The 144,179-nt window shown below is 44.5% G+C and overlaps 1 protein-coding gene across 1 annotated transcript; it reads right to left on the reverse strand.

Moving 5' to 3' along the window:
- Positions 1-109,854: 109,854 nt before the first annotated feature.
- Positions 109,855-114,096, reverse strand: LOC142564717 (uncharacterized). The gene is made up of 3 exons (XM_075675852.1): positions 114,054-114,096; positions 113,602-113,658; positions 109,855-109,958 (listed from the first exon to the last, which is right to left on the reverse strand). Exons 1-3 carry the CDS (start codon positions 114,094-114,096, stop codon positions 109,855-109,857), a joined length of 204 nt encoding a protein of 67 aa, XP_075531967.1.
- Positions 114,097-144,179: the final 30,083 nt, after the last annotated feature.

Here is a 144,179-nt window from a genome sequence, read left to right on the forward strand (position 1 = left end):
CCAGATGCGCCCCGTACCTACATGTTCACAAGAAGCAAGGTCCCCGTACGTTTCTCCCGCACTCACTTCTGCTACCCACATTTTCGTACGTAACTGTGCTGTGCGGAAGCCTTTGCGGCCACACTACTCCGGGCCATATTGTGTTCTAGAGCGTCGTCCGACGACTTTTGTTGTGAACGTCAACGGCCGATCAGACAAGATTGCCCTGGAACGTCTCAAACCTGCCTACATCGAAGCAGCCGCGCCATCAGCTCCACCAATGTGCGACTCCACCCTGCTGCATCCTACGCCTCCGCCTGCGCACGTGACACCCCAGACCAACGCCCAGACACGCCGCGTCACGTGGACTTTCCATCGTTCGTCGAACTTTCCTCCTCTATAAGGGGGGGGGGGGAGCCCTCTGTAGCGGTAGCAGCATCGGCGTCGCACGAGAGATGACGTAGACGCTCGCGTCTACACGAGGCTCGAGCGGCTGGCACGCTCCGGCGCGGGCTAGCGTTCCGAAAGAGATTAATTTTAAAAGAATGCTATGCTAAGAGATCGAGTGTCGGTTCTTCCTCTCCTGATAGAGCCCGAGACCTTGCCGGTCTACGTGGTCGCTCGTCGCCACAGTAGCATTTCAGGTAGGCTTATAGCGCGGTAAAAAGACAAGGACGAACGTGAGACGTGACACACACAGGCACGTTCGTACTTGCCTTTCTAACGCGCTATAAGCCTCACGATGTCTTACCAACAAGCCCAAATCACTGCTTTACAGCATTTCAGGTTTTCTGGTACACTGAGAAATTGAAGTTTTTCTGATGTGAAGGGGTATCTAAGAGTAATTGTGGCTCTACCTTGTTTTACTGACGGACTGTGAGAACGTGTGCGGTCTGCAGGAACCTATATGATTTTAGGCATATCTAATGGCGCCTATTATTCTCGTGAAACGAGCTTCACCGACCGAAAAAGTACACTTTAACTATCATCACTTGGTTCCCGCCGGATCATGTCTTGTCTCTGCTTGCTTCACACCTTTTATTACCATCCACACTCCAGCCATTTCCTGTTAAATACAGCCTTACGTACATCCTTCCGCTTAAGGCAAAGCCGTCCCATAGCAAACATTATCACCCAATCATCTGCCTTGAACACTTCATTCTTCCCTGACCCAATAACATATTAGAACCGTCTCCCAGAAGATACCGTCTCATGCACTGACCGTAAATCATTCCCCGAAAATGTTAAATTACCGCATTGCTTATTTACCGATCCCACCCACTGTTACTCGAACACGATGTTCCCCTTTTTTCACAATTGTTCCTGGCTTGTTTTTTTATTGTTGTTTCTTTACTGCTACGTACATTTGTTCTAACATTGTCGCAAGGATTATAGTCCTCCCTTTTGGATTGCCTCGTGGCCTTTAAGGCGAACATAAATGAAATGAAAATGCCGTTTCATACGTGAAACTTAGCTATTCAGGCATACTTTCCCGTCTGTATTCATGTAGACATGCATGGTTCTAGATTGGCTTTGATTGCGTCCCAATGTGGCAACAATAAACACACACTGTTTTTAAACAATATTTTTCTGTATATATCTTTGTGTAAATTCCGAATAGCTGAGACTGCGACCAGAATGCCCGTTGACCCAGTGAAGCGTAGTGCCACTTGATACGTCACATAGAAGGAAGTTCAGTGTCAATAGAGCGAACTGAAAATACTCTTTCATCACTTCTTTTTAGAAAATGTTGTATATGTTCGCATGGTTGTCTTTCGTTATACTGATAACAAATCTCATATGGCTGTGTCCTCATTTCGTCATACTAAAACAATCTGCTGTGTCAGACACACCTCAAACGCATTAATGGATTTCCCGTTTTTAACTGGCGGTTCCGTCCCTTCAATGTCGAGGCTGTAGATCTCACTCATATGAATTGCTTTGTATCCCGCACTGTCGGCAAGTGGCGGTGTCGGCCTGTGTTTTCTGGAGCCCGGAACAAACTGTAGTATCGTGAAATTTGACTACGTTGTCTGATTCAGCAAGCATTTGTTCTTAACAATTCCGCTGTGTTCACTTCAGAAGTAATTTACTATTGTGGTTAATAACCACATAACTATTGCGCACTTTTATGTACGTATGTTCTTGTTTCACACGTTAGCGATGTTGGCAGTTGTATTTTCGTCTCCATTGACTCACTTGAGAATGTTAGTTGAAGGTGCCTCCAAGTAACATCTTGCTTTTCTGCAGTATTTGACAGCGGATGCCCAGACGCCGACGGCTGCACCAAAAGCTGACGATCACAGGGTTTGAACCTAGGCATATGCCTTAAACCTCTACTGGACCTCTGTCTGTGCCTTTGACAATAGTCTCGGTACACAACGGCGCTATAAATGTATCCTGTTTATATCAAAATAAAGAGTTCATTTCATCTGATTCTAATTGACGTGTGCTCTACACTTTAAGCCAATCTGCATTGCTGCAAGCAACTTTGCTTTAGTGCAACTGCTCCACAAATATTAAGCTCTTATGTTGCACGGAGTGAAACATTAGCTATCAATAACCGCACGTAACCCACATGAATGCCAGACTGCACAAACAACTGTTGCATTTCTAATTCTGCATAACAATTTCCTTCCGGCACGTGTGTTAATCACTGTGATAGTAATGTACTTATTTTGGATTGATCGTTTCAACGGCATATTGTATAACTGTATTGTATGTGCCGCTGTGTCTAGTATAATCTCGCCTTTGTCCTCTCTAGGACAAGCTGCAGCTTATTAAGTGAGCGTAAACCAGACGGTCAGACAAGTGAACCGCTTGCTTTTGCCGTTAACTAATTGCAACCATAACGTCCACCGCAATATTGGAAGTGACCGTTAAGGTGCGATGCGCTTCTGAAATCGTGATTTTCGCTGTATATTGCGAAGATTCCCCGAGCTGTGAAAGTATTTTCTTAGAATTATTTTGCAGGTACCTGGCTATCCGGTGTTGTAACTGATGCGGACAACAATAATAGGTGAACCGATCCCAGTTGAAGAATACGCGAAACCGGTTTGATGTGTTCTGATGTTTTCTAGTGTAAACACCAGCAGGCTCTGCTGTTACATGGGGTGCACGACAAAGTGTACTGGTGTGTTGTGGTGTACAAAGGAGAGTGGCATGGTGTTTTCTGGTGTGCACACCAGAGGAGCTTGGTGTCTTCTGTTGTGCACACGACAGTGACTGCGTGTGTTTTGTTAGGCATATCAGGGTGGTGTAGTGTCATGTGGTGTGCACATCAGGATGGTTTATGCTACGGCATCTACATACCAGCGTTGTCTGGTGTTCACACAACATTATAGTCTAGAGTTACTTGGAGTGCACAGAACTGTAGGCTGGGGCTGTGTCGCGTACATGTTAGTATGCTGTGACGCATATTAGTTTTGGTGCACCTGCCTCGGTTTATACTGTTCTTCTGGTTCGTGTAGGATTAAGGCTTCTGAATGCTAAATTGCCTACTTTCAAATTAGCACAGTCATCACATTAAAATTTACTAACTTTATTTATTTCTGCATACAGTAGGCCTGAACGGCCATTTCAGAGTGCGGAGTACAGAATACAAATTTAACAAAGAATCAAGAAGCGAAAACAAAAATAACAAAAGATGTAATGCAAGATCGGTGGTTAACACATACAAGATCAAAGAATTCAACTTAGTGACAATGAGCGAACATGACCGCGTAAAGCTTTCCACAATTCTACAGTATGGACAAAAACACCATTCATCTTTCTCAGTGTGGTGGTCAGGAGGCACATTGAGTCAGGATTGTGTAAAGTGGATGTAAGTCCACCCGTTCTGATGAAGCTGCTGGCCGAAATAAGTTGTGCCGAGGTAATCGTGGCACAGAAAACTTCAGTGATTCAGTGTGGCAAAAATTGAGGAGCAAAAATAAGATAGCGAGGGAGGTTGCCGAAGCATTCTTTATTCATAACTCCGGTAATATGTGTGTCGCGAGGCCAACAGTTAGTCTGCACAAACTAGAAATTGATTTTTTAACCACTAACCTTTATGTTGTTACACGTGTTTGCGCCAGAGCATATAATTTGCGTGTTTCTTGCAAAAAACCATTGCTGCTAGTGCGCGATAGATCGTGTTTTTATATCTCATCCCTGTTCGGTCGCGCCATTCTTCCTTGAGTGACGACAGGTATTTCTGTATTCGTTTTCCTTTACTGGGCTTTGTGTCGAAGCATCGTAGAGCAGTAAGCTAAATTATTATCAAACGCCGTAGAAGATCTTGCTAAACACGGTGCTCTAATTGCTCGTATAAGTATGTATTCCTGCTGACTTTTGTAGAAGAGAGAATATGTCAAACCTAAAGCGTACTGGAAATATGTCATGCACATAAATGTCGATGGCTTTTACATGTATATATATATATATATATATATATATATATATATATATATATATATATATAAATAAATAACTGGTATCCTTGTTTGGGGTATATGATCCTCCAAGCCTTCGCCGCTTTGGGATTTAAATCAACTTTACGGGCATTGCTCAGCCTACAGCAAATGCAATCAGCCGCACACAGTATGACTGGTAAACAGGTACGTCAACGTTCTCACCACGTGCATCTGACCTCCCGGCATATAGAGAGCTTTAAAACAGACTCGTTGTCGTCTTTGTCAGCCTTGATCTGTTGCACGACTAACTACATCGTGTAAGACTCGCATTTCGTTTCCCGAGGTAGGTATTTCCTATCTCTGGGGGCACTCGACACCTTGTATCCTGTATAGGTTGCATTACTTGTTACTGCTACTTCTTGCTAGTTCTTTCCACTAGTAGTGGGTTATCTTATGCCGTATTTGTTATATGTAGATCTTTCATTGCGTGAGCACCACATGCTCATATAGCATGAACACCAAATTGTGACATTTTTTTTAAATCAGAAGGTACAAACAAAAATATTGCTTTCGTGATTATGACGCATAACAAGAGTTCTTTGATGGGCTTGAGCCGATGTGTACAATACATTCATGTTCGAAAACTCCACATGAGACACACTTGGAAATCCGTCATTGTGCTTTTTGTTCTAGAAGTAGAAACATTGCCAGAATAAGCGATTTCATTGTTCTTATAGCGTTCCAAAAAGGTTCAAACAGCAGCGCACACTTAGCGAGAAGGAACTTAATTATCACCTTCCATTATATGTCCAAGCAGTCCACATCACACTGACAACTAATGCGGTGACATTGTGCGCCAGCACAGTATACAAATGCCGTAACTATTTTTCCCTCCTGTAACCATTGCGCAGTGGAAGGCCACTCTTCCACGCATGAACAGCATCACTTAGGTGTAGTATCCCATTTACACAATGCCACTTATTAGGTATAGTTACAGCGGAGACCTAAAGGAGCGCTGCTATACAGAAACACACGTTTTTTTTTAAATGAAGGCTAATTAAAGAATAAACAGGTCTACAAATGTTTACATTTTTTTAAATGCTGAGGTAACTGATTGTATATAGAAGATGGGCTTTCTGTTTTGGGATTATGGAAGCTGTGTTTCGTAACTCACAAGTGATGCACAACTCTCTCTGTCTACGCAGGCAGCAAAGTCAGACCCATTGATAACATGAGGTTCGGCTCAGCGATCCTGCTCTTTACAGTACTTGCAGGTAAGTGTGTCGTGCCAAATGGGACTGCATTAATAATAATAATATTTGGGGTTATACGTGCCAAAACCACTTTCTGACTATGAGGCACGCCGTAGTGGAGGACTCCGGAAATTTTGACCGCCTGGGGTTCTTTAACGTGCAGCTAAATCTAAGCACACGGGTGTTTTCGCATTTCGCCCCCATCGAAATGCGGCCGCCGTGGCCGGGATTCAATCCCGCGACCTCGTGCTCAGCAGCCCAACACCATAGCCACTGAGCAACCACGGCGGGTGGGACTGCATTGCTTGATACTAATAACAAAATCATTTTCAACATAAAAGTCAAATGAACTCGTGAAGATGGAAAAGTAGACAAACAAAGGTGCTAGAGAGGAGAAAACTCAGGCACGAATGGCAGGTTCAATGATTTTAACGGTGAGATTACGCAATATACCCTCATCAATGCTCTCTCATGTTACCATGTCAGAAGCCATGTGATTCGCTGGTGACTCCTACTTTAGCATTTGATGAAGTTACAAATAGCTTGCACGTTAGCACACGGTTGCAGCTACTCAATATGGCGGTTCACCACTTCGGTGCCCAGGATGACATCAGTACAAGCTATTTAGCTCTGCTTGCAAAATATTCGTTCTTTCGGAGATTTGTCGTTCTCATCTGGTGCTCCCACCTTTGCGCAGCTTTCCTAGCCATGATCACTGCAGCGGACAGAAGTGATGAAATGCGTAGTGGCGATGGTAACTACAAAAAGGGACGCATGTACGTGTCTCTTTTAACATATTTGATAAGAAATAAAGTATTACGATCAAATAGGCCGACTTTATTATCAAAGGATGAATTAGTTATTAGTTCAAGATATGCGCCAGAAAAGTTTCTCTCTGAGCTTCCTTTTGCAACCTTTTGTTCTGTGCTGTTCCCTGATTCTACCGTTGGTTTATATATACACCGCTGCACCATATATATATATATATAGAAATATATATATATATATATATATATATATATATATATATATATATATATATATATATATATATATATATATATATATATATATAGAGAGAGAGAGAGAGAGAGAGAGAGAGAGTGCAGCGGTGGCGCAGAAGTAGAACACCCGCGTGACGTCACACCAGCGAGCGCCCTCTCTCGGTAGCGCCGCAGCGGTGGCGCGCAAGGCTTCGACTCAACCATCGATGCCGCGAGCTGGGGCCCCGTCTCTCCGTCTGGCGTGACGTCACACGGCCACGTAACGCGCAGCTGTCTAAGGAGGCGCCACGACCACCGATGGGCCGAAAGTGCGACCAGTAATGCTTTCGCAATAAAAGCGGGCTCGTCCTGTGCTACCGGGGCTTAGCGGAGAGACGAGAACTTGGAGTCGGATTCCTGATTAATAAGAATATAGCTGGTAACATACAGAAATTCTATAGCATTAACGAGAAGGTGGCAGGTCTTGTTGTGAAACTTAATAAGAGCTTCTATGAAGACGTGGAATCGGCGATGGGTAAAGTCAAAACAATATACAGTATACTGATGGGCGACTTCAATGCCAAGGTAGGCAAGAAGCAGGCTGGACACAAGGCAGTGGTGGAATATGGCATAGGCACTAGGAATAGCAGGGGAGAGTTATTAGTGGAGTTTGCGGAACAGAATAATATGCGGATATGGAATACGTTCTTCCGCAAGCGGGATATCCGAAAGTGGACGTGGAGGAGCCCGAGCGGCGAGGCTAGAAATGAAATAGACTTTATACTCTGCGCTAACCCTGGCTTCATACAAGATGTGGACGTCCTCAGCAAGGTGCGTTGCAGTTACCATAGCATGGTAAGAACACGAATTAGGCTAGACCTGAGGAGGGAACGGAAGAAACTGGTACATAAGAATCCGATCAATGAGTTAGCGGTAAGAGGGAAACTAGAGGAATTCCAGATCAAGCTACAGAACAGGTATTCGGCTTTAACTCAGAAAGAGGACCTTAGTGTTGAAGCAATGAACGACAATCTTGTGGGCATCATTAAGGAGTGTGCAATAGAAGTCGGTGGTAACTCCGTTAGACAGGATAGCAGTAAGCTATCGCAGGAGACAAAAGATCTGATCAAGAAACGCCAATGTATGAAAGCCTCTAACCCTACAGCTAGAATAGACATGGCAGAACTTTCGAAGTTAATCAGCAAACGTAAGACAGCTGACATAAGGAAGTATAATATGGATTGAATTGAACATGCTCTCAGGAACGGAGGAAGCCTAAAAGCAGTGAAGAAGAAACTAGGAATTGGCAAGAATCAGATGTACGCGTTAAGAGATAAAGCCGACAATATCATTACTAATATGAATGAGATAGTTCAAGTGGCTGAGGAGTTCGATACAGATTTATACACTACCGGCGGCTCCCACGACAATAGTTGAAGTGAGAATAGTCTAGAGGAATTCGAAATCCCTAAGGTAACGCCGGAAGAAGTAAGGAAAGCCTTTCGAGCTATGCAAAGGGGGAAGGCAGCTGGGGAGGATCAGGTAACAGCAGATTTGTTGAAGGATGGCGGGCAGATTGTTCTAAAGGAACTGGCCACCCTGTATACGCAACGCCTCATGACTTCGAGCGTACCGGAATCTTGGACAAACGCTAGCATAATCCTAATCTATAAGAAAGGGGACGCCAAAATTATAGACCGATCAGCTTACTGTCCGTTGCCTACAAAGTATTTTCTAAGGTAATTGCAAATAGAATCAGGAACACCTTAGACTTCCGTCAACCAAAGGACCAGGCAGGATTCCGTAAAGGCTACTCAACAATAGAACATACTCACACTATCAATCAGATGATAGAAAAATGTGCGGAATATAACCAACCTTTATATATAGCTTTCATTGATTACGAGGAAGCGCTTCATTCAGTCGAAACCTCAGCAATCATGGAGGCATTGCAGAATCAGGGTGTAGACGAGCCGTATGTAAATATACAGAAAGATATCTATAGCGGCTCCAACGCCACCGTAGTCCTCCATAAAGAAAGCAACAAAATTTCAATAAAAAAAGGCGTCAGTCAGGGAGATACGATCTCTCCAATGCTATTCACAGTGTGTTTACAGGAGGTATTCAGATACCTAGATTGGGAAGAATTGGGGATAAGAGTTAATGGCGAATACCTTAGTAACTTGCGATTCGCTAATAATATTGCCTTGCTTAGATACGAGCTGTCACACAGGGGACCAACTGCAATGCATGCTCACTGACCTGGAGAGGCAAAGCCGAAGGGTGGGTCTAAAAATTAATCTGCAGAAAACTAAAGTCATGTTTACCAGTCTCGGAAGAGAGCAGCAGTTTACGATAGGTAGTGAGGCACTGGAAGTGGTAAGGGAATACATCTACTTACGACAGGTAGTGACTGCGGATACGGATCATGAGACTGAAAGAATCAGAAGAATAAGAATGGGCTGGGGTGCGTTTAGCAAGCATTCTCAGATCATGAACAGCAGGTTGCCATTATCCCTCAAGAGAAAAGTTTATAACAACTGTGTCTTACCACTACTCACGTACGGGGTAGAAACCTGGAGGCTTACGAAAAGGGTTCTACTTAAATTGAGGACGACGCAACGAGTTCTGCAAGGAAGAATGGTAGGTGTAACGTTAAGGGATCTGTTATATATATATATATATATATATATATATATATATATATATATATATATATATATATATATATATATACATATATATATAAATAAATATATGCACTATTACTATAGCCAATTTCTCCCGCATTAGGTGCCCCTTGGTATCAGGGATTAGTGCATGTAACGGGTTCGATAGCTTCGCACCACGAAAAAAGGGAACAGACTCTATTCTTGATGGATCATTACGGGGATGTCATTTTGAGCGAACAAGCACTAGATAAGTTTGCGATGGTAACCCCTGCCGTAGTGACAGGCGTCACCTGAAATATTGTTCCAGTAATCATTTTTAAGCCAGTTTTTATGTTTCCGTCTTGCTTTTATTGGGGTCATGTCAAAAAAAATTCGTGAATACATGCAGGCCCTAGCGGCAGAACCCATAAACTGGGACAGTCACAGCGAAACGAACGAACCCACACATCACATATGGCTTCAGAGTTCCCGCATTCATGTTTTTTAAAGCGGACTTGAAAAACACACGCACAGGAGAAAGCAAACAGACTGCACGAGCACTAGCCAGCGCTCGTGCAGTCCCGCGCTCGTCTAATCTACATGTTTCGCTCAGTGTATTGTTAAAATCTGCGCTGCAAACAACAATGTGGGATCCAGCAACCAACTAAACCCCCTCGCCGCTTTAGCGCCTTTTGGGTTGTTCGCTTGAGGGCTGCATGTTCTACCACCTGTAAAGTCTCGAAAGTTTCGAACTTCCTATCTGTGTAGATTTATGTCCCACACAGCCCGAAAGTGGCTGTGCCTCTGCGTGTTTTTAGGGGCGGACACAGGCAGTGTTGTGGCATTATAGGACAACCATGCGCGCATCGCTAAAGAACCAGTGCTGTGTCGCAGGTGGACGAACTTGTTCCCATCGCCAATAATTACTTCTATGGCAGTGTCGGCTGTTACGGCTTACTGCTGCTCTAGTAAATGACAGGCGAGTTAGAACAATTTCCGGAGGGCTCAAGATATTGCTTACCGCGTTAGGTGTCTAAAAAAATTGCAATTTCGTGATTAAGAAACTCTAAGTAACGAGACCCCGTGAATGCATTTGCTTAACAGCAATACTGTATTTACTCGAGCGTATTAGTTGAAATGTTAGCAAATCATTATCATCACATTCCATCAGCACAAGGCACCGGATGCTCAGAACTCACTGCATGTACCCAAAGCTGCCATGACAAGGGCTTTGGATTAGACGCATGCGTTTGATCTCGACTGCTAATCTGCTTGTGCACCTAATATTCAGGCTAGTCCACGACTGCCTGGCAATAAACGACGCCCATTGGTCCGCTCTGAAATGTGTGGTCTTTACTGTCACAGTGAGACGCTATCTTATTTTAATATAATTATCTCATCTTAATGCACTATCAATTCTAATGCATCTCGCGAACGAGCAATGCAGTGGCGTATGAAATATTCCACCGTTACCAATTCATTTACTTTAGTGAGTGAATAACAGTCTTCTGCAAATCATTTCATAGAAGACACAATGATCTGAGACTGCAGAATTCCATTTTCAAGTTTGGACATCTATTCATTGCGGAGGTTTGTGACTTGCCGATTTTAACCATACCGATTCAACCGGTAACTGTCCGTTAATTGCATACGCAGCTGTGTACTCTAGGGTTACCATTTTTCCTCGTCTTGTATACGTTTCATCCGGTCAAGTCAGCGTACACCTGAGGTTCGCACTGTAGACAGTCCTGTACTGGCTTTTTTTGACAAGCAAGGCATCTTTCCCTTAAAGCTCTTTTCTACGTAGTGATTGTCACGACAGCAAATGGGGACATGTCATAAATTTTATGTTCTTGCTTTATGAAGCGACAAGAAAAAAACATTGAGAAATTCTCGCACGGCTTACAAATATTTTTGTTGCTTCAGTCCAGTCGCATTTCAGTGCCTGTCATTTATTGTTTACTGATGTTTGGGATTTTACGATACAAAAACATATGTTTGGACCCTATGGCTGTCATCCACCGCAGCGCCCACTATGAGATTATTTATTATAACGTTAGCCATACAAAGCTACTATAGCCTTCTACTCGGGTACTATGGAGGCAAATTACAAAGCGTTAAGCCACGTCACCATGAAGTACGAAAAACACTGATGAAAAAAGATGACAGGCCAGATAGGGAAAGAAAAGGCCAAGTGCAAGTTCAAAGAAGGCGATAGGAAAAGGCGACTGCCGATTTCCCCCGTATGTGTCAGTCCGGAAGAGCTATCTAAGCGTAACCATGGCCAAATGGCTTCGTTTTCTCTGCTGAGGAGCCTTCAAGGTTGTAGCACTTTGCGTTGGTTAATCGACAGGATCCCTCTCTCCGGGCATCGGAAAGCAGCGAATTGCTGCACGTGGGAGTGTCCCTCGTGCGTGGGTCTTTGACGCCAACTTGAGTAAGTAGGCATGAGTGGGCAGCTGGCAATGCTCAGCAGACCATAAATACTTACGATCGCTTAGTGCAAACAAGGAGGGACGAAAGAAGGCAAGGAAACCTTTTGTTCATTCCAAGATGGAAGGGAACAAGGTTTCTCTAGTTCCCTCCATCCTTCCTTTCTGCACTAAGCAATAAAGAATATTTGTGGTCTACTAGCAGCATGAACCGACTAGCACCGCCACATGTGCTACTGGGAATGTGTGAATCTAAAATGACGAGAAAAATCCTTTCTGTTTATCTAATGTTGTGCAGAATTGTACCCACGTGACAAGGTTTCCCAAACCCACAGGAACGTCTGCGTAAGCAGGCATTTGACGTTCTCCGACACCACGTACCCAAGCACATCTCTGTTGGGTCCTCCCGCGTGTAGCCTTGCGCGACATAACTTTGTCTGGGCAAAGATTGATTCTAGGGGTTGCCGATGCTGCGTGTTTGGAGCTTTAAGCCAGACCTGCCCCCCCCCCACCTCGGGCGGAGGCAACATACCTCCTTTGCCACTGCTTCACATAGGCGGCGGCTCCAGATTCACCCATCTGGAGGAAACCAGTAGTGGCATTTCCTATTCTGATGATGGTGATGATGGCCTGATACAATGACTCGTACCCACACTGGGGGATTGTTTTAGTTCCCTTCTGGAATGGCGACCAAGAATTCTTATATCTTCGTCTTTCTCTCTCACTGTCAATCTTTCCTGTCTTCTAGTCAGTTCATTTAACTTCTTATTTTCTGACGGCAACCGTTACCTTGTCTAATATATATAGTTTCGGGAAAATATATATTAGGTTGTAACGTTGATGCATAGCCGGCGTTTCTAAGTGTTCATCCAGCACATTAGCGTCCCCTTGTTGGTCTTGAGGATTGGGGGCTATCCTCGCCGTCGAATTTTCCACGGCTTACTTTGCAAATGCTGTCCCTCCACCCCCTCCCACAAAAATCATCCTCTAATACAAGGGTGCGCCAATACAATTTTCCTGTTATTTTTATATTACAGTGGAACGTCACCAGACCCAACCGCAACCTGGACGGCATGAAAGAAATGCTACAGAAGTTTATTCCAATGTGCTGTGAGTTTAAGAGACATACATTAAATCTACACAACCCAACTTTCATCGGCAATACGCTGTTTAACAGAAACACCGAGACGACGCTTTCGCGTCATTCAGTGGTTTAACCATAGTTCTGTAGCTTGCCAACATGTGGCCATTGAAGCTGTGAGGCTGTGTGAGTTCTTGGGGTCCTTGAGGCTGTATCAGTTCGGGCATTTCTTTAATAAATTCATTACTGTTGCGTTACAGTAATATGCCGCCAAATAATCACCTCAGTAAAACAGGATTTGAAAGCTCATATATCCACTTCCACAATCCTACATACTAGTGGGTCATTTCAACGCTCACAACACGTTGTGGGGAGACTCGCGATGCGAGGTGCGTGGTGGCCTCATAGAAAACCTCCTTGTAACTTCTAGAGTGTGTCTCTTCAGTCAGACCTAACCAATGTATTGTAATCTTCACCATAATTGATATTCATCAACAGAACTGTCGATTGGCTACGCTTCCTTTTTCTTTGACTTGGAACGACATGTAATCAAAAATCTATTTGGAATTGAGCTCTTCCCACTAATGTTAATCTGAATAACACAACAAGACTCCCCTCCAATTGCCCCTCGCTGGAAATTGGCATTGCCTGATCGGAAACGTTTTAAGAAATCTACTTACTCAACACGGTATTTTAGAAGTAATTTTAGCATAAATCATGCCGTATCATACTTTATCGCCTTTATCATTGACGCAGCTGAGGTCACTCCTCAAGCAAGTGGCGGCTAATTCAAAAGACGTCTTTCCTGGTGGAATACTAATCGCAGATGGCACGAAGGAGACCAAATAAACCCTGGTGTAAACTACGTGAAGGTCCCACTACTGAAATTCTTTTTCAATTTAAGCATGCTAAACCACAGGGAAGAAGGATGCGACGACAAGCAAGGAAGGCAAACTGGAAGAGGCTTCTTTCACGTATAAATTCCTACACTCAGTCTACTACCATACGGAACGTGACAAGAATGCTAAAGGGACTATAAATACATTCTTTGGCTCTCTCTGCAATTGTTTGTTCGCGCAGTCAAGAAACGTTTGCTAATATGCACCAACTCGTCCAACAACAAGTCCTAATACACATCCGTTGCCTTTAGTAAATGACTAAGTATATAGCGTGGTAGACGCAGGAAAACCTTACAGTGTGCGAGCAACAAATGCAGCTTAGTCTAAACAGAGCGTCAAAATGGGCAGAACAAAAGGCTGTAAGGTTAGCCCCTCAAAAATTACCAGTTTTCTTTTTCAAGGAACTCAAGGCTCGTCCCGGAGTTAGTTACCAAACTACACGGACAACATAATATAACAGAATGCATAACTGGGCTAGTGGGTTTACTTGGATCTTGAAAAAAAAAAGACACGAACAAAGAGAGCGGAGATGACGAGGAGCTTACTCTGATGTGAAAAATTTTTTCTAAGGAAACAAATATGTACACAAAAATTAATTATGGCGGCGGCGCAGCTGATTAGTGCTTTTGAAGATATTCTGTGTCTTCAAAAACAGAATAACAACCGCATTCTCTATAGTGGGCGCCTAGATGTGTCCTTCCTGATGAATTATAAAAAAATGTGTGATGAATAAAAAAATGTTGAGTTGTTATTAACTGCCGCGTCCTGTTCACTCTCTTCGTTCTCTTCTTTGTGCCCTTTCACAAATTCAAGGCACACGGACAGCAGATACCTGTTGTCAAAGAACGCAAATTTCTAGGCATTGTACTTGATTCATGGCTAAGCTTCATTCGTCGTATCAAATACGTTAAATGTAAATGACTAAAAATGATAAAACTTCTGAAGTTTTTGTCGCACACAACGTAGGGTGGCCACCGAAAGTTCCTCGTCAACCTACACAAGAGCCTTACACGTACATCTTGAGAATACGGCGCCACCCTATCAGTATGCTACACCGAGTTCCCTGAGGACGCTGGACCCTGTTCACGATTAGGCATACACCTTGTGACCGATGCCTTCCGAACACACCAAATACCGAGCCTCTCAGTTGAGTCTCATGAGTTGTCTCTATATCTAAGAGGAAATATGCGAGGTTAACATATTAGACCAACAGTGGAGGAGCCCTTCTGACTTCGTGCTAGAAAGCTGATTGAAGAAAAGCGTATGCCACTTATGGAACACCATTTATTGTGCCCTGCAAAGCTTCTATTACCTTGTCAATGGCAGCTGGTAGAAAGTAGAAGGCCTATAAATAGTAGCTATGCAAGAAGACCGTCACAAAACTGGTTCCCATGTAATAGACCGGTAATACCAATTGAATGTGAATTCAGCTGTGTGGCCGTGAACATGAAAATTAGGTCCGCAATGGTCCTGATGTTCTTTAAAAATACGTTTGCTAGATCAAGTTTCGTCATTATCATAACCAGCCTGGCTACGCACACTGAAGTGCAAAGCCTCTGTCATACTTCTCCAACAACCCCGGGCATGTGCTAATGGTGGCCATATTGTCCCTGCAAACTTCTTAATCCCATCCCCCTGCCTAACTTTCTGCCGCAACCTGGTGCGCTTCCATTTTCTTGGAATCTAGTCTGTAACCCTTAATGATCACCGGTTATCTTCCCTCCTCATTACATGCCCTGCCAATGTCCAATTCGTTTCTTGATTTAGACTAAGATGTCATTACCTCGCGTTTGCTCCCTCACCCAATCTGCTCTCTTCTTATCCCTTAACGTTACACCCATCATTATTCTTTTCTTCAAGTTTATAACGGGCCTAACATTCATGTTCTGCCGATTACTTTGGTGGTATGAAATTTTAGCAATCGTGGACAACTCCTCTGTAGTGGACTGCCTGTAATGCGAAATTTAATAATAGGACACTTAGACTGCAAGATTTGCTCATGCTGCGACTACGTTCTTAAAATCAACACCCCTCTATGGCCACACACAACCTATTTGATCAGGTTAGTCACGGGCCTAATGCTTTGAAAACTCCGCAGTTGGTTGTCTTTAATCGTAAATATCATCCCGGAGCCATGATACAGCATGCTTATAAACAACATCTATCAGTGCAGGTGCAAAACAGACCTAAAAGCTTTCAGCCACTTCGAACTGTATTCTTCTCTTACAGTAACGCCTTTATATATAAAAAGGTTGTAATGCGCTTGATCTTCGTGGCCCTTCGCCATCTCTTTCCCTAACTCTTCACCATCCACCGCTTTTATAAAGATGGCGTGATCGTCTGCGGAATGGGAGATGCTGCGATAGACATCATGCCAGAACACCAATGATAACGTTGCTTGAATAAAGGTTCCGCTATTCTTTTTATCTCGTATTAGCTCAAAATCAAAAGCACAGATTAACAAAGCGCCAAAATATTTCTAACGTGGAGTTTTGCTGCTTAGATATAGTCTATTGTTAGCTGCAGTTTTATGATTACATTGAATGGCACCCACGTCTCCCATATCCCAATTGTCGTTGCTAAGCTCGCTTGCATTTTCTACTTCGATAACAGACACATTAATTTGCACAGAATTAACGCCTTAGTCTCTTCATTCATGGCAAGGCATTCAATGTGTGCTTTGTTAAATAGTGACCCACTCTACCTCCTTAGTAATATCATTACTGACCTCGCGAGTAAGCGCAATAGTTTAAGATATGACGAAGGTCCGTGGCGTATTCGTTGTGTGTGTGTTGAAAATAGCTTCGAAAATTTTCGGCTGTGCGCGCAGAAGTAGCATTCATATTGTATTGTCTCTTAGGAAGCACGTGAAAACAACACAGAACACGGTGTGCTTGCACAGTAGCTTTATATTGTCATCAGACTGGTCAAGCGTTCCTTGACTAGTTGCACAAGCACCACGTGCCTTGGTCGCAATATCCGCCGCGAGAGCCCAGTGACTTGCAGTGACTCTTGCAAGCGTCGGCCTTGCAGCCAGACGCGCGAGCTGCAGAAAAGCGAAAGGGCCTCAGTGACAATAGTGACCTTCCTTCGTGAACTGTCTCTCTAAACGGAAAATCGTGTACTTCAACTGCAATCGTACCACGACAGGCACACGTGCTACTCTCATTCACTGCTTTTGATAAGCCCAATGAATGCATGTAAAAGGAAGACGGTATGTTTCATCAACTGTATGTGGCGCTTCGTTGTCTTACGTGCCTCTTTCGCTTGCAACTGCTCTGCAACTGCAAGACTGACAAAGGCAACACACTGAGCATCTTTATATCTCTCCGAGCCCGGAATTTCACGTGCACGGGGCGACGTTTAGCGTAGCTGGTTAACGGATGCGCTATGTACGTTTTGCTATTTCTCGGTCGGGGTTATCCACGTGCTTCAGGTCATATTAAATCGTAAAGCAATGAAGCCTTTGAGGACAATGTACTCAGGCGGCGGAAACCGGATACATAATTCTTTGTGATGGCAACGCATATTTACATTCACCACATGCTTAAACGACGTTTTAGGTTTTGTTAAATATCTCATTTTGAAAAATGACTTGGCCTATGCTACCATAAACTGGATCAGGGATGACTTTATAACAAATTTCAGAGTAGGGTGGCTGAAGCTTTTTCAAAATACTGTCTTATGTTGATAACGAACACAGCCAAAAATCGCACTAAACCACTGATCATATGCACACATCAATCGCTGTCATATTGTTCGTTCAGAAATGTTTGTTTACAACTACAACTCATACACCTCTTTTATTACTGCTATGTTCCCCGCAGATTGTCTTTGAAATGTGCATAACACTTATGGATCATCCGGCTCACCACCATTGTTGGGTCACAAGGCGGCAAAGGGACGCAAGAACAAACAAGTAGATTAAGAAGGAAAGAAAAGAATGTTTATGCAGGAGTTACGTGGAACTTAGGGCCACTCAAGGTGGTCTAAGTAAATCCGACACAGCGTTTGCTAAATGTTGTTGCTGAACGGATCCACTCAGTGTCCTCCCAATCAACATTCTGTTATGCAAACGGAAGACGCCGCTTGGTACATTTATCTACTGGTCTTTGCTCCACTCCTTCCTAACTTCTTCTTGCGTCTCGCGCAAGCATAGCACCAGCACTCTACGCACATAGAAGAATACGAGCTGGCGAAACAGTACCATAGGAACCGGTAAGCTTGCATAATTAGAGCAGTCTGCAGGGATTGCAACGAAAAACTCTGCAAGAGAAAGGTTTTCTAACTTACTTTGGCTTGTTGTGGTAAAACAGTGCAGGGTCAGCAAGGCATGTACGAAGACCAGATGTAAAAAATTGTGCAAATACCACACCGAACGGAAATCGGAGTATAGTACGTAAATGAAAACATTGTTCAGCGTTCCGCAAAGCATTACGGCATTCACAGATGCGGTGCCATATATATATATATATATATATGTGTGTGTGTGTGTGTTTGTGTGTGTGTGTGTGTGTGTGTGTGTGTGTGTGTGTGTGTGTGTGTGTGTGTGTGTGTGTGTGTGTGTGTGTGTGTGTGTGTACACGTCTGTATGTGAGTGTGCGTGAAAACTTTTAATCACCGAACCCTGCAGTGAAACAGGTTGCAGAACAGAATCACGTGTGAGGAACAATAGAAGTTTACTGACGTTTAGGAAGGGCAACGACCTTCACTCCGACCACTGGTATCATGAGGGCAACAGTTCTAAGCACACGCAATTCAATGCAAGTGGTTCTGGAATTCGCAATGGTTGGCAGAAACGTGCCTTTCAGCCCATCAATCAGAGTGGCTTGTTCAGTCACAGAGCCCATTTGTTCAGGGGTGGTATGCAGTAGCGCCTTTCCCATTTTCAGAAAGGTCTTATGCTTCTGGAAATACATATGTGGCAAAAGCTTCGCTACCGATAAAAACTTTAAGTTATGATGAAAGTTGAGGAATGCGTACGATTTATTCTACTTAAGTGTCTTTAAACCGAGCAGAAATAGCTTCATTTGCATGACTTACCATACTTCATTAGCCGTTACGACAACGATACGACAACGATAAGACAGTATTTTGAAAAAGCTTCAGCCACCCTACTCTGAAATTTGTTATAAAGTCATCCCTGATCCAGTTTATGGTAGCATAGGCCAAGTCATTTTTCAAAATGAGATATTTAACAAAACCTAAAACGTCGTTTTTAGCATGTGGTGAATGTAAATATGCGTTGCCATCACAAAGAATTATGTATCCGGTTTCCGCCGCCTGAGTACATTGTCCTCAAAGGCTTCATTGCTTTACGATTTAATATGACCTGAAGCACGTGGATAACCCCGACCGAGAAATAGCAAAACGTACATAGCGCATCCGTTAACCAGCTACGCTAAACGTCGCCCCGTGCACGTAAAATTCCGGGCTCGGAGAGATTTAAAGATGCTCAGTGTGTTGCCTTTGTCAGTCTTGCAGTTGCAGAGCAGTTGCAAGCGAAAGAGGCACGTAAGACAACGAAGCGCCACATACAGTTGATGAAACATATCGTCTTCCTTTTACATGCATTCATTGGGCTTATCAAAAGCAGTGAATGAGAGTAGCACGTGTGCCTGTCGGGGTACGATTGCAGTTGAAGTACACGATTTTCCGTTTAGAGAGACAGTTCACGAAGGAAGGTCACTATTGTCACTGAGGCCCTTTCGCTTTTCTGCAGCTCGCGCGTCTGGCTGCAAGGCCGACGCTTGCAAGAGTCACTGCAAGTCACTGGGCTCTCGCGGCGGATATTGCGACCAAGGCACGTGGTGCTTGTGCAACTAGTCAAGGAACGCTGGACCAGTCTGATGACAATATAAAGCTACTGTGCAAGCACACCGTGTTCTGTGTTGTTTTCACGTGCTTCCTAAGAGACAATACAATATGAATGCTACTTCTGCGCGCACAGCCGAAAATTTTCGAAGCTATTTTCAACACACACACAACGAATACGCCACGGACCTTCGTCATATCTTAAACTATTGCGCTTACTCGCGAGGTCAGTAATGATATTACTAAGGAGGTAGAGTGGGTCACTATTTAACAAAGCACACATTGAATGCCTTGCCATGAATGAAGAGACTAAGGCGTTAATTCTGTGCAAATTAATGTGTCTGTTATCGAAGTAGAAAATGCAAGCGAGCTTAGAAACGACAATTGGGATATGGGAGACGTGGGTGCCATTCAATGTAATTAAAAAACTGCAGCTAACAATAGACTATCTCTAAGCAGCAAAACTCCACGTTAGAAATATTTTGGCGCTTTGTTAATCTGTGCTTTTGATTTTGAGCTAATACGAGATAAAAAGAATAGCGGAACCTTTATTCAAGCAACGTTATCATTGGTGTTCTGGCATGATGTCTATCGCAGCATCTCCCATTCCGCAGACGATCACGCCATCTTTATAAAAGCGGTGGATGGTGAAGAGTTAGGGAAAGAGATGGCGAAGGGCCACGAAGATCAAGCGCATTACAACCTTTTTATATATAAAGGCGTTACTGTAAGAGAAGAATACAGTTCGAAGTGGCTGAAAGCTTTTAGGTCTGTTTTGCACCTGCACTGATAGATGTTGTTTATAAGCATGCTGTATCACGGCTCCGGGATGATATTTACGATTAAAGACAACCAACTGGAGTTTTCAAAGCATTAGGCCCGTGACTAACCTGATCAAATAGGTTGTGTGTGGCCATAGAGGGGTGTTGATTTTAAGAACGTAGTCGCAGCATGAGCAAATCTTGCAGTCTAAGTGTCCTATTATTAAATTTCGCATTACAGGCAGTCCACTACAGAGGAGTTGTCCACGATTGCTAAAATTTCATACCACCAAAGTAATCGGCAGAACATGAATGTTAGGCCCGTTATAAACTTGAAGAAAAGAATAATGATGGGTGTAACGTTAAGGGATAAGAAGAGAGCAGATTGGGTGAGGGAGCAAACGCGAGGTAATGACATCTTAGTTTAAATCAAGAAACGAATTGGACATTGGCAGGGCATGTAATGAGGAGGGAAGATAACCGGTGATCATTAAGGGTTACAGACTAGATTCCAAGAAAATGGAAGCGCACCAGGTTGCGGCAGAAAGTTAGGCAGGGGGATGGGATTAAGAAGTTTGCAGGGACAATATGGCCACCATTAGCACATGCCCGGGGTTGTTGGAGAAGTATGACCGAGGCTTTGCACTTCAGTGTGCGTAGCCAGACTGGATATGATAATGATGAAACTTGATCTAGCAAACGTATTTTTAAAGAACATCAGGACCATTGCGGACCTAATTTTCATGTTCACGGCCACACAGCTGAATTCACATTCAAATGGTATTAGCGGTCTATTACATGGGAACCAGTCTTGTGACGGTCTTCTTGCATAGCTACTATTTACAGGCCTTCTACTTTCTACCAGCTGCCATTGACAAGGTAGTAGAAGCTTTGCAGGGCACAATAAATGGTGTTCCATAAGTGGCATACGCTTTTCTTCAATCAGCTTTCTAGCACGAAGTTAGAAGGGCTCCTCCACTGTTGGTCTAATATGTAAACCTCGCATATTTCCTCTTAGATATAGAGACAACTCATGAGACTCAACTGAGAGGCTCGGTATTTTGTGTGTTCGGAAGGCATCGGTCACAAGGTGTATGCCTAATCGTGAACAGGGTCTAGCGTCCTCAGGGAACTCGGTGTAGCATACTGATATAGGGTGGTGCCGTATTCTCAAGATGTACGTGTAAGGCTCTTGTATAGGTTGACGAGGAACTTTCGGTGGCCACCCTACGTTGTGTGCGACAAAAACTTCAGAAGTTTTATCATTTTTAGTCATTTACATTTAACGTATTTGATACGACGAATGAAGCTTAGCCATGAATCAAGTACAATGCCTAGAAATTTGCGTTCTTTGACAACAGGTATCTGCTGTCCGTGTGCCTTGAATTTGTGAAAGGGCACAAAGAAGAGAACGAAGAGAGTGAACAGGACGCGGCAGTTAATAACAACTCAACATTTTTTTATTCATCATACATTTTTTATAATTCATCAGGAAGGACACATCTAGGCGCCCACTATAGAGAATGCGGTTGTTATTCTGTTTTTGAAGACACAGAATATCTTCAAAAGCACTAATCAGCTGCGCCGCCGCCATAATTAATTTTTGTGTACATATTTGTTTCCTTAGAAAAAATTTTTCACATCAGAGTAAGCGCCTCGTCATCTCCGCTCTCTTTGTTCGTGTCTTTTTTTTTTTTCAAGATCCAAGTAAACCCACTAGCCCAGTTATGCATTCTGTTATATTATGTTGTCCGTGTAGTTTGGTAACTAACTCCGGGACGAGCCTTGAGTTCCTTGAAAAAGAAAACTGGTAATTTTTGAGGGGCTAACCTTACAGCCTTTTGTTCTGCCCATTTTGACGCTCTGTTTAGACTAAGCTGCATTTGTTGCTCGCACACTGTAAGGTTTTCCTGCGTCTACCACGCTATTTACTTAGTCATTTACTAAAGGCAACGGATGTGTATTAGGACTTGTTGTTGGACGAGTTGGTGCATATTAGCAAACGTTTCTTGGCTGCGCGAACAAACAATTGCAGGGAGAGCCAAAGAATGTATTTATAGTCCCTATAGCATTCTTGTCACGTTCCGTATGGTAGTAGACTGAGTGTAGGAATTTATACGTGAAAGAAACCTCTTCCAGTTTGCCTTCCTTGCTTGTCGTCGCATCCTTCTTCCCTGTGGTTTAGCATGCTTAAATTGAAAAAGAATTTCAGTAGTGGGACCTTCACGTAGTTTACAGCAGGGTTTATTTGGTATCCTTCGTGCCATGTGCGATTACTATTCCACCAGGAAAGCCGTCTTTTGAATTAGGCGCCACTTGCTTGAGGAGTGACCTTCTTAGCTGCGTCAATGATAAAGGCGCTAAAGTAGGATACGGCATGATTTATGCTAAAATTACTTCTAAAATACCGTGTTGAGTAAGTAGATTTCTTAAAACGTTTCCGATCAGGCAATGCCAATTTTCAGCGAGGGGCGATTGGAGGGGAGTCTTGTTGTGTTATTCAGATTAACATTAGTGGGAAGAGCTCAATTCCAAATGGATTTTTGATTACTTGTCGTTCTAAGTCAAAGAAAAGGGAAGCGTAGCCAATCGACATTTCTGTTGATGAATATCAATTATGGTGAAGATTACAATACATTGGTTAGGTCTGACTGAAGAGACACACTCTAGAAGTTACAAGGAGGTTTTCTATAAGGCCACCACGCACCTCGCATCGCGAGTCTCCCCACAACGTGTTGTGAGCGTTAAAATGACCCACTAGTATGTAGGATTGTGGAAGTGGATATATGAGGTTTTAAAAATCTATTTTACTGAGGTGACTATTTGGCAGCGTATTTCTGTAACGCAACAATATTGAATTTATTAAAGAAATGCCCGAACTGACACAGCCTCAAGGACCCCAAGAACTCACACAGCCTCACAGCTTCAAGGGCCACATGTTGGCAAGCTACACAAGTATGGTTAAACCACTGAATGACGCGAAAGCGTCGTCTCGGTGTTTCTGTTAAACAGCGTATTGCCGAAGAAAGTTGGGTTGTGTAGATTTAATGTAAGTCTCTTAAACTCACAGCACATTGGTATAAACTTCTGTAGCATTTCTTTCACGCCGTCCAGGTTGCGGTTGAGTCTGGTGACGTTCCACTGTAATATAAAAATAACAGGAAAATAGTATTGGTGCACCCTTGTATTAGAGGATGATTTTTGTGGGAGGGGGTGGAGGGACAGCATTTGCAAAGTAAGCCGTGGAAAATTCGACGGCGAGGATAGCCCCCAATCCTCAAGACCAACAAGGGGACGCTACTGTGCTGGATGAACACTTAGAAACGCCGGCTATGCATCAACGTTACAACCTAATATATATGTTCCTGAAGCTACATATATTAGACAAGGTTAACGCTTGCCGTCCGGAAAATAAGAAGTTAAATGAACTGACTAGAAAACAGGAGAGATTGACAGTGAGTGAGAAAGACGAAGATGTAAGAATTCTTGGTCGCCATTCCACAAGGGAACAAAAACAATCCCCCAGTGTGGGTACGAGTCATTGTATGAGGCCATCATCACCATCATCAGAATAGGACAATGCGACTACTGGTTTCCTCCAGATGGGTGAATCTGGAGCCGCCGCCTATGTGAAGCAGTGGCCAAAGAGGTATGTTGCCTCCGCCCGAAGGGGGGGGGGGAGGGAGGCAGGCAGTTCTGGCTTGAAGGTCCGAACTCGCAGCATCGACTCAACCCCTAGAATCACTTTTTGCCCAGACAAAGTTATGTCACGCAAGGCTACACGCACGAGGGCCCAACAGAGATGTGCTCGGGTACGTGGTGTCGGAGCACGTTAAATGCCTGCTTACGCAGACGTTCCTGTGGGTTTAGGAAACCTTGTCACGTGGATAAAATTCTTCACAACATTAGATAAACAGAAAGGATTTTTCTCGTCATTTTAGATTGACACATTCATAGTAGCACATGTGGCGGTGCTAGTCGGTTCATACTGCTAGTAGACCACAAATATGTTTATTGCTTAGTGCAGAAAGGAAGGATGGAGGGAACTAGGGAAACCTTGTTCCCTTCCATCTTGGAACGAAAAAAAAGGTTTCCTTGCCTTCTTTCGTCCTTCCTTGTTTGCACTAAGCTATCGTAAGTATTTATGGTCTAGTGAGCATTGCCAGCTGCCCACTCATGCCTACTTACTCAATTTGGCGTCAAAGACTCACACACGAGGTACTTTCCCACATGCCGCAATTCGCTGCTTTGCAATGCCCGGAGAGAGGGATCCCGGTTAATTAACCAACGCAAATCGCTACGACCTTGAAGGCTCCTCGGCAGAGAAAACGAAGCACTTTGGCCATGGGTTTGCTTAGATAGCTCTTCCGGACTGACACATACGGGGGAAATAGGCAGTCGCCTTTTCCTATCGCTTTCTTTGAACTTTCACTCGGCTTTTTCTTTCCCTATCTGGCATGTCTTCTTTCTTCATCAGTGTCTTTCTTGCTTCATCGTGACTTGGCTTAACGCTTTGTAATTTGCCTCCATAGTATCCGACCGGAAGGCTATAGTAGCTTTGTATGCCTAGCGTTATATTAAATACTCTCATAGTGGGTCGTGCGGTGGAGGACAGCCATAGGGGCCAAACATATGTTTTAGAATGGTAAAATCTGAAACATCCGTAAACAGTAAATGACAGGCACCGAAATGCGACTGGACTGAAGGAACAAAACTATTTGTAAGCCAGTGGGAGAATTTCGCAATGTTTTTTCTTGTCGCTTCTTAAAGCGAGAACATAAAATGTATGACATGTCCCCATTTGCTGTCGTGACAATCACTGCGTAGAAAAGAGCTTTAAGGGAAAGATGCCTTGTTATCTTCTGGCAAAGAAGCCAGTAAAGTTCTGTCTACAGTGCGAACGTCAGGTGTACGCTGACTTGACCGGATGAAACGTATACAAGACGAGGAAAAATGGTAACCCTAGACAGCTGCGTATGCAATTAACGGACAGTTAGCGGTTGAATCGGTATAGTTAAAATCGGCAAGTCACAAACCTCCGCAATATACAGATGTCCAAACTTGAAAATGGAATTGTGCAGTCTCAGATCATTGTGTCTTCTCTGAAATGATTTGCAGAAAACTCTTATTTACTGACTAAAGTAAATGATTCGGTAACGGTACAATATTTCATACGCCACTGCATTGCTCGTTCGCGAGATGCATATGAATTGATAGTGCATTAAGATGAGATAATTATATTAAAATAAGATAGCGTCTCACTGTGGCAGTAAAGACCACCCATTTCAGAGCGGACGTATGGGCGTCGTTTATTGGCAAGCGGTCGTGGACTACCCTGAATATTAGGTTCACAAGCAGATTAGCAATCGAGATCAAACGCATGGGCCTAATCCAAAGCCCTTGTCATGGCAGCTTTGGGTGCATGCAGTGAGTTCTGAGCATCCGGTGCCTTGTGCTGCTGGAATGTGATGATAATGATTTGCTAACATTTCAACTAATACGCTCGAGTAAATACAGTATTGCTGTTAAGCAAATGCATTCACGGGGTCTCGGTACTTAGAGTTTCTTAATCACGAAATTGCAATTTTTTAGACACCTAACGCGGTAAGCAATATCTTGAGCACTACGGAAATTGTTCTAACTCGCCTGTCATTTACTAGAGCAGCAGTAAGCCGTGACAGCCGACACTGCCATAGAAGTAATTGTTGGCGATGGGAACAAGTTCGTCCACCTCCGGCACAGCACTGGTTTTTTAGCGATGTGCGCATGGTTGTCCTATATTGCCACAACACTGCCTGTACCCGCCCCTAAACACACGCAGAGGCACAGCCACTTTCGGACTGTGTGGGTCATAAATCTACACAGATATTAGGAAGCTCGAAACCTTCGATACTTTACAGGTGGTAGAACATGCAGCCCTCAAGCGAACAACCCAAAAGGCGCTAAAGCGGCGAGGCGGTTTAGTTGGTTGCTGGATCCCACATTGTTGTTTGCAGCGCAGATTTTAACAATACACTGAGCGAAACATGTAGATTAGACGAGCGCGGGACTGCACGAGCGCTGGCTAGTGCTCGTGCAGTCTATTTGCTTTCTCCTGTGCGAGTGTTTTTCAATTCCGCTTAAAAATATGAATGCGGGAACTCTAAAGCCATATGTGATGTGTGGGTTCATTCGTTTCGCCGTGACTGTCCCAGTTTATGGGTTCTGCCGCAAGGGCCTGCATGTATTCACGAATTTTTTTTTGACATGACCCCAATAAAAGCAAGACGGAAACATAAAAACTGGCTTAAACATTATTACTGGAACAACATTTCAGGTGACGCCTGTCACTACGGCAGGGGTTACCATCGCAAACTTATCTAGTGCTTGTTCGCTACAAATGACATCCCCGTTATGATCCATCAACAATACAGTCCGTTCCCTTTTTTCGTGGTGCGAAGCTATCGAACCCATTACATGCACTAATCCCTGATACCAAGGGGCACCAAATGCGGGAGAAATTGGCTATAGTAATGTTGCACACGTGAAAGGACGTTTAAGTACGTAGGAACGTGTCCGTACTTAAGCCGATTGTCTGTATGCAAATTGTGGTAAAGGGAATTCGTGTAAATATTATATTTCATCGAGCTTATCTGCAGGAAAGAGTTGAGAAAAAATAGCTCAACCAGGCGCAGAAAATTCGTTGATTACTAAAAAGTTTCTGAGTTGGAACTTTCAAACATACCGAAATGGCGTAGCGTTTATTGCAGCTGCCGCATATTCTGGCATTTAGTAAAGAAGATAAAGAGAGTCACACGTCTCTTTGCAGATATATTCACAATATAAAAGTTGCCACATTCTATTCTTGACGATTTCAATATTATGATTGTGGGACGATCTGACACCAGAAGCGAAACTTATTTCTTTCGTCACTTCATGTTAGGCGCGAGTGTTCAACATGTTATTAGAGAATCATGCGCTGTGCGAACTGTTAGAATAATATTCAGAAAAAATACAAAATTCTCCGTTATCAAGAGTGTTGTGTCTAGAATGAGAGCGGAAGTAGCATGCGTTGATCTTAGTTCTCATCAATTATTTTTGCCGTGTAATTTAAAAAGCCAACCATACAGTACGAACAAATCGGAGCAGCCTCTGTTTGTGACCGCATCCTGCTGCTATCCTTAAATGTAGCAGCTGAATTTATTAGACCCTTTAAATGATCACCAGAACGCTGAAATACTGTATCTCTCTCTCTCTCTCTCTAAGTCTCTCTCCATATATATATATATATATATATATATATATATATATATATATATATATATATATATACCAACGTCAGAATCAGGGAACAGCACAGAACCAAAAGGTTGCAAAAGGAAGCTCTGACAGAAACTTTTCTGGTGCATATTTTTTATTGCTAACTAATTTATTCATGGATAATAACCTCGGCTTATTTGATCGTAATAATTCCTTTCCTATCAAATATGTTAAAACAGACACGTACATGCATCCCTTTTTGAACCGTGTTTAGCAAAATCTTCTACGACGTTTGATAATAATTTAGCTCACTGCTCTATGATGCTTGGAAACAAAGCCCAGTAAAGGAAAACGAACACAGGAATACCTGTCGTCACTGAAGGAAGAATGGCGGGCATACATGGATGAGATATAAAAACACGATCGATCGCGCACTAGCAGCAATGGTTTTTTGCAAGAAACACGCAAATTATATGCTCTGGCGCAAATACGTGTAAAAACCTAAAGCTTAGTGGTTAAAAAATCAATTTCTAGTTCGTGCGGTCTCACCGTTGGCCTCGCGACCACATGTTACCGGCGTTATGAATAAAGAATGCTTCTACTACCTCCCTCGCTATCTCATTTTTGCTCCTTGACACTACCTTGGTTTTATTTAGCAACGGCTTGCCCTTAAATTGTTCGCAATGTAGGCACATATTAGATGACAGCTGCGCTTACGGAAAAGCTGCGTGTTCTGTTAATCGCCTATTCAAACGCGGCACTGTTTGGCAAATATACCACAAACAGGAGGACCGGGTAATCATATATGCTACACCCTTTCCACACTCTGCCAAGCCTTCACGGTTTTTAAAATCCCGCCCACTCTTGCTTATTACCTTCAACTTATCCTCCTACCACTGCGAAAATACGGCGCAATTTCTTTCTTGCCAAAAACACGACATTTATGCCATAACATTGACTTGCCTTTTTCAAGCGGTGGGACAAGCGCACATATGGAATACTGGCCACTGGCTACTCAATAGCGTTGAATTTTGTTCCCACGATACCTTTTGCTTCTAAGTTTAACTTCTTCAGCAATCTTTCACTGTTCAAGGCTAACTTACTTACTGGATAACTTGACTGTATAAGCCTGATGAGTTGGTTAGAAAAAGCTTCAATGATTCGATGCAGGCAAGACTTGGGAACGCAGATTCTATGCAAGATGTGACCATACCTTGTTCACCTGCTGCGAGTGATCAGAACATAAATCCAAAATGGGCTTCCCATACTTCGGTGAACACACCCGATGAGCATGGTGACAGCCAATTAGGATATTACAAAACAAAAAACCGAATGGTCTGCTTCCTCAATACTTTAAAGGCGAAGCTCAGACCGTTACGCCCCTCTTGAAATGTCTTGTGCCCATTCACTATAGTATACATGGAACCGCTCGCTCCAAGAAAAACCAAAATAATCGTCAAGATAACGGATCGTTTTAGCAGAATACGTTCCAAAATACCAGCAAGCTCCCGATCAATTTTACTCACGTAAAGTTCACCAAGTATTGGCACCAACGTGGGAACCTATACAAATTCTCAATCTCTGCGTATAAACATCATCAAACCAAACGACCAGCGTCGAGAATAAGTACACGGACAGCAGTTCCAGAAAGGCACCGACGGAAACACCCCATTGTCTTGGAAATACAGTTCATTATTTTTTTATGTACGTAGTCTTGCAGAAAACTCATGAATGTGTCATGCTCCAAAGAGTAGAATAAGTTCTCCATGTCAATGCTAAACACACACATGGGCAAGAAGCAGTTGTCGTCAGGAACTCGATGACGTAACCAGAGTTCTTCACATGGAAGGGATCCTCGATGCACAGTGAAGAGAGGTTATTTGCAGTTATCCAGACATCAAATACTGCCAGGTTCAATGTTCAGATACTATTACCAGAAAGAGGTTGCCTCCTTGGAGTGCTTCAAGAGTAAAGAAGCGTCTGCGCAAATGTCCCTTCCCATTTTTCAGAGTCGCACATAGCTTCTCTAACTTTAGCTCCCCTAATAAGCTAATAGCAATCTTCTTCAGGTCCGCGGGTCTAACCGTTGCTTTCCTTAGGTAATTCATACTCATGGAAGAACGGAGCACACGAACAGCGCCGAGATAGGAAAACACGGTCGAGCGCACACTAGGAACAATGGTTTATTGTGCAAGACGCCTAAATTATGTACTGTGGCGCAAACACGTGTCACAGCTTAAAAATGAATGCTTAAACAATCAATATCTACTTCGTGGAGAGTCACCAATGGCCTCCCAACACGTATTTCACCGGATTTATCAATACGGAATACATCAGCAATCTCCCTCGCTCTCCTATCATTGTTTCTTCAGAGTATCTTGGTTTTATTTAGAAGCAATCGGCACCTAAATTGTTTGCAATGTAGGCACATATTAGACGATGCCTTCTCTTTCGAAGAAGATCTGTGTCCATTATTCGGTTATCCCTGTCCTTTTGCATCATTACACCTTGAATATGGATCACCGACACGCCCAACAGTCGGTAATCCCTGTCCTACTTGTTCTTCAAGAATGTTCCCTTTACTGCTAAAATGCAAGCGCCTATTACGATCCCACTGATTCTGCCATGCATTCAACGCCATGATAAATAAAGAAAATTTGATAGTCACTTACGTATCCTTAGGTTATTTGAATGAGAAAGCATTAGGACTTGTCTTAGTTATCACCTTAATTCAGAACTCCACCATAATCTACATCAGACTAATTTGTACAAACCTTACTCTACCTTAATCCACTTTAATCCATCTTAGTTGAGCTTAATTCTCCTGAATACCTTTATTCCGTTAATATAATTCTAGGATTCGGCCACGGCATCCGACCGACGCCTTGGCTGTGCACCATGGCATTGCGCCGTGCAAGCTCCCGCAGGTGCAGCGCCGGGAACTGGACGTGGTCACTTGGTCACGCGGGTTTTCCTGCCATCTCATGTTAAGGTCGGACGTTCGCCGGATTTTCCTCTTCATGGGCCATATCAGGGTTACACTTTAATAAAGCCGCCGTCATTCCAATTGCTCCAGGAAACCAAAATTCGCATCTGCGACGCAGGAAAGTTTGGGCGGTGCACCCTATCTTGTGATGGATTGTGTAAAAGCTACTTGATGGGTCTTTTTTCACGGTGTTCGAAGACTTGGAGCGAAGGCAATCTGAGTTCGGCGTGACTTAGGGAACCCCGATCGCCTTTCGCGTTTCATAGCACGCTTCTGCGCCCAGGCTGACCGCTACCACCTAGGGAGGGAAAATATGGTTGTCATGGAGACGTCGTCTTATTACAATATCGTCAGAATTGAAGAATCGACATCTCATTGTCGTCATGCCATCGCCGTTATACGTATTTGTCGTTTGATCGCTGTAGTATCCTGTGTCGACTTCCAGTTTCGGTTTCGAATCGGTTACGTCATGGCGCCACTCAGTGCCAAACGCTGTAAGTACACCTGCTGCGCTTCCCCTCGCTGGAAAAAAGTCATCCTTTGTGTGGTCCCGGACTCGAGCAGTCCGGCTTTTCACTGAGGCGCTTCGCGGCCCGGCTGTTGGGCCTCATGTCGTAGGTCCCGCGTCCGGCCGCCCCGTCGAAGCTACTACAAACAGGCGACGAGGCAAACCGTTTACTCTGCTGCCTACTTGTCTTTGCTGTTCAACTTCTGCTGCTATCCTGCTTCCGAAAAGCAAGACGCCGCAGCTACGTCTCCTTCTCCGTCAACTGCAACTCCCCCTCGTTTGTTCTCGGTGCCCAGCATGGCGTTCGTACCACCCATGCCGCCTTTCCTGGCGCTACCCGATACTCCTGCGGTACCGTGGCTCACGTGGAAACGTCACTTTTGCACGTTTCTGGAGACAACTGGAGGCGAGGCACTACAAGACGACATGAAGAAAGCACAGTAACTTATGCCTCGAGGGGCGTCGTCTCTACGTCGATCTCGCGTTGCAGACGGACCTGATCGGTCCGTCTGCATCTACTACGGATCTACTACGGATACTACTACTACGGATCTACTACGGATCTACTACGTTCGAAGACATTCTTCGCATCTTCGACCAGCATTACGAAGAAAGCACCTGCCCCCTGGTGCACCGTATTATCTTCAGGGACAGAAAGCAGCTACCCGGGGAAACATTTCAGGACTTCGTCACCGCGTTACAAAGGCTAGCGCCTGCTTGTACGTTCGGCGCTTGGCACGACGAGTCCCTTCGTGACCAAATCCTGCAAGGCAAGGATACAAGAGAGGTTACTTTACGAAGGATCATCCCTTACACTCAAGAAAATCCAAGAAATCGAACGAAGCTTATGTAAGTTCACAAGCAACTTCAAGTCTTCAACAGCTAGTCTTTCTAGCGTGTCTCGACGCAACACCAAGATGGCGACGACAGCCACCACCTTCCTCGCCCGGGCGCGCAAATGGCGGTACCCGCCACCCTTCTCCGTCGAACCGGCGGCTTCAAGATGGCGCCCAACGGAATGGCGGAAAACCACGACCTGAGGAGGCCGGCCAACATGGCGTCCGGCCAGAACTCCGTGAAGCCAGTCGAGACGTAGCAGTCCATTGCTACCGATGGGGCTCGCCTCACCACATCGCATACGAACCAGGCTGTCCGGCCAAACGCGTTACCTGCCGTGCTCGCGGAAAAGTGGGACATTACGCTTCAGTTTGACGTTCGAGGAACCGAACGCATCGACAGTCCCCAGCTCGAACGCAGCTTGTTTCCGCTAGCCCTTATACAGAATCAGCCCCCAATTGTAAGCACAGACACCCGTCTGTGCTTACAATTAAAGAACAAAATTTTCGTCCGGCAACAATTTACGCCGAAGTGCTCGTTGTGAATACAGCACTCGAGTTACTCGTGGATGCAAGAGCTACGGAGTCGCTGATGAACATTTGTATGAAGAACATTTCAAGGTTTTTATATTATCTCCTTCGAGTCTCCGGCTCAAGAATGATTCACAGCAAGAAATTCTGCGTTCAGGACATTGCTCCCTGCTCGTCAAGTACCGCAACGAGGCTGCAGTAGTCACATTTCATGTCACGAACCAAGGCACTTCTCTTTTGGGCTTAGACGTCAATCAAGCTTTGGGCATTGACATTCAAGGGTCTTCGCTCACATACCACTTGTCAGGATTTCCAGCTGACCCAAGCGTTCAGCTTCCGTTTCTGCCGCACAACGCTCCTTTGGAGTTCACCCATTTGTTCTTAGGACAATTGGGACATGTAAAGGGCTTCGTCCACGACGTTCGTCTCCGAGCTTCAGTGCAACCAGTCTCAGCGAAGCTGCGTCCTCTACCTCTGGTTCTCCGTGAGCAAGTCTCCGCCGAACTGCAACGGATAAAATTAGCTGATATCATCGAACGAGTCACTGCGTGTGAGTGGATTTCTCCGCTCGTCGTCATTCGAAGAAGGACAATTTCATTTGACTTTGCGTCTATTTTAGAGAGCCCAAAAAGGCTATCGTCATACACCTTTCCACCACCGAGGGATGACGAACTGTTGCATCGACTCGCTGGTGCTATTTTCTTCAGCAAGTCGGACTTGCAGTCTGCTTATCATCACGTTTTATTGTCCGAGAAAAGCCGTGAGCTTACTATTTTCATCACTCTTTCGCTTCAAGCGTTTGTGTTTCGGATTGTCATCTACGCCTTCCGCTGTCCAAGTACCTTGTGCTGTGCATTCCTTGTGTTGTGCAAGTACTTTGTGTTGCGCATTCCAGTGACTACCCATTTCTTGATGATGGTTTCCCACCTTTTCTTCCAGTTACTACTGGTAGAGAGAATACCTTACATTTTTTGTAACGTAAACGTGCACTACGCACAATGTTCCGTCCATGACAGCCACAGAGCTGTCTCGAGTAGGGCTTAGGGCGAATGAGCCCCCCATCAGTGCTGTCCTAGGAGACACACTGATGTTCGCATTGTCTATTTGTACTCGGTGAACTCTTTATCATGTGTGGTCTGTATGTGCAATTGTGCACATCTACCTTGTCTTCCCAAGACTAGTACTTTGCAGAACCGTAGTGCAATCTGTTCATTTTCAGTATCCATGTTGGTGTGTCTCTTAAAATGAAGCCAAAGGTGTCCTCTTAGAAAAAGAAGTCTGTGATAAGTACATGTACCTGACTGTTCTATTGTATAAAGATGCCATCATCAAACACGCGTGTTACAGTGCTGGCATGTGCTCTTTAGTCTACTCAGTTCAAGTCAATGACAGGGCATGTAGTGAGCAGCATTACCACTGCGATTATTTTTCCATTTGGCCAACGCCACCTAAATGATAAATGTCCATTACTCACACCAGTAGAAAATCCTATTCATTGTCTAATGATAAATGATAGCATGTCGAAAATTTACATTGGAAAATCCTCTTTATGTAACGCTTACACTTCTGTGTTCTTCTGTAACTGCGTGGTCTGCGTGTAACTACCCGGTCGTGTGGCTGCTATTCTAGTGCACTGGTCCATTGCCACTAGAAAAGAATGTGTTTTCCTTACTCCTGTAGCCTTTTTCTTAAACTCTTCAAAATCCACCCGGATGACTTCAAACGGTATGTCAGAATGACGAGGTAGAACCATCTCGTCTGTTTTCTGAAGGTACTTTACTTATGGACTTGACGCTGATGGCAAGACTGCACGTACCGCTGGACGTCCTCTTTCAAGTGTTTCCATCGGAAACGTTGAAAAATCTTGCGATAAGTTCGCCAGAACCCGTCGTGCCCGCCAGAGTCCGGGGAGTCACGATAATGTTGCCAGATTCTAGGCACCATTGTTTTTCGGACTATGAACTTTCCACCGTGGAGTTGCAATTCTTCAGTTCCCTCCCACAGCAGAGTTGCGCTGACAGTCTCCTGATCTGGGGTTACCTCAAGCCTGGAGAGTGCGTCTGCATCCTTCAGGTGTTCTCCAGGTCTGCGATGGACCACGAACACAAACTGCTGTTGTTGACTCACCCACCACGCAATTTTTACCCTAGGCTCTCCGAGGTTAAGGATATATGTTAACGCTTGGTGATAGGTAAAGGGCGTGAAGCTCCTGCCATACATGTAAGGTCTAAAATAAAGTACGGCCATTAGGACTGCCAAAGCTTCTTTCTCCGTAGTCGTGTAATTTAGTTGCGCTTTGATAATGTATACCAATAATATCCCACAACTTTTTGTTGCTGGCTCCGTCGAGATTCTGAATCCCTCTGGTAAAGCAATGCACCTATGCCGTAATGAGAAGTGACGTTCAGCTCGAAGGGCAACTTGAAGTCTGGAAAAGTCAGAATTGGGTCAGACGAAATGATGCTCACAAGGCTTTGATAAGCGAACTCACACTCTGCTGTCTACTGAAATGGCACATTCTTCTGGGTCATTTCTGTGAGGCGCTTTGTTTTTGTGGCATGATCTCTAAGGAAAGCCCGAAAATGTCCTATAAAACTAAAGAGCAAGAAGCTAAGGAACTCTCTTCTCATGTATACGGCAAGAAACAGCGTGCGTCTGGGCTGCAGAATATTCAGACACAATGCTTCTTTCCTATTGTCACTGAATACTGAGAAAGTATCTTGTGAAATATTTTACGTTGTAGCCTTAAAAACGTAAACTTGCTCCTAATGCATTTAGTCACGCTATAAGCATGCGCAGGGGAAAGTTCCTCTCCCTTCAATTATCAAGTAGGTTTCTTGAAGGGAAAGGCTTCATGATACTAATACTAATAATAATAATAATAATAATAATAATAATAATAATGTTTATTGCCACAAGATATACAAAAGAACACAAACAGGCCGATCTAAGCCTCAGTTGGCTTGTAGGACCGTGTCTATGAATATGATAGACAAGGCAAAATAATAATAATAATTATAATAATAATAATAATAATAATAATAATAATTTTGTTTAATTAATAGCTTCAGAATGGCAAGCTTCCGGATGACTGGAAAACAATATTCAAACCTTTACGCAAATCGGGAAGCAAGAAATGTATAAAAAAGCTATTGGCCAATTTCTCTGACTTCGACAACATGCAACATTTGCGAACACGCAATATATAAGCATGTAATCCGTTTCCTTGGTGAGCATTGCGTATTGACAAACGCTCAGCACGGGGTTCGGCAGGACTTTTCCTCAAACTCTCAGTTAGTAGAAACATTTCATAATTTTGCCAACACTATAAATAATAGAAAACAAACCGACGCTATATTCATGGATTTCAGCAACATATTCGACAAAGTAGCCCCCAGCAAACTATTTTACAAATTAAGTTTTATGCCTAGACACGGTAAGCTATCAAAATGGATACAAGCGTAACCAACCAACCGTTTCCAATCCGTTAGGATAAACCAGATTTCCTCCACAACATTAACTGTTGCTGCTGGCGGTCCCTGTATCGGACACGTGTACTGATTATATCTGCGCGGATGCGCATCGGTGATGCGCAGTGTGTACAGCGTGCTGCATTCATGTCCATTATAAGCCACGCTCTCAATAAACCTTCGTGCTTTCCTGCACTGACCATGCTGCTGTGAGCGTCGTCTCCCTTGGCACGTTACATGGTGTCAGAAGTTGCTCCGCTGCCTGTCGACGCCTGAGGGAAATCGTAACCGCGAAGAACGCGTTATGGACCTGCTAAAGGCACCATAGCCATTGCGGCTGACAGGTAACGTCACGGAAAACTGGAAGCGTTTCAAGCAGAAATTTTATTTATTTCTGCAGGCAACGGCGGCAAAGGACAAAGGACAACGGCGGCAAAGGCAGCCCTCCTGCAGAGCATGGCGGGTGACGACGCGCTGAACGTCAACAACTTCCAGTTCGCACTGGATGAAGACAAGACCGACTACAGTACAGTGGCGAGAAAGTTTGATGCCTATTGTGCCGAAGTGAGCAATGAAGTGCACGAGAGATATGCATTCCGTTCAAGAAAGCAAGCGGAGGGTGAACCACATGAAAAATTTGTTCGTGACCTGAAAAAGCAAGCAGCGCAGTGTAATTTTGGTGTTTTGCAAGAATCCATGATAAGGGACCAGGTCGTATTTGGCAGGCACGATCCTAGACTACGGGAGAAAATGCTTCGTGACAGCCAACCGACTTTGCGAAAAGCAGCGCAAATGTGTAAAAGCGGAGACGGCAGCACAGCGAAACGAAGTATGGCGTAGCGGGGAAGACAGAGTCGATGCCGTATCGAGGCGCACGGCGCCACCCTCAAAAGAGCGGAAGCAAGGAAAAGAACAATTTCACTGTAGTAAGTGCAACCGCTGGCATAAACCGAAGCAATGCCCAGCGTTTGGAAAGAGGTGTCGTTTGTGCCACAAGTTGAACCACATTGCAAGTAGTTGCGCGTCAGAGGTAGTCAGCGAAGTCAAAAAACAGCAAGACGAGGACTTCGACCCTCTCGAGATCACGACATCTAGTCACGAAAGGGATTGGACGGTTAAAGCCCAAGTTCGCAATCGCGAGGTAAACATTAAAGTGGACACGGGGTCGGAGGCAAGCCTGTTTCCCATGTCAATTGCCACCAACTGAGGGGGGCTGGAGAGTTGAAGCTAATGAATTCGGTGCTGAGGGCGTATAACGGCGGTACCATAGCGTGCTAGGGAACGTCTACGCAGGAAGTAAGGCTTCGTAATACTTCTACTACGGTCACATTTTTTGTTGTGAAAAATGGCCATCAGGCCATACTCGGGCTAGAAGCTAGTGAGGCTTTGGGGCTGGTCCAGCGTAAAGTAGGTGCCGTAGACAAGATTTCCAACGACGGACTTCTCAAGAAATTCAGGCATGTCTTCGAGGGCCTAGGATGTTTGCAGCAGGCATACAGCGTGGTCCTGCAAGTGGTGCCAGTCGTGCAACAAGCTCGACGAGTTCCTTTGGCACTGGAAGAGCCTCTAAAGAAGGAACTTGAAAGAATGGTGCGTGCTGGCACAATTGTTAAAGTGAACGAGCCTACCGACTGGGCCAGTCCTTTAGTTCTGGCAAAAAGGAAAGATGGCACGTTACGGGTGTGCATGGACCCCAAAGCTGTTAACAAGTACATAAAGCGGCAGCATTTTCCGCTTCCTAGGCGCGAGGATTTGGAAGGTCGTTTAACTAATGCCGCGTACTTCAGCTGCCTTGACGCGAACTGCGGCTGTCATCAGATACCGCTAGACGAGCGCACATCTAAGATCTGCACTTTCTCTTCACCGCTTGGGAGATACCATTTTCTGTGTCTGCCTTTGGGCATTTCGTCCGCACCGGAGGTATTTCAACAAACCATGAGTCAAGTATTCGAGGACCTACCTGGTGTGCTTGTATACATTGAAATTTTAGTTTGGGGTTCCAGTAAAAAAGAACACGATGAACGGTTGACGGAAGTGCTTCAGGCTGCCGAGAAAGCAGGATTGACTTTCAACGCGCAGAAATGCAAGTTCGGTGTGAAATCAAATTCCTTGGTGACGTCATAAAACCGACCGGGCATATCGCCTGACCCATAGCTTATCGAAAGCTTGGCGAACATGCCGACACCAACGTCCAAGACTGACGTCCAGCGTATGCTGGGAGTGCTGAACTATTTCAGCAAATTCGTGCCACGGTTGTCAAGCTTATCAAGTCCCGCGCAGAGTTCCAATGGACAGCAAACCATGCAAAAGAATGGCAAATCTTAACGCAAGTTTTGACTACCGCTCCCCTGCTTGCAGTCTTTGATGCGCAAAGAGAAACTAAGATAACGTGCGACGCATCAAAGGAAGGTGTCGGTGCAGCATTATTGCAAGGCTACAATGGTGAATGGAGACCAGTAGCGTACGCATCTCGTGTATTAACCCGAGCCGAGCAAAGCTGTGCACAAATTGAAAAGGAGGCACTCGGAATTTGTTTTGGCTGTGAAAGGTTTCACAAGTTTGTGTACGGAAGAAAAGTTCTTATCGAAACAGACCATAAGCCGCTTATAGCGATCGCGCAAAAGGAAATCACCAACATGCCACCGCGAGTGCAAAGATTATTCTTGCGGCTACTAAAATACAACTTTGTCTTGCAGTACATTGCCGGGAAACAGCTGGTTCTCGCTGACATGTTCCCCGCAGGGGAGTCTGCGTCAGCAGGCGTTTGGTGTGCTGCGACACCACGTACCCGAGCAAACGAGGGTTGGACCCTCCCGGGGAAAGGGGGATCCTGGGGGTTGAGCCGATGCCGGGTGTTCGGACCTTTAAGGCCCCCCGGCGGAGGCAACACACCTCTTTGGCCTCTGCTTCACGTAGACGGCACCCCCGGACTGACCCACCCGGGGGAAATCGGCAGTCGCCTTTTCCTGTCTCTCTCTTAATACAACCTTCGTCTTTCCCTTACTTTCCACCTTTCCTGTCTCCTTCTCTCTTCTATTTACTTCCTTCTTCTTGGCGGCAAGGGTTAACCCTGTGAGGCTATCCAACCTTGGGTACACCATATTTGGTTATAGTGGCGGCGTACGGCTGGCGTCGTGCAGACTTGCATGCAAGCTCTGCCGCGTCCCCTCGTTGGGCTCCGTGGAAGGTGGCCGGCGCTGTTGCCGAATTTTTATGCGAAGCATATTAACGTAGGTTTCGGGCCTTCGCGCGAATCCCAGCGGTGGCCACCATTGACCCTGAAGTGGGGTCACGTGACATGACGTCACGTGATGACGTCACACAGGCTCACACTGGGTTGAAGTGTGAGCCTGCTGCAAACAACCTAGGCCCTCGAAGACATGCCTGAATTTCTTGAGATGTCCGTCGTTGGAAATCTTGTCTACGGCACCTACTTTACGCTGGACCAGCCCCAAAGCCTCACTAGCTTCTAGCCCGAGTATGGCCTGATGGCCATTTTTCACAACAAAAAATGTGACCGTAGTAGAAGTATTACGAAGCCTTACTTACTGCGTAGACGTTCCATAGCACGCTATGGTACCGCCGTTATACGCCCTCAGCACCGAATTCATTAGCTTCAACTCTCCAGCTCCCCTCAGTTGGTGGCAATTGACATGGGAAACAGGCTTGCCTCCGACCCCGTGTCCACTTTAATGTTTACCTCGCGATTGCGAACTTGGGCTTTAACCGTCCAATCCCTTTCGTGACTAGATGTCGTGATCTCGAGAGGGTCGAAGTCCTCGTCTTGCTGTTTTTTGACTTCGCTGACTACCTCTGACGCGCAACTACTTGCAATGTGGTTCAGCTTGTGGCACAAACGACACCTCTTTCCAAACGCTGGGCATTGCTTCGGTTTATGCCAGCGGTTGCACTTACTACAGTGAAATTGTTCTTTTCCTTGCTTCCGCTCTTTTGAGGGTGGCGCCGTGCGCCTCGATACGGCATCGACTCTGTCTTCCCCGCTACGCCATACTTCGTTTCGCTGTGCTGCCGTCTCCGCTTTTACACATTTGCGCTGCTTTTCGCAAAGTCGGTTGGCTGTCACGAAGCATTTTCTCCCGTAGTCTAGGATCGTGCCTGCCAAATACGACCTGGTCCCTTATCATGGATTCTTGCAAAACACCAAAATTACACTGCGCTGCTTGCTTTTTCAGGTCACGAACAAATTTTTCATGTGGTTCACCCTCCGCTTGCTTTCTTGAACGGAATGCATATCTCTCGTGCACTTCATTGCTCACTTCGGCACAATAGGCATCAAACTTTCTCGCCACTGTACTGTAGTCGGTCTTGTCTTCATCCAGTGCGAACTGGAAGTTGTTGACGTTCAGCGCGTCGTCACCCGCCATGCTCTGCAGGAGGGCTGCCTTTGCCGCCGTTGTCCTTTGTCCTTTGCCGCCGTTGCCTGCAGAAATAAATAAAATTTCTGCTTGAAACGCTTCCAGTTTTCCGTGACGTTACCTGTCAGCCGCAATGGCTATGGTGCCTTTAGCAGGTCCATAACGCGTTCTTCGCGGTTACGATTTCCCTCAGGCGTCGACAGGCAGCGGAGCAACTTCTGACACCATGTAACGTGCCAAGGGAGACGACGCTTACAGCAGCATGGTCAGTGCAGGAAAGCACGAAGGTTTATTGAGAGCGTGGCTTATAATGGACATGAATGCAGCACGCTGTACACACTGCGCATCACCGATGCGCATCCGCGCAGATATAATCAGTACACGTGTCCGATACAGGGACCGCCAGCAGCAACAGTTAATGTTGTGGAGGAAATCTGGTTTATCCTAACGGATTGGAAACGGTTGGTTGGTTACGCTTGTATCCATTTTGATAGCTTACCGTGTCTAGGCATAAAACTTAATTTGTAAAATAGTTTGCTGGGGGCTACTTTGTCGAATATGTTGCTGAAATCCATGAATATAGCGTCGGTTTGTTTTCTATTATTTATAGTGTTGGCAAAATCATGAAATGTTTCTACTAACTGAGAGTTTGAGGAAAAGTCCTGCCGAACCCCGTGCTGAGCGTTTGTCAATACGCAATGCTCACCAAGGAAACGGATTACATGCTTATATATTGCGTGTTCGCAAATGTTGCATGTTGTCGAAGTCAGAGAAATTGGCCAATAGCTTTTTTATACATTTCTTGCTTCCCGATTTGCGTAAAGGTTTGAATATTGTTTTCCAGTCATCCGGAAGCTTGCCATTCTGAAGCTATTAATTAAACAAAATTATTATTATTATTATTATTATAATTATTATTATTATTTTGCCTTGTCTATCATATTCATAGACACGGTCCTACAAGCCAACTGAGGCTTAGATCGGCCTGTTTGTGTTCTTTTGTATATCTTGTGGCAATAAACATTATTATTATTATTATTATTAGTATTAGTATCATGAAGCCTTTCCCTTCAAGGAACCTACTTGATAATTGAAGGGAGAGGAACTTTCCCCTGCGCATGCTTATAGCGTGACTAAATGCATTAGGAGCAAGTTTACGTTTTTAAGGCTACAACGTAAAATATTTCACAAGATACTTTCTCAGTATTCAGTGACAATAGGAAAGAAGCATTGTTTCTGATGTTCTGCAGCCCTGACGCACGCTGTTTCTTGCCGTATACATGAGAAGAGAGTTCCTTAGCTTCTTGCTCTTTAGTTTTATAGGACATTTTCGGGCTTTCCTTAGAGATCATGCCACGAAAACAAAGCGCCTCACAGAAATGACCCAGAAGAATGTGCCATTTCAGTAGACAGCAGAGTGTGAGTTCGCTTATCAAAGCCTTGTGAGCATCATTTCGTCTGACCCAATTCTGACTTTTCAAGACTTCAAGTTGCCCTTCGAGCTGAACGTCACTTCTCATTACGGCATAGGTGCATTGCTTTACCAGAGGGATTCAGAATCTCGACGGAGCCAGCAACAAAAAGTTGTGGGATATTATTGGTATACATTATCAAAGCGCAACTAAATTACACGACTACGGAGAAAGAAGCTTTGGCAGTCCTAATGGCCGTACTTTATTTTAGACCTTACATGTATGGCAGGAGCTTCACGCCCTTTACCTATCACCAAGCGTTAACATATATCCTTAACCTCGGAGAGCCTAGGGTAAAAATTGCGTAGTGGGTGAGTCAACAACAGCAGTTTGTGTTCGTGGTCCATCGCAGACCTGGAGAACACCTGAAGGATGCAGACGCACTCTCCAGGCTTGAGGTAACCCCAGATCAGGAGACTGTCAGCGCAACTCTGCTGTGGGAGGGAACTGAAGAATTGCAACTCCACGGTGGAAAGTTCATAGTCCGAAAAACAATGGTGCCTAGAATCTGGCAACATTATCGTGACTCCCCGCACTCTGGCGGGCACGACGGGTTCTGGCGAACTTATCGCAAGATTTTTCAACGTTTCCGATGGAAACACTTGAAAGAGGACGTCCAGCGGTACGTGCAGTCTTGCCATCAGCGTCAAGTCCATAAGTAAAGTACCTTCAGAAAACAGACGAGATGGTTCTCCCTCGTCATTCTGACATACCGTTTGAAGTCATCCGGGTGGATTTTGAAGAGTTTAAGAAAAAGGCTACAGGAGTAAGGAAAACACATTCTTTTCTAGTGGCAATGGACCAGTGCACTAGAATAGCAGCCACACGACCGGGTAGTTACACGCAGACCACGCAGTTACAGAAGAACACAGAAGTGTAAGCGTTACATAATGAGGATTTTCCAATGTAAATTTTCGACATGCTATCATTTATCATTAGACAATGAATAGGATTTTCTACTGGTGTGAGTAGTGGACATTTATCATTTAGGTGGCGTTGGCCAAATGGAAAAATAATCGCAGTGGTAATGCTGCTCACTACATGCCCTGTCATTGACTTGAACTGAGTAGACTAAAGAGCACATGTCAGCACTGTAACACGCGTGTTTGATGATGGCATCTTTATACAATAGAACAGTCAGGTACATGTACTTATCACAGACTTCTTTTTCTAAGAGGACACCTTTGGCTTCATTTTAAGAGACACACCAACATGGATACTGAAAATGAACAGATTGCACTACGGTTCTGCAAAATACTAGTCTTGGGAAGACAAGGTAGATGTGCACAATTGCACATACAGACCACACATGATAAAGAGTTCACCGAGTACAAATAGACAATGCGAACATCAGTGTGTCTCCTAGGACAGCACTGATGGGGGGCTCATTCGCCCTAAGCCCTACTCGAGACAGCTCTGTGGCTGTCATGGACGGAACATTGTGCGTAGTGCACGTTTACGTTACAAAAAATGTAAGGTATTCTCTCTACCAGTAGTAACTGGAAGAAAAGGTGGAAAACCATCATCAAGAAATGGGTAGTCACTTGAATGCGCAACACAAAGTACTTGCACAACACAAGGAATCCACAGCACAAGGTACTTGGACAGCGGAAGGCGTAGATGACAATCCGAAACACAAACGCTTGAAGCGAAAGAGTGATGAAAATAGTAAGCTCACGGCTTTTCTCGGACAATAAAACGTGATGATAAGCAGACTGCAAGTCCGACTTGCTGAAGAAAATAGCACCAGCGAGTCGATGCAACAGTTCGTCATCCCTCGGTGGTGGAAAGGTGTATGACGATAGCCTTTTTGGGCTCTCTAAAATAGACGCAAAGTCAAATGAAATTGTCCTTCTTCGAATGACGACGAGCGGAGAAATCCACTCGCACGCAGTGACTCGTTCGATGATATCAGCTAATTTTATCCGTTGCAGTTTGGCGGAGACTTGCTCACGGAGAACCAGAGGTAGAGGACGCAGCTTCGCTGAGACTGGTTGCACTGAAGCTCGGAGACGAACGTAGTGGACGAAGCCCTTTACATGTCCCAATTGTCCTAAGAACAAATGGGTGAACTCCAATGGAGCGTTGTGCGGCAGAAACGGAAGCTGAACGCTTGGGTCAGCTGGAAATCCTGACAAGTGGTATGTGAGCGAAGACCCTTGAATGTCAATGCCCAAAGCTTGATTGACGTCTAAGCCCAAAAGAGAAGTGCCTTGGTTCGTGACGTGAAATGTGACTACTGCAGCCTCGTTGCGGTACTTGACGAGCAGGGAGCAATGTCCTGAACGCAGAATTTCTTGCTGTGAATCATTCTTGAGCCGGAGACTCGAAGGAGATAATATAAAAACCTTGAAATGTTCTTCATACAAATGTTCATCAGCGACTCCGTAGCTCTTGCATCCACGAGTAACTCGAGTGCTGTATTCACAACGAGCACTTCGGCGTAAATTGTTGCCGGACGAAAATTTTGTTCTTTAATTGTAAGCACAGACGGGTGTCTGTGCTTACAATTGGGGGCTGATTCTGTATAAGGGCTAGCGGAAACAAGCTGCGTTCGAGCAGGGGACTGTCGATGCGTTCGGTTCCTCGAACGGCAAACTGAAGCGTAATGTCCCACTTTGCCGCGAGCACGGCAGGTAACGCGTTTGGCCGGACAGCCTGGTTCGTATGCGATGTGGTGAGGCGAGCCCCATCGGTAGCAATGGACTGCTACGTCTCGACTGGCTTCACGGAGTTCTGGCCGGACGCCATGTTGGCCGGCCTCCTCAGGTCGTGGTTTTCCGCCATTCCGTTGGGCGCCATCTTGAAGCCACCGGTTCGACGGAGAAGGGTGGCGGGTACCGCCATCTTGCGCGCCCGGGCGAGGAAGGTGGTGGCTGTCGACGCCATCTTGGTGTTGCGTCGAGACACGCTAGAAAGACTAGCTGTTGAAGACTTGAAGTTGCTTGTGAACTTACATAAGCTTCGTTCGATTTCTTGGATTTTCTTGAGTGTAAGGGACGATCCTTCGTAAAGTAACCTCTCTTGTATCCTTGCCTTGCAGGATTTGGTCGCGAAGGGACTCGTCGTGCCAAGCGCCGAACGTACAAGCAGGCGCTAGCCTTTGTAACGCGGTGACGAAGTCCTGAAATGTTTCCCCGGGTAGCTGCTTTCTGTCCCTGAAGATAATACGGTGCACCAGGGGACAGGTGCTTTCTTCGTAATGCTGGTCGAAGATGCGAAGAATGTCTTCGAACGTAGTAGATGTCAGGTCCGTCTGCAACGCGGGATCGACGTAGAGACGACGCCCCTCGAGGCATAAGTTACTGTGCTTTCTTCATGTCGTCTTGTAGTGCCTCGCCTCCAGTTGTCTCCAGAAACGTGCAAAAGTGACGTTTCCACGTGAGCCACGGTACCGCAGGAGTATCCGGTAGCCCCAGGAAAGGCGGCATGGGTGGTATGAACGCCATGCTGGGCACCGAGAAAAAACGAGGGGGAGTTGCAGTTGACGGAGAAGGAGACGTAGCTGCGGCGTCTTGCTTTTCGGAAGCAGGATAGCAGCAGAAGTTGAACAGCAAGGACAAGTAGGCAGCAGAGTAAACGGTTTGCCTCGTCGCCTGTTTGTAGTAGCTTCGACGGGGCGGCCGGACGCGGGACCTACGACATGAGGCCCAACAGCCGGGCCGCGAAGCGCCTCAGTGAAAAGCCGGACTGCTCGAGTCCGGGACCACACAAAGGATGACTTTTTTGCAGCGAGGGGAAGCGCAGCAGGTGTACTTACAGCGTTTGGCGCTGAGTGGCGCCATGACGTAACCGATTCGAAACCGAAACTGGAAGTCGACACAGGATACTACAGCGATCAAACGACAAATACGTATAACGGCGATGGCATGACGACAATGAGATGTCGATTCTTCAATTCTGACGATATTGTAATAAGACGACGTCTCCATGACAACCATATTTTCCCTCCCTAGGTGGTAGCGGTCAGCCTGGGCGCAGAAGCGTGCAATGAAACGCGTCCTACATATGGTTTCGAACCAGACAGGTGCACAACCTGTGTACCGTGACGACGGTCCGAGGGAGTGTAAATATGCGAAATATGGTAATTAGCATGTGAATTTTGTTCCTAAGTCCGGTAGGGCCAAAGAACACGACTGAAACTTGTCACGTAATCCAGGAACTCGTACAGGTGTCCAGAATAATACTTCGTCCATAATAATAATTCGTAATAATACGTCCAGAACTGAACTCAGTATGCGCGCGATACAAAAGCTTCATGTTGCAAAAATATAAGGCCTAGCACACGTAATTTGTGCCATGACAAAGCTCGACGGCTCTATCACGCGCTCTGGCGTCGTAGTTTGTATTGAGTGCGATATTACCTTTTCGAAAGGCGTTAAAATTGCTAGAGAGGCATTGAAAGTCAGCGCTATGTACTACCCGTAGACAAGTGAGCTCAGTGACCGGCTGAACAACGCATTGATCGATGTACAGGCGATGCACATCTCCACCAATCTTCTTTAGCTTGACTTCATCATTACTTAGGTTACCATCCCTTATAACACATCCCTTCACGGCACCCGTGTTTTATTTCTACATTAGCTATTGTTGGGTCAACAGCCAAACTTGCCAGTAGGCACACAGACGTTCTGTTGCGCACCTTTTTCAGCAACGCTGTATATGGCTAGCTTATTCCTCCGGCCGTCATTCGCCTGTACGCCAAAAGCGCCTCCGGCGCAACCCCATGTGCATGTGCGAAAAAAAAGAGGAAGGAAGGTGCGCGACTGGCGGCCCCAGTAGTCACGTCGTTGTTCTCTTTCGCAGCCGAGCGCGCGCGCATGTTTCTGTCTGGCTCCGAAATGAGTTGGCCACGCGTCATACATGTTCCTGAGGAGCAGGCAGCTTTCAATCAGCAACACAGCAAGCAGAACCACGAACACACCGTGCCGATGCTGCAGCCCGGGCACAAGATCAAGCTCGTGCATCCGAGTGCGAGCTGCAACTGCTAGTGAGGATCTGGATTTCTACCAAGCCGTCGTTTAACGAAATGTCGTGTTTAATCCGTGCTTTACAAACCCTTAGCTCTCTAGAGTCTGTCAGGTTATCAGCCTGCCTGAGAAATTGGCGTCGTGCTACATGGGTCATTAGAAGATGTTGCATTAAAGAATCCACGTAAATAATATATTCTGTAAATATCCTCTGTCCTCTAGGCATCGCCCGCGTGCCCCAATTTCGGCATCACGTCACCTGTAGCTCCTATTTCGCTTCATTCGGGCACACACGGTGCTCTGCCCGCAGGGAATATCAAATGTCACAAGCCAATTTCCCTGTTTATTGTAACGAAATGATCGTCAGGGAATCCCGTGTGACCATGATTAAGGGCATACGAACAAAATCGAACAATAGTTGCGCGGGATTTTTTGGGCCAACTTGCGTATCTTAATTTTCAACTCACTTGAACGTTAATATTTTTTTTCGCTCCTCACATACTTAACCACCTTTCGAACTTTTCGCATCGTCATGTTAAAAAATGTTAAACCTAGCACGCGTAATCGGTGTCGTGAACACGACTCTCGGCGCACGTAGCAGAAAACACACAATTAAATGCCCTTCATGGTTTATGACGCAGAGTACAAAATAGAGTGAATGGTAAAGGCGATCGGGGTTCCCTATGTCACGCCGAACTCAGATTGCCTTCGCTCAAAGTCTTCGAACACCGTGAAACAAGACCCATCAAGTAGCTTTTACACAATCCATCACAAGATAGGGTGCACCGCCCAAACTTTCCTGCCTCGCAGATGCGAATTTTGGTTTCCTGGTGCAATTGGAATGACGGCGGCTTTATTAAAGCGTAACCCTGATATGGCCCATGAAGAGGAAAATCCGGCGAACGTCCGACCTTAACATGAGATGGCAGGAAAACCCGCGTGACCAAGTGACCACGTCCAGTTCCCGGCGCTGCACCTGCGGGAGCTTGCACGGCGTAATGCCATGGTGCACAGCCAAGGCGTCGGTCGGATGCCGTGGCCGAATCCCAGAATTATATTAATGGAATAAAGGTACTCAGGAGAATCAAGCTCAACTAAGATGGATTAAAGCGGATTAAGGTAGAGTAAGGTTTGTACAAATTAGTCTGATGTAGATTATGGTGGAGTTCTGAATTAAGGTGATAACTAAGACAAGTCCTAATGCTTTCTCATTCAAATAACCTAAGGATACGTAAGTGACTATCAAATTTTGTTTATTTATCATGGCGTTGAATGCATGGCAGAATCAGTGGGATCGTAATAGGCGCTTGCATTTTAGCAGTAAAGGGAACATTCTTGAAGAACAAGTAGGACAGGGATTACCGACTGTTGGGCGTGTCGGTGATCCATATTCAAGGTGTAATGATGCAAAAGGACAGGGATAACCGAATAATGGACACAGATCTTCTTCGAAAGAAAAGGCATCGTCTAATATGTGCCTACATTGCAAACAATTTAGGTGCCGATTGCTTCTAAATAAAACCAAGATACTCTGAAGAAACAATGATAGGAGAGCGAGGGAGATTGCTGATGCATTCCGTATTGATAAATCCGGTGAAATACGTGTTGGGAGGCCATTGGTGACTCTCCACGAAGTAGATATTGATTGTTTAAGCATTCATTTTTAAGCTGTGACACGTGTTTGCGCCACAGTACATAATTTAGGCGTCTTCCGCAATAAACCATTGTTCCTAGTGTGCGCTCGACCGTGTTTTCCTATCTCGGCGCTGTTCGTGTGCTCCATTCTTCCATGAGTATGAATTACCTAAGGAAAGCAACGGTTAGACCCGCTGACCTGAAGAAGATTGCTATTAGCTTATTAGGGGAGCTAAAGTTAGAGAAGCTATGTGCGACTCTGAAAAATGGGAAGGGACATTTGCGCAGACGCTTCTTTACTCTTGAAGCACTCCAAGGAGGCAACCTCTTTCTGGTAATAGTATCTGAACATTGAACCTGGCAGTATTTGATGTCTGGATAACTGCAAATAACCTCTCTTCACTGTGCATCGAGGATCCCTTCCGTGTGAAGAACTCTGGTTACGTCATCGAGTTCCTGACGACAACTGCTTCTCGCCCATGTGTGTGTTTAGCGTTGACATGGAGAACTTATTCTACTCTTTGGAGCATGACACATTCATGAGTTTTCTGCAAGACTACGTACATAAAAAAAATAATGGACTGTATTTCCAAGACAATGGGGTGTTTCCGTCGGTGCCTTTCTGGAACTGCTGCCCGTGTACTTATTCTCGACGCTGGTCGTTTGGTTTGATGATGTTTATACGCAGAGATTGAGAATTTGTATAGGTTCCCACGTTGGTGCCAATACTTGGTGAACTTTACGTGAGTAAAATTGATCGGGAGCTTGCTGGTATTTTGGAACGTATTCTGCTAAAACGATCCGTTATCTTGACGATTATTTTGGTTTTTCTTGGAGTGAGCGGTTCCATGTATACTATAGTGAATGGGCACAAGACATTTCAAGAGGGGCGTAACGGTCTGAGCTTCGCCTTTAAAGTATTGAGGAAGCAGACCATTCGGTTTTTTGTTTTGTAATATCCTAATTGGCTGTCACCATGCTCGTCGGGTGTGTTCACCGAAGTATGGGAAGCCCATTTTGGATTTATGTTCTGATCACTCGCAGCAGGTGAACAAGGTATGGTCACATCTTGCATAGAATCTGCGTTCCCAAGTCTTGCCTGCATCGATTCATTGAAGCTTTTTCAAACCAACTCATCAGGCTTATACAGTCAAGTTATCCAGTAAGTAAGTTAGCCTTGAACAGTGAAAGATTGCTGAAGAAGTTAAACTTAGAAGCAAAAGGTATCGTGGGAACAAAATTCAACGCTATTGAGTAGCCAGTGGCCAGTATTCCATATCTGCGCATGTCCCACCGCTTGAAAAAGGCAAGTCAATGTTATGGCATAAATGTCGTGTTTTTGGCAAGAAAGAAATTGCGCCGTATTTTCGCAGTGGTAGGTGGATAAGTTGAAGGTAATAAGCAAGAGTGGGCGGGATTTTAAAAACCGTGAAGGCTTGGCAGAGTGTGGAAAGGGTGTAGCGTATATGATTACCCGGTCCTCATGTTTGTGGTATATTTGCCAAACAGTGCGGCGTTTGAATAAGCGATTAACGGAACACGCAGCTTTTCCGTAAGCGCAGCTGTCATCTAATATGTGCCTACATTGCGAACAATTTAAGGGCAAGCCGTTGCTAAATAAAACCAAGGTAGTGTCAAGGAGCAAAAATGAGATAGCGAGGGAGGTAGTAGAAGCATTCTTTATTCATAACGCCGGTAACATGTGGTCGCGAGGCCAACGGTGAGTCCGCACGAACTAGAAATTGATTTTTTAACCACTAAGCTTTAGGTTTTTACACGTATTTGCGCCAGAGCATATAATTTGCGTGTTTCTTGCAAAAAACCATTGCTGCTAGTGCGCGATCGATGGTGTTTTTATGTCTCATCCATGTATGCCCGCCATTCTTCCTTCAGTGACGACAGGTATTCCTGTGTTCGTTTTCCTTTACTGGGCTTTCTTTCCAAGCATCATAGAGCAGTGAGCTAAATTATTATCAAACGTCGTAGAAGATTTTGCTAAACACGGTTCAAAAAGGGATGCATGTACGTGTCTGTTTTAACATATTTGATAGGAAAGGAATGATTACGATCAAATAAGCCGAGGTGATGAATTAGTTAGCAATAAAAAATATGCACCAGAAAAGTTTCTGTCAGAGCTTCCTTTTGCAACCTTTTGGTTCTGTGCTGTTCCCTGATTCTGACGTTGTGATATATATATATATGTGGAGAGAGACTTTGAGAGAGAGAGAGAGAGAGATACAGTATTTGAGCGTTCTGGTGATCATTTAAAGGGTCTAATAAATTCAGCTGCTACATTTAAGGATAGCAGCAGGATGCGGTCACAAACAGAGGCTGCTCCGATTTGTTCGTACTGTATGGTTGGCTTTTTAAATTACACGTCAAAAATAATTTATGAGAACTAAGATCAACGCATGCTACTTCCGCTCTCATTCTAGACACAACACTCTTGATAACGGTTAATTTTGTATTTTTTCTGAATATTATTCTAACAGTTCGCACAGCGCATGATTCTCTAATAACATGTTGAACACTCGCGCCTAACATGAAGTGACGAAAGAAATAAGTTTCGCTTCTGGTGTCAGATCGTCCCACAATCATAATATTGAAATCGTCAAGAATAGAATGTGGCAACTTTTATATTGTGAATATAACTGCAAAGAGACGTGTGACTCTCTTTTTCTTCTTTACTAAATGCCAGAATATGCGCCAGCTGCAATAAACGCTACGCCATTTCGGTATGTTTGAAAGTTCCAATTCAGAAACTTTTTAGTAATAAACGAATTTTCTGGGCCTGGTTGAGCTATTTTTTCTCAACTCTTTCCTGCAGATAAGCTCGATGAAATATAATATTTACACGAATTCCCTTTACCACAATTTGCATACAGACAATCGGCTTAAGTACGAACACGTTCCTACGTACTTAAACGTCCTTTCACGTGTGCAACATTACTATAGCCAATTTCTCCCGCATTTGGTGCCCCTTGGTATCAGGGATTAGTGCATGTAATGGGTTCGATAGCGTCGCACCACGAAAAAAGGGAACGGACTGTATTGTTCATGGATCATAACGGGGATGTCATTTTGAGCGAACAAGCACTAGATAAGTTTGCGATGGTAACCCCTGCCGTAGTGACAGGCGTCACCTGAAATATTGTTCCAGTAATAATTTTAAAGCCAGTTTTTATGTTTCCGTCTTGCTTTTATTGGGGTCATGTAAAAAAAAATTCGTGAATACATGCAGGCCCTTGCGGCAGAACCCATAAACTGGGACAGTCACGGCGAAACGAACGAACCCACACATCACATATGGCTTTAGAGTTCCCGCATTCATGTTTTTAAAGCGGGCTTGAAAAACACTCGCACAGGAGAAAGCAAATAGACTGCACGAGCACTAGCCAGCGCTCTTACAGTCCCGCGCTCGTCTAATCTACATGTTTCGCTCAGTGTATTGTTAAAATCTGCGCTGCAAACAACAATGTGGGATCCAGCAACCAACTAAACCGCCTCGCCGCTTTAGCGCCTTTTGGGTTGTTCGCTTGAGGGCTGCATGTTCTACCACCTGTAAAGTCTCGAAAGTTTCGAACTTCCTATCTGTGTAGATTTATGACCCACACAGCCCGAAAGTGGCTGTGCCTCTGCGTGTGTTTAGGGGCGGGTACAGGCAGTGTTGTGGCATTATAGGACAACCATGCGCACATCGCTAAAAAACCAGTGCTGTGCCGGAGGTGGACGAACTTGTTCTCATCGCCAACAATTACTTCTATGGCAGTGTCGGCTGTCACGGCTTACTGCTGCTCTAGTAAATGACAGGCGAGTTAGAACAATTTCCGGAGTGCTCAAGATATTGCTTACCGCGTTAGGTGTCTAAAAAAATTGCAATTTCGTGATTAAGAAACTCTAAGTACCGAGACCCCGTGAATGCATTTGCTTAACAGCAATACTGTATTTACTCGAGCGTATTAGTTGAAATGTTAGCAAATCATTATCATCACATTCCAGCAGCACAAGGCACCGGATGCTCAGAACTCACTGCATGCACCCAAAGCTGCCATGACAAGGGCTTTGGATTAGGCCCATGCGTTTGATCTCGACTGCTAATCTGCTTGTGAACCTAATATTCAGGGTAGTCCACGACCGCTTGCCAATAAACGACGCCCATACGTCCGCTCTGAAATGTGTGGTCTTTACTGCCACAGTGAGACGCTATCTTATTTTAATATAATTATCTCATCTTAATGCACTATCAATTCATATGCATCTCGCGAACGAGCAATGCAGTGGCGTATGAAATATTGTACCGTTACCGAATCATTTACTTTAGTCAGTAAATAAGAGTTTTCTGCAAATCATTTCAGAGAAGACACAATGATCTGAGACTGCACAATTCCATTTTCAAGTTTGGACATCTGTATATTGCGGAGGTTTGTGACTTTGCCGATTTTAACCATACCGATTCAACCGCTAACTGTCCGTTAATTGCATACGCAGCTGTCTAGGGTTACCATTTTTCCTCGTCTTGTATACGTTTCATCCGGTCAAGTCAGCGTACACCTGACGTTCGCACTGGAGACAGAACTTTACTGGCTTCTTTGCCAGAAGATAACAAGGCATCTTTCCCTTAAAGCTCTTTTCTACGCAGTGATTGTCACGACAGCAAATGGGGACATGTCATACATTTTATGTTCTCGCTTTAAGAAGCGACAAGAAAAAACATTGCGAAATTCTCGCACTGGCTTACAAATAGTTTTGTTCCTTCAGTCCAGTCGCATTTCGGTGCCTGTCATTTACTGTTTACGGATGTTTCGGATTTTACCATACTAAAACATATGTTTGGCCCCTATGGCTGTCCTCCACCGCACCACCCACTATGAGAGTATTTAATATAACGCTAGCCATACAAAGCTACTATAGCCTTCCGCTCGGATACTATGGAGGCAAATTACAAAGCCATAAGCCACGTCACGATGAAGCAAGAAAGACACTGATGAAAAAAGAAGACATGCCAGGTAGGGTAAGAAAAAGCCGAGTGAAAGTTCAAAGAAAGCGATAGGAAAAGGCGACTGCCTATTTCCCCCGTATGTGTCAGTCCGGAAGAGCTATCTAAGCAAACCCATGGCCAAAGTGCTTCGTTTTCTCTTCCGAGGAGCCTTCAAGGTCGTAGCGCTTTGCGTTGGTTAATCCACCGGGATCCCTCTCTCCGGGCATTGGAAAGCAGCGAATTGCGGCATGCGGGAGAGTACCTCGTGTGTGAGTCTTTGACGCCAACTTGAGTAAGTAGGCATGAGTGGGCAGCTGGCAATGCTCAGTAGACCATAAATACTTACGATAGCTTAGTGCAAACAAGGAAGGACGAAAGAAGGCAAGGAAACCTTTTTTTTCGTTCCAAGATGGAAGGGAACAAGGGTTCCCTAGTTCCCTCCATCCTTTCTTTCTGCACTAAGCAATAAACATATTTGTGGTCTACTAGCAGTATGAACCGACTAGCACCGCCACATGTGCTACTGGGAATGTGTCAATCTAAAATGACGAGAAAAATCCTTTCTGTTTATCTAATGTTGTGAAGAATTTTATCCACGTGACAAGGTTTCCTAAACCCACAGGAACGTCTGCGTAAGCAGGCATTTAACGTGCTGCGACACCACCTACCCGAGCACATCTCTGTTGGGCCCTCGTGCGTGTAGCCTTGCGTGACATAACTTTGTCTGGGCAAAAAGTGATTCTAGGGGTTGAGTCGATGCTGCGAGTTCGGACCTTCAAGCCAGAACTGCCTCCCTACCTCCCCCCCCCTTCGGGCGGAGGCAACATACCTCTTTGGCCACTGCTTCACATAGGCGGCGGCTCCAGATTCACCCATCTGGAGGAAACCAGTAGTCGCATTGTCCTATTCTGATGATGGTGATGATGGCCTCATACAATGACTCGTACCCACACTGGGGGATTGTTTTTGTTCCCTTGTGGAATGGCGACCAAGAATTCTTATATCTTCGTCTTTCTCACTCACTGTCAATCTGTCCTGTCTTCTAGTCAGTTCATTTAACTTCTTATTTTCCGGACGGCAAGCGTTAACCTTGTCTAATATATGTAGCTTCAGGAACATATATATTAGGTTGTAACGTTGATGCATAGCCGGCGTTTCTAAGTGTTTATCCAGCACAGTAGCGTCCCCTTGTTAGTCTTGAGGATTGGGGGCTACCCCCGCCATCGAGTTTTCCGCGGCTTACGTTGCAAATCCTGTCCCTCCGCCCCCTCCCACAAAAATCATCCTCTAATACAAGGGTGCACCAAAATGATTTTGCTGTTATTTTTATATTACAGTGGAACGTCACCAGACTCAACCGCAACCTGGACGGCGTGAAAGAAATGCGACAGAAGTTTATTCCAATGTGCTGTGAGTTTAAGAGACATACATTAAATCTACACAACCCAACTTTCTTCGGCAATACGCTGTTTAACAGAAACACCGAGATGACGCTTTCGCGTCATTCAGTGGTTTAACCATAGTTCTGTAGCTTGCCAACATGTGGCCCTTGAAGCTGTGAGGCTGTGTGAGTTCTTGGGGTCCTTGAGGCTGTGTCAGTTCGGGCATTTCTTTAATAAATTCATTATTGTTGCGTTACAGAAATACGCCCCCAAATAATCACCTCAGTAAAATAGATTTTTAAAACCTCATATATCCACTTCCACAATCCTACATACTAGTGGGTCATTTTAACGCTCACAACACGTTGTGGGGAGACTCGCGATGCGAGGTGCGTGGTGGCCTTATAGAAAACCTCCTTGTAACTTCTAGAGTGTGTCTCTTCAGTCAGACCTAACCAATGTATTGTAATCTTCACCATAATTGATATTCATCAACAGAAATGTCGATTGGCTACGCTTCCCTTTTCTTTGACTTAGAACGACAAGTAATCAAAAATCCATTTGGAATTGAGCTCTTCCCACTAATGTTAATCTGAATAACACAACAAGACTCCCCTCCAATCGCCCCTCGCTGAAAATTGGCATTGCCTGATCGGAAACGTTTTAAGAAATCTACTTACTCAACACGGTATTTTAGAAGTAATTTTAGCATAAATCATGCCGTATCATACTTTACCGCCTTTATCATTGACGCAGCTAAGAAGGTCACTCCTCAAGCAAGTGGCGGCTAATTCAAAAGACGGCTTTCCTGGTGGAATAGTAATCGCACATGGCACGAAGGAGACCAAATAAACCCTGGTGTAAACTACGTGAAGGTCCCACTACTGAAATTCTTTTTCAATTTAAGCATGCTAAACCACAGGGAAGAAGGATGCGACGACAAGCAAGGAAGGCAAACTGGAAGAGGTTTCTTTCACGTATAAATTCCTACACTCAGTCTACTAACATATGGAACGTGACAAGAATGCTAAAGGGACTATAAATACATTCTTTGGCTCTCTCTGCAATTGTTTGTTCGCGCAGTCAAGAAACATTTGCTAATATGCACCAACTCGTCCAACAACAAGTCCTAATACACATCTGTTGCCTTTAGCAAATGACTAAGTAAATAGCGTGGTAGACGCACGAAAACCTTACAGTGTGCGAGCAACAAATGCAGCTTAGTCTAAACAGAGCGTCAAAATGGGCAGAACAAAAGGCTGTAAGGTTATCCCCCCAAAAATTACCAGTTTTCTTTTTCAAGGAACTCAAGGCTCGTCCCGGAGTTAGTTACCAAACTACACGGACAACATAATATAACCGAATGCATAACTGGGCTAGTGGGTTCACTTGGATCTTGAAAAAAAAAGATACGAACGAAGAGAGCGGACAGGACAAGGCGCTTACTCAGATATGAAAAATTTTTTTTCTAAGGAAACAAATATGTACACAAAAATTAATTATGGCGGCGGCGCAGCTGATTAGTGCTTTTGAAGATATTCTGTGTCTTCAAAAACAGAATAACAACCGCATTCTCTATAGTGGGCGCCTAGATGTGTCCTTTCTGATGAATTATAAAAAAATGTATGATGAATAAAAAAATGTTGAGTTGTTATTCACTGCCGCGTCCTGTTCACTCTCTTCGTTCTCTTCTTTGTGCCCTTTCACAAATTCAAGGCACACGGACAGCAGATACCTGTTGTCAAAGAACGCAAATTTCTAGGCATTGTACTTGATTCATGGCTAAGCTTCATTGTTCGTTTCAAATACGTTAAATGTAAATGACTAAAAATGATAAAACTTCTGAAGTTTTTGTCGCACACAACGTAGGGTGGCCACCGAAAGTTCCTCGTCAACCTGTACGAGAGCCTTACACGTACATCTTGAGAATACGGCGCCACCCTATATCAGTATGCTACACCGAGTTCCCTGAGGACGCTGGACCCTGTTCACGATTAGGCATACACCTTGTGACCGATGCCTTCCGAACACACCAAATACCGAGCCTCTCAGTTGAGTCTCATGAGTTGTCTCTATATCTAAGAGGAAATATGCGAGGTTTACATATTAGACGAACAGTGGGGGAGCCCTTCTGACTTCGTGCTAGAAAGCTCATTGAAGAAAAGCGTATGCCACTTATGGAACACCATTTATTGTGCCCTGCAAAGCTTCTACTACCTTGTCAATGGCAGCTGGTAGAAAGTAGAAGGCCTGTAAATAGTAGCTATGCAAGAAGACCGTCACAAAACTGGTTCCCATGTAATAGACCGCTAATACCAATTGAATGTGAATTCAGCTGTGTGGCCGTGAACATGAAAATTAGGTCCGCAATGGTCCTGATGTTCTTTAAAAATACGTTTGCTAGATCAAGTTTCATCATTATCATAACCAGTCTGGCTACGCACACTGAAGTGCAAAGCCTCTGTCATACTTCTCCAACAACCCCGGGCATGTGCTAATGGTGGCCATATTGTCCCTGCAAACTTCTTAATCCCATCCCCCTGCCTAACTTTCTGCCGCAACCTGGTGCACTTCCATTTTCTTGGAATCTAGTCTGTAACCCTTAATGATCACCGGTTATCTTCCCTCCTCATTACATGCCCTGCCAATGTCCAATTCGTTTCTTGATTTAGACTAAGATGTCATTACCTCGCGTTTGCTCCCTCACCCAATCTGCTCTCTTCTTATCCCTTAACGTTACACCCATCATTATTATTTTCTTCAAGTTTATAACGGGCCTAACATTCATGTTCTGCCGATTACTTTGGTGGTATGAAATTTTAGCAATCGTGGACAACTCCTCTGGAGTGGACTGCCTGTAATGCGAAATTTAATAATAGGACACTCAGACTGCAAGATTTGCTCATGCTGCGACTACGTTCTTAAAATCAACACCCCTCTATGGCCACACACAACCTATTTGATCAGGTTAGTCACGGGCCTAATGCTTTGAAAACTCCGCAGTTGGTTGTCTTTAATCGTAAATATCATCCCGGAGCCGTGATACAGCATGCTTATAAACAACATCTATCAGTGCAGGTGCAAAACAGACCTAAAAGCTTTCAGCCACTTCGAACTGTATTCTTCTCTTACAGTAACGCCTTTATATATAAAAAGGTTGTAATGCGCTTGATCTTCGTGGCCCTTCGCCATCTCTTTCCCCAACTCTTCACCATCCACCGCTTTTATAAAGATGGCGTGATCGTCTGCGGAATGGGAGATGCTGCGATAGACATCATGCCAGAACACCAATGATAACGTTGCTTGAATAAAGGTTCCGCTATTCTTTTTATCTCGTATTAGCTCAAAATCAAAAGCACAGATTAACAAAGCGCCAAAATATTTCTAACGTGGAGTTTTGCTGCTTAGAGATAGTCTATTGTTAGCTGCAGTTTTTTAATTGCATTGAATGGCACCCACGTCTCCCATATCCCAGTTGTCGTTGCTAAGCTCGCTTGCATTTTCTACTTCGATAACAGACACATTAATTTGCACAGAATTAACGCCTTAGTCTCTTCATTCATGGCAAGGCATTCAATGTGTGCTTTGCTAAATAGTGACCCACTCTACCTCCTTAGTAATATCATTACTGACCTCGCGAGTAAGCGCAATAGTTTAAGATATGACGAAGGTCGGTGGCGTATTCGTTGTGTGTGTGTTGAAAATAGCTTCGAAAATTTTCGGCTGTGCGCGCAGAAGTAGCATTCATATTGCATTGTCTTAGGAAGCACGTGAAAACAACACAGAACACGGTGTGCTTGCACAGTAGCTTTATATTGCCATCAGACTGGTCCAGCGTTCCTTGACTAGTTGCACACGCACCACGTGCCTTGGTCGCAATATCCGCCGCGAGAGCCCAGTGACTTGCAGTTACTCTTGCAAGCGTCGGCCTTGCAGCCAGACGCGCGAGCTGCAGAAAAGCTAAAGGGCCTCAGTGACAATAGTGACCTTCCTTCGTGAACTGTCTCTCTAAACGGTAAAATCTTGTACTTCAACTGCAATCGTACCACGACAGGCACACGTGCTACTCTCATTCACTGCTTTTGATAAGCCCAATGAATGCATGTAAAAGGAAGACGATATGTTTCATCAACTGTATGTGGCGCTTCGTGGTCTTACGTGCCTCTTTCGCTTGCAACTGCTCTGCAACTGCAAGACTGACAAAGGCAACACACTGAGCATCTTTAAATCTCTCCGAGCCCGGAATTTCACGTGCACGGGGCGAGGTTTAGCGTAGCTGGTTAACGGATGCGCTATGTACGTTTTGCTATTTCTCGGTCGGGGTTATCCACGTGCTTCAGGTCATATTAAATCGTAAAACAATGAAGCCTTTGAGGACAATGTACTCAGGCGGCGGAAACCGGATACATTATTCTTTGTGATGGCAACGCATATTTACATTCACCACATGCTTAAACGACGTTTTAGGTTTTGTTAAATATCTCATTTTGAAAAATGACTTGGCCTATGCTACCATAAACTGGATCAGGGATGACTTTATAACAAATTTCAGAGTAGGGTGGCTGAAGCTTTTTCAAAATACTGTCTTATGTTGATAACGAACACAGCCGAAAATCGCACTAAACCACTGATCATATGCACACATCAATCGCTGTCATATTGTTCGTTCAGAAATGTTTGTTTACAACTACAACTCATACACCTCTTTTATTACTGCTATGTTCCCCGCAGATTGTCTTTGAAATGTGCATAACACTTATGGATCATCCGGCTCACCACAATTGTTGGGTCACAAGGCGGCAAAGGGACGCATGAACAAACAAGTAGATTAAGAAGGAAAGAAAAGAATGTTTATACAGGAGTTACATGGAACTTAGGGCCACTCAAGATGGTCTAAGTAAATCCGACACAGCGTTTGCTAAATGTTGTTGCTGAACGGATCCACTCCGTGTCCTCCCAATCAACATTCTGTTATGGAAACGGAAGACGCCGCTTGGTACATTCATCTACTGGTCTTTGCTCCACTCCTTCCTAACTTCTTCTTGCGTCTCGCGCAAGCATAGCACCAGGCCTCTACGCACATAGAAGAATACGAGCTGGCGAAACAGTACCATAGGAACCGGTAAGCTTGCATAATTAGAGCAGTCTGCAGGGATTGCAACGAAAAACTCTGCAAGAGAAAGGTTTTCTAACTTACTTTGGCTTGTTGTGGTAAAACAGTGCAGGGTCAGCAAGGCATGTACGAAGACCAGATGTAAAAAATTGTGCAAATACCACACCGTACGGAAATCGGCGGTATAGTACGTAAATGAAAACATTGTTCAGCGTTCCGCAAAGCATTACGGCATTCACAGATGCGGTGCCATATATATGTATATATATATGTGTGTGTGTGTGTGTGTGTGTGTGTGTGTGTTTGTGTGTACATGTCTGTATGTGAGTGTGCGTGAAAACTTTTAATCACCGAACCCTGCAGTGAAACAGGTTGCAGAACAGAATCACGTGTGAGGAACAATAGAAGTTTACTGACGTTTAGGAAGGGCAACGACCTTCACTCCGACCACTGGTATCATGAGGGCAACAGTTCTAAGCACACGCAATTCAATGCAAGTGGTTCTGGAATTCGCAATGGTTGGCAGAAACGTGCCTTTCAGCCCATCAATCAGACTGGGTTGTTCAGTCACAGAGCCCATTTGTTCAGGGGTGGTATGCAGTAGCGCCTTTCCCATTTTCAGAAAGGTCTTATGCTTCTGGAAATACAGATGTGGCAAAAGCTTCGCTACCGATAAAAACTTTAAGTTATGATTAAAGTTGAGGAATGCGTACGATTTATTCTACTTAAGTGTCTTTAAACCGAGCAGAAATAGCTTCATTTGCATGACTTACCATACTTCATTAGCCGGTACGACAACGTTGCTCCTCTCAACTACTTCTGCTCGCGTGTAGTTGCTGAGCGCCGATTCCTGGCACCTGAAGGCGGCGGACCTTCTCCTGGCGCAATGTGGTCGCGGCTACGACGCAACGACAATGTAGCGTTCCTTTGCGTGACGTTGCATTTAGAGAAGTGCTGTCGTGTTACTCGCCCCGCGAGATTCGACACCTTTCTTACATCTCTGAAGTTTACAACAACGTTCCGCCACATCAAGGGCACCGACAACGTTCCAGCTGACGTTCTCAGTCGTGTCAATGTCGTTTCCACGTTGACATCGGAACCTTTAATCATCGAGGCCGACTTACTCGCCAGTCAACAGCGTGACGACACTGAACTTCGTACACTCCGGAATTCGTCAACGTCCCTGAAATTGGAAGACGTCGTTGTGACCCCAGATGGTAGGTCCGTCGTCTGCGACGCTTCTACGGACAAACCTAGACCATACATTCCGGCATCCCTCGGATGACATCTTTTCGAAACCGTGCACAACCTGTCGCACCCTGGCATACGCGCGAAACAGAAACTTCTTTTCAGTCGTTTCGTTTGGCCTCGGCTAAACGCGCAAGTTTGCGATTGGGTTCGCTGCTGTTTGTCGCGTCAACGTTCGAAGACCCAGCGTCACCCCATTCCGCCTGCCAAGCGTTTTTTTCCACCAGATGCTCTTCTTGACACCGTACAGTTGGACCTTGTCGGCCCTCTCCCACCTTCGAAAGGTCACTGCTACATACTGACATTCATCCACCGTTGTACACGGTGGCCAGAAGTTACACCTATATCTGCCATTTCAGCGCCCACTGTTGCAGCAGCTTTCGTGTCTACGTGGATTGCAAGGTTCGGCAGCCCATCCACAACAATCAGGGATCGCGGTCGGCAGTTTGACTCAGCACTCTTCAACGAGCTACTCAAACTACTGGGAACGACACGTTTTTGCACAACTGCTTACCACCCGCAATCCAATGGACTAGTTGAACGTTTTCACCGGCATCTCAAGGCCTCCCTTATGGCGCATAAATTGCCGGAGAAGTGGGTCCTGCATTTGCCCCTCGTCTTACTTGGCATCAGAGCCGCACTCAAGAGCAACTTAGGTTGCTCCTGTGCCGAGCTAGTTTACGGCACTCACCTACGCCTTCCCAAAACGCCTATGCCACCACCTGCCGAATCCGTTGCCGAACTGCAAGCCTTCTTCAGCCAGATGCGCCCCGTACCTACATGTTCACAAGAAGCAAGATCCCCGTACGTTTCTCCCGCACTCACTTCTGCTACCCACGTTTTCGTACGTAACTGTGCTGTGCGGAAGCCTTTGCGGCCACACTACTCCGGGCCATATTGTGTTCTAGAGCGTCGTCCGACGACTTTTGTTGTGAACGTCAACGGCCGATCAGACAAGATTGCCCTGGAACGTCTCAAACCTGCCTACATCGAAGCAGCCGCGCCATCAGCTCCACGAATGTGCGACGCCACCCTGCTGCATCCTACGCCGCCGCCTGCGCACGTGACACCCCAGACCAACGCCCAGACACGCCGCGTCACATGGACTTTCCATCGTTCGTCGAACTTTCCTCCTCTCTAGGGGGGGCGGAGCCCTCTGTAGCGGTAGCAACATCGGCGTCGCACGAGAGATGACGTAGACGCTCGCGTCTACACGAGGCTCGAGCGGCTGGCACGCTCCGGCGCGGGCTAGCGTTCCGAAAGAGATTAATTTTAAAAGAATGCTACGCTAAGAGATCGAGTGTCGGTTCTTCCTCTCCTGATACAGCCCGAGACCTTACCGGTCTACGTGGTCGCTCGTCGCCACAGTAGCATTTCAGGTAGGCTTATAGCGCGGTAAAAAGACAAGGACGAACGTGAGACGTGACACACACAGGCACGTTCGTCCTTGTCTTTTTAACGCGCTATAAGCCTCACGATGTCTTACCAACAAGCCCAAATCACTGCTTTACAGCATTTCAGGTTTTCTGGTACACTGAGAAATTGAAGTTTTTCTGATGTGAAGGGGTATCTAAGAGTAATTGTGGCTCTACCTTGTTTTACTGACGGACTGTGAGAACGTGTGCGGTCTGCAGGAACCTATATGATTTTAGGCATATCTAATGGCGCCTATTATTCTCGTGAAACGAGCTTCACCGAACGAAAAAGTACACTTTAACTATCATCACTTGGTTCCCGCCGGATCATGTCTTGTCTCTGCTTGCTTCACACCTTTTATTACCATCCACACTCCAGCCATTTCCTGTTAAATACAGCCTTACGTACATCCTTCCGCTTAAGGCAAAGCCGTCCCACAGCAAACATTATCACCCAATCATCCGCCTTGAACACTTCATTCTTCCCTGACCCAAGGACATATTAGAACCGTCTCCCAGAAGATACCGTCTCATGCACTGACCGTAAATCATTCCCCGAAATGTTAAATTACCGCATTGCTTATTTACCGATCCCACCAACTGTTACTCGAACACGACGCTCCCCTTTTTTCACAATTGTTCCTGGCTTGTTTTTTTATTGTTGTTTCTTTACTGCTACGTACATTTGTTCTAACATTGTCGCAAGGATTATAGTCCTCCCTTTTGGATTGCCTCGTGGCCTTTAAGGCGAGCATAAATTAAATGAAGTGAAAATGCCGTTTCATACGTGAAACTTAGCTATTCAGGCATACTTTCCCGTCTGTATTCATGTAGACATGCATGGTTCTAGATTGCCTTTGATTGCGTCCCAATGTGGCAACAATAAACACACACTGTTTTTAAACAATATTTTCCTGTATATATCTTTCAGTAAATTCCAAATAGCTGAGACTGCGACCAGAATGCCCGTTGACACAGTGAAGCTTAGTGCCACTTGATACGTCACATAGAAGGAAGTTGAGTGTCAATAGAGCGAACTGAAAATACTCTTTCATCACTTCTTTTTAGAAAATGTTGTATATGTTCGCATGGTTGTCTTTCGTTATACTGATAACAAATCTCATATGGCTGTGTCCTCATTTCGTCATACTAAATCAATCTGCTGTGTCAGACACACCTCAAACGCATTAATGGATTTCCCGTTTTTAACTGGCGGTTCCATCCCTTCAATGTCGAGGCTGTAGATCTCACTCATATGAATTGTTTTGTATCCCGCACTGTCGGCAAGTGGCGGTGTCGGCGCGTGTTTTCTGGAGCCCGGAACAAACTGTAGTATCGCGAAATTTGACTACGTTGTCTGATTCAGCAAGCATTTGTTCTTAACAATTCCGCTGTGTTCACTTCAAAAGTCATTTACTATTGTGTTTAATAACCACATAACTATTGCGCACTTTTATGTACGTATACGTTCTTGTTTCACACGTTAGGGATGCTGGAAGTTGTATTTTCGTCTCCATTGACTCACTTGAGAATGTTAGTTGAAGATGCCTCCAAGTAACATCTTGCTTTTCTGCAGTATTTGACAGCGGATGCCCAGACGCCGACGGCTGCACCAAAAGCTGACGATCACAGGGTTTGAACCTAGGCATATGCCTTAAACCTCTACTGGACCTCTGTCTGTGCCTTTGACAATAGTCTCGGTACACAACGGCTCTATAAATGTATCCTGTTTATATCAAAATAAAGAGTTCATTTCATCTGATTCTAATTGACGTGTGCTCTACACTTTAAGCCAATCTGCATTGCTGCAAGCAACTTTGCGATAGTGCAACTGCTCCACAATTATTAAGCTCTTATGTTGCACGGAGTGATACATTAGCTATCAATAACCGCACGTAACCCACATGAAGGCCAGATTGCACAAACAACTGTTGCATTTCTAATTCTGCATAAGAATTTTCACCCGACACGTGTTTTAATCACTGTGATAGTAATGTACTTATTTTGGATTGATCGTTTCAACGGCATATTGTATAACTGTATTGTATGTGCCGCTGTGTCTAGTATAATCACGCCTTTGTCCTCTCTAGGACAAGCTGCAGCTTATTAAGTGAGCGTAAACCAGACGGTCAGAGAAGTGAACCGCTTGCTTTTGCCGTAAACTAATTGCAACCGTAACGTGCACCGCAATATTGGAAGTGACCGTTAAGGTGCGATGCGCTTCTAAAATCGTGATTTTCGCTGTATATTGCGAAGATTCCCCGAGCTGTGAAAGTATTTTATTCGAATTATTTTGCAGGTACCTGGCTATCCGGTGTTGTAACTGATGCGGACAACAATAATAGGTGAACCGATCCTAGTTGAAGAATACGCAAGACCGGTTTGATGTGTTCTGATGTTTTCTAGTCTAAACACCAGCAGGCTCTGCTGTTACATGGGGTGCACGACAAAGTGGACTGGTGTGTTGTGATGTACAAAAGAGAGTGGTTTGGTGTTTTCTGGTGTGCACACCCGAGGAGCTTGGTGTCTTCTGTTGTGCGCACGACAGTGACTGCGTGTGTTTTGTTAGGCATATCAGGGTGGTGTAGTGTCATGTGGTGTGCACATCAGGATGGTTTATGCTACGGCATCTACATACCAGCGTTGTCTGGTGTTCACACAACATTATAGTCTAGAGTTACTTGGAGTGCACAGAACTGTAGGCTGGGGCTGTCTCGCGTACATGTTAGTATGTTGTGATGCATATTAGTTTTGGTGCACCTGCCTCGGTTCCTACTGTTTTTTCTGGTTTATGTAGGATTAAGGCTTCTGAATGCTAAATTGCCTACTTTCAAATTAGCACAGTCATCACATTAAAATTTATTACCTTTATTTCTGCATACAGTAGGCCCCAACGGCCATTTCAGAGTGCGGAGTACAGAATACAAATTTAACAAAGAATCAAGAAGCGAAAACAAAAATAAGAAAATATGTATTGCAAGACCGGTGGCTAACATATACAAGATCGAAGAATTCAACTTAGTGACAATGAACGAACATGGCCGTGTAAAGCATTCCACAGTTCTACAGTATAGACAAAAACACTATTCAACTTTCTCGGTGTGGTGGTCTGGAGACACATTCAGTCAGGATTGTGTAAACTGGATGTAAGTCCACCCGTTCTGATGAAGCTGCTGACTGAAATAAGTTGTGCCGAGGTAATCGCCGCACAGAAATCTTCAGTAACTCAGTGTGGCGTTAATAATACAACGTAAAAGCTGAAGATTTTAAACATATAAATCCTTACAATGGAAACAATTGCATGATATCTCTGCATATAATTTATGACAGTAAACAAAAGCTGAATTATGTGATTGTATACATGAACACAAGAGTTTCACTCACCACAAACTTACGCATTTGCGTCCGAATTGCAAGATGCATGACATACCTACTTTACAAAATGATTATGCATTGTGAGTGTGTGTGTGTATGCATACACACATCCACGCATACATATATACACATATATATATATATATATATATATATATATATACATGAACGAGAAGAAAGGGGGTTAACCGAGGGGCCCGATTTTTGTTAGTCACATCATGAGAAGCCAACAAACACCGACACCAAGGACAACTTAGGGGAAATAATTTGTGCTTAATAAATGAAATAAAGAAACGATCAATTATTGGAAATTAAAGTTGATGAAAAAGCAACTTGCCGCAGGTGGGAACCGAACCCACAACCTTCGCATTTCGCGAAGGTTGTGGGTTCGGTATATATATATATATATATATATATATATATATATATTTATATATATATATATATATATATATATATATATATATATATATAATGTCTACCTATTTACAATTACGTTTCATTGCTTCGATACCCTACAATTCAACCTTTCTGACAAACATGGAAACATCTATGGGCAATGTTTTGCCTGGCACAAGGAGGAGTTCAACGGGAAATAAATAAACAATGATAGACAAACAGCGCTATGTATAATATGCTTGATTTATCCCAGTGTACAGCTTTCAACTGGTTGGGTAATACGAAGCTTTCAAAAATGAGTAACTTCACAATACATTAGTTTAATTACTATCGAATGCATACCAAGCTTACACTTCGTGGGAATGCACGAAACAAAGTGGTAGTAGAAATGGAAATTCCTGTTTCTAGCTTTCATAAAATCACTTTTCAGCTAAGTGATGAGTGCTGGTACTTATAAGTGACATTCACGCTTCCTAATACTCACTCTTACGTTATATTACGTTAAAAATTACCTGAGGACCAGATAACAATACTGAAAAGTTTGGCAAGGAAAGGACTGATATGTACTAAATACAAATGCTGTGCTTACATATGGCTTGGCAAAAGTGTAGCTCAATAAACCACACGTGTTCGCTGAGTAAATCTGTCAATTTAGCAGTAGTATGATTTAGGAGCTTATTTTTCGGTGAGCATGTTGATGCTCATGCCACGTTATGTGCCATTGCCCACGCAAATGCGTATAAACATCCCACATACGCAATAATATAATGGCAACATAAATTGCCAAACTACGAAGAGTGTGTGAAATCATATTCTTTCATCACAGGGCTGAGTAATTTTTGCTTCATGCCATAAAATCTACATGCGATGGAAGAATAAGATTTTGTGTATTCATAAAATACACGAATGGAGTAACCATGGCCGGTACAATTCATGTCAAAACATTGCAAAGCATACTGTTGAATAGTATCTCAAAGTGCCTTTAGATCAAACAGCCAGCACTGCACCCATGAAAATATTCTACTTGAAAAAAAAACAATATGAAGAAATGACATACACTACTTAAGATTTGCAGACAATTACATTTCTTTTTAACATACTGCAAGGGCCTCACCGCTGAGAACATGCTGAGATACTGATACATCATAGGAAGATTCCCGCACTGGAACAAGCTTACATTATTTGCTTTATAGCTCGATTGCATAGCTGCATTGGTAAGATCTTGTAAAATTACCATTGACAGCATTGGCCAAAGAATTAAGATCCAGACTAATTCAACCCCATTACAGACATTTTCTACTATCAAGCAACAACATCATTACAAGGACACTCACTGGAAAAGGCGAACCAGACACAAAATTACACATTCACATTGCAACGTCATGGAAACGCATGATGGTTTCTATCGCAGATGCAGGATAATGAAAAAACAAAGAACCCTGCTCGTAACTAGCTGCGTCTACGTGCTGGATTGCACCGCAGCACTTGTCTTGAAACACATTGTATACCGCACCACATTTGTGGCACACAACGCACTTCAGATACATGTGTTTCTTTAGTAATCTTCATTAGCCGCAAGACAAAGAAACAAGGCACGGACAACAGGAGCACTACCCGCGCATATTCTGCACCACTGTCGTCCACAGTAGATGTGGATGACACTGGTGTAACCTGCCTCGCACGAGTGATGAACCCTCGTAGATTTGATGATTTCGGACTCAAACAGAAGAAAAGCACACAGAGCCATGGCACACTGCAAACGTGTACCTCGGAGATGAGGCTAACAATTTCAGTGGCGAATTTTGAAGACAGGTGCAGAAAGTCATTTGAAACGAAGAGATGGCAAAGGAGCCACAGGCAATAGTGCAAAATGGGACGGAGGGGTTTCAAGACAAGCATTCTACCCTTTCTACCGTAGTCAAATCGTTGAAATCAAGGCCCAGCGCTGGATGCCATAGAGTAGCATATCCAGGTCTCGAAGGCCAGGCTTCGGCAGGCTGCATTCGACAGAAATTACTGAAAATCAGAGGTACCTCGTAGAATTTTTTTCTGCGCTCAGTTACAACGGCTAATATTGTATGTTCAATTGTTAGTTTTGTATCGCAACTGCTTATGTAGTTGTGCGCCACACGGCACAAAACGAGACTGTGCTGGTTAATATTTCATGCATCACGGAGGCCGCAACATAAATACAAGTCTACGCTCGTCCCATGCGACCTGTTGGTGGCCCGACCCACCACCCCCTTTCGAAGGATACGCTTATAGCATTCGTTCACCTATCCTGTTCTCTACTTTAACATGCTGGTTGGTCGTGCGTTGCGCGAGCGGTGGCGAAGTGTTTGTCTAATCGTGTAGTTTTGTCGTTTGTACAATCAAATGTGACTCAGTTCGCCCACACAAAAGGGCTAGAAGACAAATTCTGTCTCTGAAAACTCGCCGCATGCGTGACGAGCCACGCAAATGGGCATCAACGATTTTCATGCCGGGGACCTTTGTTTCCGGTTGTCGTAGAAAGTTGGGTGGACGTCGCACACAAATGCGTATCATCAGCGTGCCTCAGCTTGTCCACTACGAAACGACGTGTATGCTTGGAGTAACACCGCTACAATGGCAACTTGAGGGTGCTTTCCGAGCGCGTCGGAACATTGAAAAGTTAAGTCATCGTGCTTGCTAACCACATGCATGTTGAGCGTGCTTTACGTGTGTTGATACACTTATGAAAATGTCATATCTGTGCTGAAATAAAAAAATGGTATATATGTGCATATTAAAAATTGGGCAGATGTGGCCATATATATGTCATATATGGCCTACTATGACCGCTTATATGCTATATATGGCCGTATGTGTCAAATTTGTTATATGTCTATACAAGGCCCTCTTATACGGATGGTCATAGATTGAATCTTATTGAATTAACATCTAGGGTTACAAATGCTAAAACCCCAACTTGGTGAGGAGGCACACCATTGTGATGCATTCCGAATAATTTTAACTTTCTGGATTGTTTTAATGTGCAGGGAGTGCACGGTGCACAGGCAATTTCGCATTTCAACATCAAAATGCAACGGCAGCGGCCGCGATACATTCAAGCCCCCTCAGATTAGTAGCGCAACACCTCTGCCACTACGGCAGGTCCGGATTTTATATGTACATATACCCAGTCAAAAAGTTCCATCAGCCTATCGGTTGACATGTTTCTTCGCTAACTGTAATTTGCGACCTTGATTGTCTTGTAGTTTCTCGGCCTACAAGTTTAATGGTCTACTAGCCTATCGGCCTGCATGACTACATGTCTATCAACTTGTGTGTCTACAAGCCTGTCATACTATGTCTGTCGGTATGCCATTTTATTAGCGAGTCCACTGTTGAAATTTGCATTGTATTTTTATTCAACTGGATGAATCTTCGTTTTGACTGTGATTGCATAAAGTTCATGCAGTCTTAATCAGAATATACTCAGCGTCTTTGAACACCTTTGTATGCCAATCAGTACTTATTATATGGCTTAATTCATGAGTATGCTCACCATTCCATCTAAAGCATCAGGCATCGCATGGGCATGATGGCGTAATTAGATTTGTAACGTATAAAAGCAATATGAGCAAAGGTTAAATTTTATTGCAAAAGGTTCCTACTACAGCACATTACCAAACGGCTACAATGGGTACCTGTGCACTGCTTTCAGCTTCTGCACTAATTTCAGCCTCTTTTCCGTTACCACCTTTGACACGGTCTTGTCCGCGTAGTGAAGACAGCTGTACAAAAGAATGAATCATTATTGTCATAACGCAGAAAACTAAGTACATTGTTTGTTGGGTTGTATAATACACTGACAAACGTTAAGGAATGGAGCATTATTGTTGTTAATAAAAGATAAAGAAGTGGTGAAAGCAGTACAAGTAGTAGCCATGACTGCTTTCAAGTAAGCTTTGCATATTTTGAAGCAATTGTAGGCAAGGCGCGCAAAGCTATTTCCATTACACAGATGGCTTTTGAATAATAGCTATAATTCCAATATGGCTAGGCCTCACTGAGTGCCTGCTGGGTTAATTATTAATAGTGCATACATTAAGTATGTGAACAATGAAAATTCGCATATACCCCCTTCACACAATGACCACACTGCATATGAGCAATGCAAGCAGTGGCTCTATTTCGACTTCCACTAATGATGATGATGGCCTGCTGCGGATGCCAGCTCTTCTCTGGCACTACCAGCACCAGAGCTATCTAGTGCAATATGCACAAAGCTAGTACTTTTCTACGTTCTTTTTGACAGTCTGGGCCGGCCATGTCGCAATTTCATGGCGTGGGAAGCATGCTACAGCACCGGACTCAAGCTCAAAGCTGTTCAGCATGCTTTGTAGAATGACAATCGTCCGTTGCGAAGGCTCTTCACCGTCAAAGAAGTAAACATTACAGACGGTAGAATGAAAAGCTTAATGTTACCTCCAAAACAAGCATCACTTTCCGCAGACCAAACACTGGTTTTTACCTACAAGTTGACATAGCATTCCTTTACGGTTACAAACTGCAACGCAAGCAGCAACTGGATGATGCGTTTCATTTGGTGGCGTGTGTTTTCCTCTCGAATGAGAACGACATGTCAGCAGCTGCCTTCTATACAAAGAAATATTCACGTCACGGACTTTCACTATTGGTCATCATGTCGACGCCAGGACGCAAGCTTAACAGGCTACCAGGGGAACTGTTGCGCACAATGGTCGCAGAGGTGCGAAGCACAATTTCAGATGAAACAGTCATCAAAAGGTTCAGGAGGACTGGCATCTGAAGCTCAAGGGACACTAATGAGGACCACCTACTATGGGATGACGCTGCTCAAGCCGAAGCAACTGGAGAGCCTGCCAGAATTGCAGATTTCTCAAGCACAAATTATTTGGAATATGTTTTCAAGATTCGATGATGACACTTGGTATGTTCTTGTAAATTACTCATGTTTGATTCTTCCGTAGCTAGTTTTTGGACAATATCTTAGTATACCTAAGGTTAAGCTGAAATAGGTGGCAGTGTAAATTCACTTAAAAGTTTACTCTTAATACAAATGTACCCTCCGAATTTGTGACATTTGCTTAGGTGTATATTATATGAGTAAACATATTAGCAAAAATACTTCATGTGTTCCATCCTTATACAAAAAATACGCTGCAATGTATCAGGAAAGCTGGCATACTGTAGTGATTGCTTTCCCTTGATTTTATATTCCATTCTTATCATTAACTACACATCGCCAGCCAATCATGATAACCTAGGCAGAACGCTATCCTTACAACGTCTTACAACGTACCAGAAAGAAAGGAACCGCAATCGTATCATTACACGATGCCTGGCCTAAGTTGGCGTTCAGCTGTGTCTGGCAGTTCCTGAGGCTAACACATAGCCGAACTTTCATGCGAACTTTTACTTCTGGCCTACTGATTGACATAGGATAAAGAAAAAAATGACCTGCCTGTCTCTATTGAGACAAAAGTTTACCAACGAGAATTTCTGGCCCTGCTACTTTGGGGAGTGCACCAGCTCACAGTTTGTTTTGTCAAAATGGCTGCCGCTACTTCACACGCACGTGTAATGTGTCCCCCCTTGGATTGCCCTTGATTTAGAGTTTCCGCTTCAGATGCAGAAAGTTGTGAGTTCAATTCGCACGCCGCCAGGCATCCCACTGTTTCAAATGGACGCCAGCATTCCACGACATGGCATTCGGTTTTCTTCAGGAAAAGGAGCCTGCACTCTAAATTCTAGTCGAAATCCTCGTGAACGCAAAGAGAGTACACTTTTTGGGAGGCGAATTCCCATTTCGCGCCCCAAATGTACCTACTGAACTGGGGGTACCTTCGGGTTGAGGAAAACACCCCTTTGTAAGCGTTGTGGTGCCATAATGGCCGAGCACTAGGCTGGCAGCACGCTTGTACCTATTTGACCGCTAGGTATCTGGCAGATGCACTTGCCTCAAACAGCTGCGGCTGGTGCTCTTCCACAACGCCGTCTGTGGTTCGACAAGTGCCAAGAGAGACAACTCATGAAATCTTTATTGGGCTGCCTTTTGAGGTTTTAACTGCAACAAAAAGCTGAGCCCCATGCTAGGGGACATCTCTTTCCACTAGAAAGAAACGATGGGTTTCTGGTGGCGCTATTATTTGAGCTCATTACCTCCCACATACCAGGCGGATGTTCCACTGCTATACCACGCTGTGGTCCAGTTAAAATGTTCGGCGATGAGGATCTGGCTCCACTTTAGCATGTAAGAGCACCGAAAGCGGGGCAAGCAGGGAAATGTTAAAATGTTGAAAGCAGCAAAGAAAACCACACACAACAAAGGGCTTCCATTCTCTTGTTTATTTCTCTGTCCTCAGTCTGCATTTGCTTTTCAATGCTTTAAACCTTCTAATCGCTTCAGCTTTATCCATGACAGCATTGTTTTAATTATAGATGTATTATAGCAGCTTGTATTGCATGTATATCAGAGCGTTACTAACATATCAGTGCCGATGTTTCTATAAGTGATTGCTATGTTATAGTACTTCACAACACAGAAATTTCTTGTCACCAAAGGGAACAAGATGAGCATCCAGAGCGACAACAGCGTCCGATATTATATTGCATTATTTGCTTATCCTATTTATTATATGTAGAATATTTATTTATTTATTTATTTATTTATTTATTTATTTATTTATTTATTTATAAATACTTCGATCTTTTCCAACATCTTGACAGTATGGGAACATACAAGTCCATTCATACGAACATACAGTTCAAGCAATCATGCCAACGCTTGATTTCAACATGGCAAAAGAACAGAATGTACGAAAAACTAGGAGCAAATAAACTACGTGCGATTGAGTCATGAATTCAGGTGGGCCTGAAAATTGGATAAAGAATTTAGTGTAAAGACTTCATCAAGAGCGTAGGTTAGGGCGTGTTGGTTCATAACTGAGGTTTTTCAGCGCACAAAAAGGGACGAAGGACAGTGGCAAGACGCGGACCGCTTCGTGGAATAAAACAATTGTGTGAAGTTAGCGCTGTGTCCACGTCTTGCCACTGTCCTTCGTCCCTTTTCGTGCGCTAAAAAACTTCATCAAGAAGTTTATTACATTTAAGTATTTTTCTTCGAAAATAGGTTACTGCTGGTGTTTGTGAAGAGTAGCATAACCAGTTAAAGGTGTTAAGATGTGCGAAGTATCAATATGGCAGTGACAATTCCTTAGCTGAAAAAACAAGTTTAATTAATTAGTAAACACGATTTTGTTCTGTAATTGAAGAGAAACCGCTACGTTTAAGAAATGTTATGTGCGTTCGACGGTAAGAATTGTAGGTAAATCAGACAGCTTTCTTTCGAATTTTTTCTAATTTTTCAACATTTGTTTTTGTGTAGGGGTTCCAAATGATCATTGCATATTCTAAAGTAGGACGAACTATTGTACCATATGCCAGGACGCGGACAGCTAGCGTGGCGAATTTTAGCGACCTTTTGAGGGTGAACAGTGTGCAAGGACAATTAGCCATTACACTGTCCGTATATTTTTAGCAGGAAGAATTGTGAGACACGCGTACACCGAGATATTTATAGTGAGATACCTGAGAGATCTAAGTGTTCTGGACAAAATAGTGGTAGATAAAGGGCTTTTTGCTTAGTGTTATCTCATAAAGGTGGTTATTCTCATAGTTAATAGCCATTTTCCATTGATGGCACCATGCAACTGTTTTGCCAAAGTTACTGTTTAGCCTGATTTGATCTTTAGGTGAGTCAATTTCGTCATATAGTATTCAGTCATCCGCGAAAAATTTAATTTTGAGAGATAGAGTATTGCCAATGTCATTTTTATGAAGCAAGAGATGATCCAGCACGGATGCCTGGGGACTGTAACGTGCCAAGGGAGACGACGCTTACAGCAGCATGGTCAGTGTAGGAAAGAACGAAGGTTTATTGAGAGCGTGGCTTATAAAGGGGGACATGAATGCAGCGCGCTGTACACACTGCGCATCACCGATGCGCATCCGCGCTGATATAATCAGTACACGTGTCCGATACATCCTCCCTCGGGCAACAAACAAAAGACACTTAGATACATATACACATTTTCCAAAATTTATGACACTTGCTGAAAATTTTCATCATAATGAAGCTTCTGGGGAGGCCGGACTACACGAGTCGACCTTCTAGTAGCATGCGTCGGTTGGATGCCAGGCGAAGGATCGCCGTCACTTGCTGGTAGCATTGATACTATGGCTGTTTCTAGAGATGACGCCTCGCAGGCTTGCGCTGTCGGTTCAGCTGGTGCTGCAGGCGCCGGCGCACGGGAACTTTCACATGGTGGAATCTCCATGCAGTTGCCATCACTTTCACCGCTATACTGTTCACCCGTCCTAAGTAGATGTCGGCGGTTGCGCCGCAGAACACGGTGATCTTGCGTTCGTACGAAATAGGAACGTGGAGCAGTTTCACCAACGACTTTCGCTTTTGGGGACCACGCAGTCGCATCCTGAAGCCTCACCTTCGTGCCTCTGCGCAATATTGGCAAAAGCTTCGCGGCCTTGGCTTGGTGGTGCTTCCTCAGAGGGGTCCGGGACACCCTACCGAAGTCAGGAAGGTTAGAAAGAAGTCGCCTTCTTTGCAGAAGCTCACCCGGAGAATGCCCATTTTCCAATGGTGTTGAGCGATAGGCTAGTGAACCCAGCCAGAAGTCCTCCCTCACCTCTCGAGTCTTTTTCAGGATGCGCTTTACGATTTGCACACCTTTCTCAGCCAAGCCGTTCGACTGCGGATAACGGGGCTGGAGGTTACGTGGTTGAAGTCGTATGTTTTGGAAAATCTGGCAAATTCATGGCTTGAAAACTGGGGTCCGTTATTCGTGCAAACTTCTACAGGTACGCCGTACCTGGCGAACATGGCGCTAAGGGTTGCGATCGTAGTTGCTGCAGTTGTGTCGTCAAGTTTCTCAGCCTCAGGCAAATTTGAAAAGGCGTCGTAAGCAACCACGTACGAATTTCCAGCATAAGAACAGATATCGACGCCGACACTATAGCAAGCACATTTTCGAACTGTCCGCATTTGAAGTGGTTCATGTGGTTGCCTGTACGCATACTTTCGGCAGGTTGCGCAGCTTTCTACTAGCGCAGCTACATTGCCGTTCAGACCAGGCCAAAATACAAGAGTTCGGGCCCTCTCTTTGCACTTTTGCAACCCGAGGTAGCCAGCATGTATTCTGTTCAGGATGCTTTGTCGCATACTCTTCGGTATTACAACTTTCGAGCCCTTCAGCACTATTCCATTAACGACTGACATCTCTTTCCAAAAGGCTTCAGTTCCCCGTTCACCGGCTGCCCGCTTGTTAAGCTCTTCCTCACGGCATGTAGGTATACGTCACGAGACGTTTCTTGCTGCAGTAACCGCTGCGCTTCGGAAGTGACCATGTAGCCCAAGGACTGCACCGCATGGATCTCCACGTTGTCTGCGGTACCAGAAGTAGTGCCAACTTGATCTTTGCCCTAGTCAGCCGTTGAGCGTGACAACATGTCAGCGATGATGATGATATGTAGTGTTTATTGGCGCAAGGGCCAAGTGTGGCCAAAGAGTGCCAAGGCAGTGGCGATAAGTTCTCAATGTAGTTATGAGTTCTATGGGGTTAATGTACAGTGGCTGTTTAGGGGCCTTAAAAATAGTCGCTCTAAAGTGCGTAAAATATATCTGTAATAAGATTATGTCGATGACAAATGACGTGTTCAATGTGCAATAACATTCATCGTGAAAGAGCGATGCAATACAGAAAATATATTGGATGGTGAAATTACCTGTAGCACCACTGCCTCGCCAGAGCCCTTGAAACACAAGGGCCTAGAGGCATGTGCTATATGAAACAGCTGTCGCAGCGGCATCCTCTAAAGAGAGGAGACGCTACGAGTGTGTGGGGCTAATAACATGTATTACGACATCTTTCAGGAAGCCCAGGACTGCGTTGGTGTCAAACAGTGGTTCTGGGCCGCGTAACATTAATTGATGAAGGGGGATGTGCTGCCGGTATGCTAAGGGAAAATGTTTCTTTCTTTCAGATTCGGCTTTCCGACGCTCCAGAAGGACGTGGAGGACGGTCAGCCACTCGCCGCATCTACCACAGGTTGGAGGCTCGTTTCCCGTGAGTAAAAAGTTGTGTGCCAAATGTGTGTCCTATTCTTAGACGACAGAATAGGACATCTGTCCGGCGTGATTTTGTTACGGAAGGCCAGAATCCTAACAGTGGCTTTATCACGTGGAGCTTATTATTTGTTTCCGCGTCCCATAGGCGTTGCCAGTAGTTCCGTAGTCTCCTCCGTAAGAAGGGCTTCAGATCTGTGACAGGGACTGCGGCGGTGGAATTGACAGAATGCGATGCAACTGACGTGGCCATCTGGTCCGCCAGAACATTGCCTTCGATGCCGCTATGACTTAGCACCCAGCATATGATGACATGCAGGTTTCCTATATACGCTTTACACAGTACGGAGTAGAGTTCATTATTTACCGGATTTTTGTGGCTACAGAAAGACATCAAGGCCTTCACAACACTAAGAGAGTCCGTATATATAACTGATTTCTGGAGTTTTGATTTATTTATATGCTTTACGACCGACAGCAGTGCGTAAGCCTCAGCCGTAAAGATACTAGTTTCCGGATGCAGTACATCAGTTTCCGAGAAGGATGGACCGACGGCTGCATAGGACACCCCGTCGTGTGACTTCGATGCGTCTGTGTAGAACTCCGTGCAGGAGTATTTGTGCTGGAGTTCCCGGAAATGCATTTGTATTTCAATCTCTGGAGCGTGTTTTGTAACTTGCATGAAGGATATATCGCATTGTATCAGCTGCCACTCCCAAGGAGGTAGCAGCTTGGCTGGATGCATTGGGCGAAGCTCAAGGATTTGGACACGCATTTCATCACTAAGCTCCCTCACACGCAGCGAGAAAGGCTGTCTTAGGGAGGGACGATTATGAAAGAGTGTAGCATATGTCGTATCGTTAATGATATTAAAACACGGATGTTGAGGATTAGAGTGGACTTTCAAAAAATATGTTTGGCTGATGTATGTTCTCTGTAGATGAAGTGACCACTCATTTGATTCTGCATATAAGCTTTCAACAGGACTTGTTCTGAAAGCTCCAGTTGCCAGTCGGATTCCTAGATGGTGGACCGGTCTAACATCTTTAGCGCGCTCAGGGCTGCAGAATGATAGATCACGGCACCGTAGTCCAACCGTGATCGGATGAGGCTGTTGTAAAGATTCATTAAACATTTCCTGTCGCTGCCCCATGTTGTGTGGGATAACACTTTAAGTAAGTTCATTGTTTTTAAGCATTTGACCTTGAGGTACTTTATGTGTGGAATAAAAGTTAATTTCGAATCAAGTATGATGCCTAAGAACTTGTGTTCTTTTTTCACAGGAATTTGCTGACCATACATTTCGATACTGGGTTCTGCAATGAGGCCTCTCTTTCTTGTGAAAAGCACACATGAACTTTTGTTGGGGTTAACTTTAAATCCGTTTTCCTCTGCCCATTTGGACACTTTGTTCAAGCCCTGTTGAACTTGCCTCTCACATACTGTAAGGTTGCAGGATTTGAAACCTATCTGTATGTCATCTACGTAAACAGAATAAAAAATGGCTGGCGGTAATGAAGCACGAAGGGTGTTCATTTTCAAGATGAAGAGCGTGCAGCTAAGTACACCTCCTTGAGGTACACCAGTTTCCTGTATAAAAAGTCGCGACAGTACATTGCCGACTTTCACGCGGAATGTACGGTTGGACAAATAACTTTCTATTAGGACGAGCATATTGCCACGGATGCCAATTCCCGACAAGTCTCTCAAAATTCCATAGCGCCACGTACTGTCGTACGCCTTCTCCATATCGAGGAATACGGATAGGAAATATTGTTTATGTAGAAAGGCGTCGCGAATGTTTCCCTCAATGCGCACAAGGTGATCGGTTGTGGACCGCCCTTTTCTGAAGCCACACTGAAAAGGATCAAGGATAGTGTTGAGTTCAAGCAAATGTACAAGTCTGCGGTTAACCATTTTTTCAAAAAGCTTACAAAGACAGTTTGTAAGAGCTATCGGACGGTAACTTGCCGCCAAGGAAGGGTCTTTACCCTGCTTAAGAACAGGGACCACAATCGCTTCTTTCCATGTGGATGGGAGGTATCCCGTCGCCCAAATAGCGCTGAAAAGCGTGAGTAGTGTAAGTTTGGTGTCAGTGTGTAAGTTTCTGATCATTTCGTACATGACTCTATCAGGTCCCGGTGCAGAGCTTTTGCCTGTGGTCAAGGCAGCTCTCAACTCAGCAATACTGAACGGCTGGTTATTAGGTTCATTCTGTCTGGATTTTCGTATTATTGGCTTACATTCTTCTATTTGTTTGTATTTCAAAAAGGATTGCGAATAATGGTTTGAACTCGACACGCTCTCAAAGTGTTCTCCAAGTGAGTCTACCTGATCTTTCAGTGTTTCACCTTCTGTGTTCACCAAAGGAAGTGAATATGTTTGTCGCCCTTTTATCCTATTAACCCTCTTCCAGACTTTGGCCTCATCTGTATAGGAGTTGATACCAGATAAAAACTTCTGCCAACTCTCTCTTCTGTCCTGTCGGCGGGTTCGCCTGCCTTGGGATTTTACTTGTTTAAAATTGATAAGGTTCTCAGCAGTGGGGGAGGCGCGTAGCAACCCCCACGCTTTGTTTTGTTTCTCACGAGCGATCCTACAACCGTCGTTCCACCACGGGACACGCCGTTTGCATGCCAATCTATTTACTTGTGATATACATTTAGTTGCGGCGTCTACTATGAAGGCTGTAAAATATTCCACAGCAGCATCAATTCCTAACGCGCACATGTCATCCCATGATATGCTAGTTAAGGTTCGGAATTTCTCCCAATCTGCTGTGTGAGTCTTCCATTTAGGAGCCTGTGGTGGATATTCGTCTTTTTTAAGTGTTCTTAATAGTATGGGGAAATGGTCGCTTCCGTAAGAATTGTTCGTAACTTCCCATTCGAGTTCAGGCAGTGTGGACGGGGAAACTATGCTCAGATAAATTGAAGAAAAGGTATTGTTTGCAAGACAGTAATATACCCTTACAAAAATGACTTTAGACTGTCTATAGAAAGTCCATAGACTTTTCATAGACGACCTTTCCTTTCTATAGATTTGGACTTTTGTTGATATAAAGTCTATAGACTGTCTATAGACGAAAGTCGATAAAGTTTCTATTTCTTTTTGTCTATTCGCAGTCTATAGACGGTCTATAGAAAAAAGTCGATAAGGTGTTTGTTTCCTTTTTGTCTGCTTCCCCTCTGTAGAATGCCTACAGACGAAAGTCGACACAGTCTCTATCTATTTTTGTCCATACTTTGTCTTTAGACTTTCTATAGACGAAAGTCGATAGGGTTTCTATTTCTTTTTGTCTATTCGCAGTCTATAGACGGTCTATAGAAAAAAGTCGATAAGGTGTTTGTTTCCTTTTTGTCTGCTTCCCCTCTATAGAATGCCTACAGACGAAAGTCGACACAGTCTCTATCTATTTTTGTCCATACTTTGTCTTTAGACTTTCTATAGACTTAAGTCGATAGGGTTTCTATTTCTTTTTGTCTATTCGCAGTCTATAGACGGTCTATAGAAAAAAGTCGATAAGGTGTTTGTTTCCTTTTTATCTGCTTCCCCTCTATAGAATACCTACAGACGAAAGTGGATACAGTCTCTATCTATGTTTGTCCATACTTTGTCTATAGACTTTCTATAGACGAAAGTCGATAGGGTTTCTATTTCTTTTTGTCTACTCGCAGTCTATAGACGGTCTATAGAAAAAAGTCGATAAGGTGTTTGTTTCTTTTTTGTCTGCTTCCCCTCTATAGAATACCTACAGACGAAAGTAGACACAGTCTCTATCTATCTTTGTCCATACTTTGTCTATAGACTTTCTATAGACGAAAGTCGATAGGGTTTCTATTTATTTTTGTCTATTCGCAGTCTATAGACGGTCTATAGAAAAAAGTCGATAAGGTGCTTGTTTCCTTTTTATCTGCTTCCCCTCTATAGAATACCTACAGACGAAAGTGGATACAGTCTCTATCTATTTTTGTCCATACTTTGTCTATAGACTTTCTATAGACGAAAGTCGATAGGGTTTCTATTTCTTTTTGTCTACTCTCAGTCTATAGACCGTCTATAGAAAAAAGTCGATAAGGTGTTTGTGTCTTTTTTGCCTACTTCCCCTTTATGGACTACCTATAGACGAAAGTGGATACAGTCTCTATCTATTTTTGTCCATACTTTGTCTATAGACTTTCTATAGACGAAAGTCGATAAGGTTTCTATTTCTTTTTGTCTACTCGCTGTCTATAGACGGTCTATAGAAAAAGTCGATAAGGTGTTTGTTTCTTTTTGTCTATTTCCCCTCTATGGACTACTTTTAGACGAACGTCGATACAGAGTCTATTTATTTTTGTCCATATACTTTGTATATAGACTTTCTGTAGACGAAAGTCGATAAGATTTCTATTTCTTTTTGTCTACTCGCAGTCTATAGACGGTCTATATAAAAAATTCGATAGGGAGTTTGTTTCTTCTTTGTCTACTTCCCCTCTATATGGGCTACCTGTAGACGAAAGCCGATACAGTTTCTATTTATTTTTGTCCATACTTTGTCTGTTGACTCTCTATATTATGGACAATAGTCGACAAGGTTTCTATTTTTTTCTCTACTCCTGGTGTATTGAATGTCTATAGAAGAAAGTCGATAATATGTAATTCCGAGTTCCCATACCCCCCGCCCTCTGCGAACGCGATGATATGGCACTGGTTCATGCACGACGGCACCGCAACCCCGGCGCGGCGGGCAAACCGTGCAGACTGCTAGTCTGCGTTCGGTGCAGCTGCACCGAACGAGGATCGCGGCGGAGCAGGCACCGTCCGAGTCACCAAGGTCTTCCAGGCACCCGAAGGCCCTAAACCTGGCTGCTTCCCGGACGTACACTTCGCGAAGACCAGGTGGTGAAGGTCGGATGGCGAAGATGTGGCAAAGGGGGTGAATAAGTGGCGAAAGCCCGCAGACCAGGTGGTGAATTCACCACCTCTGAGTTGTCGTGGTCTTGCTTGTCTATAGATTAACAATAGACAAACATCGTTAATCTGGGCCCAACCCGTGTACGCTGTAACCAAGCGCAGGTACCGGTGGATAATACATAGCTGCATTTGATATAAGCCACTAAAGTTGTATACTGCTGAGATTGCTATAGAGCCTGTTTGTAGACTTTAGTATACACATAGTGTATACCTCCGCATTTGTTGACCACATATGATCTACGTAGTCACTCTCGGCAATCCCAAGACAGTCTTCACAGTTGTCGCATCACTTTTGCGGCAGTAGAATAACGGAAGCAAAACGCCGATCCAATTGTTAAAATATATGTTATGAACGCCAGCTTCAGATACAAGTGGATTCGAAACAGGCATCAAGCTAACAGCAAAGACACTCGTAATGTTTGTAGCTGACAACGCGGACTTTGTGAATGTGCCATGAACCGATGTCGCGCATGTGGTGTTCGCGTTGTGTGTCGTCCGATTCTCGGATACGTTTCACATTGTCTTCATATCTCGGCTGCGTCACTAACATCGGGCGACTTTTGTTGCCTAATATCCTGCACTATAAACTCATCAACGTTTCTCATTCACTTAAAGTAGGTGCCAAATTCTCTGAGCCCACCCAGTATTTCGCCGGCGGTATGCCTGCGCAGCCACGCATATGAGTACCTCAATGCTGTACTGATTCTTTGACCTATCATCGGAACAGAAAATTAGCACTAACATACGTGCGGGCATCACATTTAGCGGTACGCTGGAAGATATGCTACAAATACGCTGTATTACTCATCGACGCTGACAATCATGCGTCTAAAACGTCTGAAGGGCACCGTAACGGCTTTTACAAACAGCGCATTCTTGTTAGCGTTCCAGTCTCATACGATAGCCCACAGCGTTAGTCTTACAACCTGCCAGCGCATATCCTTCGTCCACGAAAAAAATGCATAACGGAAAAGAAAAGCCACCCGTTCCGGCGCGCATGGCGCGCAGAGAGAGAGAGAAAGAGACAAAGAAAAAAATGAAGGAGGAAAAGGCGCTCACACTCCTCCGAGCGCGCGCCCTCCGCGCGGAGCTCCTGCGCATGCTCGGAGTTCTTGCGCATGCGCGGCGGTGCGCCGTCTCAACGAGCGCGCCAGGCACGTAAACGGTTGTGCCGGTGTGCGGTGTCTCCCTGAACGTTGGTGTCTGTGTATGCGTGTCTTCTTTGTGGCATCACAAGTCAACTACATTGAATGGTAAGCTTTATCAAAGACGTTTTGCGTCAATACCTCATGATTATGTGAGCGCATTTCGTAGCGCGAACCGGCTGCACGTAGCGCAGGCGACTCGGGTATAGTGTCGGTTTGTCGTTGACATGGTTTGATAACGCGCTCCTGTTCTCGCTTCTACTATACGGAATGTTTTACGGCGAGCGATCGCTCGTGCTTGTTGATTTTATCATTATAGCTTAGGTGCGTAAAAAAGGAAGTACACCATGTTTTAACTTGATACTGAGCTACCACTAAGCGGATTGTGTGTGTTGGGCAGCCAGTGTGGTAGATCTCATTTAGTGGCGCTTGATCCGGCCGCGATGAATGCTGCACCGTATGTGTAGCGAAATTCTCGTGACACGCTTTACGCATATATCTCGAAATTGTGTTAGCATCAAGAATTTTCAAACAGACAGGCATAGTTGAATAACTGCTAGCGTACTAGGATGAAAGGCCGTGTTTGCGGGGCATGCATCAGCAGTGTGTGCGCTGCCGTTTTCGCATAGTTTAAAAGTAGCAGTATTTTTAAGGTTCCTGGCAACCAATCTAAATAATTTTGGGAAGTTACAGCAAGCAAAACACGAGACTTGAAGAAATATCTAGTAGAAATCTCTAGATTCACCCAATCTATTTATATGCAACCACAAACGCTTTTGGAGCATGAAACCTGCGATAAGCTTAGTCACTTGCAGCTCCGCAACTTAGCCGAAAAAATTAGAGAACAATAAATTAGTCGCTCCGGGAACACCTTTACACGTTTCAAACTGAAGGCATTGCGTTTGACGGTAGTTGGAAGATTTGTTTTTTGTCTCTTTTTTAAACAATTTAGCAGCAGAAGTTATCTTTCGAGCTATATGAAAAGCGTTAAGCGGCTTCCGATGCTTCGGCGTTCTGTAGTTTACGTGCTCTTAATAATAAGGCAGCTGCTGGCGCAGGTTCGCATTGTGCTAATCGTGCATGGTATGAAGCCATTGTCGTGCGTAATAAGTGTTCCGGTTTTCATTACTGTTGCATGTAGCGCCGTCGTCTTGGACAGACTGCATACAATATGCGCTGTACAAAAGAAAAAAAGAGCCAGATTATCAATTTGGTGGTCTTTTCTAAGTAGATAACGCACAGATTATTCAAATAATTCAGTGGGCATTGCATTTGTTCTACCCTTATCAATACACCTAAGAGATCGTAACATGTTTTAGTTGGTAAGTAACCTGATCAGTACGCCCCCATTCATGTGCATTCTACTGAAAGTGTGGCAAATGTATTCATCTCGAAGTATGAGAAAAGAGACATTGCAGACTGTTCTAAGCGGAAGTAAATTGCAAATCTTAACGTGATTGTTCAAAACTGCAGTCAGTATGCTGAGCATGTTCGTTCGGCACGGGCATATTGTATTAACACCTGAAAAATGTGCACAGTCCAGCCGGGTATCTTTGTTTCAACAAGTATTATTATAGGAATCGTTTGGGATTCTCGCATTTCTTTTATTTTTATAAGTACACTGTGTGTCACATGAACCTGTCCTAGAACGAAACGCACCGTTGCTGGCACCGGCGACCATTACGGTTGTCTAACTGCTTATCATACTGTAGTATAACGAAACATCATAATGGTACTGATTAATATTCCCATGTAGTCTTTAGTCAGAGGTAAACAAAGTTAACTAGAGGCATAAGTGATGAGAGCAAATTATATTGAAAACTACTACTGAAGCGTAAAAATAACTAATTGTATAACTCATTGTATAGTTTTTCCTCACATTGTTGCATTTGCTTTACGTGTGTCTCTGTGTCTTCCGTGCTGTACTCGTGTGGCCATCAATTACGAACTTGCCGAAGCCCTTGTCAGCTTTATTAATCAAGGGATTCAAGTCAGTTGAATCTAACACTGCATGTCAAGTGACTGACGTGTTATTCGTTTTATCTAAATATTATGGACTGGCAGTACTTGGCAAGCATTAAACCACAATATTTTTTTATTGCACTTAAGCTGCAGGCGTCATAGATTGCCAGAAAATTTTCATGAGAACAGCCACGGAAGGCTTGGAAAAAGATCGGGAAATTTTAAAATGGCCACATAGGTATGCTGTCTTGTTATATGTCATACAAAGTTTCCAGAGAATCTCTGAATTAAATATATTTTTAAAACGTTTCACCTGATAAAAATTGAAGGAAATTGGTTCCATTTATTGAAAAATAAAAGAAAGTCAAGCTTACTGACAAGGCATTTCTTACTCAATATGTGTTTTTTTTGCGTTAACTAAACGTCCTGAACCTCGATAGCCTAGAAAAAATTTTCATCTTTCAAAGCACCTTAAATAATTTACTGTAATAGAATTCATTCGAACTATACTATCAGTTCTGTTTCCTAGGAGGTGCATATCTGTCGTGCCATGACACAAAGTGCTCGTGTGGTATTTCGGGTGCTCATGTGGTATACCTAACTTGGAAACCTGTTAGCACGCCCAAGAGGCCTCATTACCTGTAACAAATTAAGTGACCATATCGATACAATCAGCCCGTCTGCCTTCCGTTGAAGTTATGGCCAATCACCCATTCATTTAAAAGTATGAGAAAGACATTTAAATGTGTATTAAGCAAAATAAATTACAATCTTAGGCATGATACTGTGAATATTCCAGTCACGTCTTCTGAAAATATCCCTCTGCACGGGCATACTTAACTACCAGCCAAAAAAAATGTACAGACAGCCCAACTGGGTAACGTTTCAGCAATAAATATAGAGACCATTTGGGATAAGTACAATAATGCATCATATATGAACGTGTCATAAAAGGGAACATACTGTTGCTGGCACGAGCAGCAGTTGTGACTGTTTAATTGTTCACCATACCATGCAATAAAACATTCTATAAAGGTGCTGATTTGTATTGACAAGCAGCCATTAGTCATAGTTAAACCGCATTAAGTATTGACTTCGATGGTTTGAGCAAATATATTAAGCTGCTTAATGAACACACAAAGAATATACACTTGTTATTTTTGCCTCATATTGCTGCATCTACTTATTTGCAGCATACACCTGCAGCACCTCTGGGACTAATGACACAAAGGTCAAGGCCAGCCTGGCGACCATGCTTGCCAAGGAGTAGTGTAAATATTTAATCTGTTTCCATAATAGCATACGACATGAATTTAAGGAATTCATCTATTATATCGAGCAATAAAAACGGTGAATGCATTGCTGGCGCATTTGTTTTATTTTTCGCACTGCATGATTCAGCACTATATAAATTCTTTCTGTTTGTGCAACATATATGAAAGTACAGCTGGTTCAGAAGCATTATTAATCTACTAACGGTAATGCATAAGTGCAGATGAAAAGGAACAGGTGCACATGCATAAATACATTCAAAACTTTTTGCTACCGCATGTAAACAAAAATGTAAACTAACTTGTAGATAGCCGCTATGGAGTTATGGCCTTATACACTCTTTGTAGACTTGTCTATAAGATGTCTGTGTATATAGAGTGCCTATAGATTTAAAAAAAAATTCATATTTGTTAACAAATGTCTGCAGAATGTCATAGAAAAAAAGTGTATCGGACTATAAAGTTCTGTTTTTGTAGACTGAAGTCTATAGAATGTCTATAGACTATCTATATACATTTGTATATAGACATTCCATAGACTTCAGTCTACAAAAGTAGAACTGTATATATAGTTCTACTTTTGTAGACTGAAGTGTATAAAATGTCTACGGACAAATCTCATCTGTAGACATTCTATAGACTTCAGTCTACAAAAGTAGAACTGTAAGCCTATACACTTGTCCATAGACAGTCTATAGACAGTCTATAGACTCAGACTTCTTATAGACTAGTCTATAAAAAGTGTATGGCCATAAGTCTCTAGACTGTCTATAGGCACTGTATAGACAGTCTATAGACTCAGACTTTTTATAGACTAGTCTATAAAAAGTGTATGGCCATAAGTCTATAGACCGTCTATAGACAGTCTATAGACTCAGACTTCTTATAGACTATTCTATAAAAAGTGTATGGCCATAAGTCTATAGACAGTCTATAGACAATCTATAGACTCAGACTTTTTATAGACTAGTCTATAAAAAGTATGGCCATAAGTCTATAGACTGTCTATAGACTGTGTATAGACAGTCTATAGACTCAGACTTTTTATAGACTAGTCTATAAAAAGTGTATGGCCATAAGTCTATAGACTGTCTATAGACTAGTCTAAAGAAATGTCTATAGACAGTCTATAGACTCAGACTTTTTATAGACTAGTCTATAAAAAGTGTATGGCCATAAATCTATAGACTGTCTATAGACTAGTCTAAAGAAATGTCTATAGACAGTCTATAGACTTCATAGACAAATGTCTATAGACTGTCTATGGACTTTCTATAAAAATTTTTGTAAGGGTATGTGGGTTTCTTCTTATTCAGAAGGCACGCACCAGAAGAAAAAAGGAACTGTTCAACAAGAAGACCTCGCGCATCTATACGAGAGTCGCCCCAGAGGGAGCTGTGCGCATTGAAATCGGCAAGAACAACATAAGGTTCTGCCAATTGATCTATAAAGGATTGAAATTCATGTTTTGTTAATTTGTAGTTTGGGGGTACGTAAAGGGAGCAAGTGGTGACGAGTTTATTTAGAAGAACAGCTGGAACCGCCACTGCTTCGAGGGGCGTTTGTAGCTGTAAACGCTGACAGGAGATACTTTTATGAATTAAAATGGCAACATCGCCTGATGATACGACAGCATCATCGCGATCTTTGCGGAACTTGACATACGGTCGGAGAAAGTTTGTGTGCTGTGGTGTTAAGTGTGTTTCCTGTAGACACAGCACTTTTGGATTGTGTTTTTGGATAAGCTCTTGTACCGCATCAAGGTTCCTAAGAAGACCTCTGACATTCCATTGAAATATTTGTGTAGCCATATTGGAAGGAAATAAGTGCTGTGTGTATGGAAAGGGAGGTGTTGCCTTAGGTTACAGAGCTCTTTTGAGGCCCTGTAACGGGAGTTCTGCCCTTTCTGGAGCGTTCGAGGGAGTCTCGACGCTCCTTAGGCGTATGGTGCGCCTTGAGGACAGGTGTAGTGTCCATTGCCTCTTGTGAGGCGCCGGACCCGTGCTCTTGCGAGCGAGAAGTTACAAGGGAGAGTCCTGCCTTGGAGGGCAAGACCCCTGCACCCACCAGCCCGGAGGTCGATGGGGCACCCTGCGGGATTTGGCTGTGCCGGCTGTTGCCAGCGCTGGAAGGGGCCGGGGAGGTTGGGGCAGCCTCGGCTGCGCCCCCCTTCGGGGTCGATGGCCCCGTTTGCTGAGTAGGCGGAGCAGCGCTAGCTGCAACCACCGTGGGGGCAGATGGCGTAACTGCCGACTCACTGACTGTGGGTCGGACAGCCGCCGGAGACCGTTGAGGTGCTGCCCCCTGACGCGCCACTTCGGCAAAGGTGTTCTTTGGCAGGAAGGACACCCACCTGCGTGCCTCTTTGAACGATATGTTTTCCTTAACTTTGATTGTGACTATGTCTTTCTCTTTTTTCCAGCACGGGCACGACCGCGAGTATGCGGCGTGCTCGCCTTCACAGTTTACACAATAGAGAGTGTTCTTGCAAGCCTCAGAATTATGCTCGTGGGCACTGCACTTCACACAGGTTTGACGGCCTCGGCAGCTCGGCGAACTGTGGCCGAAGCGTTGGCATTTGAAACATCTAAAGGGGTTTGGGACATATGGCTAACACGGAGCTTGATGTACCCGGCCTCTACAGACTCGGGCAGAATACTTGAGCCGTAAGTCAATATAAGGTGTTTGGTCTTGATTTCTTTGCTGTCACGCCTGATCTTAATACTTTTAACATTGATAACATTCTGGTCACTGAAGCCCTCCAAGAGTTCATCCTCAGTGAGCTCCAGCAAGTCATCGTCCGAGACAACACCGCGGCTTGTGTTCATGGTACGTTGCGGGGTTACTGTTACTTGGGTCTCTCCAAATGACACAAGTTTCGGCAGCTTCTCATGCTGCTTCTCGTCTTGGAGCTCCAAAAATAGATCACCACTTGACATTCTCGACACCTTATATCCTGTACCAAAAACTTCGGTCAAAGACTTGGATACAAGGAACGGTGAAATGGATCGCACTAGTTTGTCTGGCTTTTCTGAGTGAATCACGTGGAATCGAGGAAAGTTGTGGACTTGTCGTCCGAAAAATTGAAAGAGATCTTCGGTGCGCCCTCGTTTCTGAGGGCGATCAGGAAGTTTGGGGAAAGAAGTTTCCATGAAATATATAAAAATTGAAGGCTTATCAAGGTTAAGCCCAGTGGATGCGAAGCATCCACTGGGCTTAACCATAGCGTATCCTTAGCGTTTGGAGGCATATTGACCGCATACACGCCCGGCGCAAAGACGCTGGCGCGGTTGCGGGCACAGAGACTGACGCGACGGCGGGCGCGCGCCGCTTCATCCCTGGCGTGACGTCACATATCACGTGATGCAGCGATGGTGGCGCCGCCGCGTCGCGCGCGAACCGAAGCGTGGAGGCCTCCGCCGGGCGACGTCCGACGGCGCGAAATGAGGCCCCATCTGCAGCCGGTGTGACGTCATCAAGTGACGTCACATCATGTGATCTCACTTCAGGGTCAGTGGTGGACACCGCCGGGAGGCGACCGACGGCGCAATATGAGGCCCCATCTGCAGCCTGTGTGACGTCATCACGTGACGTCATGTCACGTGACCCCACTTCAGGGTCAATGGTGGCCACCGCCGGGCGTCGCGCGAAGGCCCGAAACCTACGTTAATATGCTTCGCATAAAAATTCGGCAACAGCGCCGACCGCCTACCACGGAGCCCAACGAGGGGACGCGGCAGAGCTTGCATGCAAGTCTGCACGACGCCAGCCGTACGCCGCCACTATAACCAAATATGGTGTACCCAAGGTTGGATAGCCACACAGGGTTAACCCTTGCCGCCAAGAAGAAGGAAGTAAATAGAAGAGAGAAGGAGACAGGAAAGGTGGAAAGTAAGGGAAAGACGAAGGTTGTAGGAAGAGAGAGACAGGAAAAGGCGACTGCCGATTTCCCCCGGGTGGGTCAGTCCGGGGGTGCCGTCTACGTGAAGCAGAGGCCAAAGAGGTGTGTTGCCTCCGCCGGGGGGCCTTAAAGGTCCGAACACCCGGCATCGGCTCAACCCCCAGGATCCCCCTTTCCCCGGGAGGGTCCAACCCTCGTGTGCTCGGGTACGTGGTGTCGCAGCACACCAAACGCCTGCTGACGCAGACGCGCCTGCGGGGAACATGTCAGCGAGAACCAGCTGTTTCCCGGGAATGTACTGCAAGACAAAGTTGTATTTTAGTAGCCGCAAGAAGAATCTTTGCACTCGCGGTGGCATGTCGGTGATTTCCTTTTGCGCGATCGCTATAAGCGGCTTATGGTCTGTTTGGATAAGAACTTTTCTTCCGTACACAAACTTGTGAAACCTTTCACAGCCAAAACAAATTCCGAGTGCCTCCTTTTCAATTTGTGCACAGCTTTGCTCGGCTCGGGTTAATACACGAGATGCATACGCTACTGGTCGCCATTCACCATTGTAGCCTTGCAATAATGCTGCACCGACACCTTCCTTTGATGCGTCGCACGTTATCTTAGTTTCTCGTTGCGGATCAAAGACTGCAAGCTGGGGAGCGGTAGTCAAAACTTGCGTTAAGATTTGCCATTCTTTTGCATGGTTTGCTGTCCATTGGAACTCTGCGCGGGACTTGATAAGCTTGACAACCGTGGCACGAATTTGCTGAAATAGTTCAGCACTCCCAGCATACGCTGGACGTCAGTCTTGGACGTTGGTGTCGGCATGTTCGCCAAGCTTTCGATAAGCTTTGGGTCAGGCGATATGCCCGGTCGGTTTTATGACGTCACCAAGGAATTTGATTTCACACCGAACTTGCATTTCTGCGCGTTGAAAGTCAATCCTGCTTTCTCGGCAGCCTGAAGCACTTCCGTCAACCGTTCATCGTATTCTTTCTTACTGGAACCCCAAACTAAAATTTCAATGTATACCAGCACACCAGGTAGGCCCTCGAATACTTGACTCATGGTTTGTTGAAATACCTCCGGTGCGGACGAAATGCCCAAAGGCAGACAAAGAAAACGGTATCTCCCAAGCGGTGAAGAGAAAGTGCAGATCTTAGATGTGCGCTCGTCTAGCGGTATCTGATGACAGCCGCAGTTCGCGTCAAGGCAGCTGAAGTACGCGGCATTAGTTAAACGAGCTTCCAAATCCTCGCGCCTAGGAAGCGGAAAATGCTGCCGCTTTATGTACTTGTTAACAGCTTTGGGGTCCATGCACACCCGTAACGTGCCATCTTTCCTTTTTGCCAGAAATAAAGGAGTGGCCCAGTCGGTAGGCTCGTTCACTTTAACAATTGTGCCAGCACGCACCATTCTTTCAAGTTCCTTCTTTAGAGGCTCTTCCAGTGCCAAAGGAACTCGTCGAGCTTGTTGCACGACTGGCACCACTTGCAGGACCACGCTGTATGCCTGCTGCAAACAACCGAGGCCCTCGAAGACATGCCTGAATTTCTTGAGAAGTCCGTCGTTGGAAATCTTGTCTACGGCGCCTACTTTACGCTGGACCAGCCCCAAAGCCTCACTAGCTTCTAGCCCGAGTATGTTCTGATGGCCATTTTTCACAACAAAAAATGTGACCGTAGTAGAAGTATTACGAAGCCTTGCTTCCTGCGTAGACGTTCCATAGCACGCTATGGTACCGCCGTTATACGCCCTCAGCACCGAATTCATTAGCTTCAACTCTCCAGCTCCCCTCAGATGGTGGCAATTGACATGGGAAACAGGCTTGCCTGCGACCCCGTGTCCACTTTAAAGCTTATCTCGCGATTGCGAACTTGGGCTTTAACCGTCCAATCCCTTTCGTGACTAGATGTCGACTAGATGTCGTGATCTCTAGAGTGTCGAAGTCCTCGTCTTGCTGTTTTTCGACTTCGCTGACTACCTCTGACGCGCAACTACTTGCAATGTGGTTCAGCTTGTGGCACAAACGACACCTCTTTCCAAACGCTGGGCATTGCTTCGGTTTATGCCAGCGGTTGCACTTACTACAGTGAAATTGTTCTTTTCCTTGCTTCAGCTCTTTTGAGGGTGGCGCCGTGCGCCTCGATACGGCATCGACTCTGTCTTCCCCGCTACGCCATACTTCGTTTCGCTGTGCTGCCGTCTCCGCTGCTTTACACATTTGCGCTGCTTTTCGCAAAGTCGGTTGGCTGTCACGAAGCATTTTCTCCCGTAGTCTAGGATCGTGCGTGCCAAATACGACCTGGTCCCTTATCATGGATTCTTGCAAAACACCAAAATTACACTGCGCTGCTTGCTTTTTCAGGTCACGAACAAATTTTTCATGTGGTTCACCCTCCGCTTGCTTTCTTGAACGGAATGCATATCTCTCGTGCACTTCATTGCTCACTTCGGCACAATAGGCATCAAACTTTCTCACCACTGTACTGTAGTCGGTCTTGTCTTCATCCAGTGCGAACTGGAAGTTGTTGACGTTCAGCGCGTCGTCACCCGCCATGCTCAGCAGGAGGGCTGCCTTCGATGCGTCAGTTTTCGGCCGGTCCTTTGCCGCCGTTGCCTGCAGAAATAAATAAAATTTCTGCTTGAAACGCTTCCAGTGTTCCGTGACGTTACCTGTCAGCCGCAATGGCTATGGTGCCTTTAGCAGGTCCATAACGCGTTCTTCGCGGTTACGATTTCCCTCAGGCGTCGACAGGCAGCGGAGCAACTTCTGACACCATGTAACGTGCCAAGGGAGACGACGCTTACAGCAGCATGGTCAGTGCAGGAAAGCACGAAGGTTTATTGAGAGCGTGGCTCATAAAGGACATGAATGCAGCACGCTGTGCACACTGCGCATCACCGATGCGCATCCGCGCAGATATAATCAGTACGCGTGTCCGATACAGGGACCGCCAGCAGCAAACAGTTAATGTCGTGGAGGAAATCTGGTTTATCCTAACGGATTGGAAACGGTTGGTTGGTTACGCTTGTATCCATTTTGATAGCTTACCGTGTCTAGGCATAAAACTTAATTTGTAAAATAGTTTGCTGGGGGCTACTTTGTCGAATATGTTGCTGAAATCCATGAATATAGCGTCGGTTTGTTTTCTATTATTTATAGTGTTGGCAAAATCATGAAATGTTTCTACTAACTGAGAGTTTGAGGAAAAGTCCTGCCGAACCCCGTGTTGAGCGTTTGTCAATACGCAATGCTCACCAAGGAAACGGATTACATGCGTATATATTGCGTGTTCGCAAATGTTGCATGTTGTCGAAGTCAGAGAAATTGGCCAATAGCTTTTTTATGCATTTCTTGCTTCCCGATTTGCGTAAAGGTTTGAATATTGTTTTCCAGTCATCCGGAAGCTTGCCATTCTGAAGCTATTAATTAAACAAAAATATTATTATTATTATTATTATTATTAAAATTATTATTATTATTTTGCCTTGTCTATCATATTCATAGACACGGTCCTACAAGCCAACTGAGGCTTAGATCGGCCTGTTTGTGTTCTTTTGTATATCTTGTGGCAATAAACATTATTATTATTATTATTATTATTATTATTATTATTATTATTATTATTATTATTATTATTATTATTATCATGAAGCCTTTCCCTTCAAGGAACCTACTTGATAATTGAAGGGAGAGGAACTTTCCCCTGCGCATGCTTATAGCGTGACTAAATGCATTAGGAGCAAGTTTACGTTTTTAAGGCTACAACGTAAAATATTTCACAAGATACTTTCTCAGTATTCAGTGACAATAGGAAAGAAGCATTGTTTCTGATATTCTGCAGCCATGACGCACGCTGTTTCTTGCCGTATACATGAGAAGAGAGTTGCTTAGCTTCTTGCTCTTTAGTTTTATAGGACATTTTCGGGCTTTCATTAGAGATCATGCCACGAAAACAAAGCGCCTCACAGAAATGACCCAGAAGAATGTGCCATTTCAGGAGACAGCCGAGTGTGAGTTCGCTTATCAAAGCCTTGTGAGCATCATTTCGTCTGACCCAATTCTGACTTTTCCAGACTTCAAGTTGCCCTTCGAGCTGAACATCACTTCTCATTACGGCATAGGTGCATTGCTTTACCAGAGGGATTCAGAATCTCGACGGAGCCAGCAACAAAAAGTTGTGGGATATTATTGGTATACATTATCAAAGCGCAACAAAATTACACGACTACGGAGAAAGAAGCTTTGGCAGTCCTAATGGCCGTACTTTATTTTAGACCTTACATGTATGGCAGGAGCTTCACGCCCTTTACCTATCACCAAGCGTTAACATATATGCTTAACCTCGGAGAGCCTAGGGTAAAAATTGCGTGGTGGGTGAGTCAACAACAGCAGTTTGTGTTCGTGGTCCATCGCAGACCTGGAGAACACCTGAAGGATGCAGACGCACTCTCCAGGCTTGAGGTAACCCCAGATCAGGAGACTGTCAGCGCAACTCTGCTGTGGGAGGGAACTGAAGAATTGCAACTCCACGGTGGAAAGTTCATAGTCCGAAAAACAATGGTGCCTAGAATCTGGCAACATTATCGTGACTCCCCGGACTCTTGCGGGCACGATGGGTTCTGGCGAACTTATCGCAAGATTTTTCAACGTTTCCGATGGAAACACTTGAAAGAGGAGGTCCAGCGGTACGTGCAGTCTTGCCATCAGCGTCAAGTCCATAAGTAAAGTACCTTCAGAAAACAGACGAGATGGTTCTACCTCGTCATTCTGACATACCGTTTGAAGTCATCCGGGTGGATTTTGAAGAGTTTAAAAAAAAGGCTACAGGAGTAAGGAAAACACATTCTTTTATAGTGGCAATGGACCAGTGCACTAGAATAGCAGCCACACGACCGGGTAGTTACACGCAGACCACGCAGTTACAGAAGAACACGGAAGTGTAAGCGTTACATAATGAGGATTTTCCAATGTAAATTTTCGACATGCTATCATTTATCATTAGACAATGAATAGGATTTTCTACTGGTGTGAGTAATGGACATTTATCATTTAGGTGGCGTTGGCCAAATGGAAAAATAATCACAGTGGTAATGCTGCTCACTACATGCCCTGTCATTGACTTGAACTGAGTAGACTAAAGAGCACATGTCAGCACTGTAACACGCGTGTTTGATGATGGCATCTTTATACAATAGAACAGTCAGGTACATGTACTTATCACAGACTTCTTTTTCTAAGAGGACACCTTTGGCTTCATTTTAAGAGACACACCAACATGGATACTGAAAATGAACAGATTGCACTACGGTTCTGCAAAGTACTAGTCTTGGGAAGACAAGGTAGATGTGCACAATTGCACATACAGACCACACATGATAAAGAGTTCACCGAGTACAAATCGACAATGCGAACATCAGTGTGTCTCCTAGGACAGCACTGATGGGGGGCTCATTCGCCCTAAGCCCTACTCGAGACAGCTCTGTGGCTGTCATGGACGGAACATTGTGCGTAGTGCACGTTTACATTACAAAAAATGTAAGGTATTCTCTCTACCAGTAGTAACTGGAAGAAAAGGTGGGAAACCATCATCAAGAAATGGGTAGTCACTGGAATGCGCAACACAAAGTACTTGAACAACACAAGGAATCCACAGCACAAGGTACTTGGGCAGCGGAAGGCGTAGATGACAATCCGAAACACAAACGCTTGAAGCGAAAGAGTGATGAAAATAGTAAGCTCACGGCTTTTCTCGGACAATAAAACGTGATGATAAGCAGACTGCAAGTCCGACTTGCTGAAGAAAATAGCACCAGCCAGTCGATGCAACAGTTCGTCATCCCTCGGTGGTGGAAAGGTGTATGACGATAGCCTTTTTGGGCTCTCTAAAATAGACGCAAAGTCAAATGAAATTGTCCTTCTTCGAATGACGACGAGCGGAGAAATCCACTCGCACACAGTGACTCGTTCGATGATATCAGCTAATTTTATCCGTTGCAGTTCGGCGGAGACTTGCTCACGGAGAACCAGAGGTAGAGGACGCAGCTTCGCTGAGACTGGTTGCACTGAAGCTCGGAGACGAACGTCGTGGACGAAGCCCTTTACATGTCCCAATTGTCCTAAGAACAAATGGGTGAACTCCAATGGAGCGTTGTGCGGCAGAAACGGAAGCTGAACGCTTGGGTCAGCTGGAAATCCTGACAAGTGGTATGTGAGCGAAGACCCTTGAATGTCAATGCCCAAAGCTTGATTGACGTCTAAGCCCAAAAGAGAAGTGCCTTGGTTCGTGACGTGAAATGTGACTACTGCAGCCTCGTTGCGGTACTTGACGAGCAGGGAGCAATGTCCTGAACGCAGAATTTCTTGCTGTGAATCATTCTTGAGCCGGAGACTCGAAGGAGATAATATAAAAACCTTGAAATGTTCTTCATACAAATGTTCATCAGAGATTCCGTAGCTCTTGCATCCACGAGTAACTCGAGTGCTGTATTCACAACGAGCACTTCGGCGTAAATTGTTGCTGGACGAAAATTTTGTTCTTTAATTGTAAGCACAGACGGGTGTCTGTGCTTACAACTGGGGGCTGATTCTGTATAAGGGCTAGCGGAAACAAGCTGCGTTCGAGCAGGGGACTGTCGATGCGTTCGGTTCCTCGGACGGCAAACTGAAGCGTAATGTCCCACTTTGCCGCGAGCACGGCAGGTAACGCGTTTGGCCGGACAGCCTGGTTCGTATGCGATGTGGTGAGGCGAGCCCCATCGGTAGCAATGGACTGCTACGTCTCGAGTGGCTTCACGGAGTTCTGGCCGGACGCCATGTTGGCCGGCCTCCTCAGGTCGTGGTTTTCCGCCATTCCGTTGGGCGCCATCTTGAAGCCGCCGGTTCGACGGAGAAGGGTGGCGGGTACCGCCATCTTGCGCGCCCGAGCGAGGAAGGTGGTGGCTGTCGACGCCATCTTGGTGTTGCGTCGAGACACGCTAGAAAGACTAGCTGTTGAAGACTTGAAGTTGCTTGTGAACTTACATAAGCTTCGTTCGATTTCTTGGATTTTCTTGAGTGTAAGGGACGATCCTTCGTAAAGTAACCTCTCTTGTATCCTTGCCTTGCAGGATTTGGTCGCGAAGGGACTCGTCGTGCCAAGCGCCGAACGTACAAGCAGGCGCTAGCCTTTCTAACGCGGTGACGAAGTCCTGAAATGTTTCCCCGGGTAGCTGCTTTCTGTCCCTGAAGATAATACGGTGCACCAGGGGACAGGTGCTTTCTTCGTAATGCTGGTCGAAGATGCGAAGAATGTCTTCGAACGTTGTAGATGTCAGGTCCGTCTGCAACGCGAGATCGACGTAGAGACGACGCCCCTCGAGGCATAAGTTACTGTGCTTTCTTCAGGTCGTCTTGTAGTGCCTCGCCTGCAGTTGTCTCCAGAAACGTGCAAAAGTGACGTTTCCACGTGAGCCACGGTACCGCAGGAGTATCGGGTAGCGCCAGGAAAGGCGGCATGGGTGGTACGAACGCCATGCTGGGCACCGAGAACAAACGCGGGGGAGTTGCAGTTGACGGAGAAGGAGACGTAGCTGCGGCGTCTTGCTTCTCGGAAGCAGGATAGCAGCAGAAGTTGAACAGCAAGGACAAGTAGGCAGCAGAGTAAACGGTTTGCCTCGTCGCCTGTTTGTAGTAGCTTCGACGGGGCGGCCGGACGCGGGACCTACGACATGAGGCCCAACAGCCGGGCCGCGAAGCGCCTCAGTGAAAAGCCGGACTGCTCGAGTCCGGGACCACACAAAGGATGACTTTTTTCCAGCGAGGGGAAGCGCAGCAGGTGTACTTACAGCGTTTGGCGCTGAGTGGCGCCATGACGTAACCGATTCGAAACCGAAACTGGAAGTCGACACAGGATACTACAGCGATCAAACGACAAATACGTATAACGGCGATGGCATGACGACAATGAGATGTCGATTCTTCAATTCTGACGATATTATAATAAGACGACGTCTCCATGACAACCATATTTTCCCTCCCTAGGTGGTAGCGGTCAGCCTGGGCGCAGAAGCGTGCTATGAAACGCGTCCTACATATGGTTTCGAACCAGACAGGTGCACAACCTGTGTACCGTGACGACGGTCCGAGGGAGTGTAAATAGGCGAAATATGGTAATTAGCATGTGAATTTTGTTCCTAAGTCCGGTAGGGCCAAAGAACACGACTGAAACTTGTCACGTAATCCAGGAACACGTACAGGTGTCCAGAATAATACTTCGTCCATAATAATAATTCGTAATAATACGTCCAGAACTGAACTCAGTATGCGCGCGATACAAAAGCTTCATGTTGCAAAAATATATGGCCTAGCACACGTAATTTGTGCCATGACAAAGCTCGACGGCTCTATCACGCGCTCTGGCGTCGTAGTTTGTATTGAGTGCGATATTACCTTTTCGAAAGGCGTTAAAATTGATAGAGAGGCATTGAAAGTCAGCGCTATGTACTACCCGTAGACAAGTGAGCTCAGTGACCGGCTGAACAACGCATTGATCGATGTACAGGCGATGCACATCTCCACCAATCTTCTTTAGCTTGACTTCATCATTACTTAGGTTACCATCCATTATAACACATCCCTTCACGGCACCCGTGTTTTATTTGTACATTAGCTATTGTTGGGTCAACAGCCAAACTTGCCAGTAGGCACACAGACGTTCTGTTGCGCACCTTTTTCAGCAACGCTGTATATGGCTAGCTTATTCCTCCGGCCGTCATTCGCCTGTACGCCAAAAGCGCCTCCGGCGCAACCCCATGTGCATGTGCGAAAAAAAAGAGGAAGGAAGGTGCGCGCCTGGCGGCCCCAGTAGTCACGTCGTTGTTCTCTTTCGCAGCCGAGCGCGCGCGCATGTTTCTGTCTGGCTCCGAAATGAGTTGGCCACGCGTCATACATGTTCCTGAGGAGCAGGCAGCTTTCAATCAGCAACACAGCAAGCAGAACCACGAACACACCGTGCCGATGCTGCAGCCCGGGCACAAGATCAAGCTCGTGCATCCGAGTGCGAGCTGCAACTGCTAGTGAGGATCTGGATTTCTACCAAGCCGTCGTTTAACGAAATGTCGTGTTTAAGCCGTGCTTTACAAACCCTTAGCTCTCTAGAGTCTGTCAGGTTATCAGCCTGCCTGAGAAATTGCCGTCGTGCTACATGGGTCATTAGGAGATGTTGCATTAAAGAATCCACTAAAATAATATATTCTGTAAATATCCTCTGTCCTCTAGGCATCGCCCTTGTGCCCCAATTTCGGCATCACGTCATCTGTAGCTCCTATTTCGCTTCATTCGGGCACACACGGTGATCTGCCCGCAGGGAATATCAAATGTCACAAGCCAATTTCCCTGTTTATTGTAACGAAATGATCGTCAGGGAATCCCGTGTGACCATGATTAAGGGCATGCGAACAAAATCGAACAATAGTTGCGCGGGATTTTTTGGGCCAACTTGCGTATCTTAATTTTCAACTTACTTGAACGTTAATATTTTTTTTCGCTCCTCACATACTTAACCACCTTTCGAACTTTTCGCATCGTCATGTTAAAAAAGGTTAAACCTAGCACGCGTAATCGGTGTCGTGAACACGACTCTCGGCGCACGTAGCAGAAAACACAAAATTAAATGCCCTTCATTGTTTATGACGCAGAGTACAAAATAGAGTGAATGGTAAAGGCGATCGGGGTTCCCTATGTCACGCCGAACTCAGATTGCCTTCGCTCAAAGTCTTCGAACACCGTGAAACAAGACCCATCAAGTAGCTTTTACACAATCCATCACAAGATAGGGTGCACCACCCAAACTTTCCTGCCTCGCAGATGCGAATTCTGGTTTCCTGGTGCAATTGGAATGACGGCGGCTTTATTAAAGCGTAACCCTGATATGGCCCATGAAGAGGAAAATCCGGCGAACGTCCGACCTTAACATGAGATGGCAGGAAAACCCGCGTGACCAAGTGACCACGTCCAGTTCCCGGCGCTACACCTGCGGGAGCTTGCACGGCGTAATGCCATGGTGCACAGCCAAGGCGTCGGTCGGATGCCGTGGCCGAATCCCAGAATTATATTAACGGAATAAAGGTACTCAGGAGAATTAAGCTCAACTAAGATGGATTAAAGTGGATTAAGGTAGAGTAAGGTTTGTACAAATTAGTCTGATGTAGATTATGGGGGAGTTCTGAATTAGGGTGATAACAAAGACAAGTCCTAATGCTTTCTCATTCAAATAACCTAAGGATACGTAAGTGACTATCAAATTTTGTTTATTTATCATGGCGTTGAATGCATGGCAGAATCAGTGGGATCGTAATAGGCGCTTGCATTTTAGCAGTAAAGGGAACATTCTTGAAGAACAAGTAGGACAGGGATTACCGACTGTTGGGCGTGTCGGTGATCCATATTCAAGGTGTAATGATGCAAAAGGACAGGGATAACCGAATAATGGACACAGATCTTCTTCGAAAGAGAAGGCATCGTCTAATATGTGCCTACATTGCAAACAATTTAGGTGCCGATTGCTTCTAAATAAAACCAAGATACTCTGAAGAAACAATGATAGGAGAGCGAGGGAGATTGCTGATGCATTCCGTATTGATAAATCCGGTGAAATACGTGTTGTGAGGCCATTGGTGATTCTCCACGAAGTAGATATTGATTGTTTAAGCATTCATTTTTAAGCTGTGACACGTGTTTGCGCCACAGTACATAATTTAGGCGTCTTCCGCAATAAACCATTGTTCCTAGTGTGCGCTCGACCGTGTTTTCCTATCTCGGCGCTGTTCGTGTGCTCCATTCTTCCATGAGTATGAATTACCTAAGGAAAGCAACGGTTAGACCCGCTGACCTGAAGAAGATTGCTATTAGCTTATTAGGGGAGCTAAAGTTAGAGAAGCTATGTGCGACTCTGAAAAATGGGAAGGGACATTTGCGCAGACGCTTCTTTACTCTTGAAGCACTCCAAGGAGGCAACCTCTTTCTGGTTATAGTGTCTGAACATTGAACCTGGCAGTATTTGATGTCTGGATAACTGCAAATAACCTCTCTTCACTGTGCATCGAGGATCCCTTCCGTGTGAAGAGCTCTGGTTACGTCATCGAGTTCCTGACGACAACTGCTTCTTGCCCATGTGTGTGTTTAGCGTTGCCTTGGAGAACTTATTCTACTCTTTGGAGCATGACACATTCATGAGTTTTCTGCAAGACTACGTACATAAAAAAAATAATGAACTGTATTTCCAAGACAATGGGGTGTTTCCGTCGGTGCCTTTCTGGAACTGCTGTCCGTGTACTTATTCTCGACGCTGGTCGTTTGGTTTGATGATGTTTATACGCAGAGATTGAGAATTTGTATAGGTTCCCACGTTGGTGCCAATACTTGGTGAACTTTACGTGAGTAAAATTGATCGGGAGCTTGCTGGTATTTTGGAACGTATTCTGCTAAAACGATCCGTTATCTTGACGATTATTTTGGTTTTTCTTGGAGTGAGCGGTTCCATGTATACTAGAGTGAATGGGCACAAGACATTTCAAGAGGGGCGTAACGGTCTGAGCTTCGCCTTTAAAGTATTGAGGAAGCAGACCATTCGGTTTTTTGTTTTGTATTATCCTAATTGGCTGTCACCATGCTCGTCAGGTGTGTTCACCGAAGTATGGGAAGCCCATTTTGGATTTATGTTCTGATCACTCGCAGCAGGTGAACAAGGTATGGTCACATCTTGCATAGAATCTGCGTTCCCAAGTCTTGCCTGCATCGAATCATTGAAGCTTTATCTAACCAACTCATCAGGCTTATACAGTCAAGTTATCCAGTAAGTAAGTTAGCCTTGAACAGTGAAAGATTGCTGAAGAAGTTAAACTTAGAAGCAAAAGGTATCGTGGGAACAAAATTCAACGCTATTGAGTAGCCAGTGGCCAGTATTCCATATCTGCGCATGTCCCACCGCTTGAAAAAGGCAAGTCAATGTTATGGCATAAATGTCGTGTTTTTGGCAAGAAAGAAATTGCGCCGTATTTTCGCAGTGGTAGGTGGATAAGTTGAAGGTAATAAGCAAGAGTGGGCGGGATTTTAAAAACCGTGAAGGCTTGGCAGAGTGTGGAAAGGGTGTAGCGTATATGATTACCCGGTCCTCCTGTTTGTGGTATATTTGCCAAACAGTGCGGCGTTTGAATAAGCGATTAACGGAACACGCAGCTTTTCCGTAAGCGCAGCTGTCATCTAATATGTGCCTACATTGCGAACAATTTAAGGGCAAGCCGTTGCTAAATAAAACCAAGGTAGTGTCAAGGAGCAAAAATGAGATAGCGAGGGAGGTAGTAGAGGCATTCTTTATTCATAACGCCGGTAACATGTGGTCGCGAGGCCAACGGTGAGTCCGCACGAACTAGAAATTGATTTTTTAACCACTAAGCTTGAGGTTTTTACACGTATTTGCGCCAGAGCATATAATTTGCGTGTTTCTTGCAAAAAACCATTGCTGCTAGTGCGCGATCGATCGTGTTTTTATATCTCATCCATGTATGCCCGCCATTCTTCCTTCAGTGACGACAGGTATTCCTGTGTTCGTTTTCCTTTACTGGGCTTTGTTTCCAAGCATCATAGAGCAGTGAGCTAAATTATTATCAAACGTCGTAGAAGATTTTGCTAAACACGGTTCAAAAAAGGATGCATGTACGTGTCTGTTTTAACATATTTGATAGGAAAGGAATTATTACGATCAAATAAGCCGAGGTTATTATCCAAGAATGAATTAGTTATCAATAAAAAATATGCACCAGAAAATTTTCTGTCAGAGCTTCCTTTTGCAACCTTTTGGTTCTGTGCTGTTCCCTGATTCTGACGTTGTTATATATATATATATATATATATATATATATATATATATATATATATGGAGAGAGACTTAGAGAGAGAGAGAGAGAGATACAGTATTTGAGCGTTCTGGTGATCATTTAAAGGGTCTAATAAATTCAGCTGCTACATTTAAGGATAGCAGCAGGATGCGGTCACAAACAGAGGCTGCTCCGATTTGTTCGTACTGTATGGTTGGCTTCTTAAATTACACGGCAAGAATAATTTATGTGAACTAAGATCAACGCATGCTACTTCCGCTCTCATTCTAGACACAACACTCTTGATAACGGAGAATTTTGTATTTTTTCTGAATATTATTCTAACAGTTCGCACAGCGCATGATTCTCTAATAACATGTTGAACACTCGCGCCTAACATGAAGTGACGAAAGAAATAAGTTTCGCTTCTGGTGTCAGATCGTCCCACAATCATAATATTGAAATCGTCAAGAGTAGAATGTGGCAACTTTTATATTGTGAATATATCTGCAAAGAGACGTGTGACTCTCTTTATCTTCTTTACTAAATGCCAGAATATGCGGCAGCTGCAATAAACGCTACGCCATTTCGGTATGTTTGAAAGTTCCAATTCAGAAACTTTTTAGTAATAAACGAATTTTCTGGGCCTGGTTGAGCTATCTTTTCTCAACTCTTTCCTGCAGATAAGCTCGATGAAATATAATATTTACACGAATTCCCTTTACCACAATTTGCATACAGACAATCGGCTTAAGTACGGACACGTTCCTACGAACTTAAACGTCCTTTCACGTGTGCAACATTACTATAGCCAATTTCTCCCGCATTTGGTGCCCCTTGGTATCAGGGATTAGTGCATGTAATGGGTTCGATAGCTTCGCACCACGAAAAAAGGGAACGGACTGTATTGTTGATGCATCATAACGGGGATGTCATTTTGAGCGAACAAGCACTAGATAAGTTTGCGATGGTAACCCCTGCCGTAGTGACAGGCGTCACCTGAAATATTGTTCCAGTAATAATTTTTAAGCCAGTTTTTATGTTTCCGTCTTGCTTTTATTGGGGTCATGTCAAAAAAAATTCGTGAATACATGCAGGCCCTTGCGGCAGAACCCATAAACTGGGACAGTCACGGCGAAACGAACGAACCCACACATCACATATTTTATTTTTAAAGCGGACTTGAAAAACACTCGCACAGGAGAAAGCAAATAGACTGCACGAGCACTAGCCAGCGCTCGTGCAGTCCTGCGCTTGTCTAATCTACATGTTTCGCTCAGTGTATTGTTAAAATCTGCGCGGCAAACAACAATGTGAGATCCAGCAACCAACTAAACCCCCTCGCCACTTTAGCGCCTTTTGGGTTGTTCGCTTGAGGGCTGCATGTTCTACCACCTGTAAAGTATCGAAGGTTTCGAGCTTCCTAATATCTGTGTAGATTTATGACCCACACAGTCCGAAAGTGGCTGTGCCTCTGCGTGTGTTTAGGGGCGGGTACAGGCAGTGTTGTTGCATTATAGGACAACCATGCGCACATCGCTAAAAAACCAGTGCTGTGCCGGAGGTGGACGAACTTGTTCCCATCGCCAACAATTACTTCTATGGCAGTGTCGGCTGTCACGGCTTACTGCTGCTCTAGTAAATGACAGGCGAGTTAGAACAATTTCCGGAGTGCTCAAGATATTGCTTACCGCGCTAGGTGTCTAAAAAAATTGCAATTTCGTGATTAAGAAACTATAAGTACCGAGACCCCGTGAATGCATTTGCTTAACAGCAATACTGTATTTACTCGAGCGTATTAGTTGAAATGTTAGCAAATCATTATCATCACATTCCAGCAGCACAAGGCACCGGATGCTCAGAACTCACTGCATGCACCCAAAGCTGCCATGACAAGGGCTTTGGATTAGGCCCATGCGTTTGATCTCGACTGCTAATCTGCTTGTGAACCTAATATTCAGGGTAGTCCACGACCGCTTGCCAATAAACGACGCCCATACGTCCGCTCTGAAATGGGTGGTCTTTACTGCCACAGTGAGACGCTATCTTATTTTAATATAATTATCTCATCTTAATGCACTATCAATTCATATGCATCTCGCGAACGAGCAATGCAGTGGCGTATGAAATATTGTACCGTTACCGAATCATTTACTTTAGTCAGTAAATAAGAGTTTTCTGCAAATCATTTCAGAGAAGACACAATGATCTGAGACTGCACAATTCCATTTTCAAGTTTGGACATCTGTATATTGCGGAGATTTGTGACTTGCCGATTTTAACCATACCGATTCAACCGCTAACTGTCCGTTAATTGCATACGCAGCTGTCTAGGGTTACCATTTTTCCTCGTCTTGTATACGTTTCATCCGGTCAAGTCAGCGTACACCTGACGTTCGCACTGTAGACAGAACTTTACTGGCTTCTTTGCCAGAAGATAACAAGGCATCTTTCCCTTAAAGCTCTTTTCTACGCAGTGATTGTCACGACAGCAAATGGGGACATGTCATACATTTTATGTTCTCGCTTTAAGAAGCGACAAGAAAAAACATTGCGAAATTCTCGCACTGGCTTACAAATAGTTTTGTTCCTTCAGTCCAGTCGCATTTCGGCGCCTGTCATTTACTGTTTACGGATGTTTCGGATTTTACCATACTAAAACATATGTTTGGCCCCTATGGCTGTCCTCCACCGCACCACCCACTATGAGAGTATTTAATATAACGCTAGCCATACAAAGCTACTATAGCCTTCCGCTCGGATACTATGGAGGCAAATTACAAAGCGTTAAGCCACGTCACGATGAAGCAAGAAAGACACTGATCAAAAAAGAAGACATGCCAGATAGGGAAAGAAAAAGCCGAGTGAAAGTTCAAAGAAAGCGATAGGAAAAGGCGACTGCCTATTTCCCCCGTATGTGTCAGTCCGGAAGAGCTGTCTGAGCAAACCCATGGCCAAAGTGCTTCGTTTTCTCTGTCGAGGAGCCTTCAAGGTCGTAGCGCTTTGCGTTGGTTAATCCACCGGGATCCCTCTCTCCGGGCATTGCAAAGCAGCGAATTGCGGCATGTGGGAGAGTACCTCGTGTGTGAGTCTTTGACGCCAACTTGAGTAAGTAGGCATGAGTGGGCAGCTGGCAATGCTCAGTAGACCATAAATACTTACGATAGCTTAGTGCAAACAAGGAAGGACGAAAGAAGGCAAGGAAACCTTTTTTTTCGTTCCAAGATGGAAGGGAACAAGGGTTCCCTAATTCCCTCCATCCTTTCTTTCTGCACTAAGCAATAAAAATATTTGTGGTCTACTAGCAGTATGAACCGACTAGCACCGCCACATGTGCTACTGGGAATGTGTCAATCTAAAATGACGAGAAAAATCCTTTCTGTTTATCTAACGTTGTGAAGAATTTTATCCACGTGACAAGGTTTCCTAAACCCACAGGAACGTCTGCGTAAGCAGGCATTTAACGTGCTCCGACACCACGTACCCGAGCACATCTCTGTTGGGCCCTCGTGCGTGTAGCCTTGCGTGACATAACTTTGTCTGGGCAAAAAGTGATTCTAGGGGTTGAGTCGATGCTGCGAGTTCGGACCTTCAAGCCAGAACTGCCTCCCTCCCTCCCCCCCCCCGTCGGGCGGAGGCAACATACCTCTTTCGCCACAGCTTCACATAGGCGGCGGCTCCAGATTCACCCATCTGGAGGAAACCAGTAGTCGCATTGTCCTATTCTGATGATGGTGATGATGGCCTCATACAATGACTCGTACCCACACTGGGGGATTGTTTTTGTTCCCTTGTGGAATGGCGACCAAGAATTCTTATATCTTCGTCTTTCTCACTCACTGTCAATCTGTCCTGTCTTCTAGTCAGTTCATTTAACTTCTTATTTTCCGGACGGCAACCGTTACCTTGTCAATTATATGTAGTTTCGGGAAAATATATATTAGGTTGTAACGTTGATGCATAGCCGGCGTTTCTAAGTGTTCATCCAGCGCAGTAGCGTCCCATTGTTGGTCTTGAGGATTGGGGGCTATCCTCGCCGTCGAATTTTCCGCGGCTTACTTTGCAAATGCTGTCCCTCCACCCCCTCCCACAAAAATCATCCTCTAATACAAGGGTGCACCAATACAATTTTCCTGTTATTTTTATATTACAGTGGAACGTCACCAGACCCAACCGCAACCTGGACGGCATGAAAGAAATGCTACAGAAGTTTATTCCAATGTGCTGCGAGTTTAAGAGACATATATTAAATCTACACAACCCAACTTTCTTCGGCAATACGCTGTTTAACAGAAACACCGAGACGACGCTTTCGCGTCATTCAGTGGTGTAACCATAGTTCTGTAGCTTGCCAACATGTGGCCCTTGAAGCTGTGAGGCTGTGTGAGTTCTTGGGGTCCTTGAGGCTGTATCAGTTCGGGCATTTCTTTAATAAATTCATTACTGTTGCGTTACAGAAATATGCCGCCAAATAATCACCTCAGTAAAACAGGATTTGAAAGCTCATATATCCACTTCCACAATCCTACATACTAGTGGGTCATTTCAACGCTCACAACACGTTGTGGGGAGACTCGCGATGCGAGGTGCGTGGTGGCCTCATAGAAAACCTCCTTGTAACTTCTAGAGTGTGTCTCTTCAGTCAGACCTAACCAATGTATTGTAATCTTCACCATAATTGATATTCATCAACAGAACTGTCGATTGGCTACGCTTCCTTTTTCTTTGACTTGGAACGACATGTAATCAAAAATCCATTTGGAATTGAGCTCTTCCCACTAATGTTAATATGAATAACACAACAAGACTCCCCTCCAATTGCCCCTCGCTGGAAATTGGCATTGCCTGATCGGAAACGTTTTAAGAAATCTACTTACTCAACACGGTATTTTAGAAGTAATTTTAGCATAAATCATGCCGTATCATACTTTATCGCCTTTATCATTGACGCAGCTGAGGTCACTCCTCAAGCAGGTGGCGGCTAATTCAAAACACGGCTTTCCTGGTGGAATACTAATCGCAGATGGCACGAAGGAGACCAAATAAACCCTGGTGTAAACTACGTGAAGGTCCCACTACTGAAATTCTTTTTCAATTTAAGCATGCTAAACCACAGGGAAGAAGGATGCGACGACAAGCAAGGAAGGCAAACTGGAAGAGGTTTCTTTCACGTATAAATTCCTACACTCAGTCTCCTACCATACGGAACGAGACAAGAATGCTAAAGGGACTATAAATACATTCTTTGGCTCTCTCTGCAATTGTTTGTTATAAAAAAATGTATGATGAATAAAAAAATGTTGAGTTGTTATTAACTGCCGCGTCCTGTTCACTCTCTTCGTTCTCTTCTTTGTGCCCTTTCACAAATTCAAGGCACACGGACAGCAGATACCTGTTGTCAAAGAACGCAAATTTCTAGGCATTGTACTTGATTCACGGCTAAGCTTCATTCGTAGTATCAAATACGTTAAATGTAAATGACTAAAAATGATAAAACTTCTTAAGTTTTTGTCGCACACAACGTAGGGTGGCCACCGAAAGTTCCTCTTCAACCTATACAAGAGCCTTACACGTACATCTTGAGAATACGGCGCCACCCTATATCAGTATGCTACACCGAGTTCCCTCAGGACGCTGGACCTTGTTCACGATTAGGCATACACCTTGTGACCGATGCCTTCCGAACATACCGAATACCGAGCCTCTCAGTTGAGTCTCATGAGTTGTCTCTATATCTAAGAGGAAATGTGCGAGGTTTACATATTAGACCAACAGTGGGGGAGCCCTTCTGACTTCGTGCTAGAAAGCTGATTGAAGAAATGCGTATGCCACTTATCGAACACCATTTATTGTGCCCTGCAAAGCTTCTACTACCTTGTCAAAACTGGTTCCCATGTAATAGACCGCTAATACCAATTGAATGTGAATTCAGCTGTGTGGCCGTGAACATGAAAATTAGGTCCGCAATGGTCCTGATGTTCTTTAAAAATACGTTTGCTACATCAAGTTTCATCATTATCATAACCAGTCTGGCTACGCACACTGAAGTGCAAAGCCTCTGTCATACTTCTCCAACAACCCCGGGCATATGCTAATGGTGGCCACATTGTCCCTGCAAACTTCTTAATCCCATCCCTCCGCCTAACTTTTTGCCGCCTCCTGCTACGCTTCCATTTTCTTGGAATCTACTCTGTAACCCTTAATGATCACCGGTTATCTTCCCTCCTCATTACATGCCCTGCCAATGTCCAATTCGTTTCTTGATTTAGACTAAGATGTCATTACCTCGCGTTTGCTCCCTCACCCAATCTGCTCTCTTCTTATCCCTTAACGTTACACCCATCATTATTCTTTTCTTCAAGTTTATAACGGGCCTAACATTCATGTTCTGCCGATTACTTTGGTGTTATGAAATTTTAGCAATCGTGGACAACTCCTCTGTAGTCGACTGCCTGTAATGCTAAATTTAATAATAGGACACTTAGACTGCAAGATTTGCTCGTGCTGCGACTACGTTCTTAAAATCAACACCCCTCTGTGGCCACACACAACCTATTTGATCAGGTTAGTCACGGGCCTAATGCTTTGAAAACTCCGCAGTTGGCTGTCTTTAATCGTAAATATCATCCTGGAGCCGTGATACAGCATGCTTATAAACAACATCTATCAGTGCAGGTGCAAAACAGACCTAAAAGCTTTCAGCCACTTCGAACTGTATTCTTACAGTAACGCCTTTATATATAAAAAAGATGTAATGCGCTTGATCTTCATGGCCCTTCGCCATCTCTTTCCCTAACTCTTCGCCATCCACCGCTTTTATAAAAATGGCGTGATCGTCTGCGGAACGGGGGATGTTGCGGTATACATCATGCCAGAACACCAATGATAACGTTGCTTGAATGAAGGTGCCGCTATTCTTTTTATCTCGTATTAGCTCAAAATCAAAAGCACAGATTTACAAAGCGTCAAAAATATGTCTAACGTGGAGTTTTGCTGCTTAGAGATAGTCTATTGTTAGCTGCAGTTTTTTAATTACATTGAATGGCACCCACGTCTCCCATATCCCAGTTGTCGTTGCTAAGCTCGCTTGCATTTTCTACTTCGATAACAGACACATTAATTTGCACAGAATTAATGCCTTAGTCTCTTCATTCATGGCAAGGCATTCAATGTGTGCTTTGTTAAATAGTGACCCACTCTACCTCCTTAGTAATATCATTACTGACCTCGCGAGTAAGCGCAATCGTTTAAGATATGACGAAGGTCCGTGGCGTATTCGTTGTGTGTGTGTGTTGAAAATAGCTTCGAAAATTTTCGGCTGTGCGCGCAGAAGTAGCATTCATGTTGTATTGTCTTAGGAAGCACGTGAAAACAACACAGAACACGGTGTGCTTGCACAGTAGCTTTATATTGTCATCAGACTGGTCCAGTGTTCCTTGACTAGTTGCACACGCACCACGTGCCTTGGTCGCAATATCCGCCGCTAGAGCCCAGTGACTTGCAGTAACTCTTGCAAGCGTCGGCCTTGCAGCCAGACGCGCGAGCTGCAGAAAAGCGAAAGGGCCTCAGTGACAATAGTGACCTTCCTTCGTGAACTGTCTCTCTAAACGGTAAAATCGTGTACTTCAACTGCAATCGTACCACGACAGGCACACGTGCTACTCTCATTCACTGCTTTTGATAAGCCCAATGAATGCATGTAAAAGGAAGACGATATGTTTCATCAACTGTATGTGGCGCTTCGTTGTCTTACGTGCCTCTTTCGCTTTGAAGGAGTGGTTGGTGCGGCTAATTCTGACTTTTAAAGCTTCTATCTATGCAGTAGACGGAAATGTAATTAATAAGAAACTTTACCTCGTTTGTTACAAGAAGGCTTATCTATCTATCTATCTATCTATCTATCTATCTATCTATCTATCTATCTATCTATATATCTATCTATCTATCTATCTCTCGCTCTCTCTATATGTATATATATATATATATATATATATATATAAATATATATATATATATATATATATATATATATATAAGAAAAATGTTTGCGCTTCACCAAACTCTCCTGCATAGACAAATCAGAGCTGCCTGTGACAACAGCTTTCTTTGCGGGTGATTGAAATTGTCAGGTTGTGGTTTAACGTTCTCGAGCACGTTTGGCACGCATCCAGCATCACTCTGGCAGCTGTCCCTCGCAGAATGTAAGTTTTACCGGTAGTTTTGTCCTTCCGTAGGTCGCTGCCGCTAATTTTCACCCGCCACCACAAGCTGAGCTAGGCGAAGAGGACCAATCGCAGACCCAGGCAATGCCCCTCTTCATCCGACAATTTACTTTCACTGCTACATACCGGAGCCACCGAAACATACTCCACTGGTGCGCCTTCCTTGCTTCTTGTGAAACAATTGATAAGAAAAAACCTGTCAAGGTAGGAAACTATGTTTGCTTGAAGAGCATGTCATGTGGTCCGATGTATCTACATATAATAAAAATTAAATTCTAGGGTTTCACATGCCAGAGCAACGCTATTATAGTTAGAGCGCCGTAGTGGAGGACTCTGGAATTCTCACCACTTGTGGTTCTGGAACGTGCCCACAATGCACGGGGCACGGGCGTTTTTGCACTTCGCCTTCATCGAAATGCGAGCGCAGTGGCACAATTTCCATGCCGCGGTCTCGTACTTAGCAGGGAAACACCACATCCGCTAAATCAAAGCGACATGTCGCCTATATACAGGGTATTTCACGTAACTTGAGCCAAGTATTTATAGAAGTGGTTAACTGCAACTGAATGAAACCAAGGACATTTGTTTGCGGTCATGTGGTGCATCTCAGGGTATTTTTGCATAGCGCCTACTTAAATAATTAACTAGAACAAATTAATAAATTTTTAATCATATTAGGGCCAAGTGGGTTTTCTTACGTTCTAAAGGGCATTAGAAAACTACCGATACCATTTTTTGGGCAACGTACGTACAGTCGACCAAGAAAGTTTACGAACCACGGTATCTCAGAAAATTCAAAATATACGAGCAGCCTTTAAAAGCAGCCAGTAAAATTGTGCATCACAATGTTGTTCGCATATGCCACAAAAGGCTAAAAGTGGGAATAACAGGCTGTGTTTTGAGACTGAGGAGACATTCAGCTTTGGGTCAGATCTCTTGGTCCGTGAACTTTTTTGTTCGACTGTACATGCTGCACGAACATATTTTCCGGCGTTTAGAGAGCCCAAAATATGAAATAAGTCTTACGTGACGGCGCACACGCGCTACCGTATTGCAACCCTCCCGACCACGCTTCGTGAGAAACAACCGCGCTCGCGGACCGTGGCGAAGTCAGCGGTTGCGGCTCTAGGCGTGGTCTTACGAGTGCGTCATCATCTTTGACGGTGGCCCGCGGAAAGGAAGCACCGTCGTCCTTCAGAAGCGATAAGCTAGACGCACTGTTGAGCCCGCTGCAATACCATAGCACACGAGCGCAGTCACATGGTTTTGTTAATAACATCGCGGGTTTTCTTTAAACGCCGGAGAAAATCACCGCGAAGCATGTACAGTCGCGATCAATTTGAAGGTGATCGCTCGAACGGCGACCAAAACTAGGAGCAGCGCCACGTTACGTCATCAACGTCGGTCGAGAGGGAAACATCAGATAGCTCCCCTCTCACTCTTTCGGTGTTCCCGGAAAAGGTGTCACTCCCGTCAGCGTTCAAGCCATAGCCTGCGAATTCATTTCGACTGCGTTATGAGCTTTTGCACAGAGGCGTCATTGTTAGGCCAAGATATGCATGAGGAAGCGACGCACACAGATCTTTGTCATGAAAGGGAAACAAACACAAAAATGTGGCGAGTTGGTCTTGGGGGTGATGGTTGCAGCCTGGAAGAGCGTAATAGGGGAAGAAGGCAGTGCAATTTTTATCTTCGCAGTTCCGAAATCGGCCGCTATGCTGCTTGGAAGGCCCGCCAGTCGATGCTCGCGCGATAACCTTCCAGTGATCGCGACTGTACGTTGCCACAAAAAATTGGATCGGCCATCTTGAAATGCCCTCAAAAACGTAACGTAACGCACTTGGTCCAAAAGCAAATATAAAAAATTTTCCAGTATTGACCTTACTAAGTAACTAATTAAGCGGAATACATAAGTTATTCTATAGAGCGCCAAATGACGGCAGACCATATGCCTTTGGTCTCATACAGCCGCGGATAAACAGTTCTTTAAAACCCGGGGTTCATGTAGCACGAAACACCCGGTATATATACCGGGTGTTTCAGCGAGCGCTTTCAAAATTTTTTCAACTTTGTCGAAGGAGAGGACGTTATTGTACAAAAATATAAATGCATAACCGACTAAATAAAAATCAACATTTGGGTTTTTAAAAACAATATGGGCCATATTGCCATATGTCCAATATGACCACATTGCAATTTAAATATTCTAGCGCCGTGTCGTTAGTTCTCATGCAGGGTCCACATGGAATGAATTCTCAGTATGACACCAGTTTCTAGATCTTAATTACCGAACTTTGCCGAGAAATACATTGCCGTTCTAGTTACTTTCTTATCGAAGCATCATTTTATGCGTTTAAGCAAAAAAAAGTAGTTGGAACGCCAATGCATTCCTTTTTCACTGTTTGGGAAATTATTATTCTGAAACCGGTGTTATCCTGAGAATTCGTTCCAAGTGGATCCGCTTTTCGAACTCCATGGCTAGAAGTTATAAAGTGCAATATGGAGCACAAGGTAATTAGTTAAAGCATAGTGAACTTATTAAAAACATAATTAGCGAATGTATTAGCTGATGGTGCACTTAAATTTTTGTGCAAATAATGTCCGCGTCTTCGAGCACACCAGCTTATGAACTTAAGTGGTTCTCTCTGCGACAGGCAACCTTTAACACTGTTGAAAGTTCAAATTGAAACAAACACACACACACACACACATATATATATATATATATATATATATATATATATATATATATATATATATATATATATATATATATATATACAGAGACAGAGAGAGAGAGAGAGGGAGATATGCAAAATCAAACTCTGGCAGAAATATTTCAGTTGTTTAATCTTGGCCACCGACGAACTCAACGCTTCCTGATACAGTCGTATCTGAGCTTCCTAAGAATATATTGGTAATAAATACCTTACAACACAAACATATACCTAAATATCATACGTACCTTCTTCACTGCGTTCCTCGGATCTTTCTCCTGTTGCAGTGATCATGACCACGAACGCTGCATGCAGAAGGGCAAAAAAGATATCAACAGAAAATCCTAGAGAACATCGACGTCCTTTTTTTATGGATCTGTTGACTCCACCGTTCAGTAAGGCGGAGTCAACGGTGGAGTCAACGGTGGAGTCAACGGTGGAGTTCAGTACGGTGGAGTCAATTGAATGCGAATCAATCGATTCGCATTCAATAAGACAGACGACAGAGTATCAATTCGCTTCAATTCTCCTGAAACCTCAGCAGTATGCTTGCACGTAAAATATGTGCCAGAAATTGTTTCTCGGCCGCATCACCGTTTGTCCACTGCTCTGTGTTTAGGAGTGCAATTCGCCTCCAGTGCGCCATGGGATATCTTTTTTGTTATATTGAATGCGTTGCTAATTGGCATAGTCTGTTTACCTGCTATTACTGCAACCAGGAAGATGGCAGAGGTGAACCTCATCTTAGCGAGAAGTCTGGCTGTGTCCTGCGAGCAAGAACAAAATTGACATTTTCCGTGGCTTAGAACACACAGCGTATGGCAGCACAGAATTTCAAGTGCACTAAACAATCTGCATGTTTATGCATTTCAAAATATATATATATAAATTACACGTGAGCAAGTTCTTTTTCTGGTTGAACTATAAGAATTCTTACACTTCGAGAACAAAAAACAACTTAAAGACTTATAAAACAGTCTTGTCTAATGCTCATGCATGCAGCAGGACTTTCTTTAACTTTTACCTAAAGCTCACGAATGGACTTACTTTGACAATCATAATCGCGAAAGCTCTGCTTTAATTTGAAAATTGAAACTTTGTACATGAAATTTCCCGAATATATGTGTTTATGCTATAATAACATTCCGCACTGATGCAACTGATGATTCCGCACTGATGTCGCAGAGGGCACATAAAAAAGGAGAAGAGCACTACTTGTTCAAAGACAAGGCCATAGTGCACCTAGTGACAGGGCCAATGCAGACGAGAATATATTTACTACCCGTAGTGATATAAAAAAATCTCACCTAAAAAGATAAGATTCAGTGATCAGACGAAGTCTTGAACTGCTCTGCAACTGCAAGACTGACAGAGGCAACACACTGAGCCTCTTTAAATATCTCCGAGCCCGGAATTTCACGTGCACGGGGCGACGTTTAGCGTAGCTGGTTAACGGATGCGCTATGTACGTTTTGCTATTTCTCGGTCGGGGTTATCCACGTGCTTCAGGTCATATTAAATTGTAAAGCAATGAAGCCTTTGAGGACAATGTACTCAGGCGGCGGAAACCGGATACATTATTCTTTGTGATGGCAACGCATATTTACATTCACCACATGCTTAAACGACGTTTTAGGTTTTGTTAAATATCTCATTTTGAAAAATGACTTGGCCTACGCTACCATAAACTGGATCAGGGATGACTTTATAACAAATTTCAGAGTAGGGTGGCTGAAGCTTTTTCAAAATACTGTCTTATGTTGATAACGAACACAGCCAAAAATCGCACTAAACCACTGGTCATATGCACACATCAATCGCTGTCATATTGTTCGTTCAGAAATGTTTGTTTACAACTACAACTCATACACCTCTTTTATTACTGCTATGTTCCCCGCAGATTGTCTTTGAAATGTGCATAACACTTATGGATCATCCGGCTCACCACCATTGTTGGGTCACAAGGCGGCAAAGGGACGCAAGAACAAACAAGTAGATTAAGAAGGAAAGAAAAGAATGTTTATGCAGGAGTTACGTGGAACTTAGGGCCACTCAAGATGGTCTAAGTAAATCCGACACAGCGTTTGCTAAATGTTGTTGCTGAACGGATCCACTCAGTGTCCTCCCAATCAACATTCTGTTATGCAAACGGAAGACGCCGCTTGGTACATTTATCTACTGGTCTTTGCTCCACTCCTTCCTAACTTCTTCTTGCGTCTCGCGCAAGCATAGCACCAGCACTCTACGCACATAGAAGAATACGAGCTGGCGAAACAGTACCATAGGAACCGGTAAGCTTGCATAATTAGAGCAGTCTGCAGGGATTGCAACGAAAAACTCTGCAAGAGAAAGGTTTTCTAACTTACTTTGGCTTGTTGTGGTAAAACAGTGCAGGGTCAGCAAGGCATGTACGAAGACCAGATGTAAAAAATTGCGCAAATACCACACCGTACGGAAATCGGCGGTATAGTACGTAAATGAAAACATTGTTCAGCGTTCCGCAAAGCATTACGGCATTCACAGATGCGGTGCCATATATATATATATATATATATATATATATATATATATATATATATGTGTGTGTGTGTGTGTGTGTGTGTGTGTGTGTGTGTGTGTGTGTGTGTGTGTGTGTGTGTGTGTGTGTGTGTGTGTGTACATGTCTGTATGTGAGCGTGCGTGAAAACTTTTAATCACCGAACCCTGCAGTGAAACAGGTTGCAGAACAGAATCACGTGCGAGGAACAATAGAAGTTTACTGACGTTTAGGAAGGGCAACGACCTTCACTCCGACCACTGGTATCATGAGGGCAACAGTTCTAAGCACACGCAATTCAATGCAAGTGGTTCTGGAATTCGCAATGGTTGGCAGAAACGTGCCTTTCAGCCCATCAATCAGAGTCGGTTGTTCAGTCACAGAGCCCATTTGTTCAGGGGTGGTATGCAGTAGCGCCTTTCCCATTTTCAGAAAGGTCTTATGCTTCTGGAAATACATATGTGGCAAAAGCTTCGCTACCGATAAAAACTTTAAGTTAAGATTAAAGTTGAGGAATGCGTACGATTTATTCTACTTAAGTGTCTTTAAACGGAGCAGAAATAGCTTCATTTGCATGGCTTACCATACTTCATTAGCCGATACGACAACGTTGCTCCTCTCAACAACTTCTGCTCGCGTGTAGTTGCTGAGCGCCGATTCCTGGCACCTGAAGGCGGCGGGCCTTCTCCTGGCGCAATGTGGTCGCGGCTACGACGCAACGACAATGTAGCGTTCCTTTGCGTGACGTTGCATTTAGAGAAGTGCTGTCGTGTTACTCGCCCCGCGAGATTCGACACCTTTCCTACATCTCTGAAGTTTACAACAACGTTCCGCCACATCAAGGGCACCGACAACGTTCCAGCTGACGTTCTCAGTCGTCTCAATGTCGTTTCCACGTTGACATCGGAACCTTTAATCATCGAGGCCGACTTACTCGCCAGTCAACAGCGTGACGACACTGAACTTCGTACACTCCGCAATTCGTCAACGTCCCTGAAATTAGAAGACGTCGTTGTGACCCCAGATGGTAGGTCCGTCGTCTGCGACGCTTCTACGGACAAACCTAGACCATACATTCCGGCATCCCTCGGAAGACATCTATTCGAAACCGTGCACAACCTGTCGCACCCTGGCATACGCGCGAAACAGAAACTTCTTTCCAGTCGTTTCGTTTGGCCTCGGCTAAACGCGCAAGTTTGCGATTGGGTTCGCTGCTGTTTGTCGCGTCAACGTTCGAAGACCCAGCGTCACCCCATTCCGCCTGCCAAGTGTTTTTTTCCACCAGATGCTCTTCTTGACACCGTACAGTTGGACCTTGTTGGCCCTCTCCCACCTTCGAAAGGTCACTGCTACATACTGACATTCATCCACCGTTATACACGGTGGCCAGAAGTTACACCTATATCTGACATTTCAGCGCCCACTGTTGCAGCAGCTTTCGTGTCTACGTGGATTGCAAGGTTCGGCTGCCCATCCACAACAATCAGGGATCGCGGTCGACAGTTTCACTCAGCACTCTTCAACGAGCTACTCAAACTACTGGGAACGACACGTTTTTGCACAACTGCTTACCACCCGCAATCCAATGGACTAGTTGAACGTTTTCACCGGCATCTCAAGGCCTCCCTTATGGCGCATAAATTGCCGGAGAAGTGGGTCCTGCATTTGCCCCTCGTCTTACTTGGCATCAGAGCCGCACTCAAGAGCAACTTAGGTTGCTCCTGTGCCGAGCTAGTTTACGGCACTCACCTACGCCTTCCGTGCGGTTTCTTTGTCATCACCCCCGAAACGCCTATGCCACCACCTGCCGAATCCGTTGCCGAACTGCAAGCCTTCTTCAGCCAGATGCGCCCCGTACCTACATGTTCACAAGAAGCAAGGTCCCCGTACGTTTCTCCCGCACTCACTTCTGCTACCCACGTTTTCGTACGTAACTGTGCTGTGCGGAAGCCTTTGCGGCCACACTACTCCGGGCCATATTGTGTTCTAGAGCGTCGTCCGACGACTTTTGTTGTGAACGTCAACGGCCGATCAGACAAGATTGCCCTGGAACGTCTCAAGCCTGCCTACATCGAAGCAGCCGCGCCATCAGCTCCACCAATGTGCGACGCCACCCTGCTGCATCCTACGCCGCCGCCTGCGCACGTGACACCCCAGACCAACGCCCAGACACGCCGCGTCACATGGACTTTCCATCGTTCATCGAACTTTCCTCCTCTCTAGGGGGGGCGGAGCCCTCTGTAGCGGTAGCAGCATCGGCGTCGCACGATAGATGACGTAGACACTCACGTCTACACGAGGCTCGAGCGGCTGGCACGCTCCGGCGCAGGCTAGCGTTCCGAAAGAGATTAATTTTAAAAGAATGCTACGCTAAGAGATCGAGTGTCGGTTCTTCCTCTCCTGATACAGCCCGAGACCTTACCGGTCTACGTGGTCGCTCGTCGCCACAGTAGCATTTCAGGTAGGCTTATAGCGCGGTAAAAAGACAAGGACGAACGTGAGACGTGACACACACAGGCACGTTCGTCCTTGTCTTTTTAACGTGCTATAAGCCTCACGATGTCTTACCAACAAGCCCAAATCACTGCTTTACAGCATTTCAGGTTTTCTGGTACACTGAGAAATTGAAGTTTTTCTGATGTGAAGGGGTATCTAAGAGTAATTGTGGCTCTACCTCGTTTTACTGACGCACTGTGAGAACGTTTGCGGTCTGCAGGAACCTATATGATTTTAGGCATATCTAATGGCGCCTATTATTCTCGTGAAACGAGCTTCACCGAACGAAAAAGTACACTTTAACTATCATCACTTGGTTCCCGCCGGATCATGTCTTGTCTCTGCTTGCTTCACACCTTTTATTACCATCCACACTCCAGCCATTTCCTGTTAAATACAGCCCTACGTACATCCTTCCGCTTAAGGCAAAGCCGTCCCATAGCAAACATTATCACCGAATCATCTGCCTTGAACACTTCATTCTTCCCTGACCCAATAACATATTAGAACCGTCTCCCAGAAGATACCGTCTCATGCACTGACCGTAAATCATTCCCCGAAATGTTAAATTACCGCATTGCTTATTTACCGATCCCACCCACTGTTACTCGAACACGATGTTCCCCTTTTTTCACAATTGTTTCTGGCTTGTTATTTTTATTGTTGTTTCTTTACTGCTACGTACATTTGTTCTAACATTGTCGCAAGGATTATAGTCCTCCCTTTTGGATTGCCTCGTGGCCTTTAAGGCGAACATAAATTAAATGAAATGAAAATGCCGTTTCATACGTGAAACTTAGCTATTCAGGCATACTTTCCCGTCTGTATTCATGTAGACATGCATGGTTCTAGATTGCCTTTGATTGCGTCCCAATGTGGCAACAATAAACACACACTGTTTTTAAACAATATTTTCCTGTATATATCTTTCAGTAAATTCCGAATAGCTGAGACTGCGACCAGAATGCCGTTGACACAGTGAAGCGTAGTGCCACTTGATACGTCACATAGAAGGAAGTTCAGTGTCAATAGAGCGAACTGAAAATACTCTTTCATCACTTCTTTTTAGAAAATGTTGTATATGTTCGCATGGTTCTCTTTCGTTATACTGATAACAAACCTCATATGGCTGTGTCCTCATTTCGTCATACTAAATCAATCTGCTGTGTCAGACACACCTCAAACGCATTAATGGATTTCCCGTTTTTAACTGGCGGTTCCGTCCCTTCAATGTCCAGGCTTTAGATCTCACTCATATGAATTGCTTTGTATCCCGCACTGTCGGCAAGTGGCGGTGTCGGCGCGTGTTTTCTGGAGCCCGGAACAAACTGTAGTATCGCGGAATTTGACTACGTTGTCTGATTCAGCAAGCATTTGTTCTTAACAATTCCGCTGTGTTCACTTCAAAAGTCGTTTACTATTGTGGTTAATAACCACATAACTATTGCGCACTTTTATGTACGTATGTTCTTGCTTCACACGTTAGGGATGTTGGAAGTTGTATTTTCGTCTCCACTGACTCACTTGAGAATGTTAGTTGAAGGTGCCTCCAAGTAACATCTTGCTTTTCTGCAGTATTTGACAGCGGATGCCCAGACGCCGACGGCTGCACCAAAAGCTGACGATCACAGGGTTTGAACCTAGGCATATGCCTTAAACCTCTACTGGACCTCTGTCTGTGCCTTTGACAATAGTCTCGGTACACAACGGCTCTATAAATGTATCCTGTTTATATCAAAATAAAGAGTTCATTTCATCTGATTCTAATTGACGTGTGCTCTACACTTTAAGGCAATCTGCATTGCTGCACGCAACTTTGCGATAGTGCAACTGCTCCACAATTATTAAGCTCTTATGTTGCACGGAGTGAAACATTAGCTATCAATAACCGCACGTAACCCACATGAATGCCAGACTGCACAAACAACTGTTGCATTTCTAATTCTGCATAACAATTTTCATCCGGCACGTGTGTTATTCACTGTGATAGTAATGTACTAATTTTGGATTGATCGTTTCAACGGCATATTGTATAACTGTGTTGTATGTGCCGCTGTGTCTAGGATAATCACGCCTTTGTCCTCTCTAGGACAAGCTGCAGCTTATTAAGTGAGCGTAAACCAGACGGTCAGACAAGTGAACCGCTTCCTTTTGCCGTAAACTAATTGCAACCATAACGTGCACCGCAATATTGGAAGTGACCGTTAAGGTGCGATGCGCTTCTAAAATCGTGATTTTCGCTGTATATTGCGCAGATTCCCCGAGCTGTGAAAGTATTTTATTCGAATTATTTTGCAGGTACCTGGCTATCCGGTGTTGTAACTGATGCGGACAACAATAATAGGTGAACCGATCCCAGTTGAAGAATACGTGAGACCGGTTTGATGTGTTCTGATGTTTTCTAGTGTAAACACCCGCAGGCTCTGCTGTTACATGGGGTGCACGACAAAGTGGACTGGTGTGTTGTGGTGTACAAAGGAGAGTGGCTTGGTGTTTTCTGGTGTGCACACCAGAGGAGCTTGGTGTCTTCTGTTGTGCACACGACAGTGACTGCGTATGTTTTGTTAGGCATATCAGGGTGGTGTAGTGTCATGTGGTGTGCACATCAGTATGGCTTATGCTACGGCATCTACATACCAGCGTTGTCTGGTGTTCACACAACATTATAGTCTAGAGTTACTTGGAGTGCACAGAACTGTAGGCTGAGGCTGTCTCGCGTACATGTTAGTATGCTGTGATGCATATTAGTTTTGGTGCTCCTGCCTCGGTTTATACTGTTCTTCTGGTTCGTGTAGGATTAAGGCTTCTGAATGCTAAATTGCCTACTTTCAAATTAGCACAGCCATCACATTAAAATTTATTACCTTTATTTATTTCTGCATACAGTAGTCCTGAACGGCCATTGCAGAGTGCGGAGTACAGAATACAAATTTAACAAAGAATCAAGAAGCGAAAACAAAAATAACAAAAGATGTAATGCAAGATGGGTGGTTAACATATACAAGATCGAAGAATTCAACTTAGTGACAATGAACGAACATGACCGTGTAAAGCTTTCCACAATTCTACAGTATGGACAAAAACACCATTCATCTTTCTCGGTGTGGTGGTCAGGAGGCACATTGAGTCAGGATTTTGTAAAGTGGATGTACGTCCACCCGTTCTGATGAAGCTGCTGGCTGAAATAAGTTGTGCCGAGGTAATCGTGGCACAGACAACTTCAGTGATTCAGTGCGGCAAAAATTCAGGAGCAAAAATAAGATAGCGAGGGAGGTTGCCGAAGCATTCTTTATTCATAACTCCGGTAATATGTGTGTCGCGAGGCCAACGGTGAGTCTGCACAAAAACACCATTCATCTTTCTCGGTGTGGTGGTCAGGAGGAACATTGAGTCAGGATTGTGTAAAGTGGATGTACGTCCACCCGTTCTGATGAAGCTGCTGGCTGAAATAAGTTGTGCCGAGGTAATCGTGGCACAGACAACTTCAGTGATTCAGTGCGGCAAAAATTCAGGAGCAATAATAAGATAGCGAGGGAGGTTGCCGAAGCATTCTTTATTCATAACTCCGGTAATATGTGTGTCGCGAGGCCAACGGTGAGTCTGCACAAACACAGAAATTGATTTTTTAACCACTAAGCTTTATTTTGTTACACGTATTTGCGCCAGAGCATATAATTTGCGTGTTTCTTGCAAAAAACTATTGCTGCTAGTGCGCAATAGATCGTGTTTTTATATCTCATCCCTGTTCGGTCGCGCCATTCTTCCTTGAGTGACGACAGGTATTTCTGTATTCGTTTTCCTTTACTGGGCTTTGTGTCGAAGCATCGTAGAGCAGTAAGCTAAATTATTATCAAATGTCGTAGAAGATCTTGCTAAACACGGTTCTCTAATTGCTCGTATAAGCATGTATTCCTGCTTACTTTTGTAGAAGAGAGAATATATCAAACCTAAAGCGTACTGGAAATATGTCGTGCTCATAAATGTCGATGGCTTTTACATATATATATATGTATAACTGGTATCCTTGTTTGGGGTATATGATCCTCCAAGCCTTCGCCGCTTTAGGATTTCAATCAACTTTACGGGCATTGCTCAGCCTACAGCAAATGCAATCAGCCGCACACAGTATGACTGGTAAACAGGTACGTCAAATTTCTCACTACGTGCATCTCAACTCCCGGCAAACAGAGAGCTTTAAAACAGACTCGTTGTCGTCTTTGTCAGCCTTGATCTGTTGCACGACTAACTACATCGTGTAAGACTCGCATTTCGTTTCCCGAGGTAGGTATTTCCTATCTCTGGGGGCACTCGACACCTTGTATCCTGTATAGGTTGCATTACTTGTTACTGCTACTTGTTGCTAGTTCTTTCCACTAGTAGTGTGTTATCTTATGCCGTATTTGTTATATGTTGATCTTTCATTGCGTGAGCACCACATGCTCATATAGCATGAACACCAAATTGTGACATTTTTTTTTAAATCAGAAGGTACAAACAAAAATATTGCTTTCGTGATTATGACGCATAACAAGAGTTCTTTGATGGGCTTGAGTCGATGTGTACAATACATTCGTGTTCGAAAACTCCACAAGAGACACACTTGGAAATCCGTCATTGCGCTTTTTGTTCTAGAAGTAGCACCATTGCCAGAATAAGCGATTGCATTGTTGTTATAGCGTTCCAAAAAGGTTCAAACAGCAGCGCACACTTAGCGAGAAGGAACTTAATTATCACCTTCCACTATATGTGCAAGCAGTTCACATCACACTGACAACTAATGCGGTGACGGTTTGCGCCAGCATAGTATACAAATGCCGTAACTAGTTTTCCCTCCTGTAACCATTGCGCAGTGGAAGGCCACTCTTCCACGCATGAACAGCATCACTTAGCTGTAGTGTCCCATTTACACAATGCCACTTATTAAGTATAGTTACAGCGGGGACCTAAAGGAGCGCTGCTATTGAAAAGCACACGTTTTTTTTTAAATGAAGGCTAATTAAAGAATAAACAGGTCTACAAATGTTTACATTTTTTAAAATGCTGAGGTCACTGATTGCATATAGAAGATGGACTTTCTGTTTTGGGATTATGGAAGCTGTGTTTCGTAACTCACAAGTGATGCACAACTCTCTTTGTCTACGCAGGCAGCAAAGTCAGACCCATTAATAACATGAGGTTCGGCTCTGCGATCTTGCTCTTTACAGTACTTGCAGGTAAGTGTGTCGTGCCAAATGGGACTGCAAAAATAATAATAATATTTGGGGTTTTACGTGCCAAAACCCCTTTCTGATTATGAGGCACGCCGTAGTTTAGGACTCCGGAAATTTTGACCACCTGGGGTTCTTTAACGTGCACGTAAATCTAAGCCCACGGGTGTTTTCGCATTTCGCCCCCATCGAAATGCGGCCGCCGTGGCCGAGATTCAATCCCGCGACCTCGTGCTCAGCAACCCAACACCATAGCCACTGAGCAACCAAGGCGGGCGGGACAGCATTGCTTGATACTAATAACAAAATCATTTTCACCATAAAAGTCAATTGAACTCGTAAAGATGGAAAAGTAGACAAACAAAGGTGCTAGAGAGGAGCAAACTCAGGCCCGAATGGCAGGTTCAATGATTTTAACGGTGAGATTACGCAATATACCCTCATCAATGCTCTCTCATGTTACCATGTCAGAAGCCATGTGATTCGCTAGTGACTCCTACTTTAGCATTTGATGAAGCTACAAATAGCTTGCACGTTAGCACACGGTTTCAGCTACTCAATATGGCGGTTCACCACTTCGGTGCCCAGGATGACATCAGTACAAGCTATTTAGCTCTGCTTGCAAAATATTCGTTCTTTCGGAGATTTGTCGTTCCGATCTGGTGCTCCCTCCTTTGCGCAGCTTTCCTAGCCATGATCACTGCAGCAGACAGAAGTGATGAAATGCGTAGTGGCGATGGTAACTACAAAAAGGGACGCATGTACGTGTCTCTTTTAACATATTTGATAAGAAATAAAGTATTACGATCAAATAGGCCGACTTTATTATCAAAGGATGAATTAGTTATTAGTTAAAGATATGCGCCAGAAAAGTTTCTCTCTGAGCTTCCTTTTGCAACCTTTTGTTCTGTGCTGTTCCCTGATTCTACCGTTGGTTTATATATACACCGCTGCACCATATATATTTTTATTTATTTATTTATTTACAGCATACTGCAGGCCGTGTGGCCCAAGCAGGAGGGGCATGGTAACAAATAAAAGTACATGTATAAAAGGCAGAATTGCAAAAATATGAAATTCAAGAAATGAAACAATATAACACGAAACAGCAATGTTAGTTAAGAAATACTAATAATATGAGTTTGAATTGATTCAGGTGAGTTCAGATGATGGAAAGGGATGAGGTTCCATTCTTCTAAGGTTCGAGGAAAGAATGAAAACTTAAAGAGGTTTGTCCTGGCAACGTAAGGGGAGAGAGCGAGGGGGTGGGAATGACGGGTTTTCCTGGATGCGGAAAGTGTTATGTATGAACTAGGATCTAAAGAAAATTTACGGTTTATCAAGGAGTAGAGGAACTGCAGGCGCATTATTTTTCTCCTCGTTTGAAGGGTGTGAAAGCCATTTGTCCGCAGTAATTCAGAAACAGACTCTTCGCGGCCGTATTTGGAAAAAATAAAACGTATGGCTCTTCTCTATATATATATATATATATATATATATATATATATATATATATATATATATATATATATATATATATATATATATATATATATATATATATATATAGAGAGAGAGAGAGAGAGAGAGAGAGAGACGGAGAGAGAGGGAGAGAGAGAGAGTGTGTGCAGCGGTGGCGCAGAAGTAGAACACCCGCGTGACGTCACACCAGCGAGCGCCCTCTCTCGGTAGCGCCGCAGCGGTGGCGCGCAAGGCTTCGACTCCACCATCGATGCCGCGAGCTGGGGCCCCGTCTCCCGTCTCTCCGTCTGGCGTGACGTCACACGGCCACGTAACGCGCAGCTGTGTAAGGAGGCGCCACGACCACGGATGGGCCGAAAGTGCGAGCAGTAATGCTTTCGCAATAAAAGCGGGCTCGTCCTGTGCTACCGGGGCTTAGCGGAGAGACGAGAACTTGGAGTCGGATTCCTGAATTATAAGAATATAGCTGGTAACATACAGAAATTCTATAGCATTAACGAGAAGGTGGCAGGTCTTGTTGTGAAACTTATAAGAGCTTCTATGAAGACGTGGAATCGGCGATGGGTAAAGTCAAAACAATATACAGTATACTGATGGGCGACTTCAATGCCAAGGTAGGCAAGAAGCAGGCTTGACACAAGGCAGTGGTGGAATATGGCATAGGCACTAGGAATAGCAGGGGAGAGTTATTAGTGGAGTTTGCGGAACAGAATAATATGCGGATATGGAATACGTTCTTCCGCAAGCGGGATATCCGAAAGTGGACGTGGAGGAGCCCGAGCAGCGAGACTAGAAATGAAATAGACTTTATACTCTGCGCTAACCCTGGCCTCATACAAGATGTGGACGTCCTCAGCAAGGTGCGTTGCAGTTAACATAGCATGGTAAGAACACGAATTAGGCTAGACCTGAGGAGGGAACGGAAGAAACTGGTACATAAGAATCCGATCAATGAGTTAGCGGTAAGAGGGAAACTAGAGGAATTCCAGATCAAGCTACAGAACAGGTATTCGGCTTTAACTCAGAAAGAGGACTTTAGTGTTGAAGCAATGAACGACAATCTTGTGGGCATCATTAAGGAGTGTCCAATAGAAGTCGGTGGTAACTCCGTTAGACAGGATAGCAGTAAGCTATCGCAGGAGACAAAAGATCTGATCAAGAAACGCCAATGTATGAAAGCCTCTAACCCTACAGCTAGAATAGACATGGCAGAACTTTCGAAGTTAATCAGCAAACGTAAGACAGCTGACGTAAGGAAGTATAATATGGATTGAATTGAACATGCTCGCAGGAACGGAGGAAGCCTAAAAGCAGTGAAGAAGAAACTAGGAATTGGCAAGAATCAGATGTACGCGTTAAGAGATAAAGCCGGCAATATCATTACTAATATGAATGAGATAGTTCAAGTGGATGAGGAGTTCGATACAGATTTATACACTACTGGCGGCTCCCACGACAATAGTTGAAGTGAGAATAGTCTAGAGGAATTCGAAATCCCTAAGGTAACGCCGGAAGAAGTAAGGAAAGCCTTTCGAGCTATGCAAAGGGGGAAGGCAGCTGGGGAGGATCAGCTAACAGCAGATTTGTTGAAGGATGGTGGGCAGATTGTTCTAAAGGAACTGTCCACCCTGTATACGCAATGCCTCATGACTTCGAGCGTACAGGAATCTTGGACAAACGCTAGCATAATCCTAATCTATAAGAAAGGGGACACCAAAGACTTGAAAAATTATAGACCGATCAGCATACTGTCCGTTGCCTACAAAGTATTTTCTAAGGTAATTGCAAATAGAATCAGGAACACCTTAGACTTCCGTCAACCAAAGGACAAGGCAGGATTCCGTAAAGGCTACTCAACAATAGAACATACTCACACTATCAATCAGATGATAGAAAAATGTGCGCAATATAACCAACCTTTATATATAGCTTTCATTGATTACGAGGAAGCGCTTCATTCAGTCGAAACCTCAGCAATCATGGAGGCATTGCAGAATCAGGGTGTAGACGAGCCGTATGTAAATATACAGAAAGATATATATAGCGGCTCCAACGCCACCGTAGTCCTCCATAAAGAAAGCAACAAAATTTCAATAAAAAAAGGCGTCAGTCAGGGAGATACGATCTCTCCAATGCAATTCACAGTGTGTTTACAGGAGGTATTCAGATACCTAGATTGGGAAGAATTGGGGATAAGAGTTAATGGCGAATACCTTAGTAACTTGCGATTCGCTAATGATATTGCCTTGCTTACATACGAGCTGTCACACAGGGGACCAACTGCAATGCATGCTCACTGACCTGGAGAGGCAAAGCCGAAGGGTGGGTCTAAAAATTAATCTGCAGAAAACTAAAGTCATGTTCACCAGTCTCGGAAGAGAGCAGCAGTTTATGATAGGTAGTGAGGCACTGGAAGTGGTAAGGGAATACATCTACTTAGGACAGGTAGTGACAGCGGATACGGATCATGAGACTGAAAGAATCAGAAGAATAAGAATGGGCTGGGGTGCGTTTAGCAAGCATTCTCAGATCATGAACAGCAGGTTGCCATTAACCCTCAAGAGAAAAGTTTATAACAACTGTGTCTTACCACTACTCACGTACGGGGTAGAAACCTGGAGGCTTACGAAAAGGGTTCTACTTAAATTGAGGACGACGCAACGAGCTCTGCAAAGAAGAATGGTAGGTGTAACGTTAAGGGATCTGTTATATATATATATATATATATATATATATATATATATATATATATATATATATATATATATATATATGCACTATTACCATAACCAATTTCTCCCGCGTTTGGTGCCCCTCAGCATTCTCAGATCATGAACAGCAGGTTGCCATTAACCCTCAAGAGAAAAGTTTATAACAACTGTGTCTTACCACTACTCACGTACGGGGTAGAAACCTGGAGGCTTACGAAAAGGGTTCTACTTAAATTGAGGACGACGCAACGAGCTCTGCAAAGAAGAATGGTAGGTGTAACGTTAAGGGATCTGTTATATATATATATATATATATATATATATATGCACTATTACTATAACCAATTTCTCCCGCGTTTGGTGCCCCTTGGTATCAGGGATTACTGCATCTAATGGGTTCGATAGGTTCGCACCACGAAAAAAGGGAACGGACTCTATTCTTGATGGATCATTAAGGGGATGTCATTTTGAGCGAACAAGCATTAGATAAGTTTGCGATGGTAACCCCTGCCGTAGTGACAGGCGTCACCTGAAATATTGTTCCAGTAATAACTTTTAAGCCAGTTTTTATGTTTCCGTCTTGCTTTTATTGTTGTCATGTCAAATATATTTCGTGAATTCACGCAGGCCCTTGCTGCAGAACCCATAAACTGGGACAGTCACGGCGAAACGAATGAAAACACACATCACATATGGCTTTATAGTTCCCGCATTCATGTTTTTTAAAGCGGGCTTGAAAAACACGCGCACAGGAGAAAGCAAATAGACTGTACGAGCACTAGCCAGCGCTCTTGCAGTCCCGTGCTCGTCTAATCTACATGTTTCGCTCAGTGTATTGTTAAAATCTGCGCTGCAAACAACAATGTGGGATCCAGCAACCAACTAAACCGCCTCGCCGCTTTACCGCCTTTTGGGTTGTTCGCTTGAGGGCTGCATGTTCTACCACCTGTAAAGTCTCGAAAGTTTCGAACTTCCTATCTGTGTAGATTTATGACCCACACAGCCCGAAAGTGGCTGTGCCTCTGCGTGTTTTTAGGGGCGGACACAGGCAGTGTTGTGGCATTATAGGACAACCATGCGCGCATCGCTAAAAAACCAGTGCTGTGTCGCAGGTGGACGAACTTGTTCCCATCGCCAATAATTACTTCTATGGCAGTGTCGGCTGTAACGGCTTACTGCTGCTCCAGTAAATGACAGGCGAGTTAGAACAATTTCCGGAGGGCTCAAGATATTGCTTACCGCGTTAGGTGTCTAAAAAAATTGCAATTTCGTGATTAAGAAACTCTAAGTAACGAGACCCCGTGAATGCATTTGCTTAACAGCAATACTGTATTTACTCGAGCGTATTAGTTGAAATGTTAGCAAATCATTATCATCACATTCCAGCAGCACAAGGCACCGGATGCTCAGAACTCACTGCATGTACCCAAAGCTGCCATGACAAGGGCTTTGGATTAGACGCATGCGTTTGATCTCGACTGCTAATCTACTTGTGCACCTAATATTGAGGCTAGTCCACGACTGCCTGGCAATAAACGACGCCCATTGGTCCGCTCTGAAATGTGTGGTCTTTACTGTCACAGTGAGACGCTATCTTATTTTAATATAATTATCTCATCTTAATGCACTATCAATTCTTATGCATCTGGCGAACGAGCAATGCAGTGGCGTATGTAATATTCCACCGTTACCAATTCATTTACTTTAGTGAGTGAATAACAGTCTTCTGCAAATCATTTCAAAGAAGACACAATGATCTGAGACTGCACAATTCCATTTTCAAGTTTGGACATCTGTTCATTGCGGAGGTTTGTGACTTGCCGATTTTAACCATACCGATTCAACCGGTAACTGTCCGTTAATTGCATACGCAGCTGTGTACTCTAGGGTTACCATTTTTCCTCGTCTTGTATACGTTTCATCCGGCCAAGTCAGCGTACACCCGAGGTTCGCACTGTAGACAGCCCTGTACTGGCTTTCTTTGACAAGCAAGGCATCTTTCCCTTAAAGCTCTTTTCTACGTAGTGATTGTCCCGACAGCAAATGGGGACATGTCATAAATTTTATGTTCTTGCTTTATGAAGCGACAAGAAAAAAACATTGAAAAATTCTCGCACGGCTTACAAATATTTTTGTTGCTTAAGTCCAGTCGCATTTCAGTGCCTGTCATTTATTGTTTACTGATGTTTGGGATTTTACGATACTAAAACATATGTTTGGACCCTATGGCTGTCATCCACCGCAGCACCCACTATGAGATTATTTATTATAACGTTAGCCATACAAAGCTACTATAGCCTTCAACTCGGGTACTATGGAGGCAAATTACAAAGCGTTAAGCCACGTCACCATGAAGTACGAAAAACACTGATGAAAAAACATGACAGGCCAGATAGGGAAAGAAAAGGCCAAGTGCAAGTTCAAAGAAGGCGATAGGAAAAGGCGACTGCCGATTTCCCCCGTATGTGTCAGTCCGGAAGAGCTATCTAAGCGTAACCATGGCCAAATGGCTTCATTTTCTCTGCCGAGGAGCCTTCAAGGTTGTAGCACTTTGCGTTGGTTAATCGACAGGATCCCTCTCTCCGGGCATCGCAAAGCAGCGAATTGCTGCACATGGGAGTGTCCCTCGTGCGTGGGTCTTTGACGCCAACTTGAGTAAGTAGGCATGAGTGGGCAGCTGCCAATGCTCAGCAGACCATAAATACTTACGATCGCTTAGTGCAAACAAGGAGGGACGAAAGAAGGCAAGGAAACCTTTTTTTCATTCCAAAATGGAAGGGAACAAGGTTTCTCTAGTTCCCTCCATCCTTCCTTTCTGCACTAAGCAATAAAAAATATTTGTGGTCTACTAGCAGTATGAACCGACTAGCACCGCCACATGTGCTGCTGGGAATGTGTGAATCTAAGATTACGAGAAAAATCCATTCTGTTTATCTAATGGTGTGCAGAATTGTACCCACGTGACAAGGTTTCCCAAACCCACAGGAACGTCTGCGTAAGCAGGCATTTGACGTTCTCCGACACCACGTACCCAAGCACATCTCTGTTGGGCCCTCCCGCGTTTAGCCTTGCGCGACATAACCTTGTCTGGGCAAAGATTGATTCTAGGGGTTGCCGATGCTGCGTGTTTGGAGCTTTAAGCCAGACCTGCCCCCCCCCCACCTCGGGCGGAGGCAACATACCTCCTTTGCCACTGCTTCACATAGGCGGCGGCTCCAGATTCACCCATCTGGAGGAAACCAGTAGTCGCATTTTCCTATTCTGATGATGGTGATGATGGCCTGATACAATGACTCGTACCCACACTGGGGGATTGTTCTTGTTCCCTTGTGGAATGGCGACCAAGAATTCTTATATCTTCGTCTTTCTCTCTCACTGTCAATCTTTCCTGTCTTCTAGTCAGTTCATTTAATTTCTTATTTTCTGACGGCAACCGTTACCTTGTCTAATGTATGTAGTTTCGGGAAAATATATATTAGGTAGTAACGTTGATGCATAGCCGGCGTTTCTAAGTGTTCATCCAGCACAGTAGCGTCCCCTTGTTGGTCTTGAGGATTGGGGGCTATCCTCGCCGTAGAATTTTCCACGGCTTACTTTGCAAATGCTGTCCCTCCACCCCCTCCCACAAAAATCATCCTCTAATACAAGGGTGCACCAATACAATTTTCCTGTTATTTTTATATTACAGTGGAACGTTACCAGACCCAACCGCAACCTGGACGGCATGAAAGAAATGCTACAGAAGTTTATTCCAATGTGCTGTGAGTTTAAGAGACATACATTAAATCTACACAACCCAACTTTCTTCGGCAATACGCTGTTTAACAGAAACACCGAGACGACGCTTTCGCGTCATTCAGTGGTTTAACCATAGTTCTGTAGCTTGCCAACATGTGGCCCTTGAAGCTGTGAGGCTGTGTGAGTTCTTGGGGTCCTTGAGGCTGTATCAGTTCGGGCATTTCTTTAATAAATTCATTACTGTTGCGTTACAGAAATATGCCGCCAGATATTCACCTCAGTAAAACAGGATTTCAAAGCTCATATATCCACTTCCACAATCCTACATTCTAGTGGGTCATTTCAACGCTCACAACACGTTGTGGGGAGACTCGCGATGCGAGGTGCGTGGTGGCCTCATAGAAAACCTCCTTGTAACTTCTAGAGTTTGTCTCTTTAGTCAGACCTAACCAATGTATTGTAATCTTCACCATAATTGATATTCATCAACAGAACTGTCGATTGGCTACGCTTCCTTCTTCTTTGACTTGGAACGACATGTAATCAAAAATCCATTTGGAATTGAGCTCTTCCCACTAATGTTAATCTGAATAACACAACAAGTCTCCCCTCCAATTGCCCCTCGCTGGAAATTGGCATTGCATGATCGGAAACGTTTTAAGAAATCTACTTACTCAACACGGTATTTTAGAAGTAATTTTAGCATAAATCATGCCGTATCATACTTTATCGCCTTTATCATTGACGCAGCTGAGGTCACTCCTCAAGCAAGTGGCGGCTAATTCAAAAGACGGCTTTCCTGGTGGAATACTAATCGCAGATGGCACGAAGGAGACCAAATAAACCCTGGTGTAAACTACGTGAAGGTCCCACTACTGAAATTCTTTTTCAATTTAAGCATGCTAAACCACAGGGAAGAAGGATGCGACGACAAGCAAGGAAGGCAAACTGGAAGAGGTTCCTTTCACGTATAAATTCCTACACTCAGTCTACTACCATACGGAACGTGACAAGAATGCTAAAGGGACTATAAATACATTCTCTGGCTCTCTCTGCAATTGTTTGTTATAAAAAAATGTATGATGAATAAAAAAATGTTGAGTTGTTATTAACTGCCGCGTCCTGTTCACTCTCTTCGTTCTCTTCTTTGTGCCCTTTCACAAATTCAAGGCACACGGACAGCAGATACCTGTTGTCAAAGAACGCAAATTTCTAGGCACTGTACTTGATTCATGGCTAAGCTTCATTCGTCGTATCAAATACATTAAATGTAAATGACTAGAAATGATAAAACTTCTGAAGTTTTTGTCGCACACAACGTAGGGTGGCCACCGAAAGTTCCTCGTCAACCTATACAAGAGCCTTACACGTACATCTTGAGAATACGGCGCCACCCTATATCAGTATGCTACACCGAGTTCCCTGAGGACGCTGGACCCTGTTCACGATTAGGCATACACCTTGTGACCGATGCCTTCCGAACATACCAAATACCGAGCCTCTCAGTTGAGTCTCATGAGTTGTCTCTATATCTAAGAGGAAATATGCGAGGTTTACATATTAGACCAACAGTGGGGGAACCCTTCTGACTTCGTGCTAGAAAGCTGATTGAAGAAAAGCGTATGCCACTTATTCAACACCATTTATTGTGCCCTGCAAAGCTTCTACTACCTTGTCAATGGCAGCTGGTAGAAAGTAGAAGGCCTGTAAATAGTAGCTATGCAAGAAGACCCTCACAAAACTGGTTCCCATGTAATAGACCGCTAATACCAATTGAATGTGAATTCAGCTGTGTGGCCGTGAACATGAAAATTAGGTCCGCAATGGTCCTGATGTTCTTTAAAAATACGTTTGCTAGATCAAGTTTCATCATTATCATAACCAGTCTGGCTACGCACACTGAAGTGCAAAGCCTCTGTCATACTTCTCCAACAACCCCGGGCATGTGCTAATGGTGGCCATATTGTCCCTGCAAACTTCTTAATCCCGTCCCCCTGCCTAACTTTCTGCCGCAACCTGGTGCGCTTCCATTTTCTTGGGATCTAGTCTGTAACCCTTAATGATCACCGGTTATCTTCCCTCCTCATTACATGCCCTGCCAATGTCCAATTCATTTCTTGATTTAGACTAAGATGTCATTACCTCGCGTTTGCTCCCTCACCCAATCTGCTCTCTTCTTATCCCTTAACGTTACACCCATCATTATTCTTTTCTTCAAGTTTATAACGGGCCTAACATTCATGTTCTGCCGATTACTTTGGTGGTATGAAATTTTAGCAATCGTGGACAACTCCTCTGTAGTCGACTGCCTGTAATGCGAAATTTAATAATAGGACACTTAGACTGCAAGATTTGCTCATGCTGCGACTACGTTCTTAAAATCAACACCCCTCTATGGCCACACACAACCTATTTGATCAGGTTAGTCACGGGCCTAATGCTTTGAAAACTCCGCAGTTGGTTGTCTTTAATCGTAAATATCATCCCGGAGCCGTGATATAGCATGCTTATAAACAACATCTATCAGAGCAGGTGCAAAACAGACCTAAAAGCTTTCAGCCACTTCGAACTGTATTCTTCTCTTACAGTAACGCCTTTATATATAAAAAGGTTGTAATGCGCTTGATCTTCGTGGCCCTTCGCCATCTCTTTCCCTAACTCTTCACCATCCACCGCTTTTATAAAGATGGCGTGATCGTCTGCGGAATGGGAGATGCTGCGATAGACATCATGCCAGAACACCAATGATAACGTTGCTTGAATAAAGGTTCCGCTATTCCTTTTATCTCGTATTAGCTCAAAATCAAAAGCACAGATTAACAAAGCGCCAAAATATTTCTAACGTGGAGTTTTGCTGCTTAGAGATAGTCTATTGTTAGTTGCAGTTTTTTAATTACATTGAATGGCACCCACGTCTCCCATATCCCAGTTGTCGTTGCTAAGCTCGCTTGCATTTTCTACTTCGATAACAGACACATTAAGTTGCACAGAATTAACGCCTTAGTCTCTTCATTCATGGCAAGGCATTCAATGTGTGCTTTGTTAAATAGTGACCCACTCTACCTCCTTAGTAATATCATTACTGACCTCGCGAGTAAGCGCAATCGTTTAAGATATGACGAAGGTCCGTGGCGTATTCGTTGTGTGTGTGTTGAAAATAGCTTCGAAAATTTTCGGCTGTGCGCGCAGAAGTAGCATTCATATTGTGACGTGAAAACAACACAGAACACGGTGTGCTTGCACAGTAGCTTTATATTGTCATCAGACTGGTCCAGCGTTCCTTGACTAGTTGCACACGCACCACGAGCCTTGGTCGCAATATCCGCCGCGAGAGCCCAGTGACTTGCAGTGACTCTTGCAAGCGTCGGCCTTGCAGCCAGACGCGCGAGCTGCAGAAAAGCGAAAGGGCCTCAGTGACAATAGTGACCTTCCTTCGTGAACTGTCTCTCTAAACGGTAAAATCGTGTACTTCAACTGCAATCGTACCACGACAGGCACACGTGCTACTCTCATTCACTGCTTTTGATAACCCAATGAATGCATGTAAAAGGAAGACGATATGTTTCATCAACTGTATGTGGCGCTTCGTTGTCTTACGTGCCTCTTTCGCTTGCAACTGCTCTGCAACTGCAAGACTGACAAAGGCAACACACTGAGCATCTTTAAATCTCTCCGAGCCCGGAATTTCACGTGCACGGGGAGAGGTTTAGCGTAGCTGGTTAACGGATGCGCTATGTACGTTTTGCTATTTCTCGGTCGGGGTTATCCACGTGCTTCAGGTCATATTAAATCGTAAAGCAATGAAGCCTTTGAGGACAATGTACTCAGGCGGCGGAAAGCGGATACATAATTCTTTGTGATGGCAACGCATATTTACATTCACCACATGCTTAAACGACGTTTTAGGTTTTGTTAAATATCTCATTTTGAAAAATGACTTGGCCTATGCTACCATAAACTGGATCAGGGATGACTTTATAACAAATTTCAGAGTAGGGTGGCTGAAGCTTTTTCAAAATACTGTCTTATGTTGATAACGAACACAGCCAAAAATCGCACTAAACCACTGATCATATGCACACATCAATCGCTGTCATATTGTTCGTTCAGAAATGTTTGTTTACAACTACAACTCATACACCTCTTTTATTACTGCTATGTTCCCCGCAGATTGTCTTTGAAATGTGCATAACACTTATGGATCATCCGGCTCACCACCATTGTTGGGTCACAAGGCGGCAAAGGGACGCAAGAACAAACAAGTAGATTAAGAAGGAAAGAAAAGAATGTTTATGCAGGAGTTACGTGGAACTTAGGGCCACTCTAGATGGTCTAAGTAAATCCGACACAGCGTTTGCTAAATGTTGTTGCTGAACGGATCCACTCAGTGTCCTCCCAATCAACATTCTGTTATGCAAACGGAAGACGCCGCTTGGTACATTTATCTACTGGACTTTGCTCCACTCGTTCCTAACTTCTTCTTGCGTATCGCACAAGCATAGCACCTGCACTCTACGCACATAGAAGAATACGAGCTGGCGAAACAGTACCATAGGAACCGGTAAGCTTGCATAATTAGAGCAGTTCGCAGGGATTGCAACGAAAAACTCTGCAAGAGAAAGGTTTTCTAACTTACTTTGGCTTGTTGTGGTAAAACAGTGCATGGTCAGCAAGGCATGTACGAAGACCAGATGTAAAAAAATTGTGCAAATACCACACCGTACGGAAATCGGCGGTATAGTACGTAAATGAAAACATTGTTCAGCGTTCCGCAAAGCATTACGGCCTTCACAGATGCGGTGCCATATATATATATATATATATATACATATATATATATATATATATATATATATATATGTGTGTGTGTGTGTGTGTGTGTGTGTGTGTGTGTGTGTGTGTGTGTGTGTGTGTGTGTGTGTGTGTGTGTGTGTGTGTGTGTGTACATGTCTGTATGTGAGTGTGCGTGAAAACTTTTAATCACCGAACCCTGCAGTGAAACAGGTTGCAGAACAGAATCACGTGCGAGGAACAATAGAAGTTTACTGACGTTTAGGAAGGGCAACGACCTTCACTCCGACCACTGGTATCATGAGGGCAACAGTTCTAAGCACACGCAATTCAATGCAAGTGGTTCTGGAATTCGCAATGGTTGGCAGAAACGTGCCTTTCAGCCCATCAATCAGAGTGGGTTGTTCAGTCACAGAGCCCATTTGTTCAGGGGTGGTATGCAGTAGCGCCTTTCCCATTTTCAGAAAGGTCTTATGCTTCTGGAAATACATATGTGGCAAAAGCTTCGCTACCGATAAAAACTTTAAGTTATGATGAAAGTTGAGGAATGCGTCCGATTTATTCTACTTAAGTGTCTTTAAACCGAGCAGAAATAGCTTCATTTGCATGACTTACCATACTTCATTAGCCGATACGACAACGTTGCTCCTCTCAACTACTTCTGCTCGCGTGTAGTTGCTGAGCGCCGATTCCTGGCACCTGAAGGCGGCGGGCCTTCTCCTGGCGCAATGTGGTCGCGGCTACGACGCAACGACAATGTAGCGTTCCTTTGCGTGACGTTGCATTTAGAGCAGTGCTGTCGTGTTACTCGCCCCGCGAGATTCGACACCATTCCTACATCTCTGAAGTTTACAACAACGTTCCGCCACATCAAGGGCACCGACAACGTTCCAGCTGACGTTCTCAGTCGTGTCAATGTCGTTTCCACGTTGACATCGGAACCTTTAATCATCGAGGCCGACTTACTCGCCAGTCAACAGCGTGACGACACTGAACTTCGTACACTCCGGAATTCGTCAACGTCCCTGAAATTGGAAGACGTCGTTGTGACCCCAGATGGTAGGTCCGTCGTCTGCGACGCTTCTACGGACAAACCGAGACCATACATTCCGGCATCCCTCGGAAGACATCTATTCGAAACCGTGCACAACCTGTCGCACCTTGGCATACGCGCGAAACAGAAACTTATTTCCAGTCGTTTCGTTTGGCCTCGGCTAAACGCGCAAGTTTGCGATTGGGTTCGCTGCTGTTTGTCGCGTCAACGTTCGAAGACCCAGCGTCACCCCATTCCGCCTGCCAAGTGTTTTTTCCCACAAGATGCTCTTCTTGACACCGTACAGTTGGACCTTGTCGGCCCTCTCCCGCTTTCGAAAGGTCACTGCTACATACTGACATTCATCCACCGTAATACACGGTGGCCAGAAGTTACACCTATATCTGACATTTCAGCGCCCACTGTTGCAGCAGCTTTCGTGTCTACGTGGATTGCAAGGTTCGACTGCCCATCCACAACAATCAGAGATCGCGGTCGGCGGTTTGACTCAGCACTCTTCAACGAGCTACTCAAACTACCGGGAACGACACGTTTTTGCACAACTGCTTACCACCCGCAATCCAATGGACTAGTTGAACGTTTTCACCGGCATCCTCAAGGCCTCCCTTATGGCGCATAAATTGCCGGAGAAGTGGGTCCTGCATTTGCCCCTCGTCTTACTTGGCATCAGAGCCGCACTCAAGAGCAACTTAGGTTGCTCCTGTGCCGAGCTAGTTTACGGCACTCACCTACGCCTTCCGCGCGGTTTCTTTGTCATCACCCCCAAAACGCCTATGCCACCACCTGCCGAATCCGTTGCCGAACTGCAAGCCTTCTTCAGCCAGATGCGCCCCGTACCTACATGTTCACAAGAAGCAAGGTCCCCGTACGTTTCTCCCGCACTCACCTCTGCTACCCACGTTTTCGTACGTAACTGTGCTGTGCGGAAGCCTTTGCGGCCACACTACTCCGGGCCATATTGTGTTCTAGAGCGTCGTCCGACGACTTTTGTTGTGAACGTCAACGGCCGATCAGACAAGATTGCCCTGGAACGTCTCAAACCGGCCTACATCGAAGCAGCCGCGCATCAGCTCCACCACTGTGCGACGCCACCCTGCTGCATCCTACGCCGCCGCCTGCGCCCGTGACACCCCAGACCAACGCCCAGACACGCCGCGTCACGTGGACTTTCCATCGTTCGTCGAACTTTCCTCCTCTCTAGGGGGGGCGGAGCCCTCTGTAGCGGTAGCAGCATCGGCGTCGCACGAGAGATGACGTAGACGCTCGCGTCTACACGAGGCCTGAGCGGCTGGCACGCTCCGGCGCGGGCAAGCGTTCCGAAAGAGATTAATTTTAAAAGAATGCTACGCTCAGAGATCGAGTGTCGGTTCTTCCTCTCCTGATAGAGCCCGAGACCTTACCGGTCTACGTGGTCGCTCGTCGCCACAGTAGCATTTCAGGTAGGCTTATAGCGCGGTAAAAAGACAAGGACGAACGTGAGACGTGACACACACAGGCACGTTCGTCTTTGTCTTTTTAACGCGCTATAAGCCTCACGATGTCTTACCTACAAGCCCAAATCACTGCTTTACAGCATTTCAGGTTTTCTGGTACGCTGAGAATTTGAAGAATCTGATGTGAAGGGGTATCTAAGAGTAATTGTGGCTCTACCTCGTTTTACTGACGGACTGTGAGAACGTGTGCGGTCTGCAGGAACCTATATGATTTTAGGCATATCTAATGGCGCCTATTATTCTCGTGAAACGTGAAACGAAAAAGTACACTTTAACTACCATCACTTGGTTCCCGCCGGATCATATCTTGTCCCTGCTTGCTTCACACCTTTTATTACCATCCACACTCCAGCCATTTCCTGTTAAATACAGCCCTACGTACATCCTTCCGCTTAAGGCAAAGCCGTCCCATAGCAAACATTATCACCCAATCATCTGCCTTGAACACTTCATTCTTCCCTGACCCAATAACATATTAGAACCGTCTCCCAGAAGATACCGTCTCATGCACTGACCGTAAATCATTCCCCGAAATGTTAAATTACCGCTTTGCTTATTTACCGATCCCACCCACTGTTACTCGAACACGATGTTCCCCTTTTTTCACAATTGTTCCTGGCTTGTTATTTTTATTGTTGTTTCTTTACTGCTACGTACATTTGTTCTAACATTGTCGCAAGGATTATAGTCCTCCCTTTTGGATTGCCTCGTGGCCTTTAAGGCGAACATAAATTAAATGAAATGAAAATGCTGTTTCATACGTGAAACTTAGCTATTCAGGCATACTTTCCCGTCTGTATTCATGTAGACATGCATGGTTCTTGATTGCCTTTCATTGCGTCCCAATGTGGCAACAATAAACACACACTGTTTTTAAACAATATTTTCCTGTATATATCTTTGAGTAAATTCCGAATAGCTGAGACTGCGACCAGAATGCCGTTGACACAGTGAAGCGTAGTGGCACTTGTTACGTCACATAGAAGGAAGTTCAGTGTCAATAGAGCGAACTGAAAATACTCTTTCATCACTTCTTTTTAGAAAATGTTATATATGTTCGCATGGTTGTCTTTCGTTATACTGATAACAAATCTCACATGGCTGTGTCCTCATTTCGTCATACTAAATCAATCTGCTGAGTCAGACACACCTCAAACGCATTAATGGATTTCCCGTTTTTAACTGGCGGTTCCGTCCCTTCAATGTCGAGGCTGTAGATCTCACTCATATGAATTGCTTTGTATCCCGCACTGTCGGCAAGTGGCGGTGTCGGCGCGTGTTTTCTGGAGCCCGGAACAAACTGTAGTATCGCGAAATTTGACTACGTTGTCTGATTCAGCAAGCATTTGTTCTGAACAATTCCGCTGTGTTCACTTCAAAAGTCATTTTATGTACGTATGTTCTTGTTTCACACGTTAGCGATGTTGGAAGTTGTATTTTCGTCTCCATTGACTCACTTGAGAATGTTAGTTGAAGGTGCCTCCAAGTAACATCTTGCTTTTCTGCAGTATTTGACAGCGGATGCCCAGACGCCCACGGCTGCACCAAAAGCTGCCGATCACAGGGTTTGAACCTAGGCATATGCCTTAAACCTCTACTGGACCTCTGTCTGTGCCTTTGACAATAGTCTCGGTACACAACGGCTCTATAAATGTATCCTGTTTATATCAAAATAAAGAGTTCATTTCATCTGATTCTAATTGACGTGTGCTCTACACTTTAAGCCAATGTGCATTGCTGCAAGAAACTTTGCGATAGTGCAACTGCTCCACAATTATTAAGCTCTTATGTTGCACGGAGTGAAACATTAGCTGTCAATAACCGCACGAAACCTACATGAATGCCAGACTGCACAAACAACTGTTGCATTTCTAATTCTGCATAACAATTTTCATCCGGCACGTGTGTTAATCACTGTGATAGTAATGTACTTATTTTGGATTGATCGTTTCAACGGCATATTGTATAACTGTATTGTATGTGCCACTGTGTCTAGTATAATCACGCCTTTGTCCTCTCCAGGACAAGCTGCAGCTTATTAAGTGAGCGTAAACCAGACGGTCAGACAAGCGAACCGCTTCCTTTTGCCGTAAACTAATTGCAACCATAACGTGCACCGCAATATTGGAAGTGACCGTCAAGGTGCGATGCGCTTCTAAAATCATGATTTTCAATGTATATTGCGCAGATTCCCCGAGCTGTGAAAGTATTTTCTTAGAATTATTTTGCAGGTACCTGGCTATCCGGTGTTGTAACTGATGCGGACAACAATAATAGGTGAACCGATCCCAGTTGAAGAATACGCGAGACCGGTTTGATGTGTTCTGATGTTTTCTAGTGTAAACACCAGCAGGCTCTGCTGTTACATTGGGTGCACGACAAAGTGGACTGGTGTGTTGTGGTGTACAAAGGAGAGTCGCTTGGTGTTTTCTGGTGTGCACACCAGAGGAGCTTGGTGTCTTCTGTTGTGCACACGACAGTGACTGCGTGTGTTTTGTTAGGCATATCAGGGTGGTGTAGTGTCATGTGGTGTGCACATCAGGATGGTTTATGCTACGGCATCTACATACCAGCGTTGTCTGGTTTTCACACAACATTATAGTCTAGAGTTACTTGGAGTGCACAGAACTGTAGGCTGGGGCTGTCTCGCGTACATGTTAGTATGCTGTGATGCATATTAGTTTTGGTGCACCTGCCTCGGTTTATACTTTTCTTCTGGTTAGTGTAGGATTAAGGCTTCTGAATGCTAAATTGCCTACTTTCAAATTAGCACAGTCATCACATTAAAATTTATTACCTTTATTTATTTCTGCATACAGTAGGCCTGAACGGCCATTTCAGAGTGCGGAGTACAGAATACAAATTTAACAAAGAATCAAGAAGCGAAAACAAAAATAACAAAAGATGTAATGCAAGATCGGTGGTTAACATATACAAGATCGAAGAATTCAACTTAGTGACAATGAACGAACATGACCGTGTAAAGCTTTCCACAATTCTACAGTATGGTCAAAAAGCACCATTCATCTTTCTCGGTGTGGTGGTCAGGAGGCACATTGAGTTAGGATTGTGTAAATTGGACGTAAGTCCACCCGTTCTGATGAAGCTGCTGGCTGAAATAAGTTGTGCCGAGGTAATCGTGGCACAGACAACTTCAGTGATTCAGTGTGGCAAAAATTCAGGAGCAAAAATAAGATAGCGAGGGAGGTTGCCGAAGCATTCTTTATTCATAACTCCGGTAATATGTGTGTCGCGAGGCCAACGGTGAGTCTGCACAAACACAGAAATTGATTTTTTAACCACTAAGCTTTATTTTGTTACACGTATTTGCGCCAGAGCATATAATTTGCCTGTTTCTTGCAAAAAACCATTGCTGCTAGTGCGCAATAGATCGTGTTTTTATATCTCATCCCTGTTCGGTCGCACCATTCTTCCTTGAGTGACGACAGGTATTTCTGTATTCGTTTTCCTTTACTGGGCTTTGTGTCGAAGCATCGTAGAGGAGTAATCTAAATTATTATCAAACGTCATAGAAGATCTTGCTAAACACGGTTCTCTAATTGCTCGTATAAGCATGTATTCCTGCTTACTTTTGTAGAAGAGAGAATATATCAAACCTAAAGCGTACTGGAAATATGTCGTGCACATAAATGTCGATGGCTTTTAGATATATATATATATATATATATATATATATATATATATATATATATATATATATGTATAACTGGTATCCTTGTTTGGGGTATATGATCCTCCAAGCCTTCGCCGCTTTAGGATTTAAATCAACTTTACGGGCATTGCTCAGCCTACAGCAAATGCAATCAGCCGCACACAGTATGACTGGTAAACAGGTACGTCAAATTTCTCACTACGTGCACCTAAACTCCCGGCATATAGAGAGATTTAAAACAGACTCGTTGTCGTCTTTGTCAGCCTTGATCTGTTGCACGACTAACTACATCGTGTAAGACTCGCATTTCGTTTACCGAGGTAGGTATTTCCTATCTCTGGGGGCACTCGACACCTTGTATCCTGTATAGGTTGCATTACTTGTTACTGCTACTTCTTGCTAGTCCTTTCCACTAGTAGTGTGTTATCTTATGCCGTATTTGTTATATGTAGATATTTCATTGCGTGAGCACCACATGCTCATACAGCATGAACACCAAATTGTGACATTCTTTTAAAATCAGGAGGTACAAACAAAAATATTGCTTTCGTGATTATGACGCATAACAAGAGTTCTTTGGTGGGCTTGAGCCGATGTGTACAATACATTCGTGTTCGAAAACTCCACAAGAGACACTCTTGGAAATCCGTCATTGCGCTTTTGGTCTAGAAGTAGCACCATTGCCAGAATAAGCGATTTCATTGTTCTTATAGCGTTCCAAAAAGGTTCAAACAGCAGCGCACACTTAGCGAGAAGGAACTTAATTATCACCTTCCATTATATGTGCAAGCAGTTCACATCACACTGACAACTAATGCGGGGACATTTTGCGCCAGCATAGTATACAAATGCCGTAACTATTTTTCCCTCCTGTAAACATTGCGCAGTGGAAGGCCACTCTTCGGCGCATGAACAGCATCACTTAGGTGTTGTGTCCCATTTACACAATCCCACTTATTAAGTATAGTTACAGCGGGGACCTAAAGGAGCGCTGCTAGAGAAAAGCACACGTTTTTTTTAAATGTAGGCTAATTAAAGAATAAACAGGTCTACAAATGTTCACATTTTTTTAAATGCTGAGATCACTGATTGTATATAGAAGATGGACTTTCTGTTTTGGGATTATGGAAGCTGTGTTTCGTAACTCACAAGTGATGCACAACTCTCTTTGTCTACGCAGGCAGCAAAGTCAGACCCATAGATAACATGAGGTTCGGCTCTGCGATATTGCTCTTTACAGTACTTGCAGGCAAGTGTGTCGTGCCAAATGGGACTGCAATAAAAATAATAATTTTTGGGGTTTTACGTGCCAAAACCACTTTCTGATTATGAGGCACGCCGTAGTTGAGGACTCCGGAAATTTTGACCACCTGGGGTTCTTTAACGTGCACGTAAATCTAAGCACACGGGCGTTTTCGCATTTCGCCCCCATCGAAATGCGGCCGCCGTGGCCGAGATTCAATCCCGCGACCTCGTGCTCAGCAGCCCAACACCATAGCCACTGATCAACCAAGGCGGGTGGGACTGCATTGCTTGATACTAATAACAAAATCATTTTCAACATAAAAGTCAATTGAACTCGTAAAGATGGAAAAGTAGACAAACAAAGGTGCTAGAGAGGAGCAAACTCAGGCACGAATGGCAG

Source organism: Dermacentor variabilis, chromosome 11 (genome assembly GCF_050947875.1).
Source record: "Dermacentor variabilis isolate Ectoservices chromosome 11, ASM5094787v1, whole genome shotgun sequence".
NCBI classification, from domain to species: domain Eukaryota; kingdom Metazoa; phylum Arthropoda; class Arachnida; order Ixodida; family Ixodidae; genus Dermacentor; species Dermacentor variabilis.

Excerpts from the sequence above, each read along its gene's own strand:
- LOC142564717 (XM_075675852.1), bottom strand. The coding sequence starts at position 114,096 with ATGAGGTTCACCTCTGCCATCTTCCTGGTTGCAGTAATAGCAG. Across the intron at positions 113,659-114,053 it reads CCTGGTTGCAGTAATAGCAG|CGTTCGTGGTCATGATCACT; the intron begins GTAAACAGACTA and ends TTCTGCATGCAG. Across the intron at positions 109,959-113,601 it reads CGAGGAACGCAGTGAAGAAG|CTCGCGCGTCTGGCTGCAAG; the intron begins GTACGTATGATA and ends GCTTTTCTGCAG.